Below are 121,896 nucleotides of genomic sequence, written 5' to 3' on the forward strand. Positions count from 1 at the left end.
CACAAAATCAGAGTAATGCCACAAGACTTGACCAGGACGGTCATGCAGAACATCTGGGAGGGACTTACAATGTGTGTAGAAGAGGACGGTCATCATTTGGGTGATATTTTCAAAACCTAGTGTGAATGTGTATGTGATGTTAATGACAAACACTACTCTTCCCAACTGCACATCAAATTTGTGAATGTTGTTTTGCATTGTTGTGTTACTTATATTTCAAATTCTGCTGGACTTTGTACTTACAGTGTGTGACAGTTGAAACAGTGTGCAAATGGCATTAACCTACATTGGTGCTGTAACAAACAGAAGTCCATGGCAACCCTGCAGACAGACAAAACACGTAAGAAATCCACAGGCAGTGTAGGGGAGAAAATGTAGCTAAACTCTGACCACTCCAGCAGTGAGCAAACAAAAGAAAGCAAGGGCATTTTCATCAATATGTCTGCTACCTGGCGAGTGAAAATACAGAACCAATACACCTGTTCAGGACACTGAAAAACTCTGCCAAACTGCAAGGTCCAAGAATGACAGCTCATATCAACCATAATAAGATACGATGGTGACGTACCAAAAACTGGCAGCAAAGTCAAGCAGGTTATAAAAAAATATGGAGAAGAATGCTGTGATAGCTATGATGAAGATTAACAGTCGAACAAAACGAAAATGAACGGCTCCAAGCTTCCAAAGGTACATAACAAGTTAAGAAAAATGGAAGACCACAAACTGTGTAAGATTCACAGAAACACCAATATAAAGTACTAAGTACTTGCCTGCAACATCAATGCAATGTCGCACTGCAATGAAAGTGTTGAATCACAAATGGAACGGACACCAAGATATAACCTCTCTTGCGACATAGATACAAGATATAAGTCTGAGATGGAAATATTGGTTATGCAGGGAATCTAAACATGTGGCATGCTGTTGATGCCAAACGGCTTCAAAGCAGTAATATTGAAGACACACTACCACTACTTAAGAACATTTATGGGTGGTATATGACAGAAAATTATAGAAAATTACTGTATCAGACATCTGCTTATACAACAACGGCAATATTGTGCTGGGAGGAGACATCAATTCCATGGCCGTACATGAAGATCAAATCTCAATATGCAATCTATGCGTGTAGTTACCATTATGTCATGAGATTAGAAGGCTAGTGGCACCGGCTCAACCCAAATACCACAGAATTTATCTATAACTACAACTTGCAGAATGCATGCTTGCCAATTAGAACCTGATATTTTCACAAAAGATAAAACTAATCAGTGCAATGATTCTGTCAAAAGCTTGGTAGGTTGTGCAGAACTTAAAAAGTCCCTGGAAGTTAGAGAACATGCAACAACAGACACTGTGCATTTCTTGCTGTGGCAGTGAGAAATATTCCAAGTCTTGAAAGTAATGTGTTTTCTATGACAGAAGAAGGAGGACTCGGTTTGTTGGTCATAAAGACAAAATGCACTCATTGTTGCAACACAGATCTCCTAATGAAAGACAGAAATGCAGAAAGTACCACTGCTGTTCTACAACAGAGGCGTCAATTGGACTCTAAAGATAAGCATTCAACACCAGGTATGTTCCCTTCAAGTCGTGGCACATCAGCAACTGTGTCTAGGTAAAAGCTACACACTTACACACTGGCCACTGTGATCAGTCCTATCAATAGGAAGGCTTACATGAATGTAGCACACTACCTTGAGAAAACAGGGAAAAGCAAAATAGAAATGATATTTCCAGACCATGACTGGCTACAAGTCTGGAAAATATTTCAGAAAATAATTGAGCTAGTGTATGCCAAAGACACATTGTACAAAATAGTCCCTGAACTGCCCTTACACATAAAAAATTGGTGCAAATCAACCTTAATCAGGGAACTGAGAAAGCTGTGAAGTGAGGAAGCATCACATCATATGCAAAGAAAGCAGTGACATATGGCGAACGTGTAAAAGAATATTAGTTTAGATAAATAAAGCAGATGAAGGAGCCATCACAATTACTGCTCTGGCCTTGTCAAATGCTAACCCATTTCTCCAGCCAAAGAAACAGCTACAATGAGGATTTTCTATCATACTAGTGCATGCAATCATTGTAAAACACCAAAAGCACATGATTAAGTATTTTAACGGCTTCTAGGGTGTGCACAAGAGGACAAACTGGAACAAGAACAATAAGAGACCTGGAACAACTACTTACAAATCTTCCTGGACACTGTCTTCAAGAACATATTCCCCATTGTGTAACCCCCCCCCAACATAATCAATAAGTCCTTTAAATCTTACATAAGTACATAATACCAGCTTAACTTTTATTTACTTAACTTTATTACTTATTTATTTACTGTTTTCCTTGTATATCTCATCATTCTAAAGTAGATGTTCCTTTCGTACACCGGAAAAGTAACTTCTCCAATGGGTCATGAGTGACCTAAAGCCGTACTCTTAAACCTTGTTTTATCTAATGTTTCAAAATGTGTTTCTTTAATCTAGTAATGAATTTTACAAGGAGATAACTAAATACACATCAATAAATAACTAGAATACTGAAAATTTCCGAGACGCTGAAAATTTCCAAGACACTGAAAAATGAACTTTGATAACCCACAATGGAGGTGAAAAATAAAAATGTTTTGCTATAGTACTGTGTTTTCTTGTTACAACATAATGTATTTTAAATTGTAAATACAAGTTTATCTGGCATTGAAAAACTGGTTAACTAAACCTGTTCGGTGGTTGGAGAAAGGCAAGATCATATCAACTCCAACAGAACCATGCCTACAAAAGCCCAACAAATTTGGGTTGACAATGGCCTCACTTTTTACTCGTAAATGACTTTGGTCACATTTAATAATATTAAGATATATAAATGTTTTATTTTATGTACATTTGCCTGTTACAGAGCCACAAGTTATTGCAGAGTACCCGATTCGGTGCTGCCATGCATTAAGTGCACAGTCAGTAGCCAGAGACCAGGAGGGCATGACGTTAGTCATGTATGTGATTTATGTGAATAATTAATAATAATAACTAATATTATTATGAAATAGAAGAAGAAAGAGTTTATTTTTATTTAAAAGGAATATTTGATTATTTTTACTCAAAATGTGTCGTTGAGAGAAACCAAATAACCAACCTTCATATACATCTTCAAATAACTACAAGGAAGAAAAGGTGGGGGAAAGACGTCTTCAGTAGAATAAAGTAAAATAATAATAATATCAAAGGCCACTGCATTACTGAGTGAAGATATGATTATTTTACTGACTGATTTACTTCCAACCAAAATCAAGCTACTTCAGTTCTGGAACTTAATTTAACTCGAACTAGGTCACATAATTACATTCGGCATGGCCAATACTGAAGTTTCTTTAAAAATGTTGAAATGAAAGAAGCAGATTATATAAAATAAACACAATACTGCACATTATTTGTTGATAATGTGAGATGCTCTACCTTTCCATTAGAAGCTTTTTCTAACAGGATGGTTATGAGTCCAACAGATGGTGCCAGAAAATAATCTGAGATGAGCAGGTCACAGTCAACTGATCATTGATATTAGACTCATTGACAGAGTTAAATAAATTTGAAGATCTAGAAGCCTGCAAGATTGTCAAGTGGTGCAGTCTTTGAGAGTGTGGAAAATGGTCTGGCTTTAAGCATGGATGGCTAATAAACTGTTAACTAGAAACCAGATGAGGATTAAAAGAAATTAATGGGCAACAGTAAAACTAGGTATAATCTCCTCTGAGAAAGAGATACATTCTGTGAACTTACCAGAATCATACATGGTGGAAAAATTCATACAGAGTAACGATCAATCCAATTTATAAACGAGAAGTAAGTGCTTTCTAGGGCAATTGAGACACATATTTCTAATGGCAGCATGTTTACAAAGCTTATACTTACAGTTAATCATTGTAGTGCATCGATAACACCGTCACTTTTTGTCACAAGTACAATAAAAGTAAAGAATACAGAAACAAGTAGTAAACTGTTGGGAAATTCTGAAGTGATTTATATTTTCCACAGTGTCCATCTTCATTGCCAAAAACTAGGAAGGTTTATTTGACAAGACTATCATGAATTTACTTTCCAACAATTTTTAAAAATGTAGCTAGTACAGAATAACTAGACTGAATGTTATTTAAATGATAAAAAGAAATGCTTTAATAATATGAGAGAAGGAAAGTTGCTACTCACCATACAGCGGAGATGCTGAGCCGCAATATGCACAATAAAAAGATTCACACAATCATAGCTTTCGACCATTAAGGTCTTTGTCAGCAGTAGACACACATACACATATGCACACACACTCACGCAAGCGCAACTTGCACACACATCTGCAGTCCCAGAGAGCTGAAACTACATTTGAGTGTAGTTTCAGTTATCTGAGACTGCAGATGTGTGTGCAAGTTGCACTTGCGTGAGTGTGTGTGTGCATATGTGTATGTGTGTCTACTGCTGACAAAGACCTTAATGGCTGAAAGCTATGATTGTGTGAAGCTTTTTATTGTGCCTATCGCGGCTCAGCATCTCCACTATATGGTGAGCAGCAACTTTCCTTCTCTCATATTGTTACAGTCTATCCTGGATTTTCCATTGTTTGAAAGAAATGCTTTACTAATTTCATGAATAGGCTAATTGAATTATTCACAATAAAAGTAGTTTAAATGGTCCAATTCTGCATGGGTTTCTAGATGGAAGGAGTTTACATGAAAATAACAAATTCTGATGATAAAAAATGTGTAATCTATTGTTTCAGGCTGGGCCAGTGATACAACTATGTTGTCCCTAACATTTGCAGTTTTGTAATGTTTTTAAAAATATAATTCTAAATATTTCAGAAATTATATTGTAACGATGATGACTGTTATTTATCAACACAGAAGGAATATTTTCAGTGATACAGGAAATAAATAATATCATGCAAAGGTTGGAGGCTATGCAACTGAAGATACAAATAAGATCATGAACAATGTGATGGTATCCAAAGTATACTGCAGGCTGGACCAGAACACAAATTTAGATCCCTGCCTCTTATGGGCAGTCAGCTACCAATTATGCTATCCAAGTCCGCATCACTGACTAACTCAAAACTTCAACCCACCACAAGTGTTAATCCACACCTTCGAAGACAGAGGCTCGCATGCAGTACTGCTGAACCAGCACCTCTGAGAGGAATGATAGATCAGTGAATTGAGACTTCATCGCAGCATAAATTCAGGTGAACAGCTCAAAAATGTCATCGCACTAACACCTCAGATAATGTAATTAACTTCCCACCACTACATGCCTGCCCCCATAGTGCCAGTTCAGCAGGGCAGCAAGAGATTATACATAGAAGATTGAAGCGAGCTGAAGCTTTGGAGTCAATCCATAGGATTGGATAGGGCAGGAAATTTAAAAGGCAAACTCAGATGAGCACTTGATTCTGACTTGGTCAGCAGCCTCCATACAGCCCCACCGAGAAGAGTTTACATACCTCTCACTGGTCATGCAACTGACTCATTATTACATCCATGAGGCAAGCCAAGCCTGACAATAATATGTTAAGAAAAAAAAATCAGGGAAAATATTAATAACTTGAGCAGCAGCAAAAGCATAAAGGCGTAACCACAACACTGGAAGCCACCAGACATGTGCCAGGCAAATGGACAGCTGTGTGTTAATGAGCTAAAGATCTATAAGATATAAACACATTAAAGGGAGCCTTGTGTATTCTGAAGATGGAGCCATTGACACAGACCACAATTAAAAATAATGGGAGAGTGTGGGATGAGAGGGAAAAAGAGTCTTCTGGTGGGGACAGCACCGCATCACCTAAAGCCAATGAAGGGCTTAGGATGCAGTGTGTGACCATACTGAGAGAAATGTCTCTACCCATCCATGCATCCTCTGAAGAACTACTGAACAATAGTGCAAAAATACAGTCAATAACGTGGCAAGTGCCCCTCAACAGTACATCATGCTGGGCACAGGCAGGGTCAAAGGGTAAAAATTTAATAAAATTCGGGAGAATGCACTCTGTGGGCAAGTGTGACAGGACAGAAGCTGTAGTAGGCAGAAGCCCCAGGCAGGCAGTGGGTGGATCCAGTCAGATGGTTGGTTGTTTGGGGAAGGAGACCAGACAGCGTGGTCATCGGTCTCATCGGATTAGGGAAGGATGGGAAGGAAGTCGGCTGTGCCCATTCAGAGGAACCATCCCGGCATTTGCCTGTAGTGATTTAGGGAAATCACGGAAAACCTAAATCAGGATGGCCGGACGCGGGATTGAACCGTCGTCCTCCCGAATGCGAGTCCAGTGTCTAACCACTGCGCCACCTCGCTCGGTGATCCAGTCAGAGACTGCTGCAGTGTTAGCAACAGGAGCTGATTGGGTGTATACACAGTAGCCATGAGACTCTTTACTTTAGTCGTGTGGGTCACATTTTTTAGAAGAGATGGGTCACATTTGTTAGAACAGACAGTGGATGTTTTTGTGATGACATCTGTTGTCAGGCTTTGTAATGAAAGGACTACAAGTAAACTAGGCAGTTACAATGTTGAAGATAACCTGCATGTCCTAGTAATCAATGTTACTTAGATGTAAGACCTTCACTGATGTTCTTCTTCAGCATTAAGTAAGCTGTTATCTGAACCAATACCAAAACACAGATCAAGCCCCAATACGGCAAACATTTTGAGCTTGTGATAAATGGCCATCATTGCATTTACTTCAGTAAAGAGAAGAAACAAATAATCTCAACTTTTTAAGAATTACAGTCAAAACTGCAGCTCGAAAATATACATATCAATAAACGAAACGTACTTGCGAAACTTGGGGCATTCAAGAGTGTAGCTTTTCCTTTTGCATATAAGATGTTACAATTAAATTTTCTAACATACACAATATTTTTCTGTTCAATATATACTAATGCTCTTTAATGAAAAATAAATGAGATCTTTTACCTTTTATCACAAGAATATGGATTTTAAGATTGAACTACACCATTACAAATATACGTAAAATAGTACTATAAGCACAATAACATTGCAAACACACAATAACAAATTAATATGAAATCTTGAGACCTAATAATGTACTCTGTAAACAGCAGTTGACCTTATTAATGGATGTTACCACCAACTGATAAGCTATCAGTTCACAAGAACTATAAAATACTGATATTAGTAAAACACACACACACACACACACACACACACACACACACACACACCAAAGAGAATTCTAACCAGTTATTACATAATATCTAAAAAAATTGCAGTTTTTCAAAACTGCAGCTAGCAATTTATATATAAGCAAATAAATAATAACAGCATGCAACCATTACATTTGCACACCAACAGACACAAACAACTCGACTGCCTATTGTGGTAAAAAGTTAGGATCGAGATAAGCTTGTGGGACAAATGTTTGAGAATTGCTGTCTTCATCTTGGGCACACGGCGAAGGGACAGCAGTTTTCACAGTCACAAGTGTATGGCTTAATGAATGTCTCAGAGGAATCCGAGGGTCCACCAAAGGAGCAGCAACACAGTCTGTACATAGGTCCGTTGGGCAGTCTGTACAGTGCCAACGTGTTCCACAGATTGGTATTTCACCACATTCTCGACACTGCAATATAAAATTGAAGCCATTTTTCAAACATGTGTAGACTGTGTTAGTAATGAGAGTAGAGAGTAGAAAGAAAGGTCATGTAATTAAAGGTTTCTTAATCGTGAGGTGAAGCTGTTGAAATACAAGTGAGGACACCATCCTGAGAATTTGTGTAATGAAGCACATAGTCAATATATATTTAAAGACAATCACACTGTGCAATACAACATGATACCAATTAAAAAACAATAATAGGCAAAAAATATAAAAATATTCCCAATTACTAAAAGATTAATGTTTACTGCAAGAACAGAAAAATAATATCGCCAGGATTCATTAACAAGGTTAATGAACCAACATAAAAAATAAATGTGGTCTAGTACAGCCTAGAATACCTGGGGGTCAGCGTTTCAGAAAAATGGGTTGAATACCACAACTATATGTTTTCTACAACACACAGAAAAGATCCTAAAGATACCCATATCGTTAATATGGGATGCATTTAAGGTATCTAAATCAAGTGGCAGAAAAATTAAACAATTCCACAAAAACTTTAAAAAGATTTCTTTTTATCCTTTTTATCTTCTATACATTAATGATGATGACGGGTTTGTAGGGCACTCAAGAGCGCAGTCCTCAGTGCCTATACAAAGTCCCAATTTTGACACAGTCCAATCTTCTATACATTAATGAAAACTACTGCAAGGACAAACATATGTAAACATATTACATACAATGAAGAGTTTTGTGTGTAGATATTTCTAATATTTTTAAACAGTTTACATTAGCGCTTTTCCATTGTGCATGGCTGAGTGTCCATTTTAGCTAGCAAGTTGAGTACAGCCACAACCTCACATTCCATCATGAATAAATTAAAAATCACACGAACTAGTTCAGTGAATTGCAGAACACACTCTCTCTCTGCAAATACCTACCAATACATTACAAAAAATATGACTAGTGACTTTTCCACTTCTGCAATGTGTAGATAGTCACCCAAACATCTCATCACAAAAATGTTTTATGTAACACTCAGTAAAACTGGAAAGTTCTTGTTACAATATGGACCATCTGAACTGCGGGGAAAATTTGCTGAGCTGCCAGCAGAGCACTAAGAGAGAAGTCTCATGTACTTCAGTGCCTTCCTAACCACCCACAGCTCTGTACAGTACACTGAGAAGTGGCTTGGTAGCGGGAGTTTAATGACAAAATGTGGGAAGATAACCAAACACCCAAGATTGTCACCTTGCTTTGATCCATCAGTAAAAATTATCACATTCTCTGTATACTCAGATAAAATGCCATTAAAAACCTGTTTTATCACTAAAGGCAGAGTGGTGAGCTTGTTGTACTCCGTAATGTCCAAGCTAAGAATGGGCCTTTTTTTTTTTTTTTTGTGGTTTTAGGGCGCACAACTTCAATGGTCATTAGCGCCCTGACTACTCTAAGAATGCACCGCGAGGCACAAGTTGACAACAACAACTAAAAGGGAAAACACGATAAAAGACAGACTGACAGGCATAGGATTAAAAAACAGCATCATCAAATGTCCTTTGAGAAGTTTGTCAAATTGATAAAACGAAGAACACGAGCAGCTGCTCGTGGGTCATCCGCTAAAATGGCATCGAAAGTACTTGGCAGGTTAAGATCTAGATGCAGTGTGTTAAAATCTGGACAGGACATTAAAATGTGTCGAACCGTCAGCAAGTGCCCACATGGGCAGAACGGGGCCGGCGCAGCCGTCAGCAGATGGCGATGGCTGAACCGGCAGTGTCCAATTCTTAACCGGGCCAAAACTACCTCCTCCCGCCGAGAAGGGCGTGAGGAGGACGTCCAAGCCACGGGAAGAGGTTTTAAGGCCCGAAGCTTGTTGTCTGTAAGTGCAGCCCAATCGGCATGCCACAGCGATAGAATGCGCTGACAAATGACCCTGCTAAAATCGGACGAAGGGACACAACAAGAAGCTGTCCGAGGCTGGAGTACCGCAGCCTTGGCCGCGGCATCTGCAGCTTCGTTCCCAGGGATACCGACATGGCCAGGAACCCACATAAAGCTAACCGGAGAACCGACGTCCACCAGCTGCTGAAGAGAGCGTTGGATCCAGTGTACGAAAGGGTGAACCGGGTACGGATCACTGAGGCTCTGGATGGCGCTCAGGGAGTCGGAGCAGATGACATAAGCAGAATGTCGGTGGCGGCAGATGTAAAGAACAGCCTGGTAGAGGGCAAAGAGCTCAGCTGTGAAGACCGAACAATGGCCATGGATCCGGTATTTGAAACTTTGTGCCCCGACAATAAAGGAACACCCGACCCCGTCATTGGTCTTAGAGCCATCTGTATAAATGAAAGTCATGTTGATGAACTTCGAACGAAGTTCCAAAAAACGAGAGTGGTAGACCGAACCGGGGGTAACCTCTTTTGGGAGCGAGCTGAGGTCAAGATGAACGCGGACCTGAGCCTGGAGCCAAGGTGGCGTGTGGCTCTCGCCCACTCGAAAGGTTGCAGGGAGTGAAAAATTAAGGTGTTGAAGGAGGCGACGAAAGCGAACTCCAGGGGGTAGCAGGGCAGAGACATACAACACGTATTGACGGTCGAGAGAGTCGTCGAAAAAGGAACGATAAGACGGATGGTCGGGCATTGACAGTAGCCGACAGGCATACCGACAAAGCAGTATATCGCGCCGGTAGGTGAGTGGCAATTCGCCAGCGTCAGCATGAAGACTCTATACGGGACTAGTATAAAATGCTCCGATCGCAAGTCGTAAACCCCGATGTTGTATGGAGTTGAGGCGGCGTAAGATGGATGGCCGTGCAGAGGAGTATACGAAGCTCCCATAATCCAGCTTGGAGCGGACGATCGACCGATATAGACGAAGTAGGATGGTTCGATCCGCTCCCCACGACATACCACTGAGAACACGGAGGACATTTAAAGAACGGGTACAACGGGCGGCCAAATATGACACATGTGGAGACCAGCTAAGTTTCCTGTCAAAGGCCTAAAAATTTGGTTGTCTCCACGATTGGGAGAGCAACGGGACCGAGTCGTAAGGACGGTGGGAGAAACTCTTTGTAGCGCCAGAAGTTAATACAGACCGTCTTCTCGGCAGAAAAACGGAAGCCATTGGCGACACTCCAGGAGTAAAGACGGTCAAGAGAACGCTGAAGACAGCGCTCCAGGAAACATGTACACTGCGCGCTGCAATAGATGGTAAAATCGTCCACGAAAAGGGAGCCTGATACATCAGCTGGGAGGCAATCCATTATTGGATTGATCGCGATGGCGAAGAGAGCGATGCTCAAAACTGAGCCCTGTGGCACCCCATTCTCCTGGCGAAAGGTGTCGGACAGGACAGAACTCACACGTACCCTGAACTGTCGATCCATTAAAAAGGAACGAATAAAAAGAGGGAGGCGACCGCGAAGGCCCCATGTATGCATGGTGCGGAGAATGCCCGCCCTCCAACAGGTGTCGTAAGCCTTCTCCAAATCAAAGAACACAGCCGCGGTCGGGCGCTTCCGCAAGAAGTTATTCATAATGAAGGTCGACAAGGTAACCAGATGGTCAACAGCAGAGCGGCGCCAACGAAATCCACATTGTACATTGGTAAGTAGGCGTCGAGACTCGAGCAGCCAAACCAATCGAGAGTTAACCATTCGCTCCATCACTTTACAGACACAGCTGGTAAGCGAGATAGGTCGATAACTGGAAGGCAAGTGCTTGTCCTTCCCCGGCTTAGGAATCGGGACAACAATAGACTCGCACCAGCATGCGGGAACGCGTCCCTCAATCCAGATGCGATTGTATGTACGAAGAAGAAAACCTTTACCCGCAGGAGAAAGGTTCTTCAGCATCTGAATATGAATAGAATCAGGCCCTGGAGCGGAGGACCGTGATCGGCCAAGTGCGTTTTCGAGTTCCCACATGGTGAATGGGGCATTATAACTTTCACAATTCGAGGAGCGGAAGTTAGGTGGCCTAGCCTCCTCTGCCTGTTTGCGGGGGAGGAAGGCAGGGTGGTAATGAGCGGAGCTCGAAACCTCTGCGAAAAAGCGGCCGAAGGCATTGGAGACAGCCTCAGGGGCCACAAGGACGTCATTCGCGACCTTCAAGCCAGAAACTGGTGAGTAGGCCTTAGTGCCAGATAGCCGGCACAGGCTACCCCAGACAACAGAAGGAGGAGTAAAACTGTTGAAGGTGCTTGTGAAAGCAGCCCAGCTGGCTTTCTTGCTTTCTTTAATAATACGACGACACTGAGCACGTAATCGTTTATAATTGATACAATTTGCCACTGTAGGGTGGCGTTTAAAGGTGCGTAAAGCACGTCGACGAGCACGTAAAGCGTCTCTACATGCTGCGGACCACCAGGGGACCGGTACGCGACGTGGAGAAGAAGTAGAGTGAGGGATGGAATATTCAGCAGCAGCGAGAATGACTTCCGTGAGGTGGGCGACCTGACGATCGCAGCTTGGGAAGGTTTGATCCTGAAAGGTCGCCCTGGAAGAGAAGAGCCCCCAGTCTGCCTTGGAGATGGTCCAACTAGAGGAGCACGGAGAGGGGGTATCCTGCAGGAGATGGATAACACACGGGAAGTGGTCGCTCGAATATGTATCAGAAAGGGCATACCACTCAAACCGGCGTGCAAGTTGGGGAGTACATATAGAGAGGTCTAAATGGGAATAGGTGTGAGATGTGTCCGAAAGAAAAGTAGGGGCGCCAGTATTGAGGCAGACAAGATTGAGCTGGTTGAAAAGGTCTGCTAACAGGGAGCCCCTCGGGCAGGATGCTGGAGAGCCCCAAAGGGGATGGTGGGCATTGAAGTCTCCAGTTAACAAAAATGGTGCAGGTAGCTGAGCAATAAGTTGCATCATGTCTGCCCTGGTAACGGCAGATGACGATGGAGTGTAAACGGTACAAATGGAGAATGTAAAAGTGGGGAGAGTAATGCGGATGGCAACTGCCTGCAGGCCGGTGTGCAACGTGATGGGATCGTAGTAAATATCATCCCGGACCAGCAACATAACCCCTCCATGAGCTGGGATACTTACCACAGGGGGTAGGTCAAAACGCACAGAGGTGTAGTGTGCCAAGGCAATTCGATCGCATGGGCGTAGCTTCGTTTCCTGGAGGGCTACGACGAGCGGACGGTGCAAGCGGAGCAGCAACTTCAAGTCCTCTCGGTTGGAGCGAATGCTGCGAATATTCCAGTGAATAAGTGCCATCGTAAGAAAAGGAAGATGAAAGAAGGGGTCACCTCGAAGGCCGCTGAGGGCCTGGCTTCGAGCGAGCACTGCCGCCGCTATCAGTAGGCGGACAGTCATCGTCCATTGGGTCGATAGGTTCATCGGCCATCTCGGGAGGATGGCCGGGAGGGGGAGCTTCCTCCGCCGGTGAACGGCCAGATGTACGGCTACCAGCGGTGCGGCCAGGCGAAACGGATGACGGCCTGGGGCGGCAACCGCTGGTTGGCGCAGGAGAAGAAATGCGCCGTGGCAGAGAAGGAGAACTGTGCTTCCTATGAGCCTTTTTGGAAGGACGTTTGGTGGAAGTACCGGTCGAAGGCTGGGAGGTCGAGGTACGTAGGAAGTCTGCACGGGATGGTTCCTTCTTGAAGGCCCGTGCATCCGACTTCTGGGTCTTCGTCTTAGCAGAAGCTGATGAAGGGGCTGGTGTCTGTGGGGTGATGGGAGGAAGAGGAGACGTCGACCGCGCGATCTTAGCACTGGCCGAGCGGACGACCGTGGTGCTGAAGGTCAGATCGCATGTCTGGGTTGCTACCTCCCTGGTAGTCCGAGGAGAGGCGAGGACAGTACTGTATTTCCCCGCTGGGAGCAGCGCGGGCTTCCTGCTAGCCAATAGCTTGCGAGCAGCCGAAGTGGACACTTTCTCTTTGACCCGAATTTCTTGGATACAGCGTTCTTCCTTATAGACAGGACAGTCGCGGGAGGATGCGGCATGGTCACCCTGACAGTTCACACAATGAGGAGACGGAGGTGGACAGTCACCCTCATGGGCATCCCTGCCACAAGTGACACATTTAGCCGCATTGGAACAAGACTGTCGAGTGTGATTGAAACGCTGACACTGGTAGCAGCGCGTAGGTGTCGGGACATAGAGGCGAACAGAAATAACCTCGTAGCCCGCCTTGATGCGTGATGGCAGCTTAACACTATCGAAGGTCAAGAAAAGTGTCCGGGTCGGTACAAGGTCATTGTTGACCTTTTTCATGACCCGATGGACAGCCGTCACGCCCTGCTCAGCGAGGAAAGATTGAATCTCCTCGTCAGTCAATCCGTCGAGGGAGCTAGTATAGACTACACCTCGGGACGAATTCAAAGTTCGGTGGGCCTCCACCCGGACAGGGAACGTGTACAGGAGGGTGGCCCGAAGCAGTTTTTGTGCCTGAAAGGCACTCTCAGTTTCTAGTAATAAGGTACCGTTACGCAACCTGGTACAAGATTTGACAGATCCGGCTATGGCATCTACGCCCTTCTGGATAACGAAAGGGTTGACAGAGGAAAAATCCTTTCCGTCCTCAGATCGAGAAACGACGAGGAACTGTGGGGCAGGCGGTAGTACTTTTGTCACTGGTGGCTGGTCACGTTTCCGTTTTTGGGCAGAAGTCGAAAGCGATGGAGTAGAATCCATTGCGGAGGAATCCCCCACGATTGCCAGCGTCTCCGATGGCGCGCTCCTTCCTTGTGGGGACCCTCTCAGAGGGCACTCCCGCCTTAGGTGAATGTTTACACCTCAGGTCACACCTCCCGAGAAACAGACGGAGGGACCAATCGGCATGGTCAGAAGGTATCAGCTCAGGCAATCACCCCTCCCCGGGCCTGGCCTTTACCAGGGGGTACGCGCGTGCCTTACATGTCTACCCAGGGCGGGGACTTAAGCATTACCCCGTCACCGGCTACGCGTGCGAACGCGTGGGTCGGCCTTCAGGCACGCACAGGGAGGAAGGAAGAAGAGGAAAAAGAAGAGAGAGAGGGAGAAAGAGGGCAGACTGTCTCAAACGCCGAGGCAAGGAGAAGAAGGCAATGAGAAAGCAAGGAGAAGAAGGCAATGAGAAGGCAAGGAGAGGAAGGCAATGAGAAGGCAAGGAGAAGTCAAGGGAAAGAGTAAGGAAGACAGTGAGGTGGAGAAGAGCAAAGAAAGGAACCAACAAAAGGAAGGAAGAAACGAGAAGTGAAAAACCAAAAAGACCACAATGATAGGTCGTGGAACCGTCCGTCTCCGGACGCAGGCGCTAACTACCCCCGTGAGGGGGATGGACTCCTTTTAGTCGCCTCTTACGACAGGCAGGAATACCTCGGGCCTATTCTAATCCCCGGACCCGCAGGGGGGGAGAACGGGCCTGTCAATCATTCGAGGAGGAGATTTGTTGAATCACTGTTTAAAAATGGGTACGTCTGCTATACCAAGTTGCTCAACAAATTCCTCTGCATGAACAGAAAAAGGCTTAGTAGCCTGGTGACGGGCATTGCAGGGTTGTTCAGCACCAACACAAACAATAGGATGGTCGGAGACGGACTATATTTAGCATAACATCGCACCATGAGGAGTTCTCACTGCTTGGTAAGAGGTGGTTCGCCAGTCCCTGCACAAGGGCTAGGAGTGGTAGGAGCTGTGGCCAGCCTAAAGTCTTCATGGTTAACAGGTCCAACATCTTTAAATAAGTAGGTCTGGCTGAACCACACACTATGCTGCCACAGTCAAGTGATATGTGGACGAGGGTTCTATAGAATGTGAGCAAGTTGAAAAGATCCACTCGCCAATACTTACCACTAAGACATTTTAAATGTTTAGTGCCCTGAGACATCCACATTTTCATGGAGGGGTGGCAGCTATGTTAACCTGTGATCCAAGATGAGGTCCAAGAATGTAACTGAGGTCTTAAGACCCAAGATGGTTCTCTGCAGCCGGAGTTCCAGGTAAGGAAGGCATTTATGCAAACAATTAAAATATACAAATACCATGTTTTCTGCAGAGAATTTAAAACCAGTGATATCAGCCCAATCCTCCAGCCTCTTAAATGTCAGCTCTAGTTAACATGAAGCAGTTGTCAGACTGGAGGAATAGAAGAATATCACAAAGTCATCCACAAATGAGGAATAATGGTCTGGGTTGCTTATTGTGGAAGAGATACTGTCGATTGCTATAATAAAAAGGGTGGCTTTCAGAACGCTACCCAGAGGAACATCATACTGTTGATGGAATGAATTGGAGCATATAGAACTGACTCGATATCGGAAATATCGTTCACCAAGGAAGGAGGGCAGCAAGATGGAAAGACACTCACAAAAACCCTGTCCATGCAGCTAATGGAAGATCTGGGGTTTCCAGGTACCGTAGGCTTTCTCCAGATCAAAAAACTGCTATTTGAGTAGGAATGACTCTTATCACACCCGCTAATTGGAGGAGGTTGCCAAGAATGGACTGCTATCTTAGAAACTCTTACTGGAAATAGCTGCGCAATCCCTTGGTTTCAAGAGTCCACATTAGACTTTGGTTTATCATCCACTCAAGTCCTATACAGCTAGAGAGCACTCTTGTAGCTTCCTGGAGATAATCTATTCTTCCCTGGCTTTAGAAGCAGTATCAGAGTCACCTCTTATCATGGATCCAGATAATAGCCTCAAGCCCTATTGGACTGAAGAGGCACAGGAGAACTTCTTGCATCTCCATTCTTAAGTATCGTAACATGATGTATTTAACTCTATCAGGTCCTGAAGCACTGCCATATGCAGCAGTTAGTGCTGGCTGTAGCTTTCACAAGGAGAAAGGGCAGTTATATGGCTCCAAGTTCTCAGACGAAAAATCTAGTTGCTGTTTCTCTGTGTGTTCCCTATGTTGGCAGAATCGAGGATTGGTATAATAAATACTATTTGTGTCTATGCTATTTGCCTGAGTGCTGTTTGGCAGACATCACTGTTTAACACTTTCAATGCCGGCCATGTAACCACGCCATTTCTTACAATGCCAATATTTTTTATTAATTTTCTGTATGTGTTTTACAGAAAACTAATGTTCATTTGGTTATAACACTAGTCATTTATGAGAGCCTATATCATCATCTTCTGGAAAACACATTTACAGCTCCTTTGGTCATTTATTTTTTCCCCCCATTACAGTTTTAAGGATTGTAAGGTTTTACAAAAAATAAAGTACAGAGAAATTAAAAACATGTTTTACTGATATTTTAGTCCTCATAATCTACAGTTTTATATTCAATAACTGAAAACTGGTATCTTAAGTCCATAATTATAAATTGTTATATAAAAGATTCACATTGTATAATTTTTTCAAGCGACATATTCTGAAAAACGGTTCTTAACGCTTTGCGATTTTGCACTCGCTGCACTGGTATATCATATCCTTTCTTGTAGAGTTCCCCGTTTGCTGTTTTCCTTTTGCTGAGCATACTTTGCACATTCTCTGGATTCTTCCTTTACCTAGTGGATGTGGTATTTTTTCCAGGAAATGCTTTTCCATAGATAGTCCAACTTAAATGCCCCCAACAGAACTTGGTCTGGGAGTGTCTTCACACATTGGTAGTTCTGCATATAATACCTTTATAAATTTAAACAAACGTATCTTCTTGTTTTTTACCTTATTATGCAGAATGCATGCATTTACCAATCATGTAAGAAAACAATGAAATGCAAGTTTCCTCCACCATTTCACTGTTCTGAGTTCAAAAGCCTCATATGACATCATCTGATCAGACAGATCAACCCTAATATTTTTTCTTTTATTGTACTCCACAACACAAGCAGGTTTCATTTTTTCCTTACCCCTTTTGTCTTTGTAACTTATCATTTCTGCTTGATGTCTGGTGCTTAGCATGTACACATTTCTTTTATCTTTCCAGCATACAGCTGAAAGGTTCCCATTCCTACGGAAAATCTACTCACTATGTTAGGTGATATCAGTGCCCGAGGCATTCCCCTCCTGGTCCTCATTACAGTTCCAACAAGGTCCATCTTCTATTTTCCTAGCTCTCTTGCAAGAATAGGTCATGTATTAAAATGATCAGTGAATAATGTGTGCCCCTTACCTCCTAGGGTACCAAGTAGGTTTTTCACAGTGTCAACCACAACACTGCTTTGGCCACAGAAAATTTCAGATATAACCAGGGTTAGACTCTGACAGCACATATAATAATTTCATGCCACATTTGCTTGGTTTCTGTGGCATATCTTGCTTGAAATAACGCATCCATGCAGTAACACATGCCTGCTGCAACTGTAAATTGACAGTTTCAACTAGAGGGCAGACGTTCTGTAAAAGGACATACCTCAAGTTCACCTCACTTTATTTCCAATGAATTATCATTCAAATGGAAGTTTGACATAATCGGTAGGATGCTATTTCTGCTCAACAGATTTGGGCACTAGTCACAGGACATAAAAGAATCTTGGCTCCAATGATCTTGTATAAGGGCTTTTAGATGATGCTCACATAGAAAATTATAGTCAAGAATTTTTTTATTTCCACCAAAGTAAAACCTGTCCAACTAGACATTCTGCATGCAGGAGTGAGCAGACCTGCACTTGTCTGTTTCTTTATTTTCTGTCTGTCATAAACATTTGCCTGCTCTTTGGAATGAGCAAGAAGGTCCCTCTCCGTGAAACATGAAAATAAATCCGTAACTGAACAGTCTGCATCTAACTCACATAAATCTGTGGCACCCTGGCCCCCACTAAAAATGTCTACACTTGGCAAACAGTCCATTTCAGCTCACCCCACTGTAGAATCAGTATGACATTTTGCTATTCTGCCCTTTGTCTTCACCTCCTTTCAGTATTGTCAGAACAGATATTTTATGGTTCTACATTCATCATAGAATCACTATCTTCATTTTCTGAACCTAAAACTAAGAAAAAAATTCAGTGTTCAGAAAATAAAGGAACACGAGAAAACAATGTAAACAATTGGTTCAACATTTCTTTATACAAAACCAAATCTCTAAATACTCAATAGAAATTTGATGCAATTCTTCTTGCACAAAGTCGGGATCATCATCACTTTCTTCTATTCGTGCAAAATTTCGTTGCCCATAAGAGAGAATGAAGTCATGTCTATTTATTTAATTAATGAACAAGCTGAAGCCACTTTCTATCTGCATGGTTTTATTCAACGAATGCGATTTATTGGCCATTTTAAAAAGTAAATTTACACGATCTGTCAGCTGTTTTGAACACTAACTTTATCAAGTAAGCCAATGCAGATAGACTGAGCCCATGAATAAATGTGATTTCATGTTTAAAAGCAGGAGAAAGCAGATTGTGTCAAAAGGAGTGATCAGCACTCTACTGAAATTTTTGGGTCTCACCAATTGCCAAGACTGGCAGTCAAAGAATTAATATGGCAGATATTGGGCCTGAAACGTTATTCCCTGATATCTTCCAAATTGACTCCCATACCTCCGTTGCATGTGTGGAAGGGTTCATGGATGCTAAAAATTCTCTCCACACACTCTGTTTTCTCTCTTTCATGATTTGCCATCTTTAACTCTTGCCTGCCAAAAGGCTGTGATGCTGTCTCCACTAGGTCTGTTTCTAAACCAACATAACACAGCATGTCTGGCCCTTACTGCTAAATGACAATCCTCATTCCAGCAATGGACGGCTTTTCTTATAGGATGAGAGAATGGAGGACTCAACAACATGGTGCAACACATGTGTGATGTGGTCCACCCAGTCCTGGGTGATGCTTGGAATGCAGTCATCAGATATCAGCGCAAGTCAAGTGGCCCTGGCATACTGTACATCTCAAGAGTTCAATATGGAGGGTACTTCACGAGCAACTCTTATATTTGTATAATCTTCAACATGCGTAGGACCTCACACTGCTGATAGCCTACCACAGGAGAACTTTTGCCGACTTTGTTGCACAAACTGCGAATCCATTGATTGTCTCTTGAGTTTCGTTTACAGACAAGGCATAATTTGGGAGAGATGGAATAACACATTTCCACTACTAACACGTGGGCCAATTGGAATCCTCACGTTACAATACAGACTAGACATCAGCATGAGAGTTTAAGATTAATGTGTAGGTTGGAACTATAGGTGACAGCATGAGAGGCTATATGTTCACCCAACACATCCCACAGGTGCTGTCTTCGGAGACTTACCCCTGCAAATAAGAAGAAACACTTGGTTTACACATGAAGGAGCTCCAGCACATTTCACCCTCAGTATTAGAGAGGCACTGGCTGGTATCTACCTTGACGGACGGATATATCTAAAAATAAAGATGATGTGACTTACCAAACGAAAGCGCTGGCAGGTCGATAGACACACAAACAAACACAAACATACACACAAAATTCAAGCTTTCGCAACCAACGGTTGCTTCATCAGGAAAGAGGAAAGGAGAGGGAAAGACGAAAGGATGTGGGTTTTAAGGGAGAGGGTAAGGAGTCATCCCAATCCCGGGAGCGGAAAGACTTACCTTACGGGGAAAAAGGACAGGTATAAACTCGCACACACACCCATATCCAACCGCACATACACAGACACAAGCAGACATTTGGAAAAGCCGGTAGAGGAGGACCAGTTCCATGGCCTGTACATCCCCCTGACCTTAATCCTCTGGATTATTACCTCCAGCGGCATATAAAACAACTAGTCTATGCAGCAGACCACCTGGATGCAAAAAACTCTTTATTGACATGCCACTGAAGCCTGAAAATCCATTTGAAACCATCAGGGAGTATTTGAAAGAGTAGGCCAGTCCATGATTCAATGAGTGCAAACAAGTTTAAAAGCAAAAGGAGGGCATTTCGAGCATCTACTAGAAGTTTGTGTGTTGATTAACTTCAATCACTTTCATTAACAACTCGAGTAAAAAGGCTTTTCGGATGTACGTTTATACAAACTTTCTTCTTTGTTCTCATGTAAGAAACATGACCCCAAAGTTGTAACAGTATTTTTGAAACACACTGTGTCTGTGTGTTTGGGGAGGGGGGGGGGGCCTTATTATATAAGCACCCTCTCTGTACTGTAATAAGTGTCAATAGGGACAGCAAAACTATAAGAACCACCAGTGCTCCAGCAGGAAATGGCAGCAGCAGGAAAGACAGTGTAGTGTGGACAGGCACACGCGACAGGGCAAGGATTATGGCCAAAAGAATGGACTGCAAATTTCTTTTTTACTCCACGTGGAAACTATCACAATCCCACCTGAAGGAGGTAAGATAGTAAAGGCATGTTGCTGAGAAGCAATATCCTTTCATAAGCTCTTTGAAAGAATCCAGTACAAGCAGCCACTGGATTTGTGAAGCTTCATTCCACACGTATGAACTATGACCATGTCATGTTGCAAAAACAAAGACACATGTCTAGGAGCCTCAACTTGTGGCCCATCTTTCCACTAGTCAACGGGCAGCTATATCCGCCAATGAATCATTCCCCAACTATCTTCCCAAAGAGGTAACCTGTTGAGTCCTACGTGAATTATTCAAGAGGATGTACTTGTGCACGTAACTTGAAAAAGAGTATCCTGAGAAGACACATACAGGTAAATTTCCACAAAGTTTCATCACATTCACAAAACTTTCAAAGTGACTCTTGTAAAAGACAGAGGCTCACACTGCTCCAGAGGAGTTGGATCAACAGCCCACAGTTATTGAATTCTTTTTTCTTCTCTTTATGTAAGCACATGTAAGTAAACATCTGCTGTTCATAAGTCTGTACTTAATGTGAGCATTAATATGTTCACTACCATGAGGCTGCAACTGGCCCAGCAGACCTGCCTGGTGTGGGGTGAGATCCGGAGACCTTGCCGGCCAAGGTAGGGTTTGGCATGCATGAAGACAAGCAGTAGAAACTCTCAACATATACAAGCAGTCATAATCGTGCTGAAATGTAAGCCCGGGATGGCTTGCCATGAATGGCAACAAAACAGGCACAGAACATTGTCGACGTTCTGGTGTGTTGTAAGGGTGCCACAGATGACACCAAAGGGGTCTTCCTATAAAATGAAATGTCTCCTGAAACCAACACTCTGGCTATCGAGCCATTTGGCAGGCAACAGTCAGTTTGGTATCCCACGGCTGTTCAAGGTATCTCCGACACACCTTCAATGGACACTGGGAGATCAATTCAAAGTGGTACTCATCACATAGGACAATTCTACTCCAATCAATGAGATTCATTGCCAAATGTGTCCAATACCAATGCAGTCTTATTGTATTGTATTATTGCTGTCAGTGCAAGGGGTGCCATGCCAAGCCCCCTTTCTGTAAGCCAACTATTAATGGTCCTTGTGGTCACTGAACCACCAGTTGCATGTCAGATTGACAAAAATGATAAATCTAGGGATCTGAGTGCCTCTCTGGCAATTACTCAATCCTCACATTCTGTTGTCTCTTTGGGTCAGTCGATTCTGTCCTGACACTGTGTTCAGCCATGGTTCACCTCCACCATTGTCGAATAGTGGCATCGCTCCTATTCAAGTGTCGAGCGATTCACCAATTACTCCTACCAGCTTCTTTGAGCACAACTACAACTATATGTCCCCTCTCAAATGCTTACACCTGCATATACTGTTGGCATAGTAGCTGTCCAACAGAGTACACAGAATGAAATTTGTAAAACTTTATGCCTTGGTATTGACATGTCCCCTGTTTACTATCCTTGACAACTGTGTGGTGAAACTGTGCTGCAGTGTGTCACATTAAACCCGCAGCTGCCATAGTTTACAATTTTGTATTTTCCATAGATGAATATCAATTTGAGACCAATTTGCATAACTCCTTTGTGGAGTGTCTTTTTTTTTTTTTTTTTTTTTCCTCCTCATAGTGAATGATTAAAGCGTACATGTTTAAAACAGTAAGGATGATTACAAATAATTTTTACTATGTCATTACCTTGTAACCTTGATGCATTACACTGACATCCTGTAATGCTTTCTCCTGTCTGACCCGTATCAGCAACTGTAAACTGCTATATTCTTCATTATTTGCCACAGCCTGTTGAGGTTTCTCCATACCCTAAATTTTGGAAAAACAAAGTATTAAAACTATTTACAAGCATTGTTTGACCACAAATTATCCACTTATGACCTTCAAATAGATGTCTGCCATTTATTTATTTCTACAGAAATGCAAGAGAGATGCAATTTTTACAGGCTTCACCTTTCTCAAAATCGCTGGCTTCTGAAAACACCTATTTATACCAGGCAATTCGAATATTTACTTTCATCAGTAACAGTTTCTTTTACCTATATTTTGACCCACTGAACATTATTTAAAGACGAAAACTCCGTTGTGGTGATTTATTGCATATTGCAAATTAGATAAACTCTTTTCATAGTATTTATGTTACATGATTTAGTTAATAATATGTATGTCAATTGATGCTGCAAAGAAATTCAATAATGGAGCAGAAAGTGTTGGCCACTAATAAATCAGTTAAGCTTCTCAAACTGCACTTCATTAGTAGCTACACTTTTTGTAATGGATGGCAAACTATTGACAGTGTGTGTACTTGAATAACTAACATCTATCTGGACCAATGAAAGTGACTCTGTGAATATTGTTCTTATCCCTGGTATTCGTTTATGTAAACTAAGCTGTTGGATTGAGAGATAGATACATCACTAACAACAAATTTCGTTAATGAATAAATATACTGAGAAGCACCAGACAGTGTATCCAGTTCTTTGAACAGGCTTCTACAGGATATTCTTGAATTCACAACACAAATGAATCATAGTACATGCTTTTTGGACCCAGAGAACGCTAGCTAAGTACTCATTATAGTCATAATATACTACAATTTAGTGAAGATTACCATAATTTATAAGTTCTTAACATGTCTAATATACTCAGAGGTTCCTTGAGAGATAAATCAGGTTTTGGGAAAGTAAGTGACACCAGTGAAGTCAGTAGTCCTTTTTGTTTTCTCACACACCAGAAAACTCCAGTTGTAAAATATAACTACTGTTGAATGGAATGAGAGCTATAATTAGTTATGGGGATTTGGATGTTCCCAGAAACTGATATTGTATACAGTGGTACTTCTACACTACAGAACATGTAAATATAGAAAAGTAAGTACTGTACTTACTACCCACAAAAATTTGCTCTGATCCCATAAGACACTGTATGTTGCAGGAAGAAACATGTAGCTGCTACTGTTGTATGGAAGTTGTATGAAATTTGCTTATCTTATCTTTTGTTTGCATCTTTTAAAACCACGTAAACACGTGAATGTTTAAAGGTCGTTTCTAGTTTGAAATCTTTTCTTTCTGCATATCCCTCTCAGAAATCAGAAAAAAGTCAAAACTTAGAAGCAACGTGCTGATATTAACATCTATTTCATTCGCAACTGAAATATTTACCTTGTACACCATTCCAACTGGTAGACTGTTGCCTAAGGCAATTTCAAAATTACAAGCAATCTGCATGCTCATCTTCATTCAAAACAAATCGTGTGCATCAAATGTCCACATTCTCCGTCTACTGCTACTCTTCATCTGCTATCAGTAAACTGAGTGAATCCTATCAACTCCTTACTACACCAACACAGAAAAAGCAGTCTTCTTCTGAATTGATGGAATTTACATTAACCATTACATCACAAAAACTTCCCTACAGTGAAGGGAAACTTATTCTATGTTCCTACCTTTATTTACATATGTTTAGCTGATCTATAAATGTACCACAACCTGTTTGCATTAGCATTTCTCACCACAAAATACAGCAACTCATGGTAACTCTACAAAAATTTATGTTGGGGCAAGACTACCAAGCAACAGCATGATCTATGTGGCATACTACAAAGCTGCTTCACAGTATAGTTAATCCCTCCTTAAGTTTGTTGTAAGTAATCCACTGCAGTTCTAAAGGAACAATGATGTATATAATTACAACAACAGAAGGAATAAATGACATTCATTAGTCCATATTAAGGTTGTCCTTAGCATGAAAAGGTGTGCACAATGCCAAAATTTACTCAGTGATGTAAAATGTCAAGCAGACAGCAAATTAAAATTTAAAGACAAATCGAAAAATTCTCTCTTTGACAACTCCTTCTATTCTGGAGGCGAATTTCTCTTATTGTAATGTGCAAAAGGTGGAAGATACAAAATACTAACTCAAATCAGTAGCTTTATTTTTAGCAATTTTTACAAATAAATTTGCAATGTTAATGTTCCACGTCATTACGATTTATCACGCAAATGATCCATGGAACATTTCCAGTGAAGCAAGCCTTGCAGGTTACTTTAGATCATTTTTAAGGTCTAGTATCCTGTTGGAATTCTAGTTACTGGAGAGGGAACACTAACTCATTCGGAGGAGAAAATAAATAATTTTGTCATAATTATGGAACTCTCCTAATATTTGTAAGTAGTAGTTCAGAGTCAAAAACAATAAACAAAACTGGACTACCTGCTCATCAGCTTCGAGGTAATGGTTGCCCTTTGCCGCCCCCCCCCCCCCCTCCCCTCCTCCCTCCCATTTTAATATCACGATAGCTATAAGGCTATTTGAACGTTGCTTCTCCAGAATGCAAGTCTTAAAATACCCAATTTGCTGCTTTCCCTCTTTTTCTCCCAAGTTTAGAATTTTTTTACTCTAAGTTTCCTAATCTGTCCATGGGGATATTGTTCATCTCAGGGATTATATGTTAGCGAGAACAGAGGACAATTTACAACTCAGTGGATGAAAGGACTTCTAATTCTGCATATAAATCTGATACTAACTGACTGATAAGACATTTTTTTTTTATTTTTATACACTCTTAATTTCATTTTGAACTAATATCTCTGATGGAGAAAAAAAAAGTATTTTTTTTTTTTTTACAACTTTCAAGTATCCAAAAATTAAGAATATTTATTTCTATTTTATGCATGCATCAGCAACATTCTCTAATGAAATTTTCACTATAAGAACAAGGTACACTCAAGTAATGCAAAGAACCTAAACTGATACTCATTTTTCTTATCTTGAAGACAAAGTATACATTTAATTCCATAAAATTTCATTTTATATTGAATATATTTAGGTAAAAGCAATAAAATCCAAACAGTACAATAGCCCATTGCACCAAGATACTTCTCCCTGCAAAACTGTTGATATTTGTATTTTGTTTATACAGTACTTAATAATCACTAAACTTTACTGTGGCATCGTCTATATATCCTACATGTAAAAAGTCTGCCAACCTATAGGAGACTTAGTCTACCAAACCTACATCTATTACAGAACGAAAGTTTCGTCTTCGAGTTTATATTATATTACTTATTTTTACGTACTTTATTATAGTCAGGAGAAGTGGTTGGTCTGTTGTATTTTGTTAAAGTCTGCTACTCTGTCTACAACAGATTTATCTTCAATAATCTACACAAACTTTGATTTTCTCTAGGTTGATTAAAAAACACTTTTTCTACAAATGAAACAATGGTTTTCCAAATGTTACAAAAGAATTTTATTTGCACAAAATCACAGTCATTATTTTCTTCTCCGGAAAATTCTCCCACAGAAAGCAAATTTTATTGGTTCATATGTCAGCTCCTTGAATGCTAAGTCAGTCCAGAACTATAGCAAACACATAACAAAAAATTAAAAAAAACTTATGTACATTTTTTAAATTCTTTTGATTGCAAACAACATGAAACATTGATAGGTCTAGACCACATTGTCTTTATATCTTGATACTACGTACCTAGGGAAAAGCCGCTAACAAACGAACACGAAACATAAGCACTTTTACGGAATTACAAAAAAATAAGGAAGTAATAAACATGAAAGATGTACTATTCTCATTTAAGAGATAACTTCAATAAAGTGCTGGCTATAACAACAAGATTAAAAAGAGTGATTCTAAACTTACAGGGATAAAAGAACCAAACAATTTGATTACAAATAACGAAATGAGACACCAGTAAAGAAACAAGTTACAATAAGCAGACAACATATCACGCTTTCTAAAAAAACACTTGAGTGGAAAGTTTTTACACTTTATCGTTATGAAACAGGCCAAATTTCTTTGTCATCAATATGAAGCTAACAGCAGACTGTCGTAATCTACTCATTAAGAGGTATAATCTGCGATTTAAGAAACTCATCATTCATTTGCACACAGTTCATCTTGCGTAAAAGTAAATTTACTTTGAAAGTAACACTTTTCAAACAACCATTCGCAATGTTTTCCCGTGACCTGTCAGAAAAAGATTCGTTTCAGCAATTGTCACAGAGCGCCGGATAACAGACGTCACCGCACTTGTGCAGCTACAATGACGCAGGAAGCCCGTATGTGCGTACGTGCAGCTTATTCATCTTGGAGACCAATATTATATGTGAAAGCTTTTCTTTTCTTGTAGCAACACAATGTATACTAATTTACACCATTAACTTTTCCTATTTGTGTATTCTTGCTACTTAGTGATGCTGCTATTAGCCGACTACATCACGAGTTCTATGCTCTGAATATCCGCTGTCATCTGCTGGTGAGATCACGTGACATGAGCTATGATTGGCATACAAAAGCACATCAGAATCTTGATTTCAATGCTTCGGAAAGTAACATGCGGTTATTGGTGGAATTCGAATTTATACTTTCTTAATACGAAAATATGCAGTGTGCATGTTGCTGCACATCAGACATATTTCCAAAACGTGTTTTTTTCCTGAGTTTCAATTTCGAAAGTGCCAAAAAATTTTATGCCGGTGCATAAAACCATAACCATTCAAAGGATTGATAAGTGTTACGGTTCTGAGGTAAAGTATACTTTCACTTAATGCGGAAAAGGTGTATTTTCATCTGGGAGAAAGTGTATTTCTAAGCGGGAAATGCGGCAATATTTTTTCCTTGTCCTACGTGTAAAACATTAAAAGATCTTATATTATCTCATAAAAGAAACAAGACATTAGAGTGTATTCCAAGAGCATCAGAATTCCGTGAACCATACTAAAATGCATAATTCAGCTTGAAGTGCACATTTGTATGTCCAGAATTGGATGTAAATTTTCTTGGAGTACCAGTACTGTATTATCTCATGCTTAGTTATTTATTGTGGCATAATGCCATAAGTGCTAGAAGATGAAAACGTGCACTTGAAATGCAGTGGACAGTTGAAACTAGCCAATAGTGTGGAATTAAACACTTCGTTTCAAATAAATTGACTGCCTCAGCGGAAAAGATTAATAAAGGCCAAATTTCTTTAGCAAACCGAGAAAAATAACTTCGTTGTTCTGAAGGCGATTAATGATTGACTGTCAGAAAGGTGGAAATAAAATAAAATCTGAAACTAGTAACATATTTTAGCCTTCCGTAATTACGTGAATGATAGCTCCCAGCCACAGAAATCCACTTTGTTTTCATTTGATGTGAGAGCAATAAATGAAGATGAAACAGCAAACTCACTAAACGTAAACACGGGTCACGTGGAGACTACCAACCTCCCCACTACAACTCAGACTGCTCTGTCATCAGCCCCGGATCTATGATATTTCCGAACAGGGGCAATACTGTATAGTGGCTGTGCCCCTCCCTCGAGAATTTGAGGTAGGATGCGCACGTCACTGTATTTCGCTCTGTGGAATTCAAACATGTTGTATTTTGTAATGGGTGCCATCAAACTGTATTCAGGACAGTGGAAATTAAATGTCCTGCGGTGCCTCTCCTGCTCCCAGGCCGGTTTAACATCCTGCCTCTCATTTTTTTAAAAAAAAAAAAAAATAAAAATAAAAATAAAAAAACCACTTGCAGTTAATACTGGATGCGATTATTTGTAACCAGGAGAACAAGAACTCTTCAGAAACTTAGTGCATTAGCTAATAGCTTGATGTTTTGTGTGACATAAAATTAAATATTGGATACACAAAACTAGTAAAGACAAGAGACAAGCAAGACAGTACCCATTTCTTCAATCTTTAAGTCATAGGGTCCCCCCCCCCCCCTCTAATCTTGCTACTGCTTTACATGGTGTGCTTTCCTTTCTGGGAAAGGATCTATTATCTAATCAAAGTTCATCAAACGTTTTGTTACATGAAAAAACGAAATGTCATTGTCTAATACTGAAAAAGCTGTTAAGACAAGTATTACCCAAGACTAGTGTGGTTTCTCAATCTCATTACGTGTATTTTGTCACTGTCTGCCAGATAAAATGAAATAGGACTGGCTAATATAGTAGCAATTTTAACACACACCAAATAAGCGACACTCTTTTGGCACAAATGGTCATTTTTATAACACGACAGAATCGCATAATTCATGAAGTACCAATATCAAATGCCTATTAGGCCTACTACAAGCAAAAACGTTTACATTAGGAAATAATTTCACATTTCATTCACACGCTCTAGCTTCTGAAGCACGAGATTGAAAATTTTTATATAAATTTGGAATCGTCATATTCTTCCATTATTTGTGTGATGTCCCTGTTTCTTCTCCTTCCTCATTCTAACAAACAATCTTGTCATCACTAATTCTGTAACTATTCCTGACAGTGTCAAAACTTATTCTCTGGTTAACTTCACTAACATTGCCACAATCACCGGTTTAATTGTCCTATGTTTATTCTCCGGTTAGGCGTTATTACGTGTTTGAGTTTTCCGCGCTCCTCTCAGAATAGAACTTTAGCGGTTGCTAGACAGAGACTGTACAACTGGCCCTTACTAGTGTAGCAGTCTGGCCAAAAATTTTCTGTCTAAATTTCATTTTCTTGGATACACCAAACAGCTAATATGTAATCTTTCTTACCTGTTATTCCTGTTAGTCATTTATTTCCACTCTGGTAGTCGGAATCTATGGATTTAGCTAGTAATTATAACAATGCTGATCATTTGCAAACCCAGTCAACCACATGAACAGCAATTGGCATTCACCCATTCGTCTTTATTCCGCTCAGCTCGTATACCCATGTCCCCTTTTTGTCTTCAGGAAAGTTTATTTCTAGATGCAATGGGGATTCATCTGGCGGAGACATCACATACACTAAGCACACATTCAAAAATCGACTTATGATTCATTCAGAAATCAACTTAGAATGTGTTCAAAAACCAACAGGAAATCATATGAGTAACTGATAGGCCAACTTGCAATGGATGCTAGGCGTTTTGTGAAACAAGGTCTTTTTCCTCAAGAATCTGAATTTAGTGCCACCACCCCTATTAGCACAACTTAATCAAATCTCATGGCCATTGACTGTCAATGATATGCCAGAGACTTTGTGAGGGGTTTCTGCTATTTAACTACTGGTAGCTGAGCTGTATGTAGCAGCATTCCCCATGTCTGCACCAGCTCCATGCCAAAGTTCCTACCATCATGAAGGATATAGCAGCTGCTACTTTTTACTACATTATTTTATTTTAGTTTCCGTTTCAATTGTAACTTAAGCACTGCATTTTATTCCTCTTCACAGAGAGTTAGATCTGAAGATTACCTCTTTAAAAATCGAAACTGGTCAGCTAAAAATAAACAACCTAAATGCACTTATGACATTGTGTATTGAAATAAGTTATAATATTATAAAGATCGCTAATTTTTCAGGAAAAATGTTCCAAAAAATTCCTCTAGTAACTGTTGGCCACACATTTTTATTACACTTACTATCATAAAAATTAAATTCCTTCCTGCAGTTAAATGGATGTGTTTTAAGTAAATGAAGTGTCTAGCTATTTGAAGTATAATAACCATAAAATGAATGCATTGCTACATTTGGAGAGAAATTTTAATGTATGTCGAGGAACTATGTACAAATGAAAGCATTCCAAGAACACACATGTATATTAATTTTTACTTTTAGTTAAAAGAATTTTGATATCTCTTTCTATCACTTCATTAAAATAGTGGAACTGTATACTTATTCATATTACACATATCACTATTTTACACAGAAATTCATGTCTTTTTTAGATAAGTCAGTAATAGAAGTCACAAAAAACAGAAAGCCAGTTGTGAGTAAATATACTCACCAAATCAGATTTACTGCTACTGCTGTTGTCTTCGCTGCTATGCGTAACAGAAGGAGAAGCTGTGGTCGGTTCAGCGGGATTTGGTATCACACTACAATTGTCTTCATTTGTATCTGTCATGTAGACAGGTGGGTTCCACAAAGGGAAAAATGTTGTTGGTCTCAATGACATATGATTATGCCTCTGATGTTTGTGAGATGGCTGCAGAAAATAATGTAATGTCATTTGCAACATTATAAGAAAACCAATTACCTTAGACATTTTTTTGCTAAATTTTCATTTGTCATAACATATTCATAACACCACAAGTTCAGCATTTCTGAACAGATTCCACTCTTAATTACGCTTCAGTGAATTTAACGCAACTAGTAAACTGAGGTGACAAAAGTCATTGGGTAGTGATACACACATATACAGATGGCAGCAGTATCCCTTATACAAGGTATAGAACGGTAGTGCACTGGCAGAGCTGTCATTTGTACTCAGGTGATTATGAACTCATGATGGGAATTAACAGACTTTGAACACGGAATGGTAGTTGGAGCTAGACACAAGGGACATCCCATTTCGGAAATCGTTAGGGAATTTAGTATTCCGAGATCCACAATGTCAAGAGTGTGCTGAGAATACCAAATTTCATGCATTATCTCTCACCATGTGCAGTGCACTGGTCGACAGCTGTCACTTAACGAGTGAAAGCGTAGAGTTGTCAGTGCTAACGCACAAGCAATGCTGTGTGAAACAGCCACAGAAATCAATGTGGGGTGTACAACGAATGTATCCATTAGGACAGTGCAGTGGAATTTGGGAGTAATGGGCTATGGCAGCAGATGACCGATGAGAACACCTTTACTAGCAGTACAACATCACTTGCAGTGCCTCCCCTGGGCTCGTGACTGTATTGGTTGGAGCCTAGATGGCTGGAAAACTGTGGACTGGTCAGATAGGTCCTAATTTCAGGTGTTAAGAGCTGATGGTAGGATTTGAGTGTGGCAAGAAGTGGTGGCAGCACTGACTGCAAGCTGAGGGGAGTGGTAGGAAGGGGAGAAGCAGTATGGGTGGGGGAGTAGGGTAGTGGCACACATTCTCGGCTGCACCCAGCCAGTGACAATGCACAACATCTCAGTAAACAAACCATTTCATCTACAGAGAGAAAAACGAGATTTTTCCAGCATTTTTCAAATTTTCCTGACTTTTTTGAAATTTCCCCGATATTCCCCAATTTCCAGAACTTGTAGCAACCCTGTGGGTGCTTTCGCACTACTCCACACCTGTAGGTGAGATGATTCCACATTTCACAACAAGGTGTTCTTGCGATACTTCTTGAGCATTATGTCGCTCTGTGGTAGTACCGTTTACGGCCCCCAATCCTGTTCTTCACAGATTCTTTCCCCCCAAAGATTTATGCCTTTGCTGCTTGGCTTCTTGTCCCTGATGTTCACACATACACCATGTCTGGCCCCACTTTAGTCACGGGCTGCATTTCTCCTTTATGTGCCACACAAGACAATGTCAGATTCTGTGATACATAACGTCACTACTGCTCCTTCTCAGTGATGCTCCAGTTCTCGTCCCAGTTCCTGCAAGCAATCAGCCTGCCGTTGGTATGGTAGGTTCTTTGAATGGGGTAGCAAGTCCTCCAGCCAAGGCAGCAGCACAGGACCATGTGCCCCCTCTTGCGCTATCACCTGCTACCCACCAGAGAAGCCACGAACAATGTGTCCCTGACTTAGCACTGTGGCTCATCTTTCTGCGGACTTCCTTCTGCAGACTCCAGATCTAGTTCCTGCTGACAACTCTCCATGCACAATAGGGTGGGCTCTCAGTCTGGTGCCAACTGCTGCTCCTACCTCAGAGATTCACAAGGCACAATCCGTAGGTCAGTGGACACCTACAGTTGTAGGGTGCTGCCGGCTTTACTAAGACTGTGCCTCTGCTGATGTGGACTCTAACGTTGGCCGCTGCCCTGTATTGTGCCCTTACCTTTTCCTTCCTAAGCCACCTCATCCTATCTCAGATGCAGTTGCCCACTATTTCCTGACTTTAATAAGTCCATTTCTTTCAGGCAGAAGACTCAGAGCGATGCAGTCCATCAGCCTGCGGTCCGCATTTATTTGGTTTCTACACCACTAGTCCTTCACTGGATGACAATATGACTATCTCCAGGGTCACCTTGTTTCCCTCAGGTTGCCCACAGTTGTTGCTTGGGACAACCTATGGGGGCCACTGGTCAGAGTTCCTTGGCTCTATGGTTGGTTCCTCTTGGCAGATTCACGTCATCATGACACCAGACAACTCCAGCCACAGTACCCAGTGCTCCTCCATGGTCAACCACCGCTAAGCAGCACTTATGCAGTGACCTCCTTTTGGCACAGCACTGGAACCTGCACTCCCAATATTTCCTCACAAATGGTCCTCACAGTGACACACACCTGCACGCTTCCATAATTCCCTCCTGCCTGTCCCAGCCCATGCCTAATCTATGCACACACTTTCCGATTCATTTTACTGTGCCTCATCTGTGCACTTGTCTTACGAATGTTCTTCCCAGGCCTCATCAATGCACAATAACTCTGAATATTTTTTTCTGTGCCTAATAACAGCATGGTTTATGTATTGTCTTCTCCACTGCTACCACAGCCATCTATGCCCTCTGGGCACAATCACTTTCCTTCCCAAATGTTCCCACACCAATCTCTGCCCTCCAAGTCAAAAGATTTCACATCTCTGATGCTACCACATCCTCCACTACATTCCCAGCTCCATCCTTCTCCATCTCACAGGTTTTTGCACTCTTTTTCCCTCTGGGTCCAAAAAGTCTCTTTTCCCATGCTCATACACTCATTCCTGCCCTCAAGGTACCACAATTTACCTTTACAAGCACACATACCCTCATGGTCATACTCTGGACACGTTTTTATGTCTCCTTCTCCAAGTGCCTTAACACTGATTCCGCCTTCTAAACCCAGGCTGTTTCTCACTCTTTGTAGTCTCCTTTGAATTCCCGCCAAGTGTTGCCTAAGGCGGACGCAATGACTGAGGAGGCATTTCAGTATCGGTCGTGCCTGCGCTGCTGTCACCGTGTGGCCAGAACCCTCCAGAGGTGGATGTTATAAACTTCTTACTGCAACAGAGAGGGCTGATGAAGAGTAGCTGCAGTCTTTGACCTGGTCTTCCATCGCACTGTCAGGGCACAAGATCAGTCATCAATCGGAGGTTCCAAGCTGTTGTTGGATCGAGTGAGCATGAAGAGTTTATGAAGGGGCCCACTGTAACTGCTGCATACCGCCATTCACTGAATAGTGGACTCCGTATGATGTTAAACAGCCACATAAAGAAAGGTGATGCTGGTTGAGATTGCCATTTGCAACTGTTCAGCCTATGTGTATTGGAGTGGCCGTTACAGCTTGTAAAGGCATATTTACTGCTCAAATGATTAAATAATTTAGTTGGTTGTAGAGAAGTATGGTATCAGTGCGCATCGAGGTTACTTGTTGAGACCACGTGGTTTTGGATGGGTGTGCTTGCCTTGGTCAGAATCGTATTTATTACAGTACGTGTTATGCAGCTGAGTACTGTGTACCCTGTTATTCATTTGATTATTGTTGGAAAAGAAGTCATTTTGGAAGGAGGGTTGTATATGGGTAATGTTAACGTGTGAGCTATAAATTCAATGTAGTAATGGATGTGTGTTTTGTGTAAGTATTACCTGTGGTCATTATAATATTCTTTATTCTGAAATGCAGGATGGTGCAATCAGTGCGTATATTTAAATCTTTTCTTGTTAATTGCTAATGAGATCTGTGTGATTTCTGTCTGTCAGGTTAGTTGATGGGATTTGTTTTTTTATGTGAAGATTATCTTTGTGTCCTTTTAAAATTGTTTATTCCAAATGCAGGCAGATGAACCCAGAACATAATTTGAAAGTTGTTTTGGTTGATTCTAAGTATGCTTACATTATGCTGGTTCATAGCTGCTATCTTAATATTAGTTGTGCTTAAAGGTAAAAGAGGAATGAAAGTTTAAATTGAAATTTTCCCTGTTCTTTGATCTTAAATGTTGTATTTAAAAAAGACCTGTGATAAAATTGTTTTATCAATTCTCTTGAAAAGCTAACTGGGGGTTCACCTATAGAAAGAATTGTGGTTTAAATATATGTGCGTAATAAAAGCATGACTGGCACTAAGTCTCAAATTTTGCCGATTTTCCCTAGATATTTTATGGTTGTTACTGTTTCCACTTATTTATAGTCTTTTTGTAATTAAATGAGAATTGGTCTTTCTTAACTACAGTGTGTTTCAAAATTGACATTCATTGGATGTCATTATATACGCCTGTACACCCCAGTGCCACCACTGCCTTGCTACATCACAACAGTATTTATTACATTCAACTTACAATTATAAATAATAAGCAATTTACCTGTGTGCAAAGGTAAGAGTATCAAATGACCAACAGTGACTGAAGAATGTGTTGAATGAGTGAGAATCTTTCGTGGATAGCCTCAAGAAATTAGTTTCAAAGGCTAGTCGTTACTAGCAATTCCAGTGATGTCTGTGTGGAGACATAGGGATACACTTACAACTATGTTCTTATCCTTTGCTGTTGTTACAAGCTCCAAAACCTAAGACTACAGTTTACATGCCAACTTCGTGAACAAAATGTTGCTGCATGATGAAGATTTTCTGCATTGTGTCATCATCATTGATGAATTGACATTTGGCCAAAGATGGAAACTGAACACTCATAAAGTGCATATCTGAGGGTCAGCAAATCCAACAACATACTACAGTTGCATAAAGACTCCCCTAAATTGAATGATTTTTGTGTCATATCCTGGCAGAAAGCTTATGGGCCTTTCATTTTCAGTGAAGCAACTGTAACTGGTGTTTCTTACCTCGATACCCTAGAACTATGTCTCTTTCCTTCATTGGACAAAGCTGAACCACAAATCTTTACTTGACAGCAAGATGGTGCATCACCTCACTGGTACAACTCAGTACACAATTTGTTAAATAACACTGTACACAATCACTGGACTGGCTACAAGGAACCGGATGTCGAGCTAGTTCTGCATGATCTCCATGTTCACACATGATCTGATGCCATGTGATTCTTACATTTGGAGGTTCATGTGTATGTGCCTCCACTACCAGCTGATCTACCTACTTTAGACACAACACTGTTGCAACAATTTACTCCAGACACACTGCTCACAGTTTGGGACAAACTCACTCGCTGCTCACATTGAACAACTGACATATTATTTATAGTTGCAAATTGAATGTAACAAATACCACAAAGCCTTATAACCCCTACATTCTTTCAGTGACAACTGTCACTCCCTGCAATAAAAGACCTTCTCTGTACAACTGCATTACCCACAAACATCCTCATGTAGCTTCCAACATTATCCACTGAAGTGCTTGCATAAAACATGAACAGTAATGTCTGTGCAACATTCCCTAGGGATACTTGCACAGTTACTTTTACATGCAGCAGTATCAACAGCAGAATACCGAATATAGTTGTTGCAGACAGTTTTTTTATCAGCATTCATTCTGTTAGCTTGATAATGGATGTTGACTATCAACAGCCTCGACAATCAAAATGGTAAAAACCTATTACAGAGTGTGTTCTTGCCTTCTTCAGTAGTTCATACTGTAAAGGTGTCTTCGGTATTCTCCCAGGAATGGGCAGTCCCGCACGCTGAAGCTTCAGAAAATACTTTTGCACACGGCTGCACACTTGCTTTGGGGTACGGGTGCCTGAAAAATTAACACAAACACTCATACATCAAATTCACAAGCAGAAACTAGTAAGTTACAGTCATAAACATTATCAGTTGCAATTGACTGTGTACAAGCCATGTTAACCATATTTTGGGCTATCAGATGACAAATTTCAAGGTGTCTTACTTAGCTGCAAATCAGTGAGGTATCGCTACTTGGACAATTTACACCTATTGTGTATTGTACACTAACTTTATGTATTACTAAATATTACCCAATTCAGCTGCAATTTTTCTCCATCTATTAGTTTCATTCTCCTCAGATGGATATTTAACTAGAAGTTCTTCCAAACGATGCTGTTCCTCATGCGACCAAAGCTATCCAACAAAGAAAAAAATTATTTTTTTAAACAAAGTTTAATTAAAAACCTCATTGTGTTAATTTCATTAATGTGACAGGCTGAAAAATAGAAGCCTGATTACAGTTCTTCTCAATTTTCACTGATTGTATACACCACTTCCACCCCTGGGAAATGTCTGGACATCCAAAACATGTTGGAACAAGCTATTCTTACATATTTCCATATCACATGCCACTAAACAGCTGTTTTTGAGAAAAGCAACCTTCTATGCATATTTACAAGGAGCATGCCACTGAAAGTGATCCTAACATTAAACCCAAATCCTTGCTAGAACAAGATATTTGTCAGTGGAAGTCCAACAGAAGTGACCCTGGCCTCTGTATCATGTAGCTTTCAGATTAAGAATACGCCAGCTAATGATGAAAATGGCTTCTACTTTACCAAAAATGCCCAGTCATGTTGGTGCATTAAACAGAATTTTGCATTCAAAGTAACAACTTTGGTGGGAACAACTCTGTTAACCTTCAACAATAAGAGATGCCCACTGACCACTTCAATTAATAAACAACAAATAAAATAACCATTTAATACATGTATACAACTCTGTCATCCAATTCATATGCAAACAATGATTCAACTATTACTTCCAATGAAAACTGCTAATACCTTGTTGAAAGTCTCAGGCTTTGTTTCATCAAATATTCTCCCTCTTACACGTATTTTCTCATTTTCATCTTCTATGTCATTCTGAGATACGTCACAAAGGTTACTATCTTGAGGTTTTAGCAGTTCACTATCAGGTGCTATACCGTATTTACTCCAATCAATATTTGGAACCTGTGATATGAGAAATGAAAACACAACTTTGAATCTTACATTAAATGTTAATCTTATATTAAATGTTCTTGGTGCACTTGAAATCAACTTACTCAGTAACAGAATCACACACATTAAAAGACTTAATTTTAATTTTTAATCTGACTGAGAATATTGATTCATGATTTTCAACAGCACAGCACCTAAAAAATATCATGTTTTGCAAACAACTCAACCAGGATGGACACATTAGAGTAAAACAAACAGTTAAGAAATTCTTGAAACACGCAATTCAAATGGCATGAGAAACGTAAATCATTCACCCTACAGAAGAGCATGAGATAGGCACATAATAAAGTTTGTTAATTAACAGAGCTCACCTATCAAACTTATAATCATTACATTATACAATATAAATCTCTTTCCTGACACTGTGATCAGACTGTAGTGTCAGAAAAACAGGAACTCTGTGTGCAGTGCTGAAGAATGAGAGAGTATATCTGTCCGTCCAATACCTCCTCTACCTTTATAGGGTGAGTGCTTAGATTTTCTCGTGAATTTTTTCTTACTACATTTGGTACTATTTTTTCACTATAAGTCATTTTTAAGTAAATCAGATATATACTACATACCTCATCAATGAACATTCTATCAGGAAGTGGTGGTATCCATCCAGCTTGAAGTTTCTCAACAAATGTTAATGGATCTTTCAAGACTGCTTCTTTTAGTAACAATATTTTATCATAATCCTGCAATATGTAAGAATATTTTATTATTATAATTGAGGTCAGGCACTAAAGTTTTCAGCATACAAGCTTTGGATATTGCAACTGGAATTACCGGCACCAGATTTCTGGTAATTCAGTCTAACACAGTGTAAAAGCTTTGGTTGAGAAACTTAGTACAATGACAGTGATCTTAATATTATGTCTCGTTTTGAAAACATCACCTGAAACATTAAAAACTTAATGCCTGTGGTAGCTAAAATTGTCTTTCTTAAATTAACACCTCAGCACAAAGAAACGACTTATACTGTCCAATGTCATACTGACACTTGCTAATTCACCAAAGATTGTACTATTTGTTTAAGAACTGGTATCAATGTGTAGCTGTTGTTATACAATGCACTTCAGAGCAACTGGATTAGATACAGCTTCTGTGCTGGAGAAAGGAACTGAACGTGCTCCTGATTCAAAGTTAAAAGTTTGAAATTGATCATTTCTACATATTGCTGTCTATAAATAAGGTAAACTGATAAGATAAGAAATAAGAGGGATCTCCACAGAAATGGTAAGGAAAGAAATGTATATGGAAAACACTGACAAGAATAATGGACAGGAAGAGAGGACATGTATTAAGATGACATAGGGGAATAACTTCCATGGTACTAGAGGAAGCTGTTGACAGTAAAAACTGTAAGGGAAGACAGAACTGTACAGGACAACAGATATTGGAATATATTCAACAAACAACTGAGCATGTTGGATGTAAGTACTACCCTGAGATGAATAGATGGTATGGGTGAGGAAGTTATGGCAGGCCACATCAAACCAGTCAAAAGACTGTTGACAATACCAGAGCGTGCTGTTGCAATTTCAGCTCTATCTCAGTTTCAAGCACAATCAGTTGGCGCAATAGCATATCATAAATAAAAATATAAGTGATGGGAAATATGATTTATTACATCCCACTTCACAAAATCAGAAGCAGCAACAGGTGAAATCACATAACAGACCTAATTACACTACTCTTTGTCGCTTGTATGCAGATGGAAGAACATATCACCATCTGCTTCTTGAGATTTTGTAAAGTGGGATGTAATACATCAAAGTTTTCTGCACTTATAATTTGGTTAATATAGTGCAATGGCAGAAACTGAGTGTGCTTGAAAACAACAGTGTTGAAATGGCAACTGAACACTGTAAAATATATAGAGAGAAAAGCACACATTACATCTTTCAATCAATTTCTGCAGTCTGTGGGCCATTCCTCAAGAAGTTAATGAACACCATTAATGGAATCCTGTCAGACTTCGTACTGATTCCTGCTGTGGCAGTTGAGGTCAGGTTGACCAAGATGCACATCACTGCTGAATTTGGTCATGACCACATTGTGAGTGTCACTGTGATACATTCTTCCCTATATGAGCATGTAGACAGTGGGATTTTCATTTTATACAATGTCAAGGTAGTTCTGTGATTACCTCAGTTCAGGAAAAACTGCCTCCACCTCCACCTCCACCTCCACCAGTCAACTATTGTGGCCGATAAAATGTTTATGACAACAGATTGTTACAATGGAGAGACAGAATATAGTGCAGCTGATCACTTGCCAATTCAATGCTGGACAACACCTTATGAACAGCCATATTTAGAATCACCACCTCGCTGTTGCACACAAAAGCCTAGAGACACAGCTGTGTGTGTGTGTGTGTGTGTGTGTGTGTGTGTGTGTATGTGTGTGAGAGAGAGAGAGAGAGAGAGAGAGAGAGATAAATATGAACTTGGGAAACTTAATGCCATGATAATACACACATCAAAAAAGTTTTGCATCAACTCGGTTCCAAGAATTTTGAAATCTGCACAGAAAATTAGAATAGAGATCAACATAAGCATCATTTACACCCTTTTTATTGCTCATGAAAACCATACACTGCATGTTGTACCACCATACAGTGAGAACTTCAGAGGTTGTGGCCCAGGTTGCTGTACACACCGGTACCTCTAATACCCAGTAGCATGTCCTTTTGCATTGATGCATGCATGTATTCGTCATGGCATACTATCCACAAGTTCATCAAAGCAATGATGGTCCAGACTGTCCCACTCCTCAACAGCAATTCGGCCTGGATCCCTCAGAGTGGTTGGTGGGTCAAGTCATCCATAAACAGTCCTTTTCAATCTATCCCAGGCATGTTCGATTAGGTTCATTGTCTGGAGAACATTTTGGCCACTCTAGTTGAGCGATGTCATTATCCTGAAGAAAGTCATTCACAAGATGTGCACGATGGGGCGCGAATTTAAATCCATGAAGACGAATGCCTCGCCAATATGCTGCCGATATGGTTGCACCATCGGTCGGAGGATGGCATTCACGTATCGTGCAGCCGTTACGGTGCCTTCCATGACCATCATCAGTGGCGTACATCGGCTCCACATAATGCCACCCCAAAACATCAGGGAACCTCCACCTTGCTGCACTCGCTGGACAGAGTGTCTACGGTGTTCAGCCTGACCGGGTTGCCTCCAAACATGTCTCCAACGATTGTCTGCTTAAAGGCGTATGTGACACTCATCGGTGAAGAGAACATGATGCCAATCCTGAGTGGTCCATTCAGTATGTTGTTAGGCCCATCTGTAGCGCGCTGCATGGTGTTGTGATTGCAAAGATGGACCTCACCATGGACGTCGGGAGTGAAGTTCCACATTGTGCAGCCTATTGTGCACAGTTTGAGTCTTAACACAACGTCCTGTGGCTGCACAAAAAGCATTATTCAACATGGTGGTGTTGCTGTCAGGGTTCCTCGAGCCATAATCCGTAGGTAGCGGTCATCCACTGCAATAGTAGCCCTTGGACGGCCTGAGCGAGGCATGTCACTGACAGTTCCTGATTCTCTATATCTCCACCATGTCCGAAACAACATTGCTTTGGTTCACTCCGAGATGTCTGGACACTTCCCTTGTTGAGACCATTTCATGGCACAAAGCAACAATGCATTCGCAATCGAACCACGCTATTGACGGTCCAGGCATGGTTGAACTACAGATAAGCCGTGTGCCTCCTTCCTGGTGGAATGACTGTTAACTAATCAGCTGTCGGACCCCCTCCATCTAATAGGAGCTGCTCATGCATGGTTGTTTACATCTTTGGGTGGGTTTAGTGACATCTCTGAACAGTCAAAGGGACTATGTCTGTGATACAATATCTACAGTCAACATCTATCTTTAGGAGTTCTGAAACCCGGGCTGACGCAAAACTTTTTTTGATGTGTGTATCTCTGAATCATCTGTTACTAGTAACGATTTTGTCAGGAAGGACATCTATTGTAGTGTAGAATGGAAACCATTTGGTGAGAATAGCGATACCATTACAGTGTTCAGTGTGATGTGTATTCTGAAACTGTAAACGAAAGTGTAACTCTCCTATATCTGCAAGGTAAATGGCACTTTTATTGAGAGTGATGAAAGTAAGTCATACTGGAATTAGTTGACACACAAATGGGTAAATATAAAACTGGAGGGAGGGTGTTTTAACCCCCAGAACAATTCTGTTCATGACTGCAACTGTCCCAATGAGAGAAAAACATTGATGGTAGTAATCATTTTAACATTGTAGACACATATACTAGTAAACTGGTAGTTAGTGGCACTGACATTTGGCAATATGAAGTTGTGGCAGACTAAAAGCACAAGAAAGAAACATAACCATCGGACAAAGTAAATGTATAAAAATAAAAAGGTTGGACAATGGATGTGACAAGCCAGATGTCTCTAAAAATAAAATGAATAAATAAGGACGGTAAGAACACATAATAATAATGGAACATGCCCAGCAGAAGGAAAGTATTAATTTTAATAGCAGAACCTAATGAGCTTAGATGTTGCATTTATTTGTATTGCACGCATCTCCTCTGACCAACTCCCCCCCCCCCCTCTTTCAGTACATCTCCCTCCCTCTCTCTGTCCATCTCCATCTTCCCCTCTCTGTCGACCTTCTCCTTCTCCCTTTTCCTTTGTTGATCTCCTAAACCCAATGTATCTATCAGTGTCCTGCTCCTCTCTCTCTCTCTCTCTCTCTCTCTCTCTCTCTCTCTCTCTCTCTCTCTCTTCCCATCGCCCCCCCCCCCCTCTCGCACTCACTGTCTGTCCATCTCCTTTTGCCCTTTTCTCTGTCCATTGTCTTCTCCCCTCTATCACCATCTATTTCCTCTCCACTATGTCTATTCAGCTGTACCCATTTGCAAGTGTAGCCCCTGCAAGGCATGCCGATACTACTTGCAGAACACTTCCCCTCCCCCCCCCCTTTCTCTCTCTCTCTCTCTCTCTCTCTCTCTCTCTCTCTCTCTCTCTCTCTCTCTCTTTCCAGCACCCCACCCTTCTGCTCTGCAATGCCCATTTGCAGTTGACCCCCGCTGTGTTGGCTGCCCAGCAAACCAAGTCAATAAGGCAAGCTGATAATATCCTCACCTCACCCAACACACCTGGAATCCTAAACGGCAGGTGCTTTAAAAACATTTTTTTGCCTGCATCTCTGCTCCTGTGGGAACTAAGTGGTTCTAACCCCCACAGTGTGGGTTACTCGTGAAGTGTTTGGTCAAAATCAATCCAGTGGTTTGGGAGGATGCTGAGCATACAAACACACGTTACTTTACAGACAGGCAGACAGACAGACGCACACGCACACACACACACTACACAAGAAATATTTAAATTTGCGATTCAGAAAAAACACAAAGACTTAGAAATATTCATCACTAGTAAGTGTTTGTTTCAGACTTGATATGCCACTGTTGGGGAGTAAGAGACTCTTACCCCTTCTGTTGGTGTCTCAAAGAAAACGTAGACTGTGCTGCCTTCTGCAGCGTGTTTGTGCGATGTAATTACTGTAACTGTAATGGATTCTGTGACTGCAACCAAAGAATAGCAATAGTTTGGTGACAAAACACGGGAGTATATGAATAGATTAAGTGTTGCACAGATCCAGGAAGATGCAACATCAACAGACAAGGTTCTGAGTGACTTAAATCTCAAAATGAAATAAAGCCACACGAGTTTCAGCTCAAGCAGGTAAGTGTGCGGTAATGCACTCTCAAGAACATTAACGATTCTTTTTTTTAGTGCATGCATACTGGTGGCAGAGCAATACTGCACAGTTGGTGTATTATTGTCTATTACAACGGAGGCTGCTCACACAAGCAGGCAACAGCACCTTCTTTTAGCAAACAGTGACCATTCCTAAGGGTTGCTAACAGTGAATACTGGAGCAGTGCCATCTCTTAATAACAGCAACCACCTGATGGAAGTTAGCAAGTAAAAATGCACCCTTGTGGTAATAAGCAAAAACATGAAGGACACAGGTACAACTAACTATCACCAAAGTGTAAGACAAGCAAACAATTCTGCACTCTAACACAGTGCACTTTCTGAGCCACATAACAGTATTTGTTGTTTCTGTGCCAGCAGAGGAAACTGAACACTGTCAGGACAGCCCCCTAGAAACCTACAGGAAACCTAACATTGTCAGGGCAACCTGCAAGAAACCCTAGAACAGTTGACCACACTATGACATTACAGGATTTGCTAGATGGCACAGAGAACAAGTCAGACAAAGAAGCTTATGAAGACAATGCTGACAAAATGCAAACATACTACCCAAAAGGCAAAAGGGCTTTCAGGACCAGCATGTTTATGGGATAGAAATACAGTTGATATATATTTGTCAACCTCAGCAACCTGCCAACACACCTATGCAGACATCAAGTTGCTTATTGGCATCCTCTCTCAGGTGAGATGTGAGCATGGCCTCGATTCTGGGAACAGTTCACAGCTTCCATAGATGAAAATCCAATGGTGTCTATTATGGATAATCACATAGGTATTCCTCCATGGATATTGAGATGGGAACCCCAGTATTGGTCAATGGGACTGCTGCTATAGCTGACACATATGATCAGACAAAGCAAAATGTGAAATCTAAGCATAGGGATAAGAACAGGACTGTCCAAAGTCACCTTGACTTCATGGAGAACTTTAACACTTCTACTTCAGAATAAGTGATACACTCATTACCAATATTAATGTGTTACCTGCTTCATGAGCAGCCTTGGAGATAATTCCTACAGGAAGCTTTATTTTTCCTCCCCAAAGCAGTTTATGGCACTTACAAAACCTTTCATGGATTTGGATTAAAGAGCATACTTAATGGTAAAGTCATTCTGCTTAAGCAGCTGTGGCCAAAACAGAGGAATGAAAGATTAGTACAAAAGCTGTAGTCTTCTTAAGTCTGCCAACAATCCTCCTAATAATATTACAATCTTCTGCATAACTTCATTTCTTCCGTTCCTTCTGTAGATCTGAAGTACTCATTTATGTTATATCTCTGCATGCTACACACACTTACTGCAATTTAGGGCACTGCACAATTTCACAGTAAGTGGTCCTCAAGCTCCTTACTTCTAAGGAGCATAGCTGCTTGACCCACAAATCAGAGTAGAGGATTTTGTAAGAAGCCCTTGATAATTAAACTTTTCATTTACTTTACGTTTTCCATCTGTTCATACAATCATTTTGAATGTAATATGAGGGATTTTTTTTGTGCTCTCTCTCAATTATTTGCATTATCACAAACTCTTAACACATTTACACCTTGAGTGTGTCCTGTTATGTGTTTTCAATTTATGTTCCGCAGACACCAAGTCTGGAGGTTCTAAGCGGAGTTGGTAGGTTACTAAAGGTCAGTACTGCCCTAAGGAACTCCAAATCCACTGAGAGTGTTTTTAAACTGAATAAAGGGGCTCCAGTAAATTCACATGTGCACCTACATGTACAGAGGGCAATTAGACAGACAGTTGCAGTCAAAGCAACCTTAATACAACTAGGATGTGGCAAGGGCCTCAGAGCTTGGTTGCTATTGACTGTTTCACCTCAACAGCCATTCACCCCAGCGGCATGTAGTTCATCTTGAGGTTGATAATTATTTGATTTATAATACCATATTAAAATAAGCTGTCAAACAAAAATTCAAGTTATGGGTTGCACACAAATTCCACTATCACTCACTCATCCATGGTCATCTTGTAGACATCCGCTTAAGGAGTTTGACATTCCGGCTAATGCTTCACTGTAAATTTATTTGCTCATGAAGTTTGTTGTAAATAATTCACTACAGTTCAAAAGGAACAATGCTGTACATAATTAGGCACCAGAAAGAAAAATGGCATTCATTACATCACATTAAAGTTGTCTTTACCACAAAGATGTGTATAAAAGCAGCAACGAAAATGTTTGATCACTTATTCAGTGATATAAAATGACTGATAGCAAAGTAAAATTTGCAAACAAACTGAGAACATTTCTCCCTGAAAACTCTTTCTATTCCATACTGTAATGTGTAAAAGGTGGTGGGTAAAAATTACTAACTCACAAATTAATTTGCAATGTGAATATAAAATGACTTGTTTCACATCGTTATGATCTATTGTGCAAAATGATCTGTGGAACATGTAACTAACTAACTCACAGTAAATGGTGGGCTGTCTAAGCATGTCCACAGTTTATGGCTAGTAAGACTGACAGTGCTGACAAATTCCCACCTCAAGAAGCCTGCGTTCACTAACCTGATCTCAGGTCTCACCAACTGGGCTCACTTTATTTATTTACTTATGTATCCATCCTTAGACAATACACATTGTATGGATGTCATCAGTGAATGTACAAATTATGGTATGAAGTCTAAATATTTCCTTAACAAATGCCATTTACATTGTTTAATAAGCATAGTTATTTTGATGTTGAACTAACATACATAAATACAAAGCCCTGCACACATATTACATAAATGACAAAGGATAATTTATATTGTTTAAATAAATATATAGGTGTGTTGATATGGAACTATAAGACATGAATACATAATATGTGAATTAAAAAAAGAATGATGTTAGGTATATGGAACTAGCAGACATAAATACATAATACATGAATGAAAAAAAGAATTGTGTTAGGTATAACTTATTTTAGGTGTTCCCAACAATTCTTCAGGTTTCATTTCATCCAAAGTGTAGAAACAATGCTCTTGCAAAAACAGCGTCACAGTTTTTTAAAAGAATACATACTGCTAATTTCTTTTATATTCTATGGCAGCTTATTATAGATTATCATGCCTCGATAAATGAGACTGTTCTCTGCTTTTAGCTTATTTTTTCTACCTAAATGGAGGCAATGACTCAACCTTGTGTTAGGATCTCAGATAATGTTATTCAAGCTATAATTGATGAGATTTTTTCTGATATACATTATAGTCTGAAAAATAAACTCTCAAGGAATAGTCAGAATGCCCAGGTTTTTAAATAATTCTTTGCAATGAGCCCATCTATCGCATTTTGTCATTATTCTTACAGCTCTCTTTTTTTAATCTGAAAGCTGTTTGTAGATTCTGGGTGCTATTTCCTCAAAAGATTATTCCGTAGCTAAGGATGGCATGCACATAACCAAAGTAATCTGACCTTAATACAGATGGCATTGCATACTGATGCAAGAATTCTAAGCGTGTAGCATGCTGTGGAGACCCTCTTTGAGATAATCGTGACATGTTCATTCCATTTTAGCTGGCTGTCGATGTGCAGTCCTAGGAATTTAATGTTAGTTACATCTGTTACTGAAGTGTTGTGTAGTTTTAAATTTATAGACTTGTGCTTCTTGTTTATTCTAAAGTACATGCTGTTTATTTTCTTAATTTTGAGAGTTACTCTGTTCTCTGTAGACCATTTGTAAACATATGCTAGTGCTTCATTGGCTTTTTCCAATAGCAGGTCAGGTGTCTTGCTGGTAATCAGTATATTACTGTCATCAGCAAAAAGTACTTTTTCTCCAGGCTCCACACATTGTGGAAAATCATTAATATAAATTAAGAACAATATTGGCCCCATAACACTTCCTTGTGGGACTCCTATATTAACATACTGTTGGTCAGATAAGTGATTTACCACATATTTAGATGTGCTATGCAAAATTTCTAATCTCTGCACTCTGTTTAGGTACAAGTGGAACCATTTATTTACCACTCCCCTGATTCCCAGAGACTCCAACTTGTGTAGAAGAATGTCCTGATCAACGGTATCAAAGACCTTCAATAGATCTAGGAAAAATCCAGTTACATAACCGTCCTTGCCTAGTGATTCAAGAACAATTTCTGTAAACTGAGTTATTACGGTTTCAGTGCTTCTGCCCAGTCTGAAGCCATGCTGTTCATTGCAGAGAAGATTATATTTATTTAAGTATATCATAAGTCTGTCTTTCATTAAAGTCTCTACTATTTTGGAAAATACTGTAAGTAAAGCAATTGGCCTGTAATTTCCTGTTTTCAACATCACCTTTTTTGGGAGGAGGTATAATTTTAGCTAGTGTCAGGTAGTCTGGGAAGCAGCCAGTCTTAAAAAACTGGTTAATGATGTCAGTTAAAAGGGGTTTAATGCTGTCTATGCACTCTAACACAGAAACTGGGACTTTGTCCAGTCCTGTTGAGGATTTCTTTTTAATTGTTTTACAATACTGTTTACTTTTCTCTCAGTTGTGGGGAGCGAAACAATTGAATTTTTTAATGTAATTTTGCACTGGAATATCAGATCTTTTTGGAAATTTGCTCTGCAGGTCTTTTGCAATACTGGTGAAATACGAGTTTATGAAGTTAGCCAGCTCGTTTTGATCACTGATTGTACTGCCCCCCTCTCTCTCTCTCTCTCTCTCTCTCTCTCTCTCTCTCTCTCTCTCTTTTAATTTATTTCCAGACCTCCTGTCCTCCTATAATAATGCGGCATCCCTGTAAGTTGTTCAATGCTGCTCCAAGTGTGGCTGCTCAACAACTACGCTGTCTTTCCACATACATAGCTCGCATAGCACTTCCGCTGCTGGCACCGTATCAACTTCCGGTCCGAGAGCAATAGCGCACGTGATGCCTGGTAAAACTAGGAGCATCACGCTGGTCCCACCAACCTCACCTATCGTCCCTCCTTTCATACGGCTCAGTGCTGCGCAACAAATCATGAGCCGCGATTCACAGAGGTGCCTCACACAGAAAGCATCCCAGGATGCCCCTGAGAGCTACAACACCAAAAAGAATCGCTTCTCAGCTTTTGGCAAGATCAATGTGTAGTCTTTTTTATGTAATATACATAAGGATAAAGGACAGGCAGAAGGAAGGGAACTTTATTTCAATTTCAATAATTCAACTTGCTGCACTTTATTTCAACTTCTATAATAATGTGTGACACCACCAACGACTTGAATCTTGCTGCAATTAAGAGCTCCTTTAACCCGTACAGACACAGACTCTGACTCATTTATTTTGCGATGATTCCTTGTCCTAAGAACCAAAGGCAATGTGCCCCTATCTCTGTTGTACACCTCACAAATCTGAAATGCCCGATAAGCAATAATTTCTCGACTGTTAACTTTAAAAGACGACAGATTGCCGAGAAGCGATTCTTTTTGGTGTTGTAGCTCTCAGGGGCATCCTGGGATGCTTTCTGTGTGAGGCACTTCGAGCAACACTGAGCTGTATAAAAGGAGGGGCGATAAGGGAGGTTGGTCAGATGGGCGCGATGCCTCTAGTTTTACTAGGCATCGCACGCACTATTACTCTCCAACCGGAAGTTGATAAGGTGCCAACAGCAGAAGTTGCAGTTAGATAAGGAAGTGTTATACAAGTAATGTATCTAGAAAGACGGCATCGGTCCTCGAGCAGCTGCATTTGCAGCAGCATTGAATGACCTACAGGGATGCAGCGTTACTATAGGAGGAAAAGGCCTTTGCACCTGACAGTGTAGAAGCTGTTGATAATATTGCTGTTAGAACAAAGAACCATGTAGTTGCGCAAGTGACTTTGCATGGCCCTTCAGTAACTGTACAGTAAAATTTTGCATGGCTGATTCGGAGTAGATTCTTTTATCTGCACTGAAATGGTCACTATTCAACACCACCAAAGGGACACACATGTAACTTATTAAATGCTACAAACATGGTGAGCAATGTCCCCCCCCACAAAAAAAACAAGAGTGAATGTGTCACGTCACTATTTCAAAGTTTGCTGAAAAACATATGAGGGTGAGTCAAATGAAAATCTTAAATTTGCAACAACAAATCGAAATTTCGCTCCGTTATCCTGTAAGTTGGTAAGCATGCTACAAACAGCGTGCAGAATGGCCTATAGGTGGCAGCATAGTGCAGTTGCACACATACCGTCGCTGTATCAGTATAAAGATGGCTGCCCCACTTGCGACTTGCACCACGGAAGAACAGCGTTCTGTTATTTGGTTTTTGCATAGTGAAGGTGTGAAACCTATTGAAATTCATCAAAGGTTCAGTACGGTGATGCATGTTTGTCACAGCAGCAAGTCTATGAATGGAGTAGGAAGTTCACAAATGGTGTGACTTCAGTGGAAGATGCTCCTCATCCAAGTCAGGCACAACAAGTTGTGACTCCACAGAACATTGCTGCAGTTGAAGCCATAGTGAAGGAAAACTGCCAAGTAACACTGAATGACATTGCAGCATGTTAACAGATTAGTCATGGGCCAGAACACCACATAGTGCATGATGTGCTCCAGTTTCACAAAGTGTCTGCAAGATGGGTGCCACGGCAGCTGACTCCTGAAATGAGAGAACGACGTGTTGATGCTTGTGAAGAACTTCTTCAGCGCTCTAAACGATAAGGTGATGGCTACCTTGCAAGAACCGTTGCTGGGGATGAAACCCCTGTTCACTTCCACCAACCGGAAATGAAGAGAGAGAGCAAGGAATGGCACCATTCCTTATCACCAAAACCAAAGAAGTTTCGAACAGAACCATTAGCAGGGAAGGTTATGCTGACTCTCTTTTGGGACGAAAAAGGTGTCATTTTGGACCATTACATGCCTAGAGGGACCACTGTCACCAGTGCATCATACACAGATCTAAAAAAAATCATCTGCAGCCTGCAATCAAATCAAAGCGACATGGATTGCTGTCAGTAGGTGTCCTTTTGCAACATGATAATGTAGGGCCCCACACTGCCCGTACAACAGTTGCAACAATCACAGACCTGCATTTTGAGTGTCTTCCTCATCCATCATGCTCACCAGACCTTGCCCCAAGTGATTTCCATATGTTTGGACCACTCAAAGACACAATGGGAGGAAAGAAGTTTCGTTCTGGTGAATAGGTATGCCACGCGGTGTACGAGTGGTTGCACGGACAACCAAAAGACTTTTTTTCTAAAGGAATTTATGCACTTTGTAAGTGCTGGAGAACTTGCATTGAGCATGGGGAAGATTATGTTGAAAAGTGATACAGCTTTGTACCACTACTGCACAATAAACAATATTTTTAAAAAAATTTAAGGTTTTCATATGACTCACCCTCGTATATGTTGAATTTCCACATGATACCCCTCCAAAACGACAATATTTTGATTTTCTGATGATTTGTTAAAAACACTACAGACCTCTTTAAATGACAGTATTTCTGAAAATGTCATAACAGAGAAAATTGAAAAATTGTAATAAAGAAACCAAAAGTGATAGAGATCTGAATTTATTTTAAATAAATACTTTATTCCCAATACTATGAGACATGATTAATACATACACACTTCTCAGCTCTCTTCTTCTTCTTCTTTATTTTATTTTTTTTAAGCTACAAAAATTTGTAACTTTTTGCTAATTTCAAAATTATGTTTTGCAAATATGAATAGTTACAGGGTGTTAACTGTCTTGAGAAATAATAAAATGGAAGGGCTGCTAATGTGTTCATTGTAAATAACTATTGAAGTAGTTCTATTACATTTTTATTAACTTATAAATAAAAAAAGCATTTTCTTTTTAATTTTAAATTCAGTGCATTAATGCGATCTTAGTAAATATGTGTTGTAAAATGATCTTTTCATATAGTGTTCACTTAAAATCATTCCACTTGGTACCTGTGGAATTTACATTAGCTTATTTGTTTTAGTTGTAAATATTTGTCATGTATTATTGTTTTCTGACATGTTGAACATCCTGGAGGACCACCTCACTACAGATCAAATGGAATGAAAGTAAAGCTAATCTAGTGGTCAGCTATAACATTAATGCTAGAAATGCTTAAAGTGTCAAAATATTTGTACATAAAGATGAAACAATCTGAAATTTTTTGGTTATTTAGAAATTACTTTCTCCATGAACCTCATCCTTAATGTTCTAAAAATTTCATGGTATGTTAGTTGGTCACTTAGGGAATGTAAAGTCAGAGTGGGCAATACTTGTCTGTACAAAATGTGAGAAATTTTTTTCGTAGACCTAGTTCTACTCTCAAGGTCAAAAAAACATGGACACTTAAATATTAAAATTCATTGCTGATTTTAAGTAAACGTCATGCAAAACTGGTATTTCTGAATCAAAATAATTATTTTACAACACTGTAAGTGAGCGAGAAAACAATTCATAATTCTGTTGGTTTATAACAAAAATGAGATATATAGAATATTTATACCCATTTTCCTTTTTATTATATTATTCATAAATTATTGTCTTCTGTTATGATTTTACTTCTTCATGACTTTCCATGAATTAAAGTTGCCTGCAATGTAACAACCAACACTGCACTGCTGAAAAGAGTTCATTTTTTTTTCTATCTCATTGAACTTGTATAGCCAAGCTGAATTTGCACACAGACAATGGTGATCCAACAAGAGCAGTACTTGGGAAATCAGAACTGCACACTGAACTTTTGATGATGGCTATCTGAAAGCATTGGCAGGACCATGAGATGTCAAAGGAAATACGAGGGTCAGTCAAAAAGTAATGCCTCCTATTTTTTTTTCTACGTTTAATTGTCAGGAAATTTAAATGCAATTACATAGGTTGAAAACCACAACATTGAGGATCATTTTGTCATTTTTCAATGTAATCTCCGCCCATCTCTACAGTTTTGGTCCATCTTTGAACAAGGGCATGTATCCCAGCACGGTAAAAATCACAGCTCTGCTTCCTAAGCCAATGACGCACGGATGTTTTGACGGCCTCCTCATCTTCAAAATGAATCCCACGATGAGCTTCTTTTAGTGGCCCGAACAGATGGAAGTCTGATGGTGCCAGGTCAGGGCTGTATGGGGGATGAGGCAAAACTTCCCATCCAATTTTGACAATCTCGTCAGAGGTGTGACGACTGGTGTGTGGTCTTGCATTGTCATGCAAAAGAAGAACATCTGCCATTGATTTTGTTGGGCGAACTCGCTGAAGACGTGCTTTAAGTTTGTTGAGGGTTGTGACGTATTGAACAGAATTTATTGTGCATCCCTGCTCCAAAAAATCAACCAGAATCACACCCTCTGTATCCCAGAAAACTGCCGATCGCACAGTTTTGAATTTTTTCTTCCTCGGCGAGCTTGTGTGACGCCACTCCATTGACTGCCTCTTCGATTCGGGTTAAAAAAAATGCACCCATGTTTCGTCCCCGGTCACAATTTTTTTCAGAAACTCATCTCCCTCCAAACGGAAGCACTGCAAGTGTTGGGAGGCTATTGTTTTCCTTGCCTCTTTATTCTGATCGGTTAACATTCTTGGAACCCACCGTGCACAAACTTTTGAGTACCCCAATTGTTTAATAATCGTGATCACACTGCCTTTACTAAGAGAAATAATGCGACACACTTCATCTGCAGTCACCCGACGGTCACCACGAATGATGTCATCAACTTGCTGAATGTTGTGTGGAGTCACTGCACTCACCGGCCTGCCGCTCCGCTTTTCGTCAGTCAACGGTGTTTGCCCTTCAGCTTCCTTACAACGACGAACCCATCGTCTAACAGTGCTGACATCCACTGTCACAACACCATACACCTTCTTCAGTCTTTCATGAATGCGTATGGGCATTTCACCTTCTGCATTCAAGAATTCAATCACACAACGCTGTCTCAAACGAACATCGATGTCGGCCATCTTACAAACTTCTGCTGTGCTGCCACCTGTTGACACAGAAAGTTACTACTGCAGTGGATTGCAGAAGAAGGTTTGAGGAATGGCGCCAAATTCAAATTTTTCACTTAACTTAATTTCTTTAAGTAGAAAAAAAATGGGAGGCATTACTTTTTGACCGACCCTCGTAGTTACAAGGGTTGCCCATAAAGTAATGCGCTGCATTTTTTTCTGAGCCGAATGCCACAAATGCGAAACAGTACATATGTATTATTTGAAGTCTCCTGAGTGAGCACACCAAGTTTCCGTCACTTCCAACAGATAATGTAGGTGCATGACAGTTTCGAAATGGTGTCTGTAGGTGATGTACTTTACAAGCAACGTGCTGTCATTGAATTTCTCACTGCAGAGAAAGAAACTGTGGGGAATATTCACAAATGCTTGTGCAAAGTCTATGGAGCATCTGCTGCCAACAGAAGTACAGTCAGTCGCTGTGCACGAAGGGTGAGGTCATCAGAAGGTGGTTCAGCGGAGCTCCACGATTTGCAGCGGTCGGGAGGATCCTCCTTGGCTGTCACACCTGACCTAGGCCCCTCAGACTTCCTCCTGTTTGGGCCATTAAAGGATGCCACTCGTGGAAGACATTTTGAGGATAGTGAGGAAGTGATTCACATAGTGAAGCATTAGCTCCACCACCAGGACAAGGATTGGTATCCATGGGGCCGTTGTTTCGCAATGGAGGAAGGCTGTAGAGAAGGCTGTAGATTATGTGGAAAAATAGGGTGTGTAGATAAAACACCATTCTTTTGTGTGTGTAATTCTCATTATGTTCAATAACGAATTGATGAAGAAAAAAAAAAAATGCTGTGCGTTACTTTCTGAGCAACCCTCTTATATCTTGCAGCTCACGGAGAGACACTTATTACACAGGCCAATGATGGAAAAACTTTTTTGCTGAAAATACCTTATTCTTATGTTTTTTAGGTTGGGAAATCCAAATGTGATACTTAAAAAACTGTATCACTCACCATTTCTTCACATTTTACAGTTAAATTTATTAAATTACGCGACTGTTTAAAGCATTTAACAGCTTTTATATAGTTAAAAGAATTAAGGGTGTAATGAATGTAGATGACATTGGTAGCGCTGCTGAAAAACATTTGCTGGCAAAAAAAAAAAAAGGTCGACTGTATTTTTGTGTTGGCAGATGGCGTTTTGTTTACTGTTAACCTAATCCCACTTTCCAGTTTCCTGTACATGTGCTCAGTACAATGTCTAATAGTGGTTGTAGAAACTCTGCTGACAGTTTTTGTTATATTTGTGGTGAATTTGTGATTAAAAAACACCAAAGAAACATTACACACTTTGTGAAAAAGTTTATATATCATACTTTGGGTCTAAACTTTGTGATCAAGATAAATCTTGGGTGCCACATAAGGTATGTTATGTGCGTGTTGAAGATCTGAGAAAATGGTCCAAAAAGGAGAAAAAAGCCTTTAGATTTGCTGTTCCTATGATATGGAGGGGGCCAAGAAATCATTCCAATGACTGCTACTTTTGCAGTGTCGATATCACTGGTCATAATTCAAAAAACAAGAAGGTAATAAGCTACCCTAATCTTCCATCCACCATCTGACCAATAGAGCATGGTGTAGATTTGCCAGTTCCTGAAGCACCAGATGATTGAAATTCTGTTCCAACAGAGGTATTTTCTGATGTACAATGTCATTTAGATTTATCAGATGATGATTAATTCCACTGTAATACAGGAAGTCTAGAGCCCAAATTGTTTACTCAGACCGAGCTTAATGAATTGGTTAGGGATCTGGGCTTAACAAAAGAAAAAGCTGAATTGCTTGGCTCTAGATTAAAAGAAAAGAACTTACTGGCAGTTGGAACCAGCATATACATGTATAGAAAGAGAGAGCAGAATTTTCCAAGTTTTTTCAACAAGAAGGTGATTTAGTGTACTGCTCAGACAATGAGTTTGGTACTGAATACAAAAAGGAAGACTGGAGGCTGTTTATTGATTCACCCAAAACTAGTTTAAAGGCTGTTTTATTACACAATGGTAACATGTATGCATGTATATCTGTTGTACATTCTGTACATAAGAAAGAAAGCTATGAAAACCTAGAAACAGTGTTAAATAAAATAGGCTATTCTGCTCATGGTTGGATGATATGTGGTGATCTAAAAGTAACATGCATCCTCCTTGGTCAGCAAGGTGGCTTTATCAAATTTCCATGTTTCTTGTGTGAATGGGACAGTAGTGCTAGGGATCAACACTGGTGCAGAAAGAACTGGCCTGTGAGGGAGTCTTTAAAACCTGGTGAGAAGAACATTCTACGCAAAAACCTTATAGATACAAAAAATGTACTCCTACCACCTCAACATATAAAGTTAGGCCCAATGAAACAGTTTGTAAAGGCATTGCCTAAAGATGGAGCATGTTTCAAGTATCTCTGCCCAAAGTTTCCACACCTTTCAGAAGCTAAACTAAAAGAAGGCGCCTTTGTCGGACGTGACATTAGAAAATTGATGTTTGATGTTAACTTTGAATCCAAAATGACCTTAAATGAGAAAGAACCATGGGTATAATCCAAGCAAATCATTGGAAAGTTCTTAGGGCATGAAAAAGACCCAGAATATGTTTCTATTATAGCTACAATGTTAATGAAGTTTGAAACTTCAGGGCGTTTAATGGGCCTGAAAGTTCACTTTCTGAACAGTCACCTAGATTACTTCCCGGAAAATGTTGGAGATGTGAGTGAGGAGCAAGGAGAGCGTTTTCACCAGGACATTAAAGTGATGGTAAACCGCTAACAATACCGTTGGAACACCAACTGATGGGGGACTACTGTTGGTCACTTCACCGAGAAGTTCAGCAAGCGACTCATCACAGAAAAAGCTACACAAGAAGCTTCAAAGAAAAAAAGAGAAAGAAAATACAAACCAATTCCAGCTGACAAGTGAAACCTCTATTAACACATATCATCGCTTTAAGTAGCTTACTGTAAATACAAACCATGCTTTTGTTGTAACAAAGTGTTTCATTAATTTCCCCATTTACCGAATAGCATGGGATTTTTATACTATATAGTAAAAAGCACATTGCTCGAAAACTATGGGTGATACAAAAAAAACTAAGGTTAGATTTGGATTCAGCTCATAAAAAATCTATAAAGATCAGCTTTCAAAGTAAAAAAAGTTAAAAAAAAATTGTCGTTGGCCTGTGTTATCTGTATCAAACACACAAGGAATGAAATGGCTCACTACAAAGTCTTCTAATGTATACTGTGGTCTCTGCATTTCACACACAGTCACAGGCTGCATTTCATGCAGAAGCATTCTTGCAATGTATGTGCCACTCCAGGATGCAGTGACTTGATTGAATTCTTACCACAGACTTAATAGCACACCACACTTCTCCCTTTTTTAAATGGAACTCCCTTAATGTAATTTCATTTAGAATTAAGAGTTTTATGTTTGTTACTAACGTTGATATGGTGTGTAAACGTCCAGTAGCATCTCCTATAGCAGCAACAGCTTCATGTTGGAGATTAAATTTTGTTGTAAGATGTTTACAAAGACCTCCTATCCCATCACGTGCACTATTTCTATGACCTCTGTTGCTGAAAGTACCAACCTGCACCATCAGTTACGTACAAATGTTTACGAAATGCATGGCCTCTAGATGCTATGTCATCAATTATCATTCTGACAGCAAAGCATACATGTGCACTGTCATGAATGAGATCATCTCTGACAACAACAAAACAATGTGATGTTCCAAGGAAGTGAGCAACACATATGAATGTTGATACCTGTGACATGTGCTAGTGGTAACTTTGCATTTCATTCTGCAAAGCAACAGACTGGTTCTCCGCAAACTCGAAATAAAGAACCAATGTGTCAGTATTTTGGGATGTGACTGGTTTTCCTTCTGCTATGGCCTGTCTCTGAATCCTCCAGATATGATGGTGAGCTACTCCTTTCACGACCTAATGCCTAGCCTATGTAACAAACTTCTCTGGCTCTACTGTCTTCCTCACCAACTCTCCTCTCTCCCACAATGCATAGGTTACATCATTGTCAGTGTCCTGAAGGTGTAATGCTTCAACAGTCATCATTTGAGTACCAGGACACATTGCACACTCCTGCAACCAACATTTATCTTGAGGCTCTTGACACACATAAAAACATCAGGTTCATCTCTGTGTACCTCATTGCTGTGACACTACTTATGGCAAAACAAAAAAGTTTCAAATTGGTGCAGTACATAAATGTGCATACTTACTTCACTGTCTGGCATTGTACCCATTTTGGTTGTAAGGAGCAGAATTTAGGGAAACCAATTTTTAAATTCAGGTTCTCCTTTTTCAATTGGAGATATGCTTTTCTTATTCATCTCGTCATATGTCTTTTTACCTTTATAACTTTTTCACCATTTTCACTAACAGAGATAACATGAGCCTGGTTAGACTTTGCCTGTTGAAATCTTTGTCATCACTTAGTTAATATTCCAGAGCAATAATAAGCACATCATCTTGCAAAGGATGCCCACAGTAAGAATCTGGGCATGCACAAGTACCTTTCTCATTCTTTATTTTACAAGCTTTTGAAATCAAATAATACAATAATGTGGGTATGTATTTCTGTATCTGCTGCTCAGAGTAGTTACCTGGTGTCAGTGTCAGTAACTGCACCTTCTCAATATAGATGGCTGTTGAGACGGCAATATTTAGGTTTTGAAACCACACATCAGATTTTCTGCCTATATGATTATCCTCAGATTCTGCACCAAGCGAATCTACATTCTACACTTCACAAAGTTTGAGGATGTTGCTTGGGTAAAACTTGCGTCAATTTCTTCCACTTTTCTTTTTACATACTGTTTTCTTCTTGTGCTTCTTAGCTTTGTTGGATGTCTAATGGGTGATACAGTAAGGGCTACAGCAGAAATGCTAACATTCAATGTATCAACAGCTTCACGCCCAGGAATATAAGCATCTGCACTGTCTTCTTCAGTTTCACATTCGGGTAATGGTGATTGTTCAAATTGGTTGTCACTGAATTTCTTCTTGTAGTGAGTGTAGCAATTCCTGCACAATGGATGTGATGCTAATAACATTACTAGAGGACCGCAATATTTGTGCAATACCTCTGACAGATTTCCAACCACATTCTTGTGCCTTTTTTCGTAGACTACACACCTTGCTCTTTCATACTGTATCCAACAAGAAGTTCAAACCAAACACAAAGCTCAATGCCGATGGGTTTATGTGCAATTTCTCACTCGTTTATTATAAACAGAAGAGTGCTGGAAATAGTACTACCAACACACATATTTTACACTAGAAATTCAGTGATGAGAAATGTGCAGAACATTGAAAAATTTGTAACACTTTACACAGGAAAATATTGCCCACTGTGTTTGCACTGACTACTAACACATTAACCAAACAATATTTTGTGTAATTCTCAAAAGTTTCCAAATGGGGGTTTTTGAGTAAATAATTCATAAAAACTCACAAAAATGCAATTTTTTGCACTTTTAGTATTAAATATTTATATAATGCAGATAGTTGAAGCAGAGAAGATACTGTTTATATATGTCTGTAGTATCTGGTAATATGACAGAAAAGACAGCATTCTTTGACTTTCCAAATTAGGAAAAAAAGGTTTTAAGTGGAAAAAATAACTCAAATTTCATATTTTCATCTTAAATTTGTAAGTTAAAGGAAGCCCATAAGTGTGCGAGAGTCAAACAAATTTCAACACATTAAGAGGGAGCTTTAATGCAAAACAGCCCGGTCTCCAGCACTTTTGGTTTATTAGTTATAATTTTTTTTTGTTCTCTACTGTTTTGAGAGTTATTTACAAAATATACAATTTCAAAGGGCCGCACCACTTACAAAACTTAAGATAAAAGGAAAATACTTTATTTCTTAGCACTTATGATATAGAGGGTTAATATGTATATTCTTTTCCAGAGAAACTGATGAGCATGAATTGACATGGCCTGTATGATTTGAAATGAAATCACCCAAGGTGCATCTGATGCTAATGACACTTACAGTGAAGTCACAAAGAATATTCTAGCCTCCTACCCATCACAGAAAACAGCAAAGAATTTATACTCTTTGTTCTAAATAAATAGCAATATACCTTAAGAGTAAGAAGCTGTAATATATGAGGACTGATGCTTCAAAACACTTAAGTCCACTCACAATCGTAAATTAGTCTGTAGCAGATTTCTACTCTAGATGATGGGCTGCGTTGACCTACGGTGTTGTTTTTATTCAAATCACAATTTTTAACCATTTCAAACAAGTGCAAAGTTTGGCCTATTGTTCAAAACACTGTATGTCCAGCAGCAAATTTGATTCAAATCACGATGGGTCAATTTTTTTCCCAACTGCTACTGTGAATTATACATAAAGTCCAATAAAATCTGTGACATCAAGACAGGAAGCACTTCCAAAGTCCACAACACTATTTCAGTTGTACACTGTTACTGTTGTGATCATCACACTGCAATATACGGTATAATGTTTGTTTCTAGAATTGTGTTTTAGTGTGAGCTTGCAGTTTATGTGAACTATGACAGACATGGAAGAAATTGTATGTATAGTGGCCTAGTCTCCTGCATCTAGGCAGCAAAAAGAAAAGAAGCAGACGGAAAGGCAAGTTATTTCAAAAGAAAATTTTGTTATGAAGTTGACTACTCAATGGATTTTGTTTCTTGAATATGAAAGGCTCCAGTCGCTACTTTTGAAGTATTAACTTGGTTCTTATGACATGTTTTGGGATGCTGTATCCCATTTTAATGTCACTTAAAAGCATAAGCTATATAGCATCATCACACAAGAGCACAATAAAATCATTTAAGCTATAAGGCGTCACCATTTTATTATACATTCATGGTTAAAATTAAACTACTTATTACCAAATGTAAAAGAAATGTTCATCAGTCACAAGCGCTCTTTCGACTGCAGTCAGAATGTTTCGAAAACTGACCACCAGAACAGAATTAATTTTCATTTTAATTACATATTACATATGTTAGTTTTCAAAACATTCTGGCTGAAACTGAAAGAGCACTTATGTGAGATGACACATTGAATGCATGATATTATCAAATGACAATAAGTGTAATGTGCTTTACAGCTTACACTTTTAAGTAACTTGAGAATGAGATGAATCATTCAGAAACATGTCACATGGACCAAATAAATCATTTAAATGCAGCAACTGAAGCATTAAATATTCCGTACAGAATCAACAAGGTTTAGTTCTGAATGGTTGCAAAAATACCATCAGTAGATTTTGTTACATTTACTAGCTATGTATTCCTTCATTATTTTCTGGATTGAAACTCCTGGTTATTTATTAACCACTCTAGATGCCACGACAAGGACCCTAAAATGTTGGAGTTTGAACCACCCTGTGGACATTCAAATGCAATACCATCCCTGTCTACTTTCTCATTAGGAATAGGAAGGAGGTATACAGACACTTCAACAAACAGCAACAAGACAGGATTTTGGCTTCATTTATAGCTGTGTCCTGCACAAAACAACAGTGCCCTTGCAAAGACTGAAAAAATTAATTTTCTGGTTACAAAGTTTCGTATCACAATAAACGATGAACAAGTTCCTATACCTTCCAAGTTTTTTAAAGATAAGAACAACCAGACTTAGCAGTATTGCTTCCTCAATACTTACTGGTAATGTCATTCATGAAAAACAAGGTGGTGACTGCAAAACAAAATAAAACATTCCAAAGAATTCATCTCAAATTTGAAGATTAGAGAAATTCATTATAGAAGGCAAGAAAGTGAAATGCTGTACCTTCCTTCAAATCATATATCACAAAGTCCTTAGCTACGTACAATGAGAGCATTCCTAATTCTTTAAAGATATAAGGGGGTTAGTCTGTGTTGTTGCCCCGGATGATGATTACACGAATATTTTGTCAGGATTTGTAGGCAGTGGGTCCTTGAGGTACAGCAATATGCAAACACGAGAAGTAAGTTTAAACCGTTTCATTAACAAAGGCGAATTATAAAACACACATGCTATGCGCACCCATCATCACTGTGTCTGACACCCTAACACCGGCTAATTACGGTCGTATCAAAAGGCTCCGTGGTGAGCTAAGAAAAGGGGCATATTCGCGCCTGAGGCTGCGCTACTTAATACTGCCTGCTGCGGACAGCGGGCGGTCACATACTCTCCGTTGCAGTGCAGCTGGACGCACGTCTACTGACCAAGCGAATCATCAGCATTCCAGATAGGCTGGCTGGCAAGCACGTGTTGACATACCGCACAGCTGCGTGCAACTCGTAGACCCTTACAAAGATAACATTTTCTCTAAAACTTCTAATATGCGGTTTGGTGATCTTACAGTACATTTCTGCAGGTATTTCCGTAGAATGAAATATAAAATGAATCTCATTAAAATGTAAGCTCACTTGTAAAAAGCCAAAGTGTTCAAGCAGACCTTGCTGCTCATAAAACAAGAGGAAAACGAGTTTTATAAAATTATGAAACAAAAATTGCTCAACAGTGTCTCTCTGTGTCGATCTACAACAAATACAACACCTACACAACATTTGCTGTAGGTGAAGCATATTACACACGGCAGCTGCATTGCCAACATTGAAAATAAGTCTCCAAATTTCTACTGCAGGACTGAAGACTACACTGGTTGTAGATGAAATGAAGGAACATCAGCCTTAGTAGCTGCTGGAAGCACAGAAACAAAAAATATGCTAAAAGTAAATAATGATTTTCTGATGGCTGCCCGGGAAATACGTCTCATATTTCCAGTGTGTGGTCACTCACACTTGCTTGCAGATCATTTTTCTATATAATTAAGAAGAGTTTTAAGAAACACGCTAAAATATTAACTTCTCGACAATATATTTTATCAGATAATGGGAGATGTGTTCGAAGGGTAGGAATAGACTAGAATATTTTAAACTTTAAAGACCTCTGCCATTATCTGAAGAAGCCAATGGGAATAAGAGACATAATACCAAAAAGGAACTGAAGGAGAAAAGAGTACTTTTAAAATCAAGACTTCATACAGCTTGGATGACACACTGATAAGTTACACGACCTTGCTAAAAGCACATGTAGCAACCAATCACATACCTGATCCAAACATTGTGAGATTGATACACCCCACGAAATCAGAAAAAAGAAAGACTTAGTCAACCTTCTGAAACAGCACTTTTGTGACAACTGGAGTGAAGACGAAAGCCTGCAATTTTATGTTCAACTTTTTGGGAGAGATGGCTTGGCAAACAATGTAGAAGAACAAGTATAGGATGAAGAATGTGACTGCTTGAAGGAGGAATGTGGAAATCAAATGCTTTGAAGAGAATTAGAAAGCCTGTTTCCACAAACAAAAAAATATATAATTAAAATAACAAGTTTACTTACAATTTCAGTTGTATACTTTTAAGAGTATTTAAAAATTTACTGCCTAATTACAATTTTGAATGAGAACTCACAGAATAAATGGAAATCTCTTTTGCAAACAGTGTGTTACCATTAAACCAAAATCATTAATTTTTACTATTTTTCTTTACACTGCACTTGGACACGCAGTCTTGTTTCTCTGTATCATTTATTACTGCTCAAAATAAAAGTTAAAGAATAAGTCATTAAATTTTTCTTTTGTAAATTTGGTTCAAAAAACGAAATGTCCCTGTGGTTGGTGCTAAATGAAATAAATGCACAGACTCCAAAAATCTGAGTAGAAACTGAGTCTTAAGATAAAGAGTGAGATTTTTCCTACTTATCCCTTTTTTTAAGGCCATTAACAACTTCTAATATTCAAATTATTAACTATTATAAAGCTTTACTCAGAAGTAATTTTTGGTCTCTCCTATAAAATTTTTATTTGTGGACTTATTGTCTTTTCAAAAGTTACTCCGATTATTTATCTCCAGAAATTTACAATGATCATTACATCCGGGAAAAGACATCCAAATCTAATGCCCAGTTAGCAGTGACAGGATGTTTGGTGAGTATGTGAGCAGAGGGTGTTGATCGCAGAATGGAACCGAAGTCATGTAAGAAAAGCACATTGGGACTATTTAGGTTAATTCCTTATGATAGTATTTCAGTTCTGCTTAGTTACAGTTATTTTATTTGCTGTTATGTCTGGAGACAGCCACATATAAACTGCTTGGACAGAAATATAGCTTCCCCACATACCAATTTACTTTATGCCACTAAATTCATTCTACACTTATGCCCTCCTCCCAATAAACGACACACAAGCCTGCACCAGAGTGACCCCACCAGTGCCACATTTCTATCCTGTGCACTTGCTTCCTCTAAGTTGTCAGGCACACTTCTCTACAACCCCCCCTACCAACTTTCTTCTCTCCGCCACTCCATCCAGTATAGCCCATCTCCCCGATCGAGGACCTGTGCCACAACAAAGTAGTCAGAACGGACAATGCACTCAATCTTCATCAATTTGATGAGTTGTTAGCTTCACTAATTCCCTTACTGGCCAAGCAATGATTTGAATAAAATTTTCTCAGTTGTTAATGTGCATCAGTTCATATAAAATTCTTGAGCTTTCGATGGTTATCTCCGACATCGTCATCAGGAGTAAAACCACTGACTACTGGGGCTGTTATGGTTTTCCACTTGTATAGGCACAATTGCATCCTCTGGCACCAATTAGAAATAGACAAAATGACGCGTGCGCAAAAAGTGAATTGGACAGTTCATAGTAGCTCAAACCTGCTGCGAAATCGAGTAACATCAGATGGCACCAGAGGCCAGCACCACATTTCAATTTGCTGCTCCTGCCTCCCTACAAATGTCAAGCATCCATCTTCGCTTCCTTTCAATATCCAAAACCCGCCCTGTTGCACTACTAAGTGTGTACTCCTGGCTCTTTTACAATTGTTGTTGTTTGTTCCGACCTCAGCCAGGTCCTTTATAGTAGAATCCCAATATGTTAACATGAGAACCAAGACTCTCGCGTATTCAAACCGTATTTTGTGCCTGTTTCATAGGCAATGCTAAGTTATGGCCAACTTGTCAAGCTCCCTTTGTTTAATGTCACGTGTGCTTGGTACAATGCTCTGCAACTGTGAGAGCAGTCTAACTATACACACTGGTGCCCAAAATTAAGGCAAGAAATGGAAATTTTGCAAGGTTGCAATTATTTTGCCACAAAAGAGTATAAACAGGTGATAGTTAAGTAGAAATAATGTAAAGAACAAAGAACATAACTGCTCTATGCATAACGTTGATGCAAAAATGTTCTTCATTTTTTCTAACTTAACTGATTTGCACATACATTCCAACAACTGGTTAATGTGCTCAGTATGGGGGTGTGATCACTTCTGGCAGCAATATATACCCAACAATGACGAGGCATGCTGCGAATGATGTCCTCAATCTCATGTTGATGTAATAACACCCATCCTTCCTGCAGACCTGCTTGCAAGTCTTGAAGAGCAGTTGGTGGATGCTGATGTGATGTAACCTGTCTCCCTAGTGCATGCCAGACATGCTCCATGGGATCCAAATTGGGAGAGTGAGCAGAACATCAACCACTCGTTCTCTATGAGGTCGAGTATCATAATCATCAATAAAAAGTCTGGGTTGTGTACCCACCTCACAACAACCGCACATGAGGTCCCAAGATCTCATTGCAATACCTGGCAGCAGTTAAACCTACGGATTCACTGGTACAATTTCATGAAGAGGAGTTCATGTGGTCCACATTATCCCTGCTCACACCATTAGGGATCCTCCTCAATATCGGTCTCTTTCCACAATGCTTGGGTCCCGAAATCGTATTCCACATTCCTTCCGGAAGTGAATGCTTGGAGAATCGCTCTCCAGACCAAACCAGGACTCTTCTGTGAAAAGAGACTGTTTGATGTCCAGGTGGTATGCTGACGACTCCATTCTAGACGTTCCCTTCTGTGGAGATACATCAGAGGTACACATACAGCAGGTCTCTAACAATAAAGGTCACTCTGTCAAAGTCTTCTGTCACTGTTTATCTTGATACAAAAAGGTCAAATGCAAGTTGCCGTGCAGTACTAAGGTGGTACCATCGTGACCTTATAGCCAAATAACACCCCTCTCTTTCTGATGTCGAATGTCATCGGCCTGCCTTAGCCTTCAGGATATTTTTTCAGTCTCTATAAATTGTCGCCACATCAGAGAAACAACAGAACGATTCACATTAAGCCACTGGACCACATAAACTGAGACTGTCTTGCTTCCATTCTCCTTGTGGCCCTCCACTGCAGAGAGACTGGCAGGCATCTTCATTGTGCCATATTGCCCTATCTGTGACTGTATACATAGCGATTGGGATATGGGACTACCCGGCACACACTACCCCTTTTGACAGGTGCCCTGACGTCGTCATTGGCATGGTTGTCTGTTGAATGGTACACAACCTTCCAAGCAGAACACGACTGTATGGACATCTGTTGACAGTGTGTATGATTACACCATGAATTAGACACAAGAAGGAGAAACAGCTACATGTTGCTTTAATTTTGTAGACCGTGTAGATACTGCCACATTCACAAGGGACACCACACGCACTGGGCACACAAAGAGCTACGTCATCTTTAACAGGGTGCAGCATGTCTCATATCTTGGAAGCGGGTCGGAACATTAGTCTCAGGCAATGCCTTCAGCAGCACACTTCCTAACTTGTTGCTCATCATTCCACAGAATGGCAGGAAAACAACTGGCTTGGCCTCTTTTGCCAATTCACAGTGCATCCTTCGGTGGCATCTGAAAGCATTACCAATGTCTCTCTTGCTATAACCATTGTCTCTGAACACTTGTCTCAAGCGCTACCATTCAGACTGTATGTGGTCGTCATCAGAAATAAATGTTGCTCTGTATACTAACATGTTCAGACTGCATCATTCTTGCATACAGGGTGGTGACAATAATCACCATTCAAGTATCGAACAGTGTGTTTCGGTTTCCTGTACACTGAACGACCAAGCCGGCCTTCTGCCATGCACTCAACTAAACTACTCAAGAATGGCAGCTTGTCATCCTTCTCCATCTCGATAGTAAATTTAATATTGGGATGGACACTGTTCAAATTATAAACAAACTGATGCAGTGCATTTTCACCATGGGGCCATTTCAGGAAGGTTCATCAATGTCCCTTAGGAAGCAAGACAGCAGTCAGAATATCGCAGAGTTCAGAGCCTGCTCCTCAAAGTGCTCCATGACGAAATTTGCGATTGCGAGAGATCATGCTGATCCCATCGCTGTGCCATCCACCATTTCACAATATATTTCAACATATTGGGATTCCATTAAAAAGGAGGTGGATGAGATCAGAAAAAACAGCAACAATTTTAACAGAGACAAGGGGTACACACTTAGTAGGGCATGGAGGCAGGCTTTGGATATTGAAAGGAACCAAAGCTTGATGCTTGTAGGGCGGCAGGAGCGGCAGTTTCAAACATGGCACTGGTCCACCTGCGTCGGGTTGAAGCTGCTATGAACTGCCCAACTCACCTGCCATGCATTTAACATTTCAGCCCTCTCTGATTGGTGCCAGAGGTTACAATCGTGCCAACAAAACGGAAAACCAAGCCAGCCCCCCACCAGTTTTAACTCCTGGCAACAACAGCAGAGACATCCATGAAAATCTTGAGAATTTTACTCAAACTAATGTGGCTTGAAAATCGAGAAGATTTTATTCAGACACGCTGCCATGAAATACTCAGGGCAAGCAATGATTTATTATTACGAACATTTCAAAATGCACCTTTGTTCATTTAGTATCGTATAATGCAGACGTTGACTCACACAATAAATCAGAGAATCTACAGGTTTCCTAGTCAACATCATATGATTCTTCCCAAGCATGATACACACACCCAGCAGACTGACAGTCACAGTATTGTATGAAGCTATACATTATACACAATTCAGTATCCTGCAAGGGGGCTATGTCTCGCTATCTCACTTTTTACTTGCTCTTTGGATAACTTAAGCTTGCCTGATAACAACTTGTGCATCATGTTGGTTTCCAATTCATGTGTTATTGCTTTTTATGAATCAATACATTGTTCTTGGAACTGCCTATACCAGTCATGAACTCACTAGTAGCTACACCAATTGGAACTTTCCTGTTTATGGTTTCACTGCTACCTCCAGTGGTCCATCCACTCGCAGCCATGTTGCTGCAATTTCCAAACAGTCTCTTCTGATACTACCTTGCTAAAAAGTTTACTGGTGATGAGAGACTTACCTACACTGTGTGAACAGTGACACAATGGACTTACAATTTCTGAAGTTATGAAAAGATAGCTTGCTTACCATACACTACAGCACTGTGAAAAATAATATCTACCGTACTAACTACATCTCAAATGTAAACATGACAACAATATGTCTTTATACTTCGAAAAAGTAAACTGCATACCTACACCAAATACATAAATAAAGCCACATTTCGCAAAATTAGTTACAATATACTGTTTCCATTTTATGTAAAATGCTGGAACCATTCAACTTGTCCTGGTTGGTAAATATTCACTGAAGATAAAGGTACCATCAGGAGTGCCCTGGAGAAGTGTGATAGGCCAGAACTTTTTCTCTATATGCATAAACCATCTGATGGACAGGTTGAGCAGCAATCTGCATCTGTTACTTTAAGATGCTGCCTTGTATGGGGCAGGAAGGAAGTAAGTTTGGGTTTAATGTCCTGTCGACATAGAGGTTATTAGAGACTGAGCACAAGCTCGAATTGTGTCTAGAATGGGGAAGGGCACTGGCCCTGCCCTTTCAAATGAATCATCCTGGCATTTGGCTGAAACAATTTAGGGAAATCATGGAAAACCTACATCTGGATGGCAGATGCAGGTCTTCCCAAATGTGGGTCCAGTGTGCTCGGTTATGCCCCAGGGTCATCTTCAAGTTACTGTAAGAGGATGTAAGATGACCTGGACTCAATTTCTGTTTGGTGTTATGTGACTTTCTCTACACATGGAAAAATGTAAATTAATGCAAATGAGTAGGAAAACAATACTGTATGTTTGATTACAGTAACAGTTGTGTGCTGCTTGACACAGCTACCTTGATTACATGTCTAGGCATAACAGTGAAAAGTGACATGAAGTGAAATGAACACTTAAGGTCCACCGGGAGGAAGGCGAATGGTTGACTTTGTTTTATTGGAAGAATTCTAGAAGGCTGTAGGTCATCTACAGAGGAGACCACATATAGAACACTTGGGTGATCCTTTCTTGAGTGCTGCTAGAATGTTTGGGATCCTCATCAGGTCAAATTTAAGGGAGATCGAAGCAGCTCAAGAGGCATGCTGCTAGATATGTTACTGGTAGTTTTGATCGACACATGAGTATTACAGAAACACTGAGTGAACTCAAACGGGAATTACTGGAAGGAAGAAGACATGTTTTAAAAAAATGCCACTGAGGAAGTTGAGAGAACTGGCACTTACAACAGACTGCCGAATGATCCTACAGCCAACGAAATATATCTTGTGTAAAGACTTAGAAGGCAAAATAAATCAAGGCTTGTATGAAAGTATGCATTTCCTAGTTCTGAAGCAGTAAGAGGATGAAGACTTTTGACCACATGTGCTTTTGGTCTATCAGTGTCAACTTTAACAACTCAAAAATTTGTGTTCTGCAGCAACGTGGTAGCCTTTACTGAAAGTTGTTTCATTTCCCTTGCTGTTTGTTCTAGGGGATAAAGCAGTTTTCAGTCAATTTTGGGTACTACCTACAACTTGTTTTCACAATGGAAGGCTCACTAAACATAGTGAGAGCAGAAGTGTGGTTTGAAGCTTAAGTGGTGACAGTGCACGAAGGAAGCATATCTGTCCCTCTGCATGGCTGCCCTTCCCACTATTCCATAATCCACTCAGGATATTACCTGGTTATCATTACTTGCGTATAGCGAAACTGTTCTACTGAGGGGAAATCTACAGTGTGTGTAGCTGCAGACCAGCGAAGAGAATTGGCGGAAAGCACTGGCAGCTGCCTTCTATGACAAAGGTACTGGAAAGTTAGTACAATGCTATGACAAACATCTAAGGCAAAGAAGCGACTATGCAAATAAGTAGCTGGAAATTGTAGTGAACTGTTGCAAATAAAACATTTTTGATTTTCACAGTGGTTTCCATTTCATAGTTGATTGGAACTTACTTTCTGAACATCCTTTGTCTATAAATAATTGCAGCAAAAAAAGCACAGAAATGAGACAGCAGTATTTAAAAATAAATTACAGACCACTTCGGCTACTGTGGTCTACACAGTTTAAGCTAAAATTCTGAAACTAGTCACTTAACTCTAGATTTTCAGAAAGCACAGTGGAGTCATTCCTTGGTTACAGACATAACATTTGTACAAGTTACATTGAAATATATGTATAAAAAACAGATAGACATTAGTATAACACTATATACAGCAAAAGTTTGATTATGTGAGCTGTGCTAATTTGGCATTACGCCAAGGAACAAGAAGTGTTACAGATATAACAAAATTGTCACTTTTCATGGATCAACATATGCCCTCTCTAGTAACTTGCCACATTTTAAATCAGAACATAATAACAGACTATTTGTGCAGTATGTTTATGTTGTGATCCAATGACAAATATCATGCAGGGCTATGGATACAATGTTCAACTTTGTTTACTATGGCTCAACAACAAATATGTAAAACATTACTACCACTACAGGTACCACTTAGGAAACCAGTTTCATTTATAATTTAACCAACTACTTGATGTTATTGCCAGACCTTACAATTAAATTAAGTATCCTGTGAACTATATATTCATGGGTGTACAGTAGTGTGCCATTAATACAGATCACATAGAAAAATTCAATTTATCATCGCATCAGCAGTTTCTCCCATATCGAAAGAACAACTGTTTCCTGTAAAGAGTGCTCTTGGCAACCAATAAGAAATGTTGGAAGAATATCGACTGCTGGGACAACAGATAGATACTTAGTACACAGTTTACTATACAATATAGGAGAAAAGAATAGCAGCATGCTATTTTGGAATATTATTACTCAAATTTAGCAATAAAATTACTAACAGTCTAAACAGGAGCTGCTGGAAACATGGAAAGTTGGATATAATATGAAGTTAACTCGAAATTGCAAGATTCAAAACCTCAAAACGTACAGCCAGTAAACCAACAATGGAGATTTCGAAACAAAAAACCAACACAATACATAAGAATGTCAAAGCTACTCCTGTTTTTCCTTAAGTACTGTACTAACTGAATGACAGCACTGTTAAAATATGGAAAAGGCTTGGTGCACGTAAACAAAAATGACGTTGTGCAACAAAAATTAGCAATTGTTTTACGCTGTCTGCATATTTTAGTAAGCATCTTAATATTGGCGTCCTGATACGTAGCACTAACACATTCCTGACAAATTAACATGCACTGTTCTTGCTGAAATGCACAGTTTTACCAGGCAACATCGAAAAATCACATACCTCTCTATCGTAATATCTTTCTGGTTCAACGGATCCAGCGGTTTCTCTGATAGGAGTGGACAGCCAGTTTCTGAAGTTCTATTTCAGGTTCACGGTTATGAAACTTTACGTACGTCTGCGGTGCTAAGATTTATGAATCTCAATAGCACTGTCAGATTTCAAAATAGTTTGAACAACATAAAACACACTGCTGCATGATCCCTGGATCATTAATGAGAATTCATACCTTAATTAACTTCGTTCGCTGGGCTTCTAGTATTGCCAAGGACCTGAGAAGGTTCATATAATCTTGATTCCCTTTAAGAGCAACAGCATCAGACTCAAAATAGAATTCTCCTATTTCTTCATCTCCGTCTTCTGTCAGTTCATCATTAGTATTGTCGTATGTTTTGCACTGCGCCATCCTTTTATGTGAGTATTAACTCCATAAGAACCTCAAAATAATGTCTCTGTCCTAAATCACTACTATTTGTAGTAGTAAACAACGCAAAATTTCTGTATCTACCGGCTGCATCATCCATACACATCACTGTTCTTTCTTTTGTTTACACCTGACTACTACTTTACGAAACTGAAAAGTTTACGATTACACATTGGAAGCCCGTCACAAAAATGTGTCACACTTCCAGCTTTACATTTCGATGTTAAATACACAATGTTTTCAATCCAAGGAGCTGCGAAGTTAAAATATTTATTTATTCGGTTTCAGAAGAAGCGGTAGTATGAACGTTGGCATTAAAAATATTACAGTAGTTTTCCAGTTTGCAGGGAAGGAATTGCAAATTTCTCCGTCGAGAGGCAGCACTGAATATTCTTGATAGTTGGTACTGATGTATTACTAAATAAACATTAAAGTTTACGCACATGAGTTGTACGATTACATCTGAAACAGTGGAAAAGGAGCGCGGAAAAAGAATTGGGAAACATATATTTGGGGATGAGAATGCAGAGTTCCTTATATTGTTAACGAATTCCATTTGTAGCAAATCTGATATGCAGTTTATGTACGAATTGATACGGGAGTATATGTATTTAATGTAGGTGTGTGGGGACGCGTGTGTTCTTACTCTCGCAGTCGCTTTACCAAAAATTTCTGCTCTTTGCCAGGGATTTGACTTTTCCGATTAGCCATCATTTACAGTTGATCGCACTCCATTTTTATTTATTGTCTTTCCAGCATTACTGCACCGTACTGTACAACTACCACATTTTTTATACTCTATTTAATTAGTTATGTTCAGCTGTAAGTCCGTCATTTAGAATCATTGAAATTTTGCCAAATGACTGTCGTTTCAGCCGTGGCAGAACCTGCATTTAAGACACATATCGGTGAAAATTTGGTTTTCGAGTACTGTTGTAAACAGAGAGGAACTGGTGCCAACAGAAGTCATCACTGTAACAATGTATGTACAGGCTAGATTTGCCCCATTGTTAAGACACTGCGCAGAAGTTCGCTTTGGTCCTTTAGCCGCAAACATACGTGGCTGTAAATCGAAAACTGGGGAGAAAGAAGAGGATGTAGAAAACATTACAAGGCAGCTGGAAGAAGCAGCTCTTGGGAACAGTTCAGCAACAGACCAAGATGAGAACTGGCTGACATCTCCATATCCAAAAGGGGCATTTGTTGGTCGTGAACGTCACCAGGCCCTTAAGCGTGATCCAGCAATTGACCCTCGTGAGACATCCATCATTCTGTTTCCAGGACAGGGTACACAGTATGTCGGCATGGGCCGAGAACTACTCAGGTGTGAAAATTTGTTGCAGCTCAGTATGGTATCTGTGTACTTAAATTTTAATTACAAGATATTGTTTTCTCAGGCAGCCAAGAAAACCAATCTTGCTGCTACTTTCTGAGCATTCTTTTTGAGCTAATGTTATTAAATATAAACAGTTAATTTCTCATCATAGCTTATACCACTCACGTGAATGAAAAATGCACAACACTGTTGCCATACTGTACACTGTTATTCTACCAAGAACTGATAGAACACCCAGTCAATTCAGTCATGCCACTCTATTAAATACTTCACTACTTGAGTGTACATATTCATTTTATATACAGTCTGTATGTGGAGTTAATAGAACAAAGAGGGAATATTTTTATCCCATACCTGCATAAACTCTCTTCCCCTTCTCCAGCAATATATTCATTTTATATACAGTATGTATGTGGAGTTAATAGAACAAAGAGGGAATGTTTTTATCCCATACCTGTATAAACTCTCTTCCCCTTCCCCAGCACACCAAATTTCATTCACTTGTTTTTGTAGCCTTTATGTAAAAATTGTGATGGAGAAAATGACATGTATGGAAGAGAGGATTGCACTCTGAAGGTAATTACCTTTTAATGCCTTCTAATCATCATACTAACATTCTTGTGTGCGCTAAAGTGGAGAGATACAACTTTTTATATGAATGCTTTTGATCTCCTTCATCAGGTCACTTAGCAAAATTTCAAAGCATGTGACTAGACCTCGAAAATGACTAACAGGAATGTTGTATACATTCTCTTTTGCAGATATACTATGCTTTCAAATAATTCTCTGTGTAGATTAAGATCTAATTACCCACCGTCTAGGTGGGATTTACTTGTCATGTTCCACGATTACTCATACATATTTAATTAAAAGTTCAGAGGAGTTCCCAGCAAGTGCACCACACATTGGAGGCCACCAATGAGATTGCTATATGCGGAATGCATGCAAAGGTTGTTTTTTTTACTAGAGGTGACTCTCCATTCAGACCAGATGATGATAGCCATAAGATACCCCAAAGTGTTAGTGGAACATCCAAAGAAATGTCCCCCAGAGATGAAGTGACCAAAATCTTAGTGGTCAGCTGCGGAAGCATTCACACAAAGTCTCAGAGTTTGAAGCAGTCCCGAAAAGCAGTGGTGTTCAAATAACGCTAAATAGGCCTACATAAAAATGGTTAAAACTTGAAATAGACATCATATTTGGGATTAATCTAAGTGTTTATTGAAAGGATAGGCTAATGGAGAAAGGAGGTGGGATGCTTGTCACAGTAGACAAGAAACTAGGATCCAGTGAGGTAGAAATTTAAGCTACATGCATGATTGTTTTGAAAGGACTCATTATCAAGGGAGTCCATAAACCTATGATTAGACCACATTCTATATTGAATTTGTTACTTATTCGAGCAGTAGTATAATTGAGAGCATGAATTTGCAATAATTATTGTAAAAAAGACAAACGGCCAGTAGTTGGAGATGATTCAGAAGCTCTTTTGTGATGAGGCAAATTGCTTACCCTTTTGCTGCAGCTGCCCCAAAAGTGGAACACCAGTACCAGCACAAATGCAAATCACAAAACTAGTTACAAATACTCTGCATCTCCAGTGAGGAAGCTCTACTGAGATCACAGCTGATAGTGAGTGAAAAACAGTCATCCAAGTAGAAGCATTCTCTCTGCATAACTACCAAAATTTCCAAGGTAATTCTACATCTACATTTATACTCCGCAAGCCACCCAGCGGTGTGTGGCGGAGGGCACTTTACGTGCCACTGTCATTACCTCCCTTTTCTGTTCCAGTCACATATGGTTCGCGGGAAAAACAACTGTCGGAAAGCCTCCGTGCGCGCTCGAATCTCTCTAATTTTACATTTGTGATCTCCTCGGGAGGTATAAGTAGGGGGAAGCAATATATTCGATACCTCATTCAGAAACGCACCCTCTCGAAACCTGGTGAGCAAGCTACACCGCGATGCAGAGCGCCTCTCTTGCAGAGTCTGCCACTTGAGTTTGCTGAACATCTCCGTAACGCTATCACACTCACCAAATAACCTTGTGACAAAACGCGCCGCTCTTCTTTGGATCTTCTCTACCTCCTCCGTCAACCCGATCTGGTACGGATCCCACACTGATGAGCAATACTCAAGCATAGGTCGAACGAGTGTTTTGTAAGCCACCTCCTTTGTTGATGGACTACATTTTCTAAGGCCTCTCCCAATGAATCTCAACCTGGTACCCGCCTGACCAACAATTAATTTTATATGATCATTCCACTTCAAATCGTTCTGTACGCATACTCCCAGATATTTTACAGAAGTAACTGCTACCAGTGTTTGTTCCGCTATCATATAATCATACAATAAAGGATCCTTCTTTCTATGTATTCGCAATACATTACATTTGTCTATGTTAAGGGTCAGTTGCCACTCCCTGCACTTAGTGCCTATCTGCTGCAGATCTTCCTGCATTTCGCTACAATTTTCTACTGCTGCAACTTCTCTGTATACTACATCCTTTGGTACATCCTTCAAATAACTAAACACAGGGTACTAGAAACTGGGATACCACCTGTCTGCTTTGACTGATGATATCATCACTATTCCGAAAACTTCTATTTTGAGCATATCCGACATGGCAACCAAAACATTGATGATAACACCCATAAAAATACGAATAGCGTGTCAGCCATATATTGATTGAACCCACTGAAATTAGCAGTACAACTGCGGGGAAAAATGAGGTTTTGGGCGGGGACAAACTAAAACCTGAAGAATAAAAACAACCTTTTTTAAGGCGCAACTATGAAAGTAACAGAACACTCAAAACTGCCAAAGAATAACATTCCACAAAACCACACAAGACACAACACAAGATCACAGTATCCAAATCTCTAGCTGTACACTAGACCAGGTTACCACTAACACCTCCCACCCCCACCCCACCCCGCCCAAACTACAAAAACCAGTACCCCATTATCCAGTTTTATATAGCTCAACTATAAACCAATATACCCTCACAACTACAAAAGGCGGTTTCCCAATCTCCAATTCACCTGATATCAATAAATCGCCCCACAACTGCAAAAGCCGGTATCCCAGTCTCCAGTTCACCTATACACCTCAACCCTAGACCAGGATACCATAACCACCCCTATCACCACCACCACCCTCCCCCACAACTACAAAATCTGGTACGCCAATTGCCAGTTCACTTATATAGCTCAACTCTAGACCAAGATACCAATAAACCCCACCCACAACTGCAGAAGCCGATATCCCAACCAACAGTTCACTTATATAGTTCAAACCTAGAGTAAAAGTGCACTTATGATGTTGGCAGCTTCTCTGTTGTGTGTTGCAGTTGGTAACTGAATGTGTGGTGAATTATGGGAAGTAAACATATGAATGTTGAGTCACCTAGGACAAGACAGCAGAACCCGTAAGAAAATATTACCTTTATTACCAATTCTATGTCATTCACCAGCCACAGCTGGACAGACAGTGTCAATATACAACATTGTCAAAATACATGAATACAGCTCTACTATGATAGTAATTTAATACCGCAAGACATATTTAAGTTATAAATTAGATCACAACAATAAAATAGATACAAGTATATAATGAAATTAAATATAATGGTTGCTGTTGGAGTCATGGAATTGAGCTGCAGCTCAAGTACACACTGTGCTATTAATAGAGAAGAATTCTTCAATTTTGTAGAGGGGTTGCTCTTTTAGTTTACACAAAATAGTAGTTTTAAACTGCTTCCATGGTAAAGACTGTTCAATGCCATCAGGTAGAGCACTAAACAATTTTAGGGCCACCATTGGGAATCTGTTTTGTGTCTTTGCTAATCGACACCTTGGCATGTCGATACTGTCTTTGTTGCGATTGCTGTATTTGTGAACTTCATTTCTCTTTCTGAAGGTGTCATGGTTTCTATTTATGTGGAAGAGGCAGTTCAATATATACTGGCTGTAAACAGTCAGAACTCCTAACCTGGTGAAAATTGGTTTACAGTGGTCTGTTAGTTTGCTTGAAGTAATGATCCTCATTGCTTTCTTTTGCAGTAAAAGCACATTCTTGCAGCCTGCAGAGTGGCCCCAAAACAACTGATGTGGCTGTGGAACATTGCATAGTACACAGTTAGCAGGTACTGTTCTGGTACTATACTTTTCAGTTTCCTCAAGAGGTACAGGACCCTTGAAAGTTTGGAACATACATGTTTGGTGTGCCGTTGCCAGGTTAATTTGGTATCACTGAGAAAGCCCAGAACTTTAACATCTGCTGTGTTACCCGGTGCTCCAGTATTGCTGAGGCTGCATATCATCCTCTGAGTTTTTTCTTAATTAATTTTCATTTTGTTCATGACAAACCAGTCCTTAGCTTCATTGAACAAGACTTCTGCTTGTTAGACTGCCTGTACAAAATTCTCTCCTTTTGAGAACAAGGTGTATCATCCGCAAACTGCAAGGTGTGCCCATTGGAGCCTATGTCATTTACAAAGATAGGGAACAGCAGGGCCTCTATTACCGATCCCTGTGGCACACCATGCTGTAGCTGCTTCTCACCTGAATCAGCTCCTTGCATGGAGAAAATCTGTTGTCTGTTTCTCAGGTAGGATTCAAGAGTTTGCAGGACAGATCCCCTTATACCATATGTTTTTAGCTTTCTGAGCAGGGCCTTATGTGGGATGCAGTCAAATGCCGTACTAAGGTCACATAGTACTAGTGCTGTAGACTCTTTGTCTTCAAAACCCTGACTTATGTTTGTAACTAAATCAAGTACAGCTGTTGTTATTGACTTGCCCTTCCGAAAGCCATGCTGCTCATCATAAAAGAGACTATTTCCTTCAAAGTAACTTAATAGTTGTCCTTTCATTATCGACTCCATCACCTTCACTAGTACTGATATTATAGATATGGGCCTGCAGCTTGACTCTTCTTGTGGACTGCCTTTTTTGTAAACAGGCACTGTGCATGCTACTTTCAGAAAGTCTGGAAATTCCTCTGCATGGAGGCTTTTATTTATTACTACTGTTAATGGCTGTGCAATTTCACTGAGTATAGCTTTTAACATAGAACAGTACAAGACATGACGTAAATATCAAGGCTCTCTGAAGATTTGTAGCTTTGTACAATTTTTATTTCTTCTTTTGGATACACACTCTTCCACATTTATTCTCAAATTTCACAGCAGCTGCAGGATCTATTCCAGAGTCAGGAATTTCATCTACTGTGTTTTCCACAATTTTTATAAAATAGTCATTAAACTCATCTGGACTGCAAGAATTAGAGCAAGCTTTTTCCTGTGCTCATTAACCAGATCCCATGCTGCTTCACAAGGATTGTGAGCTTCTTCAATAAATCTGGCATTGTTTTCCTTCTTTGCTTTTTCTACTTCCTTTCTGTAGATCCTTTTGGTCTGTAAATAACTAGAGTACAGTCTACCCTTAATATCTATATCTTTAGCAGCTTTGACCTTGTCATTTAGTATTTGGACAATACACTTGATTTTGGCTAGTCTAGGAGTATACCACCTCTTTACTTTGTTAGTTTTTCGTCTACATTTTGATTTAGCATTTGAATATCTCTTGGGTTTAAATGAAAAATGTTTATCAGATTTCACTTTAAGGGTCTGAAACATGTGATTGAATGCAGATTTTGGTGGCAGTTCATCAATTATTTGGTGCCAATCTATAGAAGACACTGTAGTTTTGTAATCATCTAAGTTTTTCTTTGGAATAACTCTATTTCTGAATACATAATTTGAATGCCAGCTGGGAATTTGTTGTGTACTTACCGAGTTTGTCCATAACTTCATGATTACTGCATAGTGATCTGCTAGTATAGGGTCCACCACACTTACTTTGTAGTCCCAACTATTTAGGTTTGTCACAATTGTGTCAAGACAAATAGCTCCTCTTGTTGGTAGAGAGTTTCCTGCGAATAGCCCATAGCTGCTTACTAATTTCATGAAAGCTCTTTCTTTATCATTACCTTCTCGACATAAAGCAATTTTTGTCCCTAAGTGCACTAGGTGACACAGACAGCTTTCCAACTGGTTGAGGAAATTTTCAAAATTTCCATCTGAGGAACGATACACAGAAACAACAATTAAGTTGGCATCTGACAGTCCCAAAGCAGCTAATTCCAGGTCTAGATCTATGCAAAATTTACTTAAGTCAGTTTTATTGACACAGAGTTTACTATTTACATACACAGCCACACCACCATGGATAGTAGTTTCTCTACACCATGCATTCACCATTTCTAAATATTCAATGTTTCTGTAGTATTCTGTTTCTAGTTGGGCTAGCCAGTGTTCACGTATACATAATACACCAGGTCTCACTTCGTCAACAAACAGTGATAATGTATCAAGTTTTGTTCTGAGGCACTGCACATTTACACTCGCTGTAATTAAGACAGCATTTTCTTCAATGATATCATTTCCTTTTTCACTGGAATGTTCTTGGTCTTGGGAGTTTATCGCGCTGGTGCACTGGGCATCGTCTGGAATAAAAAATATTTTATCACAATGTTCTTCAGCCATATACTGTTGTACATTATTTTATCTTTTAGGTCGGAATCAACACCAATTTTGAAGCTATTATTTATTCCCTTTGTTTCCAGTTTTTCAACTGAAATAAAACTGTAATAAAGAGTGGATCAATTTTTTGTAATTAAATCGTGGGAGAAGGTAGGTGAATGAATGTTTATTAATAATAGTGTAACATGCTTGATATATTAATAAACATTGATCTACCCACCTCCTTCCATGATTCAATTAAAAACATTAATCCAAATGGTTCAAATGGCTCTGAGCGCTATGGGACTTAACTTCTGAGGTCATCAGTCCCTAAAACTTAGAACTACATAAACCTAACTAGCCTAAGGACATCACACACATCCATGCCCGAGGCAGGATTCAAACCTGCGTCGACTGTAGCGGTCGCACGGTTCCAGACTGTAGCGCCTAGAACCGCTCGGCCACCCTGGCCTGCACATTAATCCACTTACTCAGTTGTTACACAGGCACCTAAGAGTACAGTTTACATTTCAAACATATATTCTGTTTTATATGACAACATTCTGCACAACATATTCTATTGTGGCATCACGTAATTTCATAACTCAACATCATGACAACTATAGCACACGAAATGACACAATAACATTTCTCCCAAACACATCGCCACCACATGATTAAACCACTAGAGCATGCCATGTATTCATACACCATGCCCTCTACAACAATATTTCACTTCCATTCCAAAAGAGACGCATCACAGCTTGATGATGATACATAACACGTCATGGGTCAAATGGTATCCTACATCCTAGTGTACCCCTGAACACAAAACCCAGTGGCAAAGACAAAGTTGTGGATGTTGATGTCTGTATTGAACAACACATATGCCCACTCACTCTCCCTATAATATCTGGAGCATGTCACTACAGTAGCGAGAAACTAAGAAAAAAAATCTGCAATAATAAATGGCTTCTATAACACAGAGAAATGCAGTTGGCTTCAGGACATATTCATAAGTGTAGAATAGATAATATTCTCACCCCAAGAAATCACTAATAAACAGCTGATATAACACAGCTGGCTTCAGGACAGGCCTAAAAGAGAGAATATTCTCATCACAAGAAACACAGTTATTGCTGCCTGTGTCTACAAGAGACTTTAAATTTGTGTGGCTCCTGAGCTAGGAAAGCATTCCCCTGCAGTAAGAAGTACTAGTTGGATGGCAGTGCTGGAGGTGCTACGACCATTTGTTACTTAATGACTTTTCTACCAGCTCACAAGCAGTGTCTTTTTGCCATCTGTACATTATCCAAAATCATTATGTGCTCTGATGATTTCCTACCTCATGATTCTCATAGGTATAATTAAAGAATTTGTTGACTATTACCCTTTGGGCTTTTAATTCACATCATGTGTGTTTGGAATCCAAAAACAGTTTCCCTAAAGAATGACATTTTGAGAGCATTATTTTGTGACTGAGGAATGTGGGACAGTAGATAAGACAGTGGATTCACATTCAGGAGGATGGTGGTTCTAATAATGCATCCAGATTTAGGTTTTCATGTGGTTTCCATAAAGAAATAAAGTAAATGCTGAGGTGGTTAGTATGAAATGGACACGATCAGTTTCCTTACACATGTCTTGTCTAATCACACTTTGTTTGTTCCTAATCACTTCATCATTAGTGGGGTGTTAAATGTTGTTCTTCATATAGTAAGAAAACTTGTGGCAGAATTTACATAATTTGGGAGCTAAGGAGACCACTCACTAAATAGCAGAAATTTTGTCATACACAAAAGAGAAAGAAAACTTGGTAATGGAATCCTTTGATGAGCTGGAGTACAAATTCACACAAAAAATACACATCCTTTAACAGTGCTCTGACTACCTATAATCATGCCCGGAAATGTGGAACATGCTAGGCAAGATTCTTCCCACCCCTCCTAAAGTGGCATTCCATCACCCGCACAACTTGCACAACATTCTAATCCATCCTATGCCTCTCCCACACCCAGCCCCTTGCCACAGGAATTAATCCTCGTGCAAGACCTGTCTGTTCCACCCACCCAGCACTTCCTACTCCTGTCCTGTCACAGGCTTATCTTATCAATCAGAATGAGAGCCATATGTGAAAGCAGCCATGTCATGTACCAAATTTGCTACAATTACTGCACACCTTTTTATGTTGGCAAAAGAATGAACCAGTTGTCCACTAGACTGAATGGCCATACCAAACTGTGACCAAGAACAAAGTTGTCCACACAGTGTTGTAACATGCTGCAGAGCACAACATGCTCGAGTTCAATGACTGCTTCACTATCCAGACCATCTGGATCCCTCCCTCCAGCACCAGCTCTTCTGAACTACGTGAATAGGATTTATTCTTGCTACACATCCTTTGCTTCCGTAATTCTGCCCTTAATAGTTGCTAACACACTGTTCCCACACTTTCTACCCAAAAATTTCACCTTCCTCTGTTCTGTCACCCCTTTGCAACCCATGCCTGCACACAATCTTCTTTGTGTGCTGCACCTAACCAGTTCCAGCACCCATGTATCACAAGCTTAGCCCATACACCTGTCACTCCCTCCCACATTCCTAGCCAGCACGCGTACTGCCTCCCTCTGAGCCCATAGCTACCCATCCCCAACCTCCCTTCCTGTTTTCTGCGTCTTTCTTCCTCTATCCACCTCACCCAATACAGCTCCCACCCCTCCTTAATCCATGGTGTGTGTGTGTGTGTGGGGGGGGGGGGGGGGGGGGGTTGTTCTGAAAACTAGCAAATGTTAGTCTGCTATATTTTATGATTACTTCTGAAGAGAGACTATGACACAGTTTTACTAATGTTTTTGGCCTTTGATATTTTCATCTGTCCACTTGCCCTTGCAGTCATTGTTGAGTGAGAAGTGGACACATGTTTATTCCAGTGATAGCTCCTCAGCATGAATGTGCTTTCTACACAGATATGTTCACAGAAGGGAATCTCCAGACAAATACTTTCATAAGACCCAGAGTTTCATGTGCAACTCCTGATAGATTAAAACTGTATACCAGAGCATGACTCGAATCTGGAATGTTTGCTTTTGTGGGCAAGTACTCTACTGATTGGACTATCCAAGAACAACTCAAAATCTGATGTGCTAGTCCTGCAAAATAAAGAGAACTCCTCATTAGTGTGGAAGGTAAGGCTGAAGGTACTGGCAGAAGTAAAGCTGTGAGGGCAAGCTGTAAGTCGTGCTTGGGTAGCTCAGTCAGTAGAACACTTGTCCAAAAAAGACAAAAAGTCCCTATTCGGCTCTCAGTGTTTTAATGTACCAGTCAGTTTCAAATCAGCACACACTCCGCTGCAGAGTGAAAGTTCATCCTGGAAGAATTTCTTGTTTTCAGGTAATTTTATGATCTGTTGTTCGTAATCTAACCTTGCAACCACAAATTTGTCATTTAACACTAAAATCTTCATGTATGTTGCCGCCTGATACATACACCACAAAGTTATTAATTAATTGAACTCAGTCTTGTCCACAGTGGTTTATTTTGTAGCCTGAATGTGACCTTTATGAAAATAGAATTATGAACGTTACATTGGACAGATGTTACCCAAAACACCTGCAACAATGAAAATATTATTTCCCATGTATTTTTGTACCATTGTTAGGATTTCTTCCATCAGCTGTTGTCACACTCTTCCTAGTACCCCATAAGCATGTAGGAAAATTATATCTCTTGTTTTGAAAGCAATTATTTTCAAAATATGTGACTTTTGCCCTCTGAACCAATTGTAACCAATGATGTTCTGTTCAGTTCTATATTTACAACAGGATAGAATTTATTCATGGGTCTGCTCCCCACGCCCAATCTCAATTTCTGTTTGTTTCTTGAATGTAATATTTACGAGAATAGAATGATGGCTGTTACTTTTAACAATTTTAATGCATGTTTTTCTATTAGTTCATTAAAATACTACCAATATATCGTGTGTCTATATGACCCCCAGTGGTACAAAAAATTGTGGTAGCAGGATGTTTGAACTATATGATGCATTATGATTCTTGAATGACCATCCTCAGTTGTTTGACGTTATTATGTCATCATTTTTTGTGTCTGTGTCTTTCCAGTGCTCCTATTACACATATGCAGATTTTCTTTTCACATTAGCTTCCACCTCACTCTGAATTTCCTATTATTGTTCTCACAGTTTTAGCACTTACTCTATTTTGTGTGGAATTTAATATAAAAAAAGTTATGCAATTCATATGGCACAGTTATTTATCTAACAGCAGGATGAATAATTACAACTACTGTATAAGTTAATATGAACATATGAAGTGTAAATTATAGGTGAATGTGATAGTGTGTATATTTCTTACAGGTTCCCATCTGCACGTGATGTTTTTGAAGCAGCTAATGAAGTTCTAGGTTATGACATTTTGAAGCTCTGCCTAGAAGGACCCAAAGAAGAACTAAATCGTACAATTCATTGTCAGCCAGCTATTTTCACTTGTTCCCTTGCAGCTGTTGAGCGTCTACATGAAGAACGACCACAGGCTGTTGAAAGTTGTGTTGCAACAGCTGGTTTCAGCCTTGGAGAAATAACAGCACTCACTTTTGCAGGAGCTCTGCGCTTTGACAGGGGTAAGAAAATGTTGAGTAAACTCTCTCTCTCTCTCTCTCTCTCTCTCTCTCTCTCTCTCTCTCTCTAGCTCGCTCGCTCGTTGAGTTTTCTATATATCCTCCACTAATTTCAGTAACTCTTCTTCCAGTTATTTGGGTTTGTCATGGAGAACAGGCATGTCAGATAGTCAAGAGAGTCTGGACTTCCAACTTCCTCTCCTCCAGATGGAAATTAATGTCCGGACAAGACTTAGTATCGAGGGGGGGGGGGGGGGCATAAACAGATTAGATCCTTCTATGGACCAAAGATTCGCCTCCAGATGTAACCACAAACTATAGTAAAAACTAAAGTTCACCGACACATAAGTTTCCAGTCATACTCTCATTGGAGGAGTCTTAATCATCCACCAATCAATTGGGAAAATTAGTTTTGTAAGTGGTGGGTGTGGCAAAACATCCCATGAAACATTACTATATGTGTTTTCAGATAACTGCGTAGAATGGATTGTTCAGAAGTCCACTCGTCATGGAAATATATTGAATCCAAATCAGTCAAATGAAAATGAGACAGATGGAAAATACTGAGTAAACTATGTATTACTTCAAAAGTAATCACCATAACTGTTATTACATTTAGCCTATTATGTGACAGTACAGTCAGTGCTTTCATGGGAAAATGTTTGCAGTTTCCTATGGAAACATGATTGTACCCAAGCATGCACCTCTTCATCCAAATCAAGTTAGACTCCAAAAATATAGAATCACATGGGGAGAGATTGGAACAGTATGGAGAATGTGTAAGGGCTTCCCAGCGAAACTTTTTCAGTGTAGTCAAAACAATTTTGGCAACACATGAGCAAGCAGTCCCTATCTCTCACCATGTGATTTCCATATTTTTGAAGCCCTCAAGAAAGACTTTCATGGCTGTCAATTTGCTTTGATCAAAGAGGTTCACATCTGGGTACAATCATGGTTCCTTCGGCAACTGCAAACATTTTCCTTCATGAAGGCTTCGATGTGTTGTCTCATAGTGGAATAAATGTACTTGAAAGTTATACAGTTTAATTACTTTTTCCTGTCTGTCTCATTTTCATTTGGCTACCCCTTGTAGTAGCAATAAGTAGACCTGACCTCTGTGAGGATGCCCTCATAGAAACTAGTTTCAGTGACCATGAGGCAGATGTAGCAACGATGATTACATAAGTAAAAGGGGCAACTAAAATGAGAAGGGTTTATATTTTGAGCAAACCAGATAAAGAGGTAGTAGTGTTGTAGCTCTGCAGAAGAGGATGTAGAAAAACTGTGGCTCATGTTTAAAGGAATAGTTGACCATGTGCTTCATAGATATGTACTTAGTACAACAAATCATGATGAGATGGATCCCTTCATAGTATACTATCACTGTTAACAAACTTACAATGAAACAGAGACTACTGCATAATAGGTGTTAACAAAGCATGGGGTTATAGATAGGGAGATGCTAAATGAAATGCATTTGAGTGTCAAGAGGGCAGTGTGCCCCCTGCAGGCCCGGGGGTTAGAATAGGCCCGAGGTATTCCTGCCGGTCGTAAGAGGCGACTAACAGGAGTCCCTCCCCCTCAAGGGGGTAGTTAGCGCCTGCGTCCGGAGACGGACGGTTCCACGACTTATATTTTCGGTCATTTTGGTTTTTCACTTCTTCTGGTTTCTTCCTTCCCTTCGTTGGTTCCTTTCTTTGTTCTTCTCCATCTCACTGTCTTACTTACTCTTTCCCTTGCCTCCTCCTCCTTGCCTCCTTCTCCGTGCCTCCTTCTCCTTGCCTCCTTCTCCTTGCCTTCTTCTCCTCGCCTTCTTCTCCTCGCCTTCTTCTCCTCGCCTTCTTCTCCTCGCCTTCTTCTCCTCGCTTTCTCTGGTCTCTGCCTCAGCATTTGAGACAGTCTGTCCTTTCTCTCCCTCTCTCCCCTCTTCTTCCTTCCTCCCTGTGCATGCCTGAAGGCCGACACATGCGTTCGCACGCGTAGCCGGTGATGGGGTAACGCGTAATTCCCCGCCCTGGGTAGACAAGTAAGGCACGCACGTACCCCCTGGTAAAGGCCAGGCCCAGGGAGGGGTGATTGCCCGAGCTGACACCTTCCGACCATGCCGATTAGTCCCTCCGTCCGTTTCTCAGGTGGTGTGACCTGAGGTGTAAACATTCACCTAAGGCGGGAGTGCCCTCTGAGGGGGTACCCACAAGGAAGGAGTGCGCCGTCGGAGACGCTGGCAATCATGGGGGATTCCTCCGCAGTGGATTTCTCATCTTCTTCTCTCTCAACTTCTGCCAAAAACGGAAACTTGACCAACCACCAGTGACAAAAGTACTACCGCCTGCCCCACAGTTCCTTGTAGTTTCTCGATCTGAGAACGGAAAGGATTTTTCCTCTGTCAACCCTTTCATTATCCAAAAGGGCGTAGATGCCATAGCCGGATCTGTCAAGTCTTGTACCAGGTTGCGTAACGGTACCTTGTTACTAGAAACTGAGAGCGCCTTTCAGGCACAAAAACTGCTTTGGGCCACACTCCTGTACACATTCCCTGTCCGGGTGGAGGTTCACCGCACTTTGAATTCATCTCATGGTGTGGTATATATTAGATCACTCGACGGATTGACTGACAAGGAGATTCAGTCTTTCCTCGCTGAGCAAGGCGTGACGGCTCTCCATAGGGTCATGAAAAAGGTCAACAATGACCTTGTACCGACCTGGACACTTTTCTTGACCTTTGATAGTGTTCAGCTGCTGTCGCGCATCAAACCTGGCTACGAGGTTATTTCTGTTCGCCCCTATGTCCCGACACCTACGCGCTGCTACCAGTGTCAGCGTTTTAATCACACTCGCCAGTCTTGTTCCAATGCGGCTAAATGTGTCACTTGTGGCAGGGATGCCCATGAGGGTGACTGTCCACCTCCGTCTCCTCGTTGTGTGAACTGTCAGGGTGACCATGCAGCGTCCTCCCGCGACTGTCCCATCTACAAGGAAGAACGCTGTATACAGGAGATTCAGGTCAAAGAGAAAGTGTCCACCTCGGCTGCTCGCAAGCTATTTGGTAGTAGGAGGCCCACACTGCTCCTGGTGGGGGAATACAGTACTGTCCTTGCCTCTCCTCGGACTACCAGGGAGGTGGCGATGCAGACATGCGATCTGACCTTCAGCACTACGGTCGTCTGTTCGGCCAGTGCTAAGATCGCCCAGTCGACGTCTCCTCTTCCTCCCGTCACCCCTCAGACACAAGCACCTTCATCATCTTCTGCCAAGATGAAGACCCAGAAGTCAGATGCACGGGCCTTCAAGAAGGAACCGTCCCGTGCAGACTTCCTACGTACCTCGAACTCCCAGCCATCAACCAGTACTTCCAATAAACGACCTTCCAAGAAGGCTCATAGGAAGCACAGTTGTCCTTCTCTGCCACGGCGCATTTCTTCTCCTGCGCCACCCAGCGGTTGCCGCCCCAGGCCGTCATCTGTTTCGCCTGGCCGCACTGCTGGTAGCCAAACATCTGGCCGTTCACCGGCGGAGGAAACTCCCCCTCCCAGCCATCTTAACAAGATGGCCGATGAACCTATTGAACCAATGGACGATGACTGTCCGCCTACTGATAGCGGCGGCAGTGCTCACTCGAAGCCAGGCCCTCAGCGGCCTTCGAGGTGACCCCTTCTTGCATCTTCTTTTTCTTTTTCTTCTCACGATGGCACTTATTCACTGGAATATTCGCAGCATTCGCTCCAACTGAGAGGACTTAAAGTTGCTGCTCCGCTTGCACCGTCCGCTCGTCGTAGCCCTCCAGGAAACGAAGCTACGCCCATGTGATCAAATTGCCTTGGCACACTACACCTCTGTGTGTTTTGATCTACCCCCTGTGGCAGGTATTCTGGCTCATGGAGGGGTTATGTTGCTGGTCCGGGATGATATTTACTACGATCCCATCACATTGCACACCGGCCTGCAGGCAGTTGCCGTCCGAATTACTCTCCCCACTTTTACATTTTCCATTTGTACCGTTTACACTCCATCGTAGTCTGCCGTTACCAGGGCAGACATGATGCAAATTATTGCTCAGCTACCTGCACCATTTTTGTTAACTGGAGACTCCAATGCCCACCATCCCCTTTGGGGCTCTCCAGCATCCTGCCCGAGGGGCTCCCTGTTAGCAGACCTTTTCAACCAGCTCAATCTTGTCTGCCTCAATACTGGCGCGCCCACTTTTCTTTCGGACACAACTCACACCGATTCCCATTTAGACCTCTCTGTATGTACTACCCAAGTTGCACGCCGGTTTGAGTGGTATGCACTTTCTGATACATATTTGAGCGACCACTTCCCGTGTGTTATCCATCTCCTGCATCATACCCCCTCTCCGTGCTCAACTAGTTGGAACATCTCCAAAGCAGACTGGGGGCTCTTCTCTTCTAGGGCGACCTTTCAGGATCAAACCCTCACAAGCTGCGATAGTCAGGTCGCATACCTCACAGAAGTCATTCTCACTGCTGCTGAATATTCCATCCCTCACACTACTTCTTCTCCACGTCGCGTACCGGTCCCCTGGTGGACCGCAGCATGTAGAGACGCTTTACGTGCTCGTCGACGTGCTTTACGCACCTTTAAATGCCACCCTACAGTGGCGAATTGTATCAATTATAAACGATTACGTGTGCAGTGTTGTCGTATTATTAAAGAAAGCAAGAAAGCCAGCTGGGCTGCTTTCACAAGCACCTTCAACAGTTTTACTCCTCCTTCTGTTGTCTGGGGTAGCCTGCGCCGGCTGTCTGGCACTAAGGTCCACTCACCAGTTTCTGGCTTGACGGTCGTGAATGACGTCCTTGTGGCCCCTGAGGATGTCTCCAATGCCTTCGGCCGCTTTTTCGCAGAGGTTTCGAGCTCCGCTCATTACCACCCTGCCTTCCTTCCCCGAAAACAGGCAGAGGAGGCTAGGCCACCTAACTTCCGCTCCTCGAATCGTGAAAGTTATAATGCCCCATTCACCATGCGGGAACTCGAAAATGCACTTGCCCGGTCACGGTCCAGGGCCTGATTCTATTCATTTTCAGATGCTGAAGAACCTTTCTCCTGCTGGTAAAGGTTTCCTTCTTCATACTTATAATCGTATCTGGATTGAGGGACATGTTCCCGCATGCTGGTGCGAGTCTATTGTTGTACTGATTCCTAAGCCGGGGAAGGACAAGCACTTGCCTTCCAGTTATCGACCCATCTCGCTTACCAGCTGTGTCTGTAAGGTGATGGAGCAAATGGTTAACTCTCGTTTGGTTTGGCTGCTCGAATCTCGACGCCTACTTACCAATGTGCAATGTGGATTTCGTAGGCGCCGTTCTGCTGTTGACCATCTGGTTACCTTGTCGACCTTCATTATGAAAAACTTCTTGCGGAAGCACCCAACCGCATCTGTGTTCTTTGATTTGGAGAAGGCTTACGACACCTGTTGGAGGGCGGGCATTCTCCGCACCATGCATACATGGGGCCTTCGCGGTCGCCTCCCTCTTTTTATTCGTTCCTTTTTAATGGATCGACAGTTCAGGGTACGTGTGGGTTCTATCCTGTCAGACGCCTTTTGCCAGGAGAATGGGGTGCCACAGAGCTCAGTTTTGAGCGTCGCTCCCTTCGCCATAGCAATCAATCCAATAATGGATAGCCTCCCAGCTGATGTATCAGGCTCCCTTTTCGTGGACGATTTTACCATCTATTGCAGCGCGCAGTGTACATGTTTCCTGGAGCGCTGTCTTCAGCGTTCTCTTGACTGTCTTTACTCCTGGAGTGTCACCAATGGCTTCCGTTTTTCTGCCGAGAAGACGGCCTGTATTAACTTCTGGTGCTACAAAGAGTTTCTCCCACTGTCCTTACAACTCGGTCCCATTGCTCCCCCATTCGTGGAGACAACAAAATTTTTAGGTCTTACATTTGACAGGAAACTTAGCTGGTCTCCGCATGTGTCATATTTGGCTGCCCGTTGTACCCGTTCTCTAAATGTCCTCCGTGTTCTCAATGTTATGTCGTGGGGAGCGTATCGAACCGTCCTCCTTTGCCTATATTGGTCGATTGTCCACTCCAAGCTGGATTATGGGAGCTTTGTATACTCCTCTGCACGGCTGTCCATCTTACGCCGCCTCAACTCCATACAACATCGGGGTTTATGTCTTGCGATCGGAGCGTTTTATGCTAGTCCCGTCGAGAGTCTTCATGCTGAAGCCGGTGAATTGACACTCACCTACCGGCGCGATATACTGCTTTGTCGGTATGCCTGTCGGCTACTGTCAATGCCCGACCACCTGTCTTATCGTTCCTTTTTTGACGACTCTCTCGACCGTCAATACGGGTTATATTTCTCTGCCCTGCTACCCCCTGGAGTTCGCTTTCGTCGCCTCCTTCAACACCTTGATTTTTCACTCCCTGCAACCTTTAGAGTGGGCGAGAGCCACATGCCACCTTGGCTCCAGACTCAGGTTCGCGTTCACCTTGACCTCAGCTCGCTCCCAAAGGAGGTTATCCCCGGTTCGGTATACCACTCCCGTTTTGTCGAACTTCGTTCGAAGTTCATTAATATGACCTTCATTTATACAGATGGCTCTAAGACCAATGACGGGGTCGGGTGTTCTTTTGTTGTCGGGGCACAAAGTTTCAAATACCGGCTCCATGGCCATTGTTCGGTCTTCACAGCTGAGCTCTTTGCCCTCTACCAGACTGTTCTTTACATCTGCCGCCACCGACATTCTGCTTATGTCATCTGCTCCGATTCCCTGAGCGCCATCCAGAGCCTCAGTGATCCGTATCCGGTTCACCCTTTCGTGCACTGGATCCAACGCTCTCTTCAGCAGCTGGTGGACGACGGTTCTCCGGTTAGCTTTATGTGGGTTCCTGGCCACGTCGGTGTCCCTGGAAATGAAGCTGCAGATGCCGCGGCCAAGGCTGCGGTCCTCCAGCCTCGGACAGCTTCTTGTTGTGTCCCTTCATCAGATTGTAGCAGGGTCATTTGTCGGCGCATTTTATCGCTGTGGCATGCCGATTGGGCTGCACTTACAGACAACAAGCTTTGGGCCTTGAAACCTATTCCCGCGGCTTGGACGTCCTCCTCACGCCCTTCTCGGCAGGAGGAGGTCGCTTTGGCCCGGTTACGAATTGGACACTGCCAGTTCAGTCATCGCCATCTGCAGACGGCTGCGCCGGCACCGTTCTGCTGATGTGGGCAATTGCTGACGGTCCGCCACATTTTAGCGGATGACACAGGAGCAGCTGCTCGCATTCTTCGTTTTATCAACTTGACAAACCTGTCTAAGGACATTTGATTATGCTGGTGTTTTTTCCCTTTTAGTTGCTGTTTTAACCTTGTGCCTCGTGGTGCATTCAATATATGAAGCCTTTAACAACTGCCGTAGCAGAATATTATCAGACAATCTCTCTCAAAATCCAAAGAAATTCTGGTCATATGTAAGTCAGTTGGTGGTACCAAATCTAGTACCCAGACCCTATGGATCAGACAGGGACTGAAACTGAGTTTAGCAAAGCAAAAGCAGAAACACTGACCTTAGTTTTCAAAATATTCCTTTAAGAATGAAAATATGTGGGCATTGCCCCCAGTTTAATTCTCACACTGCTGTAAAGATGAGTGATATAGATGTTAATGTAGGTGGTGTTGAGAAACACCAGAAATTGCTAAAATTGGACAAAGCTACAGGGCCTAATGGAAACCCTTTCAGATTCTACACCAGATTTGTCTTCTAGTTATCTCTTCTATTAACTATAATCTGCTGTAGAACTCTCTAACAAAAAACCATGCCCAATAGTTCGAAGAAAGCATAGGTCACATCCATTTACGAGTACGAGAAAGGCAGCAGAATTGACCCACGAAACTACCATCCAGTATCCTTGACACCCATTTGTCATAGAACTTAGAATGTATTCTGAGCTCAAACATAATTCGGTATCTCGAATATAAGGATCTGCTTCACTGCAAGCAGCATGGACTCTGACAACATTGGTGTGAAATGCATCTCACACTTTTCGTACATGACATCCTGAAAGCCATTGATCAAGGCAGTCAGGTAGATATAGTATTTCTCAATCTCCGAAAAACATTTTACTCAGTAACCCACCTACTCTTATCATCAAAAGTTCTACTTTAGTGTTTATCAAGTAAAAATTGTGACAGGGTTGCAGATTTCTTGCTAGGGAGGACACAGGACATTATTTTGGGTGGGAAGTCATTGACATATGTCGAAGTAATTTCTGGTGTGTCCCAGGGAAGTGTGTTGGAACCCTTGTTTTTCATGTTGTGTGTTAATGACCTTGCAGACAGTATTAGTAGTAACCTCAGTCTTTTGACAGATGAGTCAGTTATTGATAATGAAGTACTGCCTGAAAAAAGCTGCACAAATTTACTGTTAATATTGATAAGCTGGTGCAGATATTGGCATCTTGCTTTAAATGTTCAGAAATCTAAAATTGTGACTTTGCCAAAAAAAAAAGTACTATCCTATGACTATAATATCAATGGATCACAGTCGGAATTAGTCAGCTTGTACAAATAACACTATGTAATATTTTGTGAGGGTGTGAGATAGAATGATCACCTAAGCTCAGTCATGGGTGGGAGACTTTGGTGTGTTCATAGAATGCTAGGGAAATGCAATCAGTCTTCAAAGGTGATTGCTTACAAATCACTCATACAACCCATCCTAGAATATTGCTCAAGAATGTGGGACCCAAACAAAATAGGAGTAACAGAGGATATTGAACATATACAGAGAATGACAGCATAAATGTTCATAGATTTGTTTGACTCATGGGAGAGAGTCACGTAGATGGTGAACAAATTGAACTGACAAACAGTTGAAGATATGTGAAAACCATACCATGAAAACATACTTAGAAAATTTTTAGGAACCAACTTTAAGTGATGAATCTAGGTTATATGAGGGCATGCTGAAAAGTAAAGCCTCCGAATTCACTATGTGAAAACTCTCAAAGCTTTTTAAATATAACAAACATTGTTAAAATTATACATCTTTATTCTTCATGTCTACAAATTTACAGCCCTTTGCCATGAAGGGCTCCATATTTTAATGTGTGACATGGCAGTGTGTAGCGTAACTATGTCAGTGTGTGACAAACAGCTTGCTGTAATTGAGTTTTGAACTCAAAGAATTCGTCTGCACATGGAGTGCCTTCTCCTTCAGCATGACAATGCCAGACTACACACAAGTGCTGCGACATCTACAACAATCCGATGCCTAGGATGCACTGTCACCGATCATCCTCCCTACAGTACCAACTTCATCCCAACCAATTTTCATCTGTTTCCAAAACGTAAAGAACACTTTTGAGGACTTCACTTTGCTAGTGATGGAGTGGTGCAAGCAGAGGTGAGGTTGTGGCTCCATCAGCAAATTCAAACATTCTATGGTGATGGTATCCACAAACTGGTCTCTTGTGAGAAATGTATTTGTTGCATGGGTGACTATGTTGAGAAATTAAGTATTTAGACATGGGGAAAAAGATATAAAATGTTAACCTGCCAAGCTTAGACTAATTATAGTGCACACAGAGACATTTAGGAAATCATACTTCCCACATTCCATAAGCAAATAGAATGTGAAGAAGCCATAATAACCGGTACAATAAGAGGTACCCCATGCCATGCACATCTCAGTGGTTTGCAGAGCATGGTCGTACATGTCAAGTCTAATTCACAAACTTTGGTGGTCTGGACAGGTTGAGGCATATACAGGGATTGCAATGTTGCCAGTTCCAAGTGACAGTTGCGGCACACACATACATGTGCTCTGTGCTTGAAGTAAGCATGTATCTTGCAAATTATGTATCTCATTTGTTTATGCAAAATTATTCACTTACCACCATCAGCAGTGACAACTTGCAGCAAATGGAATAAAAATTCACTAAACAACCCACTCCAATTGTGTTTAATGCTCCAACCAATGAAGATTCTGCCTTCTTGTTTACTTTGAAGGACAGACTGACCAGCTTTCAACCACAGAGAGGGCTGATTGTTGATGAACAGTTGCCAGTTACAGTTTTGAGAACAACAAGAGCTGACATGTTTGAAATGTGAGTCCGTTATTAACATCTGGTATTGTTGGTTTCCTGGTTTATGTACCATCTGTAGGTCTAATGATAAAGTATGCTGGTTACTGAGTGATTTTAGATACAAAAATAACGGGTTAAGTAAATGATTTTACATCTACTGGCCCTACATGATGACAAGGATGTAGTGGTCTTAGCAGCAGATAAAGGCAATGTGACAGGGCTACTGAAATTGGAAGATTACTGGCAGAAGATTGAAACTTTATTGCAAGACCCAGCGTACAAGTGGGGAAGGAAGTGATAACATCTGTGACATGTAAGACCATCAATCTACTCAGCTGCTCAGGAATAAACAGGAACACCATTGGAAGACCCCCAGGGCACCAGTGCCACCACGACCGTATGACCTCCCGAAAATACTCAAGGAGGGAGTTCCACTGCAGCCTGTACTGAACTCCATAAACTCTCCGATATACGGGATAGCCAGACATATGGCACAGGTGCTAAAACCTATCATAGGTCATTGCCCACACCATGTCAAGAACTCCACAGCCTTTGTGAAGGTAATCAAAGGATAATGCGTGGCCAAGAAGGAAATACTGGTCAGCTTTGGCATCATGTCACTATTCATCTGGGTGCCACTGGAAGATTTCTAAGCTCTACTTGAGGGACACTTCAATGAGGACGCAGCCAAACTCTTTCAACATGTACTGGCCACCATTTATTTCAAATGTGTAGGGTTCTATGAGCAAATAGATGGCGTTACCGTGGGTTCTCTTGGCCCTGAGTATTCATAAGCTATACATGGAGCACTTAGAAGATGTAGTGCTGAATACCGCCCGCCTAAAATCGAAGGAGTTCTATAGGTCTGTAGATGACACATTTGTCATGTGGCCACATAGTGGAGAAAATCGACAAGAGTTCCTACATCATATAGCTTCAAATTTACCATGGAAATAGAAGAGTGTGGAAGCCTATCTTTCTTGTACATTTTGATCAAAAGAAGTCCTGGCGGCACATCGGGACTCTCGGTCTACAGGAAGAAGATGTACACGGACCTTTACCTTACTGCTAGGAGTTGCCACCATCCAGCATTTCACAACTCGGTACTAACCACCTTAGACCTTAGTACATAGAGCCAGGTGCATCTGTGACAGGATGAGGTTACAAATGAGTTATAGCTTCCGCGGGATACTTTCTGAAAAAATGGTCACAACAAGATGCATATAAAGCAGATAAGAGGGGGGATGACAAACCAGAAGAAGAAGCCAAAGTTGTGGCATTCCTGCCATATGAAAGGCCACCGACAGCCAAGATCATGAGAATAATAGAGAAATGTCAAATAAAAACTTTTTTCCATGCAATGCGGAGACCGGGTGGGACTGCAGATGTCAGATGTTTGCAGCATTGAATGCTAATGTGTGATGCATCTCACAGCCTACGGAACACACAGAAACATTCGACTGAGGCAGACTGACAAGTCCGAGGTGGCCGAGCATAGCATCAATGAGGAACACACCTTTGATTTGGAACACATGAAGAAGCTACGCAGTACCATTAGGCTAAACTGAGCTAGCAGATTCCAACTGTATACAGTGCGGGGTTCCGCAGTTGCCACAATTTAACAGCAATAATCTATTCTGAAGGTAGTGGCATCTGCAGGGAGAGTGGACAGATTCTGGGACTTGACACCTGCGCAAGGGCCACACTGTGTTTCCTCAGCACTGCCTGTGCTGCATTTCCCCTGCATTGGCACAGTACCCTCTTGTGGAAGCGCATGATTGGTCTGCAAACCAAAGAGGTCAGCGGTCCAGTGGCTATAAGGCTGTGCAGAGCACAGCATCCTGTCACGCCACCTGAAGAGGATGAGTATGAAACTCATTGTTATGACCATTTGGATGATCACTCAAGAAAATTTTATTAAATACATTGTAGGATAGGGCCATTTATCGGGGCTGATCGGCAGCATGGAATCTTCTAAGGTAAACAGAGCAACAGACTAGAGCAACTGGAAGAGCAGTGAGCCATCTCACCCATTGGTCAGTGTACTGGCCAATGTACTGCGAGATAGCATACAAGGCTAGTTTATCTAGTGGCAGACCTAAATCTCTTTCCCCACTCTGCAGACCATCTTATGATGTGTGGCATTCAGTACTTTGTTTACCACTATCACCTCCCCTCTTTCCTGTTCCAGTCACGACTGGTGTGTGGGAAGAACAATTGGTGGTAAGCCTTCATTTGAGCTTGAATCTCTGTAATTTTGCCTTCATGAACTTTATGTAAGTTGCAGGAAGCATTATATTGTCTGACTCTTCTAGGAACATACACTCTCAGAATTAATAGTAAACCACATTGTTATGCACAATGCCTCTCTTGTAATTTTTACTATTGGAGTTGAATTAGTATCTTCATCATGATTTCTACCAAGCTAAACAAACGTGTGATGAAAAACGCTGTTTGTTTTTGGATCTTCTCTATTTACTCTATCGGCCTCATCTGCTAAGTAGCCCACAATGAGCAATACTCTAATGTCAGCAAGGACTGTGTTGTTTCCCGTTCATGCATGTAACTGGTGACTTGACTGTACCCCTATGAGTAGGGAACACTGCATGGCAGATCTGTCAGTCTGATGTGGTGTAAGTTACGTTTTACACTTTTTCTTCAAATACAGTTGCCTTTTTGTTTTGTTACCACTCCATACCACAGCTGTGTGCGAATTGTTCTTCTAGACTTCATCTCTAGGCAGAATGATGCTGGAAGAGAGTGCCTCACTATTTCCAGCCACTGAATGCCGAACACATCCTCAATGATAATATACTGCATTGCATCAACTAATTACATCAGTTGTGAAGACAGATCCAGTTGTCATTAACTCATAACCTCAAATACATCATCATTCATTATGTCTACCCACACTGAACTCAAGATCCAACAAGGAAATTTCTCCAGCAGTGGAATCAACGTTTGAAACCATCAATATGGTTATGTGGGTTAAGATCCCAGGCATCACACGTTGCTGCCATTCACCCTGTTGGGCTCTCGTTTGCGAGTAATTGACGAAAAAAAGTTGGGAATTTTGTGTGATACTCAATAGCATAAAAAAAGCTGTTTTATCTAGCCAGGTTGTGTGGTATACTGGGTAGGATAATAGTGTCACATGCAGTAGGCTGTGGGTTCGAATTTTGTCAAGTGACCCAGATGTGATTTTGGCAACAGTGACTGCCAAAATACAAAGGATGACTAAAACAAACAGAAAGATACATATGTTCAGTCAACTAGATAAAAAAAATCAGTAGTTTCATATCTCAGTGACGAATTTGAAACTTTCAGCACGGATCAGGGCCATATAGAGGAACTCTGGCTCAAGGTTAAGAGAATAGTTGCCCATGCTTTGGATAGATATGTATCCAGTAGAACAATTCATAATGGGAGGGCACATCGGTGGTATATAGTCACTGTAAAGAAACTTCTAAAGAAACAAAGACCACTTCGTAATAGATGTAAAACACACAGAGAGAGAGAGAGAGAGAGAGAGAGAGAGAGAGAGAGAGAGAGAGGGAGGGAGAGGGGGGGGATGCTGAATGAAACCCATTTGGCTGTGAAGAGAGCAATGCGTGATGCCTTCAATGACTATCACAGCAGAATATTGTCAAATGATATTTCACGAAATCCAAAGAAATTCTGATCGTATGCAAAGGCTGATGGTGGCAGCAAAGTTAGTGTCCGGTCCATAGCAAATGAGATAGCAACTGAAACAGAGGGAAGCAAAGCAAAAGCTGAAATGCTTAACTCTGTTTTAAAATGTTCCGTTACAAAGGAAAACCCAGTAGAATTGTCCGAATTTGATCCTTGTAGCCTACCACTGAAAAGATGAATGAAATAAGTATTAGTGTCAGTGGTATCGAGAAACAGCTGAAATCATTAAAACTGAACAAAGCTCCAGGCCCTGATGGAGCCTCTGTCGGATTCTGTACTGAATTTGTGGCTGAGTGAGCCGCTCTTCTGATTACACTCTGTTGTAGATACTGCGAACAAAAAACCGTGCCAGTTAATAGTAAAGTCAGGCTCTTTGTAGATGATGCAGTTATCTATTATAAAGTAGGATCTTAGAGAAACTGCATAAATATTCAGTCAGACATTGATAAGATTTCAACGTGGTGCAGAGATTGGCAACTTGCTTCAAATGTTCAGAAATGTAAAATTTTGCACTTCACAAAATGGAAAAAACATAGTACGGTATCATATGACTATAATATCAATGAGTCACTGTTAGAATCTGCCAACACGTACAAATACCTAGGTGTAACACTTTGTAGGGATATGAAATGGAATGATCACATAGGTTCAGTCATTATTAAAGGAAGTGGTAGACTTCAGTATATTGGTAGTATACTGGGGAAGTGCAATCAGTCTATAAAAAAGATTGCTTACAAATCACTTGTGCCACCAGTTCTTGAATATTGACCAAGTTTGTGTACCAGGTAGGACTAATGGGATATTGAATGTATACAGAGAAAGGCATCATGAATAGTCACAGGTTTGTTTAATCTGTGGTAGTGTGTCACAGAGATACTGAAGGAACTGAACTGGCAGACTTGAAGACAAACATAAACTATCCTGAGAAAGTGTATTAACAAAGTTTCAAGAACTGGCTTTAAGTGATTACTCTAGGGATATTCTACAACCCCCCTACATACTGCTCACATAGGGACTGCGAGGATAAGATTAGAATAATCACTGCATGAACAGAGGCATTCAAACAATCATTATCCCCATGCTCCATACAGGAATGGAACAGGAAGAAACCCTAATAACTGGTACAACGGGACATTGCACCTAATGGTGGTTTGCAGAGTATAGATGCAGATATCAACTTCCTTATTTGCTCTCATTTTTCTTCCTATCATTCTTTTTCCACTTGAAATCTTTGTTCATGTATTTTTATTAATCATATGTATTAATTTTGATTTAATTTCTTTTGTTTTATTACCCTGCTTTTTCATGCACATTATTGTGTTCGGGATCTATTTCTCATTTTGCTTGAATTTTGTTTTACTTATAAACCCTTCTTTCATTTAGATCTTCTTCTGGTTATTTTGTCCATAGTGCAATAGGTATTTAGGTTATGTTTTAAATGTTTGTATGATAATTACTGTACAAAGAAAAATTGCAAATCTACTAACAAAAAATACATTTTTCACACCATTGCGCAGTCAATATTAATAGGCCTAGATTATTTTGTCTTTTGTTTTTTAACTGATGGAGTGGAGTCTTCAAGTAACTGAGTGGTTATCACTGTTAGCATTCAACCGCGATTCTTAAACAAATATTTTAACAACGCGTTTCAAGAGACAATGCTCCCATCATCAGGTTGTAAAATCTATGTCATGAAATGAAACGGACTAAAAAGACAAAACACTATCACAAATAGTTGGGAAGTCCATATAGTAAAACAGAATTAAAAGTATATTGGACTGTGCGTCCTCGTCTTACAATAAAGTTGTTGACACAAGTCGATGGCCATTCCATAGCTACCAAATATGCTGTCGCACTGTGCCGGCTCGGGAGCTGTTGTGGACTGACGTGCCTAGGTGTTGTGGCGTGGTTACAGCCGTGTGCTTGACGGTAACGCTATGCTATTGGGCGCCTGATTTCCTTATTACATTGGTCTGCCATCGTTAGCCTCTCGCAACTCTGTCAGTTCCTGAAATACTGGACCCCATGGCATTTTTATCAATGACCTTGAAGATAAAGTTCTAAATTCTGACAATAACATTATGGATAAAATTGTTTATTACAAACGTTATGTAGACGACACTCTGTTACTTGCCGATGGTTCCCGTGAGGACATTGAGGAAATAGTAAAAAAGTTCAACGATGCACATAATAAAATAGAATTTACCGTGGAGTATGAAACTGACAATGGTTTACAGTTCCTGGACCTGAATATAAAAAAGCAGGGCAACAAACACCCGTTCTCCGTTTATAGAAAACAAACTACGACTGATGCCGTGATCCCGAATGATTCATGCCATCCGCAGGCTTATAAAGAAGCTGCTTTCCGTAGTCTCGTGCATAGGGCAATCAATATACCTATGAGCGAAAAAGATAGGGAGACTGAAACTAATACCGTTAAGAGAATAGCTATGAACAACGGTTACAGAATAGATATGGTTAAAAACTGTTACGGAAAAGTAATAAGCGCAAAGAGAATAAACCTGGTGGAGAGAAAGTGAAAATTATCACGATGCCATACTACGGAACAGTCTCACAAAAGATAGCAAATATTTTTAAGCCATACGATGTTAAAATAGCTTTTCAGACTAATAACCTAGTGAGGTACAGGCTTAAGCACGATATTGGCGAGAAGAGAAATAAGTTTGAAAGATCGGGAGTTTATAAGATTCAGTGCAGAACTTGTGATGCAAAATATATAGGGCAGACAGGAAGATCATTCGCGATCCGGTATAAAGAACATAAAGATGTGTTCAGGTTAGGATATTATGACAAATCAGCTGTTGCAAACCATATATATGAAACAGGCCATCCCCTTAATAGCATAGAAGACAACGTAGAAATATTGCATGTAGAAAAGAAAGGGAGGAAACTTGATTTACTAGAGGAATTCGAGATAGCTATCCACAAAAAGAAACAAAGCAATATTCTAAATGCACAAGATAATTTTAAGGAAATGAGATTTTTTAGCGGGTTTTTAGAATTATTTTAGGGTAGGTATGCGACTTTAAACTTGTAGCATGTCACTGACAGAGTTGCGAGAGGCTAACGATGGCAGACCAATGTAATAAGGAAATCAGGCGCCCAATAGCATAGCGTTACCGTCAAGCACACGGCTGTAACCACACCACAACACCTAGGCACGTCAGTCCACAACAGCTCCTGAGCCGGCACAGTGCGACAGCATATTTGGTAGCTATGGGACGGCCATCGACTTGTGTCAACATCTTTATTGTAAGACGAGGATGCACAGTCCAATATACTTTTAATTCTGTTTTACTATATGGACTTCTCAACTATTTGTGATGGTATTTTGTCTTTTTAGTCCGTTTAATTTCATGACATAGATTTTACAACCTGATGATGGGAGCATTGTCTCTTGAAACGCGTTGTTAAAATATATGTTTAAGAATCGCTGTTGAATGCTAACAGTGATAACCAGTGTAACGACAACTGCTACCTCGACTCCATAATGGATTATATTAAAAAGTAACTGAGTATTATAATTGATAAACATAATTAAATTCATATTCACTAAACTTCTGATTGGGAAAAGAATGATATAAAAAAGTGAAACAAATGAAAAAGTTTGTACAGTCATTAAAATGATGTGACAAAGAAATAGAAATAAAAATTACATATAAAACAATTAATTGAATAAAAATAATGATCAGAGTCCTTTCAATAAAGATTTAAAAATAAAAAAAATACTACACACTTTTTTAAAATGATAGTTATGGAGCATTTAACAATTTCACATAATGACAGAAAAGAAACTCATCTGAAAAATAATTATACACTATGTGATCAAAACTATCCAGACACCTGGCTGAAAATGACTTACAAGTTCGTGGCATCCTCCATCGGTAATGCTGGAATTCAATATGGTGTTGATCCACCCTTAGCCTTGATGACAGTTTCCACTCTTGCAGGCATACATTCAATCAGGTGCTGAAAGGTTTCTTGGGGAAAAGGCAGCCCATTCTTCATGGAATGCTGCAATGAGGAGAGGTATTGATGTCGGTCGGTGAGGCCTGGCACGAAGTTGGCATTCCAAAACATCCCAAAGGTGTTCTATAGGATTCAGGTCAGGACTCCGTGCAGGCCAGTCCATTACAGGGATGTTATTGTCATGTAACCACTCCACCACAGCCTGTGCATTATGAGCAGGTGCTCGATCATGTTGAAAGATGCAATCACCATCCCCGAATTGCTCTTCAACAGTGGGAAGCGAGAAGGTGCTTAAAATATCAAGGTAGTCCTGTGCTGTGATAGTGCCATGCAAAACAACAAGGGGTGCAAGCCCCCTCCATGAAAAACACAACCACACCATAACACTACCACCTCCGAATTTAACTGTTGGCACTGCACATGCTGACAGATGATGTTCACTGGGCATTCGCCATACCCGCACCCTGCCATCGGATCGCCACATTGTGTACCGTGATTTGTCACTCCACGCAATGTTTTTCCACTATTCAACCGTCCAATGCTTACACTCCTTACACCAAGCGAGGTGTTGTTTGGCATTTACCAGCGTGATGTGTGGCTTATGAGCCGCTGCCCGACCATGAAATCCAAGTTTTCTCACCTCCCACATAACTGTCGTAGTACTTTCAGTGGATCGTGATGCAGCTTGGAATTCCTGTGTGATGGTCTGGATAGATGTCTGCCTATTACACATTATACATTACAACTCTCTTCAATTGTCGGCAGTCTATGTCAGTCAACAGATGAAGTCGACCTGTACGCTTTTGTGCTGTATGTGTCCCTTCACATTTCCACTTCACTATCACATTGGACACATTGGACCAAGGAATGTTTAGCAGTGTGGAAATCTCGCATACAGACGTATGACACAAGTGGCACCCAATCACCTGACCACATTCGAAGTCTGTGAGTTCTGTGGAGCGCCCCATTCTTCTCTCTCACGATGTCTAATGGCTACTGAGGTCGCTGATATGGAGTACCTGGCAGTAGGTGGCAGCACAATGCACATAATATGAAAAACATATGTTTTCGGGGGTGTCCGGATACTCTCGATCACCTAGTGTACATATTACAACGCTTTCACATTTCAGTCTTTTGTACGGAAATCCTTAGCAAATTGTCCATTGACCTATTACTTAGATGATGCTTTTGTAGAATTCACATTACATTTCCTTTTTTTTCTGTCGTGAGATTAATCGTGAGAAAATTCATGTATGTAAGCCTGTATTTACGATGACGAGTTATTTTCTCGTATTCATCCCACGAGTATGCCAGGTACAGTAAGTTGCCTGTTAACTTAAGTCCAGAATTATATGAATTGTGTGCCATGATCCATGTTGTTGCATGTCGCTTTGCTTTGGGAAGCAGTATCCATTTGAGTATCATGGCATTAGAAACCTATATATTGCTTAGATCCATTCTATTGATCTGAAAAGATTGGAAAACTTCTTGCATGAAGCTATCATCCTATCCACTATATCATGCAAGCAGTGTATGTGACATGACTTTTTTAACATTATTGAGCATCATGTAAAATTCCGTGCAAGACCTGCCCAATCCTCTCACCCAGCCCTTGCTATTCCATGCTTGTCACTGCTTGCCCATGAGAGACGGGGCAACCTCTGTATGCAGCCATTTCATATACAAGCACTGCTGCAAAACTTCCTGACATATTAAAACCGTGTGCCAGACCAAGATTCGAACTCGGGACCGTTGCCTTCCGCAGGCAAGTGCTCTATCGACTGAGCTACCCAAGCACAACTCACAACCCATCCTCACAGCTTTGCTTCCACCAGTACTTCATTTCCCACCTTCCGAACTCCACCACCAGCTTTACTGAACTGTGCTGAGGGGAGTTATCCTTACAACAGATTCTCCACACCCAGAATTATCCTGGCGTCAACCTATGATGATGTGCCGACCCCACACCTTCCACCCAACAGTTTCCACCCCCTCTGTCCTACAACCATCTCCAAATTCATTTCCCCTCACCCTCATTGGGTTATCTCTGCGCCAATGCACCCACCAGTCTTTTCCCCTCATTTTATGCACACACCCCACCCCCTCCCATGCTGCACCTGGCAGCTTTGTCCAACTTCCTTCTAGTCCCTGCATGCTCTGCCAGACAGCACTCTTTCCTTCCTCCACCCATACGTTGCTGTCCATCTGCCTTTCTTGCCCCACTTCCGACTGCTGCTTTTGTTCAACGCAACAGCTGCAGTCCGGCTAATTTGGCTGCACATAGCAGTGATTTGTGCCTAATGTGTGTCTGCCTGTGTGTATGTTTGTGTTTTTGTTTCTTTTCTGAAGAAGTCTTTGACCAAAAGCTTAGTGTGTAACATTTTCTTCATTGTGCCTGTCTGTGACTCATCGTGTCATCTTTACAGTGAGTAGCAATCTGTGCTTTTCATAATTGTCGATATCAACCTGGACTTTCCATTGATTGAAATCTAGAGTTTTGAACTTTTGTCATAACTATACATTGCATGATTCACCAGCCCCCTGTCAAGGGGAAGCAAACGCAAAAGGGTAGGTGTCTGTTAATTGTCAGCAGTACCAGTGTACATCAAATAATGGTACCCCTTAGGGAAATGGCAGCAAGGAATGGGAAGGATCACTATGTGCACCATGTGTTTACATGGGGAGTCATCAGGCAACAAGTCGAACAGGACGTTCCAGCAGCCATTGATGGAACATGGTGCAACCAACAATGTTTTGTGGTGCACAAAAAAATGAACAGTGCCTTTCATCTGAGGTCCAAGATTGTACTAGGATTGTTCCAATGACTGGCAGAGAGAGATGAGGAGACCAGGCTTGCTCATGAAGTTTCAACAAACTCACAATTTGCAGCATTATGCCCAGAAATCATTGGGACCATTTGGTTCTGAGACTGGTGAAAGGTATGAAAGAGAATGCAATGCTAGACTGTGTCTTTCTGGGCTTACACATAGGCTTGAAAACTTCAGGACCCCTCTAAATGGGTCATGCGTATGCTAGGCAGTAGAGCTGCTACCCATACAACATGGAGTGCTCACAGTTTTTTTTTTAGCTTAGCTGATTCGCCATCACGTTTGAATAAAGGTGTTAGCTGTAGAACAAAAAGAAATGCCCCCACAAATGGAAAAATTAAAATACATGGAGTTGCAATCAGTTGCTTTTGCAAAAAAATCCAATAGTTTTGAAGCAGTATTGAAAAGCAATTGAGGTCGTATAACACTAGATATAAAAAGAAGGCTAAAACTCAAAATTGTCTACAGTGAGATTTTTTTAGGTAAAGCTAAGTGTATATCAAAAGGATAGGTTAATGGGAAATTGAGGTGGTGTATCTGTCACAGTAGGAAAGAAACTAATCAGCTGAGCTAGTTAGTTACGCATTCCATTGATCAGAAGCACGGAAAAACCATTATGATGTGGAACAAGTCAAATGCACAAGAAATGCGCACGGGAAAAAAGTTTAGTTATATTATTTGTGTTTTTTTTATTATAGTGTTATACCTAAATATTTCTATTATCTATCCCATTCCCTTAAATGGCATAAATGCATATATTATATCTCCAGATTTATTTACTCATATTCAAGAATTCATCTGTGGTATAGAAGGAGTTGTCAAGGAGGTATGATTTCAATTTGTTTTTGAAACTATTACTGCTGTCTGTCAGACATTTTATTTCATCTGGTAATTTATCAAAAAGCTGAGATAGAAACTGAAGCTGCTTGCAAGTTTGTCTGGGCAAGACACTGTAGCGGTGGTGGGCATAAACTAGTAATTGGATCAATTTGTTGATCACCAAACTCCCTCATGTAGCCAAAAACTTAGAGAAAACAGTTCGCTACTACAAATGTCCACCAGCGATACTGTCATCATTGCAGGAGACTTAAATTACTCTACAATCGATTGGGATCATTACATTTTTATAAGTGGTAGGCATGACAAGATGTCCTGCAAACCATTACTAAATGTGTCTGCTGAGAACTACCCTGAACAGATTGTTCAGAAGCCAATTGATGATGGAAATATATTGGATCTAATGGAAACAAATAGGCCCGATACATTTGAGGATGCCCACATAGAAACTGATATCATTGCCATGACAAAATTGCTCCAACAGTGATTAATAAAATACAAAACACAGCTAAAAGAAGTAGAAGAATTTTGTGGTCAGCTGAAATGTGTAAAATAAGGGAAAGGCGACCCCTTATCTATAGAGGAGCGTTGTGTGGCACACAGAAACACATAATAGAAAACAGTTAACACTAGCTTTTGAGCTCTTGCTCTTTTTCTAGTTTCTCCACACACAACTACACAGACAGACATACATGAATGTATGGTATCAAGACGAAACGGGAACAACACTAATGCATTCTGTTGGCCATTCTACCTGTCACAGAGATTTGTGATTCTAATCATTTGCATACTCGCTGTGGGTGTTTGCATGTACGAAGTTACACTGACATCTGACCTTGTCTTCTGTGTGCTGCATTTTGTTTTGTCAGGCAGAGTATCTGCCAAAAACCTTGATGTCACAAAAGTTATAGTCATATGAAAAGGCACCATCTTCAGCCCCATACCCAAATTCAGTCATGCTGGATTGCCCAAAGATCTATTGTCTTTCTCCTGATCCCTTCAGTGGAAACATTTTTTTTTTTTTTTGCCACCAAACCTGCCAAGCAAACGTGAACCTTGCCTTTCAGACTTCCACCACTTGAGTTACCTTCCAAGAATACCTTACCTCCAGCCTGGCCTCATCCTCATTTCTCAGGTCCATTCCCAAAACTGCAAACCTCTCAGTGGAGGGAAGAACTGCCATCCCCATCCACAGCTTTAAGACATACCCTGATTTGGTCACCCTCCCTGCAGACAAAACCTCTACCAGTGAGTTGATGAACCACTTTGATTACCTAACGTTAGGTGTCTGCCAGGTGTGTGACTCTTCTTCCTACAAACCCTACCTCAGTAATCCCATGCCAGAAATCCAGTATAACCTCCTATCCCTTTCTGTATCTCTAGGCCCATCACAGATCCTCTCTGTCAAATGCCTCTTCCTTCTCAACCCATCTACACTTCCCCCCTCCTGCACATCCACCTTCTAAATGCTACCCAAAACCTATAAATCTTAGCAAAACCAAATGTGTACTCTAATAAGAAAAATTTTGCTCGTCAACCAACACCTCCAACCCATTGCCTGTAGCCGAGCTATCAGGCTCTTCCTTCATCGCCCTTCCAACTACCCACACCCCATTACCATTGGATCCATACTCATCACTGTTGACTCACCTCCCTATACAGCAAAATCCCCATGACCATGACATTGCCATTGTTGAACACTAATCCCCAAACATTCCATTGACCCAAACTCACTGCTTCATTTCTTAGTAAACCTGACTGACTACAACAATGAGACAAATATTATGATCACCTGATTAGCAGCATGTTGGTCCACATTAGGAAAATAATACGGCGGAATTTCTACATGCCATGGATTCGACAAGTCTTTAGTAGATTTCCAGAGATATGCAGTACCAGATGTCTACACACAGGTCACACAAGTCCCATAAATTATAGGCTGGCGGTTTGTGGGAGCAGAGGTGGCACCTGACGGTGTCTCAGGTGTGTTCAAAAAATGACTCTGAGCACTACGGGACTTAACATCTGAGGTCATCAGTCCGCTAGAACTTAGAACTACTTAAACCTAACTAACCTAAGGACAACATACACATCCACGCCCGAGGCAGGATTCGAACCTGTGACCGTAGTGGTCGCGCGGTTCCAGACTGAAGTGCCTAGAACCGCTCGGCCACTCCGGCCAGCAGGTGTGTTCTGTGGGGCTCAGCTCAGGTGAATTTAGTAACGAAGACATCAATGTGAGTTCACTACAACACTCCTAAAATCTCTGTAGGAACAATCTGACTGTTACAAGGAAAGTCTTGTGCGAATATGACATCTCTGATGGGGAAGACATCAGGTATAAAGGCGTTCAGATGGTTTCCAATAATGTTCCCATAGTCCACAGCTGTAATGATGCCTTTGATTACTATTGACAGTCACAAGGAAGCCCCGGTGAATATCCCCCTTCAGCCTGTGTTCGTGGTTTCAGTGCATATTTCAACCAGCCATTCATCTGAATGATGGCATATCTGGATGTGACAGTCAGATTTTTATAGCAAGAAACATGGTTCAGCTGACCAGACATCATGCTTCCATTGGTCCCCAGCAATCCAATCCTGATGATCTCACAACCACTGAAATTGTAATTGGCAGTGTTGTTACATTGATATGAGAACCCGTGGGGTTCATCTGCTGTGGGGCATATGTTCAGCAGTGTGCACTGAACAATGTGTTCTGAAACTTTTTTGCCTCCACCAGCATTGTAATCTATCTTCAGATCCGCCACAGTTGCAGCCAATCCTGATTTATGGAGCAGGCAAGCTTCCACCTCTGTGTTCTGTGATGAGACATTGTAGTGCTTCGAGAATTTCAGGGTAAATTCTAGAAACATTTGGCTCCCCACCATCTTGAACACCCAATATTTTAATGACAAGGGTGAGAGAGCCTTTTTACTGCGCCACACATGTCTGTGTGTGCAGGAAGGACAGCTGTCAGGAGGAGCCAGGAGCTGTGTCAGGCAAGCAGCCCCAACAGGTGGTTACAAGCAGTGCCCTAGAAGTTATATCAAAAAGTCAGAGAGTATTTGGGTAATGTTCCATGGTGTGTGGTGTCGTGAGGATTGTTAAAGAGACAGATGAAGCGTTTGTTATATGGAGACTTTTAATGAGGCAGAACATATGTAACTGTACGAATGTTTAGTAGATTCTGACATTTATCTTGGAACCAGTTGACTTACTGGAGTTTGTACAGAAGAATTGTTACTTTGGGATGAGAGTTGAAAACATATTGTTGTTGAACTGACAAAAGTTTACGAGTATATAATTTATTTCAAGAATATAGAGCTCGTTAATAATATTTCCCTTAACCTGAAACAGTCTTCAGAGTTGAATTAAACAGTGAGAGCAACATAGCTGATAACCCAAAGAAGAGTATCGGCTGCAAGCACAATGTGTAAGTCAACTGGAAGAGACATGTGAGTCGTGCAACCCAAAACTGCATTGTCTCTAGTCGTCCAAGAAAGCGTTAGAAGATGGACATGCTACACCTTGTTGCCTGTAGTGGTTTCACCATCCTTCAACCACTTTCCACTGATGCTCACAGCAGTAACATGTGAACAACCAACCAACTTCGTTGTTTCAAACATGCTTGTTCCAGATGCCAGACCACAAAATTTTCCCTTTATCAAAGTTGCTTATGTCAGTGTATTTTCCCATTTGTGATCCATACCATTATATATCCTTATCTTCCTTAGTCTTAACATTTTCTCTCCTATCTCTTCAACTGGTCCTCCTCAGCCCAGTAGGCTATATTCCTGTACATTGGTATCCATTTCTCCTATGGCTCCATAAGGAAACTCTGCCCATATCAAGTCCTCAAAAGACACATCTGCAGGAACAAGTGTTGTCTTTCACAATATGACATGACCTTCACAGTCAGCACTGCCCTCCAAACAGAGTCTGTAGACTCTTCTCCTGAACTATATCTGCCTATGCTCTTAATCCTCCAACCACCCTAAAGACGAGCTGAAACACTCTGTCCCACCCTATAACCCACTATCACCCCAATGTGGAACAACTTAACCATATCCATTGCCGTGGATTCTGCTGTTTATTCTGTCTGGAAATAAACGTTCTAACCACAGCCTTTCTCAAAGTGGTGTTCTACTGCCCACCCATTCTACAAAACATCTAGTCCATCCTTATGTCACACCTCCCTGTCCCTTACCATATAGGTCATATCCTTGTGGAAGACCCAGGTGTGAGACTTGTTCTATGCACCCATTATGCATATCCTATTTCAGTTCTGTTTCAGGTGTGTCCTACTCTATCAGAGGCAGGGTCACTTGTAAAAGCAGTCATCTTACACCTTCTCCGCTGTAACTTTTGTGCAGCCTTCTGCACATTTATCGCCACCAATCAATTGTCCAGCTAAATTAATAGCAACTGCCAAACTGTGGCCAACAGCAAAGCAGCCTTCTGCACATTTATCGCCACCAATCAATTGTCCAGCCAAATTAATAGCAACTGCCAAACTGTGGCCAACAGCAATGTTGACCATTCAGTGGCAGAACACACTGCTGAGCACAATGTGCTCAACTTCAGTGAATGACAGCTTCACAATCCATTAATAGCAACTGCCCAGTTGTGGCCATCTGAATCACCACTGCTCTCCTCCCAATACTAGCTTCTCTAAATTACATAGATGGAAATTGTCCTTACAACATATTCTTTGATCCTGCAACACTCCCGACTTCACACTCCACTAGCCCATGACCCACAAGCACCTCCACTCCTGTCCCTATGTCCCCCACTTTCTACAATCACTTTCTCTCAGCAGTGTCCATCTTCCTCTGCTCTGTTTTCCCCTCCTCCACTTTTCCACTTCACGGTGTGTCACATGCTATTACTCCTGCCTGTATGAGTGGGTGGGTGGGCACACATGGGCCACATTCCTATTCCACCTACTTGCTGTATCTCCATCCAAACTGTCAATCACGCTTCCCTTTCTTTACAGTCATGTTTGACCAAGTGAGGTATTGCGGTTGTTAGCACACCAGAATCACTTTCTGGAGAGCAACAGTTCAAATCCGTGTGTGCCCATCCAGATTTAGATTGTCTATGATTTCCCTAAATCACTCCATGCAAATTCCAGAATGGTTCCTTCAAAAAGGACATTGCTGATTTCCTTCTCCATCATCTCTAATGTTCTCACTGTCGACAACCTTCCTTCCTTCCTTTAGTCACTGTGTACTAGTATGAAATATTAGCCAGTGGACCGGCTTGTTTTTACTTTGCCTTCACCTCTTTTCCTCTATATATGGGAACTAAATGAAGATAGGACAAGTGCTAGAGAATGTAATCACAAAGACGACAACCAAAAAGCTTGGTGAAGCATTTTTGGAGCCTTTAGGGTTTTGACACTTTTGTGCAAATAAATTTACATCCTGATGGCATTTGTTTTTAATGAGAAGAGATTCCATTTGATTTAGTTTTCTGTACCATATCTCCTACTACATGCTGGATTTTCACGAGTGTTTATTTTATTTTCAGCTTCTAAAGTAAAAATGTCTCCTCTGAAAATTTGATCACCAGAGTTTATAGGCACTTTACATTATTTTTATTCATATTTGGAGAGAACTATGGTTTCTTAAGTTTTCACCATCAATGGAGGAAAATGGCAGATGCTGAAAATAAAGAGGAAAGGAAAAATTTAGACAATAACAATTTGCCAAAATGCAGTAAGGCTGAGTATGAAAATCTGATAGCTTTAAATATTTGTTGAAGTACAAGGTTACTTCCACTACTTGTGAGGGCCCCCAATCGTAGGACAATGAGACATTGTGGAAAATTTTGTAAGGACATGTGGAAGAGAAATAATAAATAAACCATTGAAAGAAAGAAAATTTCCGTGTGAGAGGGTAACATTTGTCAACTGCATACCATGTGTATGTCCCTTGTTCAGAGTGTGTGATGACCATCTGTATCCACGACAGCCTGGAACCACACTACAGATTGTTCTATTGCTGCCCAAAACATCTCAGGTGGGATGCTGGCTACCTCCCTCACTATGCTCATCTTCATCCTCCAATGCGTGTTAATGTCCCATTGGTAAATCCTGTCCTTCAGATAGCCCCACATCAAAATCACACCAGTTCAAATCTGGTGATCTTGGTGGCTGTGCTGTTTGGAACATTCATCTGACGATTCGGTTTTCTCCAGATGTGTTATGGAGTAACCAAGTGACCTTCCGAGCAATGTGAGGTGGAGCTCCATCATGCATCAAAACAGCACCTCTCTACCATAGAGCAGGTATGGCATGTTGACGAAGCTGATCATGTTAGTGTGCGCTGTTCACACTGCATGTCCTTGATCCTTGGGGCCCAAGTTCCTCAATAAGAAATGGACCAATCGTGAACCATGCCGTGATGCGTTCACCATGCAGAGGAATTTCATTAACATTTGTTGGTGGTGACAATCCCCAAATACAACAGTTGTGAGTGTTCACTATCCCAGTGAGCGTAAACTGTGCTTCATCATTCCACAAAATATTCTAAGGCCACGTGTTGTCAACTTAAACCATTGCAAGGAATGCAAAACCAAAGTCTACTTGAATGTCTGTATCACATGGCAAAAGTTGGTGAGGAATGTGAAGTTCATATGGATACCATTTCACAGTAGTTCGCAACAGAATGTTCAGCTGTCTTGACTCAGCTCGTGCACTGCTTGAAGATCACACATTTAATCCAGCATTCTTAGCCATGGCAACATGAAGTTCTTCCACAATTTGCAGTGCATTTGTGTGTTGACCTCTCCCAGGAGCAATTCCCAAATCATGTTTTTCAAACCCAGTGAAGAAAGAGGATCTCTCCATATTCCTTTAATGCGTCGATACTCGCAAAGAGTAGCAGCATTGTTGCTATTGTTTTGATAAAACAGCTTTACGATTAAAGCCCTGCTCACCTTGTCCAGACCCATGTTGACTTTCTGCAACAGTAATGCACACTAATGCTTGCGTTTAAACCCTATATCACAGCACCAGTACTGGTGGCTAGTGGCAAGTCATGACATGCTAACACCCCAAGTCCTGCAGCACACAGTTTGAACACATTCCTATAAAGTTGCTACCCATCTACACTGACTCAAGTAGCATAAGTTTAATTGTAACCACCCTGTACTTTCCAATAAATTTTTTCTTCATCTGAAATGACTGCTGACAGCATTGAAACTGGTGAAGGTGCGAGCTGAAGCTATGCAGTTAGCGTCTGATGCAGAAGACAGTGGAATGATGACAGTGCTTTATGGACCTGATTCTGAATTGAATAAAGCAATGGCAAGTGCTAAAGAATGGAGTATAGCACAAGGCATTGAGCACCCAGAATGCTGTGTAGCCACTTACCTGTTTCCACACTGCAAGGTTATTGCTGGCCACTCAGAGGTAAATATTACTGTTGAATGTTATCATACAGTCTAAGACAGTATTTTACATTTCTTTACTTAATTGGTTTTCAAGTCTTTGAAGATTAGTCAGATATAATTGAGATTTTTTTTCCAATAAATATTTAATACTCTGAATGAGTTCCTCAATGCCAACCAGCACGGATTTCGAAAACATTGATCATGTGAAACCCAACTCACACTTATCTCACATGACATACTGAAAGCTTTGGATCAAGGCAATCAGGTAGATGAAGGTTTTCTCAATTTCCAAAAAGCATTTGACTCAGTACCGCATTATCATCAAAAGGTCAATCATACACTTTGTGATCAAAAGTATCCGGACACCCCCAAAGACATACGTTTTACAAATTAGGTGCAGTGTGCTGCCACCTACTGCCAGGTACTCCATCAGCGACCTCAGTAGTCATTAGACATCGTGAGAAAGCAGAGTGGGGTGCTCTGCGGAACTCACGGACTTCGAACGTGGTCAGGTGATTGGGTGTCACTTGTGTCATATGTCTGTACGCGAGATTTACACATTCCTAAACACCCCTAGGTCCACTGTTTCTGATGTGACAGTGAAGTGGAAATGTGAAGAGACACCTACAGTACAAAAGCGTACAAGCCGACCTCATCTGTTGACTGACAGAGACCACCGACAGTTGAAGAGGTTCGTAATGTGTAATAGGAAGATATCTATCCAGACCATTCCACAGGAATTCAAACTGCATCAGGATCCACTGCAGTTAGGTGGGAGGTGAGAAAATCTGTATTTCATGGTCGAGCGGCTGCTCATAAACCACACATGATGTGGGTAAATGCCTAATGATGCCTCGTTTGTTGTAAGGAGCATAAACATTGGAAAATTGAACTGTGGAAAAATGTTGTATGGAGTGACGAATCACGATACAAAATGTGGTGATTCGATGGCAGTGTGTGGGTATGGCAAATGCCCGTTGAACATCATCTCCCAGCTTGTGTAATTCCAACAGTAATATTCAGAGGCGATGGTGTTATGTTGTGGTCTTGCTTCCACCCTTGCTGTTTTGCATGGCACTATCACAGCACAGGCCTACATTGATGTTTTAAGCACCTTCTTGCTTCCCAATGTTGAAGAGCAATTCAGGGATGGTGATTGCGTCTTTCAACACAATCGAGCACCTGTTCATAATGCACGGCCTGTGGCAGAGTGGTTACACGACAATAACATACCTGTAATGGACTTGCTTTCACAGAGTCCTGACCTGAATCCTATAGAACACCTTTGGGATGTTTTGGAACACTGACTTCGTGCCAGGCCTCACCGACCAACATCAATACCTCTCCTCAGTACAACACTCCGTGAAGAATGGGCTGCCTTTTCCCCAAGAAACCTCTTGTAAGTCATTTTCAGCCAGGTGTCTGGATACCTTTGATCACATAGTGTATGAGGTATCAAATTAAATTTGTGACTGGACTGAGAATTTTTAGTAGGGAGGACACAATGTGTTATCTGGATGGAAAGTCATCGTCAGGTGTAGAAGTAACTTCAGGTGTACCTCAGGGAAATGTGTTGTATATTAATGAACTTGCAGTCAATATCAATAGTAACATCAGGCTTTTGCAGATGATGCATTATCTATAATGAAGTCTGTCTGAAAGAAGCTGCTTAAGTATTCAGTCAGGTCTTGATAAGATTTCATAGAGGTGCAAGCATTGCCACTTGCTTTAAATGTTCAGAAATGTAATATAGTACATTTCACAAAACAAACAAAAAAAACCTGTATTGTATGACTATAATATCAATGAATCACTGTTGGTATCGGCCATCTCATATAAACATATAAATACCTGGGTGTAACACTCTGTAAGGATACAAAATGGAATGATCACATAGGCTCAGTCATACATAAAGCAGGTGGTAGACTTCCGTTTATTGGTAGAATACTGGGGAAGTACAATCAGTCTACAAAGGAGAATGCGTACAAATCACTTGTGCAACAGGATCTAGAATATTTTTCAAGTGTGTGGGACCTGAGATTGCTTACAAGTCACTTGTGCAATCGGTTACAGAATATTGCTCAAGTGTGTGGGACGCACGCCAAATAGGAATAACAAGGGATATTGAATGTATACAGAGAAGGGCAGCACAAATGGTCACAGAGTTGTTTAATTTGTGGGAGAGTGCCAAGGGATACTGACGAAACTGAACTGGAAGACCCTTGAAGATAGAGGTAAACTATCCCGAGAAAGTCTGTTAACAAAATTCCAAGAACTGCCTTTAAATTGTGATTTTATGAATATACTACAATCCCCCCTGTATTGCTCACATAAGGATCATGAAGATAAGATTAGAATAATTACTGCATGCACAGAGACGTTCAGACAATCATTCTTCCCGTACTCCATATGCAAATGGAACAGAAAGAAACCCTAATAATTGGTACAATGGGGTGTACCTTCTGCCATGCACCTTATGATGGTTTCAGTGTAAAGATATAGAGGTAGATGTAGATGTAGAGTGAGGTGTTACAGTGGTTAAAACATTGGACTTGCATTCAGAGGGACAGCAGTTCAAAGTCCTATCCCGTCATTCAGATTTAGTTTTTCCGTGGCTTTCCTGAATTGCATAAGGCAAATGCCAGGGTGGTTGCCTTGAGGGCATATTGGATTTTCTTCCTTGTCCCTCCCCAAACCTAAAGACGTGATTATCAAAGAGACTTTAAACTACAATCTTCCTTAATACTCTGCGTTATTTACATAGTAGTTTCTCTGTTAGGCACTACTGTGTAGTGCACTTTTTGCAGCTTCATTAACATACAACACAAACTAGTCTTTGCCACAACCTTAAGAATCTGCTGACCTTTTTTGAGTAGTTTTCAAATTGATTTTATTATCTTCATTAATAGTAAGTTTTAAGAACTAGTATTTGGGAATATACCCTGCCATTCTCTTCATAATGGGTCAGATGTGGATGAAGATATGTAAAAAAAAAAAGGGGGGGGTTACAGTTGAGCTTGAGCATTTTAGGTAATTCCGTCCTCAAATTGTGTAGATTTTCACCAAACTCGTTAACAGTTTTATTTATGACTAGCTGTTACTTGTGGCTGCAGTCGCATGTTAGTAGTTCTGTTAGGGTGAATAAGTAAGCTAATTTGTGTGCAATAACATCAGCTGCTCTCATGTGTCTGCCCACTTGGGTAACCGTAGCTTGTGATGTGTGCCCTGTTCTCCCAAACACAGTGCATCAGCATTCAAGCTGCCTGCCAAGCAGTGCATACAGAAGGGCATGAGCAAGAGCATGCATCTATGCAGTGTGCCATTAAAGTAGCTATACATTATCCAACAAATAGCACGTATCATGGATTAAACACATTGAAGATTATAGAAGCATTGTATTCATTACTTCAAATCATATAATGTAGGACATATCAACCAATGAAAGTATTTTCAAAAATTTAATAAAGATCAAAATTCAAAGAGTAAATGGCTTCTCCAATGAATAAATATTTTTCTCTTATTCACATAATATTTTTCAAAAGACTAAGTATCTTGTACTGTATACTTTCTGAAGTAGCCAGCTTTCTTCCTCAAGGTTTAAGCTATCTCCATATCAGATCAAGTTACTTTTGCATTTATAATATTAGTGTGGATAAAATTTTCAATTATGATATCTCTTTTCCCAGGAAATGATGCCCATATGGTGCCCAAGGTGCTCAAGTTACCTGTGAAAACCCCATGAAAAATAATAGTGTGTTGAAAGAGACAAACAGACATACAAAACCTTTAAATCACAATATCTGTTTTTTCTGTGATCCAATTTTGATTAACTAAAGCCTACACAGTGCTTCAAACTATGCTCAAGTTGCAAAAACCCCATGAAAATTTGTCTGGTAGTTTTAGCATGTCATGTTTAGACAGAGACAGCAGTTTTATAGATTTATTATTAGTATAGATTTTGAATCATTCCATGTCCATGATGAAGTCACTACCCATCCTGTTTAAGTTCTTTTGTGGTCATACTCATATGAGAGGGAACTGCATGCTTGTAAATAATTTCCTTCCCTGCTAATGATACATCTTGTTCTTAGAGTTCCTGGATGAATCAGACATCATATTGGTTTGCTTTCCTTCAGGATCATAATGACAAAGCTATGATGAATTATCACAAATGGTAAACAGTTGCGATATAACATCCCTTCCTTCAGCGGAGAGAGAGAGAGAGAGAGAGAGAGAGAGAGAGAGAGAGAGAGAACTACTACTTCATATGCATCTCTCAAAGCAGGGCATCACATTTCCAAGTGAACAGAAGTTACACATAATGGGCAGGAACTTACTCTTGTGACCATGCTTAACTGTGAAAACACTCCAGTATGTAATTAAATGTTACCTACTACTCATCACAGTCAATTACAGCAACTATTTTGTGGTTGCCTACAGTGATGGCAGAGGTAGACACTTAACTGTGCACAGTTGTCACTCTTCAAAGTCCCAAATACTGAAGGATTAACCATGGTTAGTGCACTTGTCACTTTAATTCTTTATTTATATATGCTAAATACTGCAGTGTGAGTCATTGGCAGTCCACCTTAGCTTCTCATTCATTTCTGAAGCTGTACATTTTAAACAAAAATAATGTCGTACTCAGTCCGTACTACTACTACATTAAATCTATTTTGTGGCACTTTTAATACAATCAGGACCAACAATACTTAACATTATTACCATGTAAATGATGTGGATAAGGCACTGTCTTATTCAAAACTTCACTCATGTAGAATGTATTTGGTGTAGACATCAATCCATCAAGGAAGCTGTAGGTGAAAGCTGATCTGACTCTTTTGATCAATTCTCATTCAGTATCATTCTTGTACTGTTGCTTGACCCGCCTGTAACTGCTGTTTCTATATTATAGGGGGCAGTCAAATGAAAACAAAGCAGATGAAAAATGGTTTATTATTTTAAAAGTGATTCCATAACTTTTAATTCATTTTTCCCACTGCGAGGCAAGACGGTCAATAACTACATGGAAAAATGTCTGCTGTTGTGTACAGATCTGTGATTATACTCAAGTGTTCACCTCTTTGTCAATAGCAAATTGGCCACAAATGTCTTTCTTCAAGGCTTCAAAAACATGGAAATCACAAGGGTAGAGGTCAAATCTGTATATAGGATGTATAAGGGCTTGCAGCGAAACTTCTGCAGTGTGCGTGAAATGACCTGGGCAACATTTGGTTTGTTTTGACCACATGTTGCTAAGGTTGTTTTGAGTATGCTGTAGAATTTTCACTGGGAAGCCCTCACTCATCCTCCATACTGTGCCACTTTCTCCCTAAGCGATTTCCATATTTTTGAAACCCTGAAGAAAGATATTCATGCCTGTCAATTTGCTCCAGATGAAGAGGTGCACAGCAGGGTACAATTCTAGTTCCAAAGGCAACCGAAAATATTGTGCCATTCAGGCATTGACAATCTTGTCTCACACTGTGATAAATGTATTAACTGTTATGCCGATTACTTTTGACATAATAAATAGTTCACTTTTTCCCCCATCTGTCTTGTTTTCATTTGACTGTCCGTTATAATAAAAAATTACAAGAAATAGTTATTTTCAGTGGTACACTTCACTGAACACTGTGTTCCAACAGAACTGGTAGCATCTTGCTTCTAATGGGAGTTTTATTAATTATGATCCAGATTTCTGTTATGAGGCAGATAATTTTGTTTCTGTCAGATTACTGTCACTAACGAAGTTCAATATTTATTAGTTAAATTGTTCCCAATGTCTGTGGATATCTTTTAATGTTTGTTGCCAATTGTAAGATAGGAAGGATGCAAATAATAGGTTAACAAATCTTGGAAGTTAACAAATGTGTTACTGAAATGAATGATTCATTAATTTTCAGGCTCTACGGTACATTGAGACTAATATGCGGCAGTTCCGTCTGAAGGCATGTAAGCGTCTACAGGTATCGGGTGCATTCCACACATCTCTGATGCGGCCTGCAGCAGAAGCATTTCGTGCAGCTCTCCGCCGTACTATGGTTGATGACCCAGCTATAACAGTGGTTTCCAACGTCAATGGAAAACGTTACTTGAATGGAGACCATGTTAAACGTCAGCTTCCAAAACAGATTTATCAAGCTGTTCATTGGGAACAGAGCCTGCACGCTCTGTATGAACGTCCAGTTGGAGATTCTTTTCCTCGAACATTTGAGTGTGGTCCGGGTGACTCGTTGCGACAGGTAAAGGAGACAAAGTGCTCTGTTTTTATTGGTAAATTAATGTGTTTTGCATAGGAAATGACACATTTTGTAATTAAGAGCTTTAACTAGAACCTTATAATAAGTTCATTTTTGTAATATGTTTTCAGAAGTGATAACTGCCTTTTGTCATTTGCATTTGCTTTGTGCGATTGGTATTATTGTTAAGTGAAATTATATGATTCATTTGAATCATTGGTTTTGAGTAAAGATAACGTAACATGAATTCAGTGTAAACCTTTAAAATATGCAAGTTGAACGAGGAAGTGAAGTTCTAGTTTGTTGTGTAATATACAAAGATTTATTATTTTCATCTCTCATCTTGTAAACAGTTTGTCTTTACTCTTCCACCCCATGAACCCCTTAACTGGTTGTTTTTGTCAAATCAGTGTGCAATAGAGCAATGCATAGTAAACAGCTGTGTTATAAACACAGTGCCTGAATTGATGGCTACTGAATTTTCCTTGAAATATCCAACATATCCATGTTGAGAGGCACATATGAACAAAATTGATATGATTTGTTTATTTTATATGAGTAAAATGTTGTTGTTGTGGTCTTCAGTCCAGAGACTGGTTTGATGCAGCTCGCCATGCTACTCTATCCTGTGCAAGCTTCTTCATCTCCCAGTACCTACTGAAACCTACATCGTTCTGAATCTGTTTAGTGTATTCATCTCTTGGTCTCCCTTTACGATTTTTACCCTCCACACTGCTCTCCAATACTAAATTGGTGACCATGTGATGCGTCAGAATATGTCCTACCAATCAGTCCCTTCTCCTAGTCAAGTAGTGCCACAAATTTCTCTTCTTCCCAATTATATTCAATACCTCCTCATTAGTTATGTGATCTACCCATCTGACATCGTCAGATGCTCCAGACATTTTTGCGCTGTTGCAAGCACATTTTATTACCTGTGTGGCCCTTCTGAATGCATTAACTCAATGTCCCATATTCACCACAGTCTTGATAAGCCACAATCCTACTGTATTGGATTCTGACACATGCAAGTGTCCTTGTTATATACAGAAGTTGATGATATTTCCCTACCCACTTTGTGTGGCTGCACTGATATGCTAATTGTTAGCATATTGTAGCATGTAGAAGGCCTTCATTTAATAACAATTTGACAATTAGTGTGTACTGTCTTCTCAGTTTTGCAATTTTAACTGTCAACATTGTTTGGCAGTGCTAGGATACCAGTGAACCAAAAATTAATCCACAACTTCTAAATGATTTTGAGACATTGCTGCAATGTTAAATCATGTTAATAAGTGATCAGTTAGATAAGAGGATTAAAAAAAAGTACTGAAAACTGAAATCTGTTGCAGGTATTAAAAAAGGTGAATGGCAAGGCCTGGAACACAAGTTGGACAGTAACTATTTAGCATTTCACCAATAGTAAATTTTTATGATCAGCAGAAGAATATATCAGGAACAACATTGATGAAGAAGCCTCAGTGTGTGTAAACTGTTCACACAGTTCATTGTTAAGTTAATATGACCGAGAGCCCTGTATTTTGCAGATAGGTGGTTGTTTTCCATGTGATTTGCATCTGATGTACATTTTGTGTTTTTCATTGTCACCGTTTTAACTGAAACTCAATAAAAGTATAATTTTTTGTATCTTGTGTTGTCTGGTGATGAACTTTACATACATATAACTTTATGTGATTAAATAGAATGTGTATAATATAAATTCTTTAGAAGTAAAGGAGACAACTCATCAAATAGTAGTAGCATCGAGTAGCTAGAAAGAAAAAGTTGAAGGTGGCTGGTACTGCTCTGTGTTTATTTTTTAGAATTACTTTGAGAGAAACAGTAGTGGATGCATAACAGCAGACATTGCAAGATTGTATATCTATCAGTTTTGTACACATACTCACTAGTCTCCACCATTTCTTCTAATTATTCTCATAGATATCCCATATTTGTCGAGTGAGCAGGATATTTTGGATACTATAGAGGAAAGACTGATTCTGGATTAAAGGGATGAATGTGTGTGTGATGAGTTTGATGAAGCCTGATTCTGGATAAAAGGTTTGGTTTTGTTTTGCTTTAGGGCGCAAAAAGCAACTGGGGGTCATACGCGCCCAAGTCAAAACCGTTTCCAGTTCACAAGTCAAAACTATAGAACACAAAGACAGAGAGGAGTTAAGAAATGACTATACGTCAGTCCCAATTGACATAAGAGAAGACAGCTAAAAACATGGATGTGGAGAAAGGGCTAAAAAAACACACCATACAGAAACAGAGGTCCAAAACTAAAAATTAAATGACTTCGCCATATTGCTTTGGCAGAGAAAAAGTAAAACTCAGTCAATAGACCGCACATCATTTGATAAAATGGCCGATAACTCAGACGGCAAACCAAAGCGGGAACATAAACAGTTAAAACGTGAGCGCAATGTGTACAAAATGGTGGGGTTGCGCCACTTATCAAATGACGATGGCTAAAAAGGCAGTGCCCAATATGCAGCCTAGTTAAAATGACTTCCTCCTGGTGGGGGGCCCAAGAGGAGGTCATTAAGCCCCTCCCAGAGGTGTGGACAAGCCAGAGCTTATTCCCATGAAGGGACCTCACCTCCTGACAGATGGCAACACAGAGATCACCAGAGGGAATATGGGAACTAGTGGGCTGCGGTACGAGGACTGCAGTGTTGCCAGCAGCAGCAGCAGCTTTGTTTCCTGACAGACCAACATGACCAGGAACCCACATAAACATTACACTGGCTCCACCAACACTGAGCAAATGACAGTTTTCCTGGACCCGCTACACTAAGGGATGGGTGGTGTACTGTACACATAGACTTTGAAGGGTGCTGAGTGAGTCTGAGCAGAGGAAACAGTTGAATAGTCTGTGTCCCCGGATGTACTCCATGGCCTGATACAGGGCCAAGAGCTCGGCTGTAAATAGTGAGCAGTGCACTGGAAGCCTATATCAAAAGTGATGAAGGCACACCCGACCCCACCGTCAGTCAGAGAGCCATTACTTTATACAAAGGTACTATCGCGAAGTTCCATGCGGAGGTCATGAAACTGAAGGCGGTAGAGCAAGGCTGGAGTAGTGCCCTTAAGAAGTGAATGAAGGCCAAGGTTAACATGGGCTGCTTCACGAATCCAAGGTGGTGAAGGGTTCACACCCACCGGGAAAGTTGCAGGTAGTGTGAAGTTAAGCTGCCATAGCAAGTGCTGAAAGCGGACTCCAGGAGGTAACTGAGAAGAGGGACATGTCACTTACTGGTGATCAAAGGAATCATTGAAGAAAGAGGCAGAGGATGGGTGGCCACACGTGGCAGACAAACGGCA

General features: G+C 40.7%; 2 protein-coding genes across 2 annotated transcripts; one reads left to right on the forward strand and one right to left on the reverse strand.

Moving 5' to 3' along the window:
• Positions 1 to 6,261: 6,261 nt before the first annotated feature.
• Positions 6,262 to 71,023, reverse strand: LOC126188595 (ZZ-type zinc finger-containing protein 3). Its single transcript, XM_049930196.1, has 8 exons — positions 70,840 to 71,023; positions 38,076 to 38,192; positions 37,294 to 37,464; positions 36,541 to 36,643; positions 36,178 to 36,302; positions 30,535 to 30,735; positions 22,480 to 22,602; positions 6,262 to 7,617 (listed from the first exon to the last, which is right to left on the reverse strand). Exons 1-8 carry the CDS (start codon positions 71,014 to 71,016, stop codon positions 7,369 to 7,371), a joined length of 1,266 nt encoding a protein of 421 aa, XP_049786153.1. The 5' UTR covers positions 71,017 to 71,023; the 3' UTR covers positions 6,262 to 7,368.
• A 421-nt stretch (positions 71,024 to 71,444) lies between these two features.
• Positions 71,445 to 120,213, forward strand: LOC126187854 (probable malonyl-CoA-acyl carrier protein transacylase, mitochondrial). The gene is made up of 6 exons (XM_049929169.1): positions 71,445 to 71,617; positions 71,910 to 72,358; positions 83,270 to 83,532; positions 112,126 to 112,343; positions 118,231 to 118,569; positions 119,919 to 120,213. Exons 2-6 carry the CDS (start codon positions 72,015 to 72,017, stop codon positions 119,973 to 119,975), a joined length of 1,221 nt encoding a protein of 406 aa, XP_049785126.1. The 5' UTR covers positions 71,445 to 71,617; positions 71,910 to 72,014; the 3' UTR covers positions 119,976 to 120,213.
• Positions 120,214 to 121,896: the final 1,683 nt, after the last annotated feature.

The sequence above is a fragment of the Schistocerca cancellata genome, chromosome 5, assembly GCF_023864275.1.
Source record: "Schistocerca cancellata isolate TAMUIC-IGC-003103 chromosome 5, iqSchCanc2.1, whole genome shotgun sequence".
NCBI lineage: Eukaryota > Metazoa > Arthropoda > Insecta > Orthoptera > Acrididae > Schistocerca > Schistocerca cancellata.

Bases quoted from the DNA above. Each gene is read 5' to 3' on its own strand.
- LOC126187854 (XM_049929169.1), top strand. From the start codon at position 72,015: ATGTATGTACAGGCTAGATTTGCCCCATTGTTAAGACACTGCGCAGAA. The intron at 72,359-83,269 runs GTGTGAAAATTT...TATTTCTTACAG, and splicing joins ATGGGCCGAGAACTACTCAG to GTTCCCATCTGCACGTGATG. The intron at 83,533-112,125 runs GTAAGAAAATGT...GACTGCTGACAG, and splicing joins AGCTCTGCGCTTTGACAGGG to CATTGAAACTGGTGAAGGTG.
- LOC126188595 (XM_049930196.1), bottom strand. From the start codon at position 71,016: ATGGCGCAGTGCAAAACATACGACAATACTAATGATGAACTGACAGAA. The intron at 36,644-37,293 runs GTATTAGCAGTT...TTTGTTGGATAG, and splicing joins AGCCTGAGACTTTCAACAAG to CTTTGGTCGCATGAGGAACA. The intron at 36,303-36,540 runs GTAATATTTAGT...TTAATTTTTCAG, and splicing joins AAAAATTGCAGCTGAATTGG to GCACCCGTACCCCAAAGCAA.